Consider the following 121,896-nt stretch of genomic DNA (forward strand, 5'->3'; position numbering starts at 1 on the left):
AGTTTTAGTATAAATGATTTTAGTTATATAAATATAATTATATATTTTATACATTTTCATTATTTACATTCTTTTCATTTAATAACCAGATACATTTTTAGAAATTTGTGTTGCTACAAATCAAATTTGGGGCCTTCTACATGTTAGGCAATTCCTCTATAACTTAAGTATATTACCAGCCCTATAATACTATTGTTTTAGCAAAACAATAATTGTTGTCAGGTGCCAGTGGCTCAGAAGGCTGAAATATGAGGATGGACATTCAAAGCCGGCCTAAGCAGAACTGTGACTCTTATCTTCAATTAACCAGCAAAAAGCCAGACATAAAGCTGTGGCTCAAGTGGTACAATGCCAGCCTTGAGTGAAAAAGCTAAGGGACAGTGACCAGGTCCTGAGTTCAAGCCCTAGTACCAGAAAAACAACAATAAACAAAACAAGTGTTGTTTTGTTGTGCCAGTGATAGGAAAGTAGCTAAAATATTTTGGTGTGTGTCTGCCCAGGTGTTACATGGTTCACACCCAGTATACTTGTTACCTTATTTAGGCTAAGAATCCAAGAGTTATAGTTGTTGTTGTTGTTATGCATGCTTCTGAAATAGACTCTTTTTCTTGGAATAATCTGAATTTTATGTTTCTTGAAGGCAAGAGCACGAGCCAGAATTCCTCTGGCCTGGCTTCTTGGCTTGTATAACCAGCTCAGCTGTCACATTTGTAGGGAGAAAGACTTGGTTTTCCCACTTCTTAGCCAAGTCTACTGGAACAATGACATTTCAGAGAAGTGTGATCTTCCTTTACTTTTCTCAGTGGGAAACTACCCATGAAATCTAATTCTTACTTGCCAGGTTCTCACCCAGGGATGCTGAGCCCAGGGGGGATGGGAAGGAGCTTGCTGAGACCATTTCCCAGCATTTGTGTCTGGTAAGGAGAAACAACATTAAAACCCACCTCATGGAGGGCATGTGCTCTAGGGTCACACCTAGAAATAAGTGTTGAGTGCCCCAAGGAAGCACTGTTAAAATACCTGGCACTCAAGGATGAAGAAATCAGAGGGGGAAACGGGTGAGCTTGAGAAAGTAAGCATAATAAATGATCCAAGTCAAATCCAGCCCATGCTTTTTATTCCCAGTAGTTATGCCCTATGAAGTTCCCACAAACACTGCATTAAAGAATACTACAGGGGCTGGGGATATGGCCTAGTGGCAAGAGTGCTTGCCTCCCATACATGAAGCCCAGGGTTCAATTCCCTAGCACCACATATACAGAAAATGGCCAGACGTGGTGCTGTGGCTCAAGTGGCAGAGTGCTAGCCTTGAGCAAAAAAAGAAGCCAGGGACAGTGCTCAGGCTCTGAGTCCAAGCCCCAGGACTGGCCAAAAAGAAAAAAGAAAAAAAGAGTATTAGACCTTTGCTCCAAGGGGAATGCCTGGAAACTCCAAGTTAGGTTCCTGTAAGCCTCTGGTCATAACATTTTTATCGACTGATCAATACATGACTTTGCCTTATGTGTGTTCCTATTGGATAAATGTGATTGGCTCATTGTCATTGAGTTCACTGCCAACTCATACCAGCTTGGGGGCCTTTTCAAAATGATCAACGTAAAGCTCAAAAACTCAGCAGAAGAAGGAAAACAAAGGAATAAAATGGACTGCAGGGAGGAGACGATTATCATATGAGAACTGGATCAAGAAGGCCAAATATTACTTGTTGAACCTTGGCTGCTATTCTCCATAAGTGATGATTCAAATATTCGTTACTGTACACATGCTGGTGTCTCATCAGGCCAAACCTGAAACTAGAATTGCCTCCAACGCAGTAGCAGGCCAGGTGTCAATGGCTCATGCTTTAATCCCAGTTACTTAGGACGCTGAGACCTGAGGATGGTGGTTGTATCAATTAACCATCAAAACACCAGACACAGAGGTGTGACTCAAGTGGTAGAGTACCAGCTTTAAGCAGAGAGAGAGAGAGAGCGAGAGAGCGAGAGAGAGAGGATAGCACCTAGTCCCTAAATTCAAGCCTCAGTATCAATGTGCACACACACACACACACACACACACACACACACACACACACACACACTCCAGAGCAGGGGCAGGGGAGTTACCCTATGGGAGTGCTCCCAATCATTATCCAGAGATGATCCAGCTTGGATGTCAAATAAAGAAGCAATAAACTCCAGGCTCATCAGTGCAAAGTACCCATCTATCAGAGAAACGGTATAGAATGCTCTGACATGTCCTTGGGCAGAGTTGAGAGAGTAAGGGATGTGTCCTTCCTAGGGATGTCTGCAGCAAAAGTATGGGATACAGGGCTTGTATACACATGAGTATAAGGAATTTGGTTCAGAGACAAGGCTGTTTGTTTCGGCATTGGAACAACCATCTAAAAATGAACACGAACCACCATATAAACATGGTTATCAGTGCCTAATGATGTTAGAGGCCCAGCTTGGGTTCCAGCCTTCCTGAAAAACATGCAGCTGGCTGGGCCACAGGGGGGTCAAGGTATGTTGTGTTATCAGTAGGGATAAGAGGAAAAACAGGGGACCTGGAAGACCTTGCAGTTTGATGAGAAAAAGTTCTGTGTATGTCAGTTAGGGAATTACAGAGATTTTTTTTTTTTTAGCAAGTAAGCAAATTTGCAAGTTCAGAATCTGCAAATATGGAGGATCAACTGTATGTAGTACATTGAAAAGTGACAGGTTATGAAGGTCCTCAGAGAGGCTTCCTGAGCTTCTATGTGATTTGGGAAGCAGGGGTCTGGGGTTACACATATCAGGGCTCCCCTCCCGAAAAACCAGGACCCGCAGCTTGTTATAAACATCGCGGGATGTTGGTGAACATCACACAGCCTTCAGAATGCCTTTGGTAAGACCAACTGGCCCTTTGTACACCTCTGGATCCACATCTGTGGCCATATTTTCTTTTCTACTCCAGAAATGAATAAATTCATGGAGATAATGACAACCATATAAAGTACTTTACACAGAAGCCTCATTGAGCCTCACAAAAACCGTATGAAGCAAGAAGGGCAAAGGTAATTTTTGCTTTACAGGTGTGTGTCTAGCTTCATGATAAAAGGTGACTTGCTGTTAAGAGACACTTTTGTTAAGGCCAGAGGTGGTGAGTGATGACATAGCTTCCCATCCACCCTTGTGGGGTGCAGTTCATGCTTGTGGGTTCCATTTTATCTTTATGCGAAAAGTATCCATCTTTTCTGTGGTCTTTTAAGTGCCACCATTAGCCTTCCAAGAACTATTTACCCAACTCTGATAATTGTTTAAGGTCAAATCTCACAGCAAAGAACATACAAAGATGGATGGCTGGATAGTTAGATGATAGAAAATAGAAGATAGAGGGCTGGGAATATAGCCTAGCGGCAAGAGTGCTTGCCTCCTCTATATGAAGCCCTGGGTTCAATTCCCCAGCACCACATACATAGAAAATGGCCAGAAGTGGGGCTGTGGCTCAAGTGGCAGAGTGCTAGCCTTGAGCAAAAAGAAGCCAGGGACAGTGCTCAGGCCCTGAGTTCAAGCCCCAGGACTGGGAAAAAAAAAAAAGAAAAAGAAAATAGAAGATAGGAGAAAAAGAAAATACAAGACATGACAGATAGATGAACAGATACATGGATGGACAGATAGATGATATAAAATAGAAAAAAAATGCCAGTCGCCAGTAGCACATGCCTGTAATCCTAGTTTCTTGGGAGGCTGAGATCTGAGGACCACAGTTCAAAGCCAGCGCCAGGCAGGAAAGTCTGTGAGATTCTTATCTCCAATTAACCACCAGAAAAGCGAAGTGTCCCTGTGGCTCAAAGTGGTAGAATGCTAGCCTTGAGTGGAGAAGCTCAGGGATAGTGCCCAAGCCCTAAATTCAAGTTCCATGACTGACAAAAAAAAAAAAAAAGAAAAGGAAAAGAAAACAGAGGAAAAAAAGAAAATAGAAGATAGATAGGTGAATATATGGATATATTAAAAAAAATACAGATAAAGTCAGGCGCCCGTGGCTCATACATGTAATCCTAGCTACTCAGGAGGCTGAGATCTGAGGATTGTGGTTCAAAGCCAACCCCTGGCCTTCTCAACTATGGGCCAAAACAAATCCAGGTTCTGCCTGGAAAGGTCCAGGTTCTTCTCATCTCTAGAATTACACATCTTCATCTCAGTTCCAAAGTATCCTATCATGGACCCAGGGTCATATATACATATTTCCTTTCACCTGTTTCCTCCATCCTTTAGACCCTGCAAACAATACCCTTCTCACCCAAACAAACAAAACCCTACTGTCATCACCACAGCAAGAAGTGATCTCCCAAGTAGAGTGCCTTCTGGATCCATTCACACCCAAATATCAATCACTCACACTCACCCTTTTAAAACTAAAGGTATCTAGAGGTCCAGCTAGAGACTTCCCACAGCTACGGAGCATAAGAGCTTACAGCAACTTCACCTTCCCAACCAGGGCTCTTACTAGTCTAGAACCATATGACATCTTCCCCAAGAGCAATGTGTGAGCAGTCAACTTTACCTCTAGGAAACTTGAGACTATATTCATTTTCATCAAGACAAATAGTATGTCTCAAAATGTTATTCATTCAACTAAGTACCTTTTACTAACTGAGGTGCTGAGCAAAACCAACCAGAAGTTCTACCTGTGTGTGGTTTTCATTCCAGCTTAGTGGTCAGAGATCCATAGCTTCTTGCAAGTATTATTCTTTCACCCACATGTATGCCTTTCCTTCAGAATTTCAGAAATCTTTTATAGCTCAATTGTTAACTACATCATCACATTAAACATAGAAATTTCAAGATTAATTTTATTGAAGTATAATTTCCATCTAATAAAATTCAGTTAATTACAAGTGTATTTTGTTGAGTTAAAAAAAAATGTTTGGGCCTGGTACGGGTGGCTCATGCCTATAATCCTAGCTACTCAGGAGGCTGAGATCTCAGGGTGCAGATTTGAAGCCACGGAGAGCAGTAAACTCACTGAAGTCAATAAACCATCAAAAAAGCAAGAAGTGGAGCTATGGCTCAAGTGGTAGAGCATTAGCAAAAAAGCTCAGGGATAGCGCCCAGGCCCTGAGTTCAAGCCCCAGACTGGCACCCTCCCCCCAAAAAACGTTTGTACCCTGTAACTACCACCACAACCAAGATAAAGACTTCCTTCATCTCAGAAAATACCCTATGTCTCTTAACAGCCAGTCTTCTTTTTGTCCAAATCACCAATCAACTTTCAGTGCTTCTAGATTAGATTTTTCTTCCCTACAGTTTCATATAAATGAGATCATATACAATGTACTCTTTTGTTTCTCTTTTTGCTCATCTTAAAGGTGTTGAGATTCATTCGTGTTATTGCATGTATTGATATAATTCGTACATTTTATTACTGAGTAGTATTACATTTAGCTTATCAATTCACCTCCTGACCATCAATTTAAATGGTTAATCTTTTTAGCCATAGTAAATAATACCACTATGCACAATATACACTATGTACACCACTATGCACAAACTTTCATGTGATCATATGGGCTGTACTTCCCTCAGTAAATGCCCATTAATAGTGTTTCTGGGCCACATGATTAGCATACATTACTTTTTTTTCAAATAGTTATGCATTTTCCAGATTAATGAGTTTTATGTGCCTATTTCTCTTTCCTAGAAACTGCCACCCAGTTCTACAACTATTTACCTTGCCAGCAACATTGTCATTCACAACCCATAGGAGTTCCAGTTGTCCTTATACCCATTAGCACTTGGTAATTTCAGTCTTTTTAATATCAGCCATTCTCCTGGGTGGGTAGGAGATCTTGTGGGGTTTTTTTCTTTTTTCTTTTTTTTTTTTTTTTTTTGGTCTGGACCCAGTTGTCCATTTATTTATTTTTCCTTTTAATTAACAGACTTTTCAGAGCAGTTTTAGGTTTGCACAAAACTTGAGCAGCAAAGAGCAGTGAACTGTTTTTTAAAGGCAAGTTTTAAAACATATATGAAGTAGAATGATACAATGGGTCCCTATCTTGCAGATCCACAGTTCTTTTTTTTTTTTATTAATTGGACATAAATTTTTTTACAAGGTGTTGTGCAAAGAGGGTGCAGTTACATAGTAGGGCAGTGTGTACATTTCTTATGATATCTTACAACCTGTTTTTCTATCCCTTGTCTAGGTCAGGTTGACATATATGCAATATACAATGTATCAAGAACATATACAGTATTCACAGACTTGGTCTCTACTGTCTCTCCGTCTCCCTTTGTTAACAGTCATATATCAGGGAGATCATGCCCCTTTGTTTTCTGTGTTCTAGGCTTGTCTCACTCAACATTATTTGTTCGAGTTCCGACCATTTCCCTGCAAATAACAATATTTCACCATTCCTAATCGCTATGTAGTATTCCATTGTGTATAAGTACCATATTTTTTGGATCCATTCGTCTGTGGAGGGGCATCTGGGTTGTTTCCATATTTTAGCTATTGTGAATTGTGCCGCGATAAACATGGTAGTACAAATGCCTTTTTGATATCTTGGATTTTGCTGTTTAGGATAGATGCCTAGGAGTGGTATGGCTGGGTCATAGGGTAGGTCTATATTGAGCTTTTTGAGAAACCTCCATACTGTTCTCCAAAGTGGTTGTACTAATTTGCACTCCCACCAACAATGGAGAAGGGTTCCTCTTTCCCCACAGCCCCTCCAGCATTTGTTGTTTCCTGAGTTCAGAGTATAGGCCATTCTAACTGGGGTGAGGTGGTATCTCAGGGTTGTTTTTATTTGCATTTCCTTTACTAGCAGGGATGTTGAGCATTTCCTCATATGTTTCTTTGCCATTTTTATATCTTCTCTTGTGAAGTCTCTCTTTAGCTCTTTTGCCCATTTCCTAATAGGTTTATTGGGCTTGGAGGGGCTTAGTTTTTTGAGTTCTCTGTAGATGACCGATATCAGGCCTTTGTCTGTTGCTGTGCTGGTAAATATCCTTTCCCATATCGTTGGCTGTCTTTCTATTTTGGTGGCTATGTCCTTAGCTGTGCAGAAACTTTTTAATTTGTAGTAGTCCCATTTGTCGAGTCTTTCTCCTATTTGTTGTGCCCCTGGGACTCTATTCAGGAAGTTCCTTCCTGTGCCTATAAGTTCTAGTGTCTTTCCTACTCTGTCCTTCAGTAGTTTCAAGGATTCAGGTCTGATGTTGAGGTCCTTGATCCATTTTGAGTTGATCTTGGTGCATGGTGATAGGCTTGGGTCTACTTTGAGTTTTCTGCATATGGCTGCCCAGTTCTCCCAGCACCAGTAGTTGAAGAGGCTATGTTTATTCCATTGTATATCTTTAGCTCCTTTGTCGAATATCAGTTGGCTGTAAGAGTGCGGTTTTATTTCTGGGTCTTCAGTTCTAATCCATTGGTCTTCCGATCTGTTTTTATACCAATACCATGCTGTTTTTGTTATGATGGCCTTGTAGTAGATCTTGAAGTCAGGTATTGTGATACCTCCTGCATTGCTTTTTTTGCCTAGAATTGCTTTGGCTATTCTAGGTTTTTTGCTGTTCCATATGAATTTATGGATTGGTTTCTCTATTTCAGTGAAGAATGTGGCTGGGATTTTGATAGGTATTGCATTGAATTTGTATAACAATTTGGGCAATATGGCCATTTTCACTATATTGATTCTGCCTACCCATGAGCATGGGAGGTCTTTCCATCTCCTTGTGTCTTCTTTGATTTCCCTTATTAGATTTTTGTAGTTTTCATTGAATAGGTCCGTCACGTCCTTGGTTAAGCTGATCCCTAGGTACTTTATTCTTTTTTTGGCTACTGTAAATGGAATTGTTTCCATAATTTCCTTTTCTGTTTGTCTATTGCTGGTGTACAGAAAAGCTGCTGACTTTTGTGGGTTGATTTTATATCCTGCTACTTTGCCAAATTGGTTTATTAGGTGTAGGAGTTTGGGTACTGAGGTTTTTGGGTCCTTCAGATACAAGGTCATGTCGTCTGCGAATAGGGATAACTTGATTTCTTCCTTGCCGATGTGGATCCCTTTGATGTCCTCCTCTTGCCTTATTGCTATGGCTAGGGATTCCAGCATTTTGCTGCTTTGTGTGTGTGTCCCGCGCCGCCGTTGGCCCTCCAGGGGTTGGCTAAGTGTCGTGGTGGCTTCCCTGGTTCCCGATTTCTGCCGCGCTGGGTTCCCTTGTCCAAACCCGGTGTGGACCCGAACTTCTCGTCGCTGCCGGTGTGTCTTGGTCCGCACCCTGCCTTGTGTCCGTGGGGTCTCCCCCTATATGAATTCTGCGCTCCTGGCAGCCTGTCTGCCAATCGCCGGGTTCCCCTTTCCCAGCCTGACCCTGTTTGGGCCAGGGTCGGCTGGAGGGGGGAGGGTGCCCCGGTGAATCTCCGGCTCCGGGTAGGTTTTTGGTTCTTCTTTTTTGCTCCTTTTTGTTTTCCTGCGTTTCTCCACTGCTTCTGGCTGCTGGTTTTGCTGGGTTCTTGATGGGGTGTTGGGTGTTGGGGTTCCCAGCTCACTATGCCGTTGGAGCGAGTTGGGGTGCCTCCCTATTCCATCGGCGCCATCTTTCTTCCTTGTGGGGTTTTTTTCATTGCCCTTCCAAGGTACTAGATTAAGTGCAACAAAGCACTTAACCTAGTTGTTAAGTACTTCTCACAACCTTATGAAGTGTATATGTGTGTGTGTGTATTACTATTTTTATTCCCATCTTACATATGAAGAAACTAAAACATTCAAAGAAGGCTGAGAATATGGCCTAGTGGCAAGAGTGCTTGCCTCGTATACATGAAGCCCTGGGTTCGATTCCCCAGCACCACATATATACAAAAAGGCCAGAAATGGCGCTGTGGCTCAAGTGGCAGAGTGCTAGCCTTGAGCAAAAAGAAGTCAGGGACAGTGCTCAGGCCCTGAGTTCAACCCCCAGGACTGGCAAAAAAAAAAAAAAAATAATTCAAAGATTACATAGCTTGAAGCCTGGCCAAATTGCAACATACAGTTAGTTTGGCATTCTGACTCTTAAGGTCAGAACCCTCTTATATTAGTCGCCCTAAGGTAAGTGTTTCTGCCCTATCTTGGGTTCTACCTCCTTCTACAAAGAGGGTTGGAAACAGCAGCCATCTACCTAAGGAGTGTTACTAAAGCTCCACAGGCTAAAGAAAAATGTCTGAAGAGATACAGGAAACAGAAGAAGCTACTGCTGCTAGGTCACAGCTGAGCCAGGGAGGACCCACACTCCACGGTCCTCAACCTCTGCTTTTCTCTGCTAAGCCCTACCCAAGGGAATTTCTGCCTTGAAGAGGTAGTGCAAGGTCCTTCCTCATCTATCCTCTTCCTCTATTTGAATCCTGTTGGAAACACCTAGGAAGGGCTAGGAATGTGGTTTAGCGGTAGAGCGTTTGCCTAGCATGCATGAAACCCTGGGTTTGATTTCTCAGCACTACATAAACAGAAAAGGCTGGAAGTGGTGCTGTGGCTCAAGTGGCAGAGTGCTAGCCTTGAGCAAAAAGAAGCCAGGGACAGTGCTTAGGCCCTGAGTCCAAGCCCCAGGACTGGCCAAAAAAAAAAAGACCAGAGGAAATCCCACATGACTCTGAGGTGTGTCTGAGACAGTCTGCAAAGACTGTTCTGCTGCCTTGAATCCTTTCTGGTAACAGGTGGGGCATAAACTATAAATGAACACATGCTAGTTCTATAATCGGGGAGAAAGAACAACCAAAGACAACGTGAAACCCTACAACAATATCAAGTGTCCAATGTGTCACTTCAGATCCCAGGCAGCCACCTTCTGCAAGAGTTATTTCATTATGATTTGGCCAAATCCCACAGGTGTCCGGAGGCAGGGACCACTGACAGTGGCTTCCAATATCAGGCTGAGTATTCAAGAAATGTTGGCCATTTCTCAACAGTGTGATGGGGTTAGTGATCATATGGCCATTTCCCATTCAGAACCTAACACAGACTTCTGCTGTACTTCACCATTGCAGCTGGAGTCCACTAGAACAAGGAGAGTTCACAGTGTGTTTGGGGTGGTCTTGATTGCACCATCTATGAGCTGCACTGGGATAGTCTCGCTTTCCAACCCACTAGGCAGAGGCACCTGTTCACGCAGGTTCAAAGAACTAAGAACTTGATGCCCACATTCCTGACGCTGATCTGGAAGCAGCTGTTTTGTGGGTATGGCTGCCTCATTCTCCCACAACCAGGCACAACCCTAAGGAAGATGGTGCTAAAAATAGCACTGTCTCCTGGGCAAAGCAGGGCCCAGAGAGGCCCTGATAGATTTAAGGACCCAGGGCTACTGCTGGCTCTGAGGATACTGAGCTCACTCCCTAGAGGTTGAGCTCTTTAGATGTTCAGTAAAGGTACCAGGAAGTTGAGATATGAGTCAAGCAGTTCAGATGCATTCAGAACTATCTTGGCCAGGCCAGGCTCAAGGTCAAGTTGGTCCCCTCCCCATCTCCTCCAGAGATTGTCCCTGTGGTCAGTGCCTTGGTGTGGTGTAGCTAGAAACCCAATGGCCATTTGAGACCATGGTTTGAAGCCTGTCTTTCTCAGGCCCAACTGTAAAACAGCTCCCTTTTCACTCTATCTTTCTCTCACTCTTTTCTTCCTTTCTCCTCCTTCTTTTGCTCTTTTCCTCTCCTCTTCTTCCTTCTGTTTCTTCTCTTCTTGCTCCTTCTCTAAATCCTCTTCTCTTTCTCCTCATGATCCTTTTCTTCTTCTACTCCATCTTCCCCTCCTTTCCTTTTTTTTCCTTCCTCTTTTTTTCTTTCTAAAGCTACCAGTAACCCTTGAAGAGGTTACTTTGAGTCAGGTGCCAGTGGCACCCTAGCTACTCAGGAGTATGGGTAGCAAAGTCTGTGAGACAAATTAACCATTAGGAAAAAAAAAAAAAGCTGGAAGTGTAGCTGTGACTCAGGTGGTAAAATGCTAGCCTTAAGCAAAAAGCTCAGGGACAGCACCCAGGCCCTAAGTTCAAGCTCCTGGACTGGTCCTCCCCCCCGCCCCCGAAAAGTTACCTTATGTTTATAATAACTCTGAACTTGGAGGTGAGAACTGCCATGTGGTGTGAGTTTATTTGAAGGAAGTTGTCAGAACTGACTTTGGATTGGGAAATAGGCAGAAGCGAAGCCCTGACGGGAATTGTTGTCAGTATGAAGTTAAGCCCTGGGGAGGATTCTTGTTAGTATGAAGATGGCAAGTGCTGCCTTCAACAGGCTGGGTGAAGATACACTGGTGGATGCTGCATAGCCGTTTCTCAGCCATGGGAACTACACTGCAGAGAAGGGATCCAGAGCTGTGATGTCATGGAGGTACTGAAACCACAGCCCTCACCTAGATTTTACATATTTGTTTTTGTGGGGCTGCAGATCAAACTAGGACTTCACACATGCTGCTCTGGCCCCTGGCCTGAGCAGTGAGTAAGAGCCACTGGTGTGCAGCTCAGGTCTTGTTTATTAATACAAAATTTTTGTTATTATTAAGGTGTTATACAGAAGTATTACCATTTCATAAGTCAGGTAATGAGTACATTTATTTTCTTTTGTGTCAGTCATGGGGCTTGAATCCAGGGCCTGAGCTCTGTACCTGAGCTCTTTTTGCTCAAGGCTAGTGCTCTACCACTTTGAGCCACAGGCCCACTTCAGGCTTTTTCTGTGATTAATTGGAGGTAAGAGAATCATGGACTTTCTTTCCCTGGCTGGCTTTGAACCATGATGCTTAGATTGCAGCCTCCTGAGTAGCTAGGATTACAGGCATGAGCCACCAGCTCCTTGCTGTGAGTACATTTCTTTTTGTACAATGGTCCTTGCTTTGTCTCAGTTCCCCCCTCCATCTCTGCCTATCAGTTGCATAGCTCATTTCCTACAGTATCTACTGTACTCAGTACGCATGCCTATACTTGTTTGTCCTTCCTCCCTCCATTTCTGCCTCTTTCCCCTCAAAAGACAGAAAAAAAGAACAAACAAAACAAAAACAACAACAACAAAAGCAAAAACAACACCATCACCACCTCTACCATCACCAACAGAAGAAAAAAAAATACCATGTTTTCATTTCCTGGAATTCATTTCAATAACTAGCATTTTAAATGTTCAGAGGCATTCGCTGCTTGTGTGTGACTGCCTAGAGTCCTGTATAATTTATCACGTTTGGGTATATTTTCAATCTAGCTTCTGCATAGAAGAGAAAAGATGTGCCATTGGTCTCTCTGAGTTTTGCTTCCCTTGCTTAGCATGATTAGTTCTAGATCCTTCCATTTCTCTGCAAATGACATAATATTTTCTCTAATGGATGAATAAAATTCAATTGCATAATGTACCACAATTTTCTGACCCACTCATCTCTTGTGGGGCACCTGGGCTGTTTCTGTAGCTTGGTTATTGTGAATAGTGTGGCAATGAACATGGATGTGTAGGTGTCTATGGTCATATTCTAGTCTATAAGATCTCAAATTTAGGAAGTGGTGCTCTGGCTCAAGTGGTAGAGCGTTAGCATTGAGCTGAAGAGCTCAGGGACAGTACCCAAGCCCAGAGTTCAAGCCCCACAACCAACACCACCAACAACAACAAAAAAAAACTAAAATTTATCGAATTTACATGTTGAGTTCACAAAACTCAGTTGAGTTCAAGTGAAAAGCAAATACTTTTTTGAATGAGAAAAGATATTACAATAGATTAAACTAGTTGTAGAGCTGCAAAACTTCCACAAATATCAGTAAAGCTAGTAAATATAAGATAATATTTGTGTTATCTACCATTGGTTTAAAGATGTTTTCTTACATTTTCTGGCTACATAGCCTTTCATTATGTCTACTTGACAACTTTGCATTGCCATTATGGAGAGAACACAATGCTGTATCCTATGCAATGCAATGCTATGACCTAACATGGCTCATTAAAAAACCCCACTTATTATTATTGATAGCTGAGATTCCACACATCAGTTAAATTGCTCTTTGTACAGGTTTATAAACTCAAGAATTCTGGTGTATTCTGTTTTATATCATGCCCATGAAAAAAGTAAAAAGTAGCTAAGTCTATTTATAATGGTCTATAAGGTGTTATTTTATATGGTCCTGAAAGAAAGTTTTTTCCTTTCCTTTTTCTCATTTTTCCCTTCCGTTTTCCCTCCTTCCCTCCCTCCCTTCCTCTCCTCCCTCCTTCTTTCCATCTTTCATGTGTGGTAGAGGGCATTCAGTTTGCTAAGCAGGTGCTCTACCACTTGAACTACCCACGCAGCACTTTCTTGCATTCGTTATTTATGGGGCTGGGTCTTGCTTTATGCATGGACTTGACTGGGCTGTGATCCTCCTCCTGTGCTTCTCTGTCTCACTGGGGAGGAGTGGCATGAACCACTACACCCAGCCACTGACTCAAGTGGAGTCTCGGGAACTTTTTTTGTTATTGTTGGTTGGGGGCTTGAACTCAAGGCCTGGGCACTATCCATGAGCTTTTTTTGCTCATAGCTAATGAGCAAACCACTTTGAACCACAGTGCTACTTTTGGTTCTCTGGTGGTTAATTGGAGATAAGAGTCTCATGGACTTTATTCCTGCCCAGGCTGACTTTGAACCATGATCCTTAGATCTGAGCCTCCTGAGTATCTAGGATTACAGGTGTGAGCCACTGATACCCGGTACATGAACTTTTTTTGCCAGTCCTAGGCCTTGAACTCAGGGCCTGAGCACTGTCCTTGGCTTCTTTCTGCTCAAGGCTAGCACTCTGCCACTTGAGCCACGGCGCCACTTCTGGCCATTTTTCTATATATGTGATGCTGGGGAATCGAACCCAGGGCTTCATGTATACGAGGCAAGCACTCTTGCCACTAGGCCATATTCCCAGCCCACATGAGCTTTTTTTAATGTCAGCACTGGACTCAAACTCAGACACTTTCCCCTCCCCCCCAAAGTTTAACTTGGGGACTTGTATTCTCACTTAGCTTTTATACTCGGGGTTGGCATTCTATCACTTGAGCCTCACTCCCACTTCCAGCTTCTTGCTGATTAATCAGAAATTAAGAATCTTGGACTTATGTGTCCGGTCTGGCTTTGAACTTCGAACCTTAAATCTCAGCCTCCTGAGTAGCTAGGATTACAGGCCTGAGTCACTGGAGCCTGTCTAACCTGAAAGTTTGATGAGGCACAGCAGAGGACTCAACTCTCCACTAATTGTCCACCTCTGACTGGAGAAATTGTCATAACCTCGATCCAGACTCCGTATACTTGAAGCCTTATTTCTCTTCTACTTTCCAAACAGTTCTGGGGGCAAGACTTCTGGACACAATCTTCAGTCAGCAATTCTGTGTCATGAAGTCAGTGAGTTTGCCAAAGGAGTATTTTTGGAAGCCATTCCTTTAGTGGAAGGCAGCCATAGGTTAGAAACACATGAAATTCATTGCAGTGCCACAGATACATCCTTATCAAACCCCAACTAAATGAAATTCCAACTCAATTTTACCTTAGCCAGCTCCCTAAGATGCCGTCAGCTACTTTGTTAACCCTCAGTCAGTGAGAAGAATGATTGAGTTCGAAAACAAGTTGTCTTCACAAGGTTTAATTTACTTGTTTTACTTTTGCTACTAGGATTCTGCTCAAAGCTTTAGTTCAATGCCCTAAAACTTTAGCTTCATTTATATAGTAAAATAACCTCTGGGTAAGGCTAGAATTTATATTGCGTTTCCTTATTAACGTCAATGTTTAAGACAAAAATTTGTTTACAGTAAAAATTGTTCATAGTTGTCTAACACAATGAGTTTTTCCTCAAGCATGGGTCAAGTCACTTTATATTTTTCCTGATTTCCAGTTAGAACATTGGAAGTACATAGGATCATAGTGTACACAAATTACAGTTGAGTGCCAGTGGCTCACTCCTGTAATCCTAGCTATTTGGGATGCTGGGGAAGGAAGGATGCCATTTGAGGCCAGCCTAAGAAGAAAACCAAGACTCCTCTCAACCTATAGTTGGGCACAATGAGCCTGCCTGACATCCCAAGCTATATAGGAGGCTAAGATTGGGAGGATCAAGGTTTTAGGCAGAAAAAGCCAAAGACCACACCTCAGAGGGAAGCTAGACATTGGTGGTACATGCCTGTGGTTCTAGCCACTCGGGAAAATGAAGTAGGTGAATCCACCCTGCTTTTCTTTTCTATTCTTAATTTTAAAAATATACTAAGGAAAAACTTTGTTCAGCTTATGTCTGTGATCACCCACCCACAAGCAAATCCAGGTAGCAAAGACATAAGTGAACAATCACAACTTGTAAGGTTGGACATGGGAGAATTACCCATAATAAGTGGAGAGAGCTCTGTTGGAAGAAAAGAGGAAGGAGGGGTGGGCAAAAACAGAGCCAAGGCATTCAAGATAGTAACAGTTCATAGGAAGAAGAGTTCAGAGAACCCATTGATAAAGCTGTAAGAGTTCCATTGTCTAAAATGTTAGTTTCTTCTCTGGCTTGTGTTTTTCAGAGTCAAGGGCAAACTGGAGGCACCCAGGATGCAGAGACTCAGTAGATGTAACAATTACACTGGAAGAGATAGCAAGTGATGAAAAGGAACTTACTTCTTTCCTCCTTCCTTCTTCTCTGCTCCTGCTCTGTAAAACAAAGGACCTTGCGCTTGTTAGGCAGGTGCTCTACTACTTCAACCACATCCCAGCTCTTTCAGTTTTAGTTATATATTAAATAACATCTTGAGTTTATGCTTTGACAAGCCTGGACTGCAGTCTTACTACCTATGCTTCATGTATAAACAGTTCATGGGGTTACAATATTTGTAGGTCTGAAGGCATAGAGCAGAAAACTACATGGTCCAACTCCAGGTTTCTTTCATTGGAGAGATGGGAAAGGCTGGGTGTTGTGATTTACATCTGCAAATCCCAGCTCCTTGGTTGGTAAAGATGGAGAGGATCAAGTTTCAGTGGTAGTTTGGGCAAAACGTTAGTGAGATTTCATTTCAAACAACAAGTTGGCTGTGATCCCTGCTAAAGTGGGAGGCATAAGGAGGAGGTTCTAACTGCAGGCTATCCCAGGTAAGAGTGGAGAGTCTACCTGGAAAATAGCATCAAGGTCTGCCACAAGACAGAGGAAAGAAGGGAACTGTGGTCCATGTCTCTGTTACAGGAAGGAAAGGGCAAGTCAGAACAGTTAGGTTTAGGTTGGCTAATTTGAATAATTTCCATGAGCTCTGTGGCATCTCTGGTTTTCTCCTACCTGGTCTGGTCCAGGAATGATTAGGGTAGATGTATAATGTCATGGACTGTGACATCCCAATAAAAAGAGGTTATTGGCTATGGCATTCAAGAAGGGAACTGACTGGGCTCCCTCAAAACTAAATAAAAATAGCATTTAAAAACCCTATAGTAAGCCACTCACTGGTGGCTTATGCCTGTAATCCTGGCTACTCAGGAGGATCGTGGTTTGAAGCCAGCCTGGGCAGGAAAGTCTGGGAGACTTTATCTCCAGTGAACCACCAACAAGCTGGAAGTGGAGCTGTGACTCAAGTGGTAGAACACTCGCTTTGAGCAAAAAGAGCTCAGGGATAGTACCTAGGCCCTGAGTTCAAGCCCCAAGACCAACACAAAACAAAAACCTGTATTTTGCCAGTCATTTCAGCTACTCAGGAGATAGGAATAAAAGGATTGCTATTGGAGGCTAGCTGGAGTGAAAATTGGTGAGACTCTTACTCACAAACAAGCTGAACCTTATGGTCCATACCTGTAATCTCAGCTACCCAGGAGGTAGGAGCTGAAGGATTGTTGTCCCAAGGCTGCCTGGGGCTAAAGTGTGAGACCCCATTAGGAAAAATAAATCCAAAGCAAAAGGGCTGCGGTATGGCTCAAGTGGCAAAACAATTGCCTAGCAAATGCAGAGTTTCTGAATTCCCCACTACTGCAAAACAAACAGCCAGACACTGGTGGCTCACACTTGTAATCCTAGCTACTTGAGAGGTTGAGATCTGAGGATTGTAGTTCCAAGCCAGCCCAGGCAGAAAAGTTGGTAAGACTCTTATCTCCAGTTAACCAGCAAAAACCTGGAAAGTGAAGGTGTGGCTAGAGTGGTAGAGTGCTAGCCGTCAGCAAAAAAAAATCTAAGTGAAAGCACAAAAGCCCTGAGATCAAGCCTTAGTACCAGCCCCAACAACCCCTACGTCCGTCACACAACCCAGACAGACAAACCCTATGTAACAGGCATTTTTATGGGTTCTTTGGAGATCCCTCTTTTGTACAATTCCTTTCTTGTCTGTCTTCTGTCGGTATCTGGCACATACATACATATTCTGCTACACTTGAAGGCACTGCTTTTATGGCCTCTGCCAAGATCTGAGGTCACCTTGTCTCTGCTAGGAAGCCTCATGGGCAAGGACTCCATTAGAAAAGGCTCCAAGCTACCTCTCTCCTGAACGTCTCACCTCTGTCATTGAACTGTACACAACATGAGCATCAGCAATGAGAAGGCGCTGAGAGAGACCCAGGGAGGAATGGGGCTGTGGGCGGATGGGAGAGCAGAAGCAGAGGCAAAGTGAGGGGAGTGTGAAACCTTTCCTGTACAACAGAAGAAAATGTTGATCAGTAGGGTGGACAGAGCAAAGCCCTCAACTGGGACGCCAAACTTAGAGGGAGATTCAATAATCAAAATAAATGCGATTTAATACAATATTAATTTGTTATTATCTTTAAGTAGTTGCACAAAGGGATTTCAACCCAGCGAATCAGTGTATAAGTCATCTTAGTCAAGGTCACCCCTTCTGTCATTCTCTCCCATCTTTCCAAACCCCTTCCGTACCCTTAAGTCCCATTTTCTCATATGAACATGGAACATGGAATATAGTAACTTCTCTATTCTAATGCAATATTTAAAAAAAATTAGATAATACTTGTATTGGGTGCCCAATCTTCCTTTTGTCTAAGGCTCAGTGAATGTTGCACGGCCCTGCTGCAGAACAGCAGCCTTCCGTTCTCCTGGCCTTTTGGCTCAGACTTCAAGCAAACCAAGGCAGGAGGTGTCCATGTAAGGACCGAGGAGAGGAAACGCCTATGCAAAGCTCCCAGAGGCCTGCAGTGAAGCGCGCTGGAGGACAAAGTGGGGACCGGTAGCGGGGATGCGCTTGCAGGCCGGAGCCAGTGCGGACCCCCCCCCCCCCCCCCCCGTAGAACAGCCAGTGGGGGGGAAACCTTAGCTTCTGCAGCCTTGGAGACTGAATACATCATCAGGCCCGGAGGCAGGTAGTGCCTCCCAAGGGGAGCGCATTCTCTAGGTAAGGGATGGCAGACAGAACAGGTGGAGACAGCTTCGCAGAGTTCCTGTCTAGGCCTTAGTTTCCCCGATGTGCCCCTGAGGGTGGGGCCACCGCAGGGCTCCCGGGAATGCCAGGGCCTCCGCCCGATTCAGCCTGAGGGGCTAATGGCCAGGGAGGTGGGGCGGGTCCGAGCTGCCCAATCACACGAGGCCGGCAGATCCGCGCCGCGGGGGGGGGGGCGGTGTGCGCTCCCACCCTCCCCACTCCCCACCCCCCACCCTCCCCACTCCCCACCCCCACCCCCGCGCGCGCGCCGCCCGCGGAACGTGCGGCGACTGCGCGTACGCGCGAGCGCGGGGCCGGGCGGCGGGCGCGCTCAGTCTGGCGGCGGCAGCCGTGCGCGGACAGACGTGCCGGGAGCGCCGCGCTGCACCGCCCGCCTGCAGCCCAGCCGCGCCCGCCGCCCGCCCGCCATGGTGTCATGGATCATCTCCAGGCTGGTGGTGTAAGTGGCCTCCTCCGCGCCCCTTCTCCCCCGGCCCCGGTTCCCCCCTTAGGCTGCGCGCCCCCTGCAGCGCCCGGCCCCGGTTACTCGGGCTATTAATACCCGGTGGCCGCTAAATTTAGCAGGTACAGTAGCTGTGGAGGACGCCGGCGAGAGGACGGGGTGGCGGGGCGGCCCCCGGGGGCGCCGCGGGGGGGTCGGGCTGGGGGTCCCCCCCCCCACCCTGGGGTGGAGCCGGGAGGGCTGGGGCGCCCGGGGGCTCCCTGGGGACGGTGTGTCGCCGGGCCCCCGTCGCTTTGTTCCCCGAGTGGGGTGGCTTGGCGGAGGCCGGGCATGGGTGCGTCTCGGGGACACGCGTCCCCGGCCGGAGCAGGCTGGGGGTGGGGGGGCCTGGGGTGTCACGCTTTTGTCAGGTGGAGATGACAGATGGAGCCCGGGCAGGCGAGGGGCGCTGCCCGGGAGGGCTCATCGCGGGGCCGGCCGGGAGACCTGGAGGCGGGGATCCGTGGGGTGGGGAAGAAAAAAAAAAATACTCCTTTTTAGGTTTCCCTCCTCGCCCGCGGCCCCGGCAGGTGGGACTGAGGGGGGCGTCTGTGGATCTCCGAGTAGCTGTCTCCCCCCCCCACCCCACTCGCCCCTCCCGGGGTCGGAATGCTTTTGCAGAGGTTTGAGACTGGGGCAGGCTTCTGGAGGAATACGCGGGTCATTTCCAAGCGACAGCCCCCAGGGCGGTGGCCGTGACACCCCACGGGGCACGCAGGCGGGCAGTCATCCAGGGTGAGGCCCGGGTGAAGTCATTGGGAATGGGCCTGGCGTCCATTCGTGTCTCTCAAGACCCTCTCCTTCCTTCCCCTTCCCCACCGGGATGGGTGGGGGCAGCCCTGTCACCTGCGCCGTGCCACCCGGACTGAAACAGGTCCAAAGAGGCCAGCGGGGAAGAACACGTGCCTCCGCCTTTCCTTTGTCTGAGAAAGAGGGGCTCTGGACTCCCCTTGATTGTGCGGCATCACGCCTCATGTTTGGCACATCTCATCCTCTTCCTTCCTGATTTCCCAAAAGGCAGCCAGGAGCAGTCTTCCAAGATCTTCAAGCCATGTCTCCCAATCGCCATTCTGAGCTTTCCTCCCAAAGCCAGTGTCCGCCTCTCACCCCCACCCCCCCAAGTCATTCCATGGGGGCTTTCACAGTCCATTTAGGGGGCACGTTAAATATTTAGGAGATTGCTCCAGGCAGAGCGGGCATGAATAATAGAAGGGAGTGCCAGCTGGCCTTGCCACACCTCAGGCCAACAAAACCTGACTTACCTTTAGGGTGGTGTTTTCTCTCCTGAAGTATCCTGTGATCTTCAAGTTTACCAGAAGGCTCTGCAGTGCCCCCAGGGTATGGCAAGAGAATTTAGTTAGCTTTGCCTGATGGGTTCTAGTTAGCCTGGCTGAGCTGAGGGTGAGGGTTATCTGTTCCAGAGTCATATGACCATCGTTAGTTTTATTAGCATTTCTCTCTTACATAGAAGGCAGCTGAGGGGGCTATACAGGGGAGACATGTTTGGGAGGGGACTCAGCAACTTTCACACACCACCACATCATGCAGAACTGAGCATCAGATAATTTGATCATGAGAATTGCCCCTTAGATCAGTCTAGAATACTTGACTCGGGAGAATTGGAGGAACTTAGGGCTGGTCCACTGTCAACTCCAAAAGGTCAAGGATGCCGCCTACCGCCACCCATCCCTAATTCACTGCACAAACCCAACATGAATGATAGGAACCACTTTTATTAAGAAATATCTGTCTCACATAAGCCATACTTGATCATTATAGGATAATTAGGGACCACAGACAGACGGAAAATTGTCAGTATTATTACTATACAGAGAGAACTCATGATGAGTTAGAGGTATGTATTCTTTTTCCGATGCATTTTTATTAGCATGTATTTGTAGTACAAGTGGGTTCCATTGTGATAATTCATACATACGTTCAGTACACTTTGGCACTCACCTCCTCTCTCATATTTTTACACACATGTGTTCAATTTTCTTCACTGAGGTGTAAATCTTTATTTACTTATTTGTTTTTTGGTCATGGGACTCGGCCTGGGCACTGTCCCTAAGCTCTTTCACTCAAGGCTAGCACTCTACAGCTTTGAGCCACAGTTCCACTTCTGGTTTTTGAGTGGTTAATTGGAGATAAGGGCCTTATGAAGACTTTTTGCCATGATCCTCAGATCTCAGCCTCCTGAGCTAGGATTACAGGTATGAGCCACTGGCACCTGGCAAAGTGTAACATTTCTTCTTTTGATTTGATTGGTTATGGGGCTTGAACTCAGGGCCTGGGCACTGTCCCTGGCTTGTTTTTGCTCAAGGCTAGCACTCTACCACTTGAGCCACAGCTCCACTCTGGCCTTTTCTATTTAGGTACTGAGGAATGGAACCCAGGGATTCATGCATGCTAGACAAGCACTCTATCACTGAGCCCAAGGGGTGTAATTCTTTAAGAAGGTTTTCATATCTACGGATGCATATGTATTTATGGAGATTATTGATTCAGCCCAATATGCTACAGACCTAGAGGAACATCTTATGATATTATGTTTGGACTCAGAAAACCCATGGCTGAAATCCTAATTCTGCTTCTTGCCAGTGGATCCCAGTTCAGAGCCCAGATCACAACAGATCTTAGTTCACCAGCTAATTAATCTCATGTTGCTCTTGCAAAGATTTCAGTGACACGTGATGTATGAATTACCAGGCACCACTCAATCAATGGTCATTCTCTCCTCTCCCTCTGTGGCTCATTGCAAGAGGATACAAGAACTCTATCCTGAACACACTCTTGCCATGTTTGAACTATGTTCTCTGAGGGTCACATAGACTGGTTTTATATATTGGGATTCTAGATAAAATAGAAATTGGAAAACTAATGGATTTTTGGAGTGAATAGAAACCACTAACCAAATAAATAAAATCCACAGATCTTGCCACCCTTCCCCCACCTCAGTGGAACTCAGAAAGAATGCCCAAGGACACACATGAGCTGGTGGAGCGAAGAGGCCCTGGACTTTTAGTCTGGTGCTCTTTTCCCCTCCCATCACCTCTTATAGTTGTAGTGAGCTCTCTTCCAAGTTTCCAAGCCCTCTGGTATGAGAGCATTCTATGATCTTGTCCCTAAGTCCAGTTTCTTGTTAGCAATCTTTTCAGAGTTTGGTAAGCTTATGTTAGTTACTTCAAAGAACACTTAAGAAGAGCTATCACTGAGATCTGAGGATAGAGAAGTGTCTTCCTGTCTTTGTGATCCCAGATACCCAGCCAGTGGCAATAAAACAAGCTGAAGGTATCCAGGGACTGCCATTGGTGCTGCCCCAGGAGCTGTGATTGTTCTGAGGGCAGTGGTTGTGGTTTTTTTCCCTTTCCAGCCCCTGTCTTTCCCCTCTTCACCGCCCCCCCCCCCCCCCAAGGCACTATTTTGAAGTACCTAGCACCTAAGTCTACCCAGTAAAGGTTGCTTTTGTGAAAGGAGACTTGAAGCCCTGGAAATAATCAGGGAAGCCTAACTAGGGTTGTTCACTGGGTATCTAGACAGGCCTGTGCCCATTGGACAAAAGTCATAGCATACCCTTCCTTGTCAGTCCACTCTTCCACAGTTCCTTGGCTTAGCCTGGGAGGAGCTAAACAAAAGCTAGTATCCAGAGATACTAGTTGGTATCCACTGGAGACATGGGTCTCATTTACTTGCTTCTTCTGAACATTTTTTTCAACTCAAGGCCTAAGCACAAATGAAGTTCACAGTGAGTATAATATGTTTCTGAGGTTGCTCTGTGACTTCTTGGGAGAATGTGCCATTTTGAAGCATATATTCCAAGGAGAAAGTCTCTAGACAGACTTTTGGCCAAGGTCCAGAATGTTGGCTGAATGGATCTAGCACTTTCCACCTTCTTTGGGGGCAGCAGGGTCTTAATTCAATGTTTTGGTTCCCCTCCCTCTTTTTGGTAGTGCTAGGGATTGAATCTAGGGCCTTGCCCATGCTAGCCAAATGTTCTGCCACTGACTCTAGCCTTTGCAAGTCATTCAGAATGTTAATTTTAGGAAAGTGTAGTGCGACGATCAAGACCAAGTCTTAGATTAATGGCTGGAGATCTGGCTCAATCCCAGCAGTGGGATTTGGAGCATGACGTCTATTCATTGTGGGTCGGACATAAATGTGGAGGAGACTGAAAGGAATGCAGATTGTCTTCACGATGTTCCCCAATGGTTGCAAAACAAATGGAAAAAGAGCGGGACCATAAATCCTTAAACATAAGCTTGCTTTTCTTTGGGGCCTGCTTTTAGAAAGTGGAATGCAAGAAAATGACCCCGTTAATAGAGGGTTCAGGTTGGTTGGGGATTTATTTCCTGGCCCTGCTTTGTGGGGCATTGTAGACTGGGTAAATGTTTCAGCTGAGTTGTGAGAGGAATGATGTTGGGTTAAAAGTGAGCAGATTTGAGTTCCAGTTTCCACACTAGTCAGTCCTAAGAGTAACACTCTCCCTCCCTCTAAGAGACAGAATGTTGGCTAGCTGAAATCCTCTGAGAAGTCTTAATATCTCCAGGAGTTGATACTTCTCAAGGCCACTTCCTTTCCCACTGGGCCCAACACACCACATTTATTTACAAGCAGGAGTAGCCTCGAGGAAGTAAAAACTATCAGCTTAGATTGAGCTGCAGTTGAGTGCTCTGCGTCTTTGCTTACTTATCCTGCCTGCCTGCTGGGAAGTAGCTTTTGTGTGCTTCTCCTGTGAGTTTAGCTGACAAGTGAGAATCTTACCTGTTTATTACTAGTTCAGTCCCTCTTTCCTTCTGAAAAGAGCCATCTTCCTTAGAAGAAAAGGAAAGAAGAGCCCTGGGAAACAAGAGGAAGGGGGAGATAGGCTGTCTTTAGCCACTTAGTGGGGCTGCCATTCTGTATTTAGTATGTGGTGTGAGTGAGTGAGTGTGTGTGTGTGTGTGTGTGTGTGTGTGTGTATACTCTCGCACAGGGAAGCTTGAGAGGCTGGGGGAAGGGAGGGACTTAGCAGTAGGGTAACCCTTACATACAGTGCCTTTGGAATTTCACTGCCAAGGATGAGTCTCACATACGCCCAAGTGGTTACCAGGCACTAACAAGAGTTAAAGGAGTTTGAATTTGGATCTGAGAAATATTTTCCTCTTAATTCCAAGCTGTGAGGAGGCCTTGGGAGAGTGGAAGATAGATAATTGTATACATATTCTACTTTTGGGTTTCATGTGTTCACACAGAAGTCCTCTTTTGACTCTTTGTTGGTTTTTAGTCACACGCAGGGACTTTCCTAGGAATACAGAGCAAAAGGAAATCATAGATAATGGACCAAATATTTGGTATCAAATTGAGATATTTGAAGAAATATTCATTTTTATTTATTTTATTTTTGCAGTGCTGGCAATTACACCCTGGTCTTTGCGCTAGAGCTAGTCAAGTGCCTTAACCACTGAGCTACATCCCAGCCTCGGAAAAAATCTTTCTTTTTTTTTTTTTGCCAGTCCTGGGCCTTGGACTCAGGGCCTGAGCACTGTCCCTGGCTTCTTTTTGCTCAAGGCTAGCACTCTGCCACTTGAGCCACAGCGCCACTTCTGGCCGTTTTCCTTATATGTGGTGCTGGGGAATCGAACCCAGTGCCTCGTGTATATGAGGCAAGCGCTCTTGCCACTAGGCTATATTCCCAGCCCCCTTGGAAGAAATCTTGGATAATTAGATAGAGCTCTTCAAGCATAGTGTAGTAGGTACCTAGATCAGGAACAGCACTGAGATTCATCTCTTATGATTGGTATGAGGAACATGAAGCAGACTTGGCTCAGTGAGATAGGGGTCCAGTGAATGATTTCTGCAGATAAGATGTCATGCTGGGTCAGAACTTGCTGTCCCAGACAGGAGACTCTGCCCATCATAATCACTTAGAGTCCCAGGCCAATACAGTTACCTTTCTCTCAGGGTAGTATCCTTGCCACAGAAGACATCTGGGTTGACATACGCATGAGAGAAATGAAGTCACACACTGGCTCTTAAGTACCTTCCCTGGAATGATAGCATGTCGCTTTTCACATTTTATTGGTCAAGCCTGAACTCAAGTAGTAGAGAATTATATTCTTATCTAAACATCTTTGAACAGCTGTAGTAACTACAGATGTTGATTAAATGACTCCTAATCAGCTTGTAAACCTAGAAATATCCTTGGAATAAACGGGATTGACTTCAACAACTGCAAGAGTACTAGCACTTTTTTTTAAACTTCTTTTTTTTTTTTCCCCCTCAGTTGTGGGGATTGAATTCAGGTCCTGGGTGCTGTCCCTGAGCTCTTTTTGTTTGAGTGCTCTACAGCTTTGAGCCACAGCTCCACTTCTGGTTTTTGAGTGATTAATTGGAGATAAGAGTGTCATGGAGACTGTTCTGCCCCAACTGGCTTTAACTGTAATTCTTACATCTTAACCTCCTGAGTAGCTGGGATTACAGGTGTGAGCCACTGGTGCCCAGCTCATTTTTTACTTCTTCGGTGAGAAACATCTTGTTTTCTTTCATTTTATTTCCTTTTCTTTGTCCCATATGTAAATAAAAAGAAGAAAGCCTTAAGCTTGAAGACATTAGGGACTGGGACTATAAAGAAATGATGTCATTTCATGGCTAAAGCAATGGGTGGTGCCTGGAATTTTCATCATGTTTGTTTTCCATGTATTTTCATTTCTCTATGAAGCCCTTCGTGGGACCCCTAAATGAGGAAAGATTTCTGTTCTCTGACTCCCCCAGAGTGGCATGGACTTTTTAAAAAATTAATTAAATTTTGTTGACAAGGTATTGTGCAAAAGGGGTATAGTTACATAATAAGGCAGTGAGTACATTTCTTGTGATATCTTACATGCTCGTTTTTCTTTCCCTTCCCTAGATCAGGTAGGCATGTATACAATACCCAGTGTACCAAAGTCATATACATTAACCACATAGCATACGCCAAAGGAAAATCACCTAGAACTTTAACTGTAATGTCAACAATAGAATCCTCCTGTGTCCTTCTCTTGTAGTTGTTTTTGCTTATACATAATGTAAGGTCGCTGACCCAAACCTGTGGAAATACCATTTGAAAAGAAGTTTTTTGTTTCACATACCTGGTCTCTACTGTCCCCCCCACCCACCCTAGCACTCATATATCAAGGAGACCAGCATGGACATTTTTGTACTTTATAATACCAATGTACATTTAGTGTCCCTTAAAGCTCATGTTTGCTCTCTCCCTCTCAGTTCCTCATGCTCAGTAGGTGCCCAGGTGCCTGTTAAGTACATGGTGAATCATGGTTGAGTTAGGCTCTGTCTATTCAGAGTGTATACAGATATCATGGGCATTCCTGGAGTAATTAGGAACCTAGATTTCCACACCCCTCCCACCACCTAATGAATCTGCATGTAAAGAACATCCCTGTGAAGCCTGAGAAATGCTGAGTCAGGAGACAGGATACGTCATCTCCCACATGAAATGAGCAGAAATGAACTTGCTTCAGGTTTCCATTCTTGATGTGAGAGCTGGGATTCAGTCAATCTGGAGTCATCCATGCATGCTAGAATCTGATCCATCCTTTCTGGTTTGGAGAGGTCCTAAACCTGATATTTGAATGGTATGATTGTGTTCTACCAACCCAGTGCTAACCTAAGCTACCTTTCAGATGGGCTGTCTAGTGATCAGTAAAAGTTGGTTTTGTCATCACTGGGGTCTAAGACTTGGAGAAGACAATGCCTGACATACAAAGTATTGGGTTGAGGACAAAAGAAGAGGCACAACCTGCCTGGAGAAAGAGCCTGCTGAGCCTTGGGTAGCTGATGCTGGAATCTCACAGTGGAGTTCTAAAAACATGCAAGGACGTCTTTTCATGAGCACAGCGTGTTTTATGCTTTAGCGCTGCCAGTCCACACGTGTCTCTCTCGAGGAGGTTGCAGGATCTAATGGGAGTGTTGAATCCTTAGGGCCACTCCCCATGTGCTGTGCAAGCCTCTTACCAAGTCCTTTAAGGTCTGCCTTCAAAAGACTTCCTGCCCAACCAAGGCTTCCACCACTCTGCTCCCACTCAAAATTACCCTTTGCCTGAAATATTTTAAAACGCCCGGAAAAGGATGGGGCTATAGCTTAGTGGTAGTGTACTTCCCCGGTATGAACAAGACCTGGGGGCTGACCCCTAGCACAAACAGACTGTCCCTTCAATAATCTATTTGCAAATGTGTCCTGTGTCCATTTCCCCCTCCCCCCCCCCCCCAGATTTATATGTTAGAAGCTTTGTCGTCAGTGTGGTGATGTTAAAGGGGTGGAGCTTTGAGGGAGGTCCTTAGGTCAATTAGTGACACACCCTCTGAAGAGATTGTGGGGCCTTATTCTTCTCTGCTTTCCCATTTTATTATGTGGTTTCTTCCCACACGTGCTCCCACCACTGCTGTCTACCATTAGATGATTCAGCCAAGGGCAGCCCTCACCAGAAACTATGCTGTGCTGTTAAAACTTTCAGCCTCTGGTATTGTGAGCCATTTTTTTTCCCCCAGGTCCTGGGGCTTGAACTCAGGGCCTGGATGCTGCCCTGGAATTGCTTTTGCTCAAAGCCAGCACTCCACTTCTGGCTTTTTCTGTGACTAATTGGAGATAAAAGTCTCATGAATTTTCCTGGCTGGCTTTGAACCATGATACTCAGATGTCAGCCTCCGGAGTAGCTATGATTACAGGCACGAGCCACTGGCGTCTGCTTAATTTTGATCCTTTTCCAGTTCATAAGCATGACGATTGGGTTCTCATGCACTTGCATGACATGTGCCTCCCTCTAAACCTTGTTATGACGTGGGCACATTACCCGTCTGATGTAAAAACAAAAACAAAACAAAAAAATTTTTTTAATGTTGGTACCAAGGCTTGAACTCAGGGCCAAGTGCGCTCCTTCAGTTTTTTGTTTTTTTTTTCTGTTTCTCAATCATGAGCTTGAACTCTGGACTTGGGTTCTGTCTTCAGCTCTACCACTTTCCGCCACAGTACCACTTTCGGTTTTCTGGTGTTTAATTGGAGATGTGAATCTCACAGACTTTCCTGCCCGGGATGGCTTTGAACCGTGATCCTCAGATCTCAGCCTCCTGGGTAGCATAGGATTACAGGTGTAAGCCACTATGCCAGGCTCTCCTTTAGTTTTTTCACTCAAGTCTGGCATTCTACCACAGCTCTACTTCCTGCTTTTGGGTGGTTAATGAGAGAGAAAAGTCTCACTGGGCTGAGAATGTGGCATAGTGGTAGAGTGCTTGCCTAGCATGCATGAAGCTCTGAGTTTGATTCCTCAGTACCATATACACAGAAAAAGCAGGAAGTGGTGCTGTGGCTCAAGTGGTAGAGTGCTAGCCTTGAGCAAAAGAAGCTCAGGGGCAGTGACCAGGCCCTGGGTTCAAGCCCCAGGACTGGCAAACAAAGAAAAAGTCTCATCTGTGTTGTCTTTTGTGATCCTTGAATCTCAGTCTCCTGAGATTACAGGCTTGAACCACCATTGGCTTAAACTTCTTTTCTTTATAAATATGGCCTGTCTCAAGTAATGTATTTTGACAGTAGAAAAAGTGCTAATATGAAGTATAACATAAGTAATTTCCTTTTCCTGCTGTTAGAAAACTGTCTCTCCATTAAGAATTTAGTTCAAACTCTGCTGTTCTTGGGCTGGGAATATGGCCTAGTGGTAAAGTGCTCGCCTTGTATACATGAAGCCCTGGGTTCGATTCCTCAGCACCACATATATAGAAAAAGCCGGAAGTGGCACTGTGGCTCAAGTGGTAGAGTGCTAGCCTTGAACAAAAAGAAGCCAGGGACAGTGCTCAGGCCCTGAGTCCAAGCCCTAGGACTGGCAAAAACAACAGCAACAACAACAAAAACTAACACAACAACTTAATGAGCTAGGTACCCATGGCTCATGCCTGTAACCCTAGCTACTTAGGAGGCTGAGACCTGAAGGATCAGAGTTCAAAACCAGCTCAGGCAGAAAAGTCCCTGAGACTTTTCAATTATCCAGCAAAAAAAAAAAAAAAAAAAAAAAAAAAAAAATATATATATATATATATATATATATATATATATATATATATATATATACTAGACTGTTGGTAGAGCACCAGCCATGAGCAAGAAAGCCAAGCAAGAGCTGGAGACCCTGAGTTGAAGCCTAAGAACTGGCACAAACAACAACAACAACAAAAAAAACCCCAGAGGAACCATTCATTATTCCTCTATGGTTAGATCATTTTCCACATACCAGTTTGGTAGAGACTTAACTCATGATGATAGAAAGTAACTTAATCTTGCTAAGCCTTGATTTTCTCATCTGTAAGATGAGATTTGATTTTTGTTCATGGAAATATTGAACACTAAACATAAAAATCTTTCCTTAATAAAATGGAATTATCAGAATTTCTAAAACTCTTGGATAAAAATGAATAGCAATTTCTTAAAAGTATAGCTGAGCTTTTAAATAATGAAGAAAATTTGCCAGGATACAAAACAGAGTGGGGACCATTTTTACAAAGATGCAAACAAGGACTGTATAGTACACTTGCATCATACAACCTGAAAATTCAACTATATTATTGCCCCTGAATTGTCTGATAGTATTTATTCTAGTCCCTCCAAGGGCTTGTAATATACATCCTATAGAATTAACCCCCAAACTATGACTTTACATTCCAAGTATGAAACATGTAAGGAAATAGCCCTCCTACACAGGAACTATTTGGCGTCACAAAGCAACAGGATTAGCCCTCCAGTAATAATAGATGAACATCATTCCTACTGTGTGACTTGGCTTTCCATCGTTGTGACACTATATTTGAGATAATCAATTAAAAGCAGGAAAGGTTTCTGTTGGCTCATGGTGTTTGAGGTTTCAGCTATGGATGGCCCATTGCTTTTTAGTCTGTAGTGAAGTGTTGCGTCTTGGAGACGGTGTAAGGTGGAGAAGGCCTGTTCACTTCCGGGTGGCCTGGAAACAGAGAGGTAGGAAGGGGCCAGGGTCTCAGTATCCCCTCCAAGGGCATGCCCCCAATGCCTCAACATTCAAAGTTCCCAGTAACACCCTAGGCTTGGGACCAAACCTTCAACACAGCCTTTAGGGGACATTGCAACAAACTATAGCAAGTAGCCAAGACTCATGCTTTCTCAGGACTGATTGATTCATTCATTGCCTGGTTGTTTTATTCACTGATTGATTCATTCATTGCCTGGTTGTTTTATTCACTGATTCACTGCCCACTTATTGACCATTTGCTCTGTGCCAGGCACTACGCTGGGTACCAGAGATATAAAGATGAATGACTTATGGTCCAACTTTGAGAAGTTTATGAAGTTACACAGCCAGTCAGGGGGAAGCTGCAACTTGAATTCAGGTGACCAGTGCTCTTTCCATTGGGCAGGTGTGTGTGAGTATTAGTGAATGATTTTCTGGTGTCTCTTGGAATTTGTAGGGAGGAGCTCTTTGAGCTTAGGTCATAGTGTATCTAATATATTGGGATTAAATTATTTGTAGCATCTCCCTACCTTGGAGACACTTGGGAGAGAACAGAAACAAGAGCAAAGGATGTGCTAAGGGAAATGATTGGGGTTGAGCATCTTTAACCGCTGTATTGGTCTTGTATTGCTGCTTTAACAGCCACCAGTTTCATGCCTTAGAAACAACAGATATGAAGCTGGGCACTGGTGGCTCACTCTGCAATTTTAGCTACTCAGAAGGCTGAGATCTGAGGATCACAGTTCAAAGCCAACCCAGATAGAAAAGTACCATGAGACTTATATCCAATAAATCACTCAAAAACGGGAAGTGGTGCTGTGGCTCAAAGTGGTAGAGCACTAGCTTTGAGCAAAAGGGCTCAGGGACAGGGCCCAGGCCCTGAGTTCAAGCCTCACGACTAACAAAACAAAACAAAGCAAAAGAACAAATGTATTTAGTACTGTTCTGGAAGCAGAAAGTCTAAAATCTATGGGGCTAATATCAAGTTGTTAGCAGAGCTAACTCCTTCGGGAAGTTCAGGAGCCTCCTTTCCTTGTTTCTCATCACTTCATTCTCTGTGTTCATGTGCACATTGCCTTCTTTTCTGTCCTGGTATCTCCTTCTCCTTTTCTCTTACCATTGAGAGAAGATGATCAAGGGTAATCTTTCTATCTTAAGCCCTTAATTTAACCACATTTGTAAATTTCTGTTTGCCTTGAAAAGTAATTTTTTTTCCAGTCCTGGGGCTTGAACTCAGGGCCTGAGCACTGTCCCTGAGCTTCTTTTGCTCAAGGCCAACACTTTACCACTTGAGCTACAGCGCCACTTCCAGCTTTTTCTGCGTATGTGGCACTAAGGAATTGAACCCGGGGCTTCATGCATGCCAGGCAAGCACTCTACCACTAAGCCACATTCCTAGCCCTTGGAAGACAACTTTCACAGGCTCCAAGTATTAGGACCTGGCTGTCTTTGTGGTCTACTACACAGCCCCCCATGGTTTCTGCTGCACTGAACTAAGGGAGTTGAAGAACAATCTGAAGAAAGGAAGACAGATGAGAGCTCTTTGTTTTTCTATCTTATTTGTCTCCACTTTTCAGTTCTTCTTGAGTTATAAAAATTAATATTTGAGGGTTGGAGTCATGGCTCAAGTGATGCTTACCTAGCATGCACAAGGTTCTGTGTTCAAGTCAATAGAAAAGATGATTCATGAAGAAAAGGTCATAATGCCTAATTATGCAATCAACAATGTATTCACCACTGAATTTAAGAAATAACATACTACATCGTATGAATATATCAAAATTTACTCATCCAATGAGCTTTTGGGAGGATTTGAACTCAGGACCTTGGCTTTCCTCAGGTGGCATTCTGCCATTTGAGCCATACCTCTAACCCTGCTCTTTGCTACTTACTTGGGAGATGGAGTCTCACAAGACTTTTCTGCCCGGGGCTGGGAATATTGCCTAGTGGCAAGAGCGCTTGCCTTGTATACATGAAGCCCTGGGCTCGATTCCCCAGGACCACATATATAGAAAATGGCCAGAAGTGGCGCTGTGGCTCAAGTGGCAGAGTGCTAGCCTTGAGCAAAAAGAAGCCAGGGACAGTGCTCAGGCCCTGAGTCCAAGGCCCAGGACTGGCAAAAAAAAAAAAAAAAAAAAAAAAAAAGACTTTTCTGCCCTGATTGACTTTAAGCTGCAGTCCTCCAGGGCTCAGCCTCCTCAGTCGTTAGGATTACAGATGTCAGGCACTGGCGTCTGGGTCTCCAGTGAACTTTTGACCCACACTTTTATTGCTTTTATTTTGATCTTGGAAAGGAAGCTGCAGCGAGCACTCTAGTACATTATGTCATGTATCTGTGCAAAAGTTTCTTTATGATTGAAATGGCTAAGGCAGAGTACATTTGCATCTTCCTCTTGACCAAATAACGTTTATAGATGAGCAGATGTTTCTACGCCTTTATTCAGTTCCACTGATTGATTTCTCTCATCTTTTATCACTACCATACTGCTTTCAACTACCCTAACTTTACACAAATTCCTGTAGAGGCCTGACATTGCCCCCCTTTGTTAATAAATTGCTTTTCATAATGGCCTTTCTTAGCATGAATATGGTCTCATTTGTACCACGTCTTTTTCATCACTTGACATTGTCACACTTCAGCATTTTTGCCAATCTGGTCAGTGCAAAGCAGAATCTCATTATGATTTTAATTTACATTTCTCAGAATACTAATGAGATCTTTGTGCATCTTTGTGCGTGTTTACTGGCCATTCATATTCTTTCTTTTGTGAACTCTGGCTAATTTTTCTTTTATTTGCTGGTCCTGGGGCTTGAACTCAGGGCTTGGTGCTGTCCCTGAGCCTCTTTGTGCTCAAGGATAGTTCTCTACCACTTAAGCCACAAAGCCACTCCCTCTTTTTCTGAGTAGTTTATTGAAGAGAACAGTCTGACAGACTTTCCTGCCTGGGCTGGCTTGGAACATCATCCTCAGATCTCAACCTTCTGAGTAGCTAGGATTATAGGTATAAGCCACTGGCCCCTGGCTCCAATTTTTCTTTTATCTTATTGATGTGGAGAAGTTTCTCAAGTATCCTAGGATGCCATTCTTTCATCGTCTGTGCTTTATTTTCTTATTTTCTTTATGATATATTTTGATACACAGAAATTCTTAGTATATTTAATGCAATAGGTTTATTAGTGTTTTTCACTTACAGCTTGTCATTGTATCTTTGTCTCTGAAATCATGAAGATATTTATATTGCTTCTAGAAGTTGTGAAGCTTTCCTTTCCCATTTATATTTCAAGTCTATCTTTAATTGATTTGTGTGTGTTTGTGTATATGTACATGTATGTGCCAGTACTAGGCCTTGAACTCAGTGTCTCAATGATCTCTTTTAGTTGTTTTGGTTTGTTTATTTTTTGCCCTGGGCTGGTGTTATGCAAGTTGAAGCGCACCTCCACTTTTGGCATTTTGCTGGCTAATTGGGATAAGAGTCTCCTGGAATTTTCTGCTCAACCTGGCTTCAAGCTGTGATGCTCAGATCGCAGCCTCCTGTGTAGCTAGGATTACAGGTGTGAGCCACCAGTGCCTGGCTTAGTTGCTTCTTGTGTATAATGTGAAACAGCTATCTTTTTTGCCAGTCCTGAGGCTTGAACTCGGCCTGAGCACTCTACCACATAAGCCATGGTTCCACTTCCAGCTTTGCTGTTTATGTGGTACTGAGGACTCGAACCTGGGGCTTCATGCATGCTAGGCAAGCACTAGCACTGAGCTACATTCCCAGACCTAAATTAATATTTCTGAAATATAATTAATATTCTTTTTAGCATTGATTTTAGTATAATGGTTAAAGTGGGGGGAAATCAACTAAGAAACATTTCTTGCTGTAAATTAATATTATTAAGATATTAAGTGTCCCAGTCTATAAACATGGTCTATACCTCAGTTCATTTGGGTCTTTAGTGACTTGCAACAAAATTTTATGATCTTTTTCCTCAAATGTTATGCATATCTGCTAGAGTCATTCTCAGATACTTGATATCAATGCCAGTGTGTTTAATGGCTTAACAGAAATTTCAGCTTTCTACTCTTTATTATAAAAGTGCAACTTTGTTGAGCTGTAGACTTGGGGAGGGGTCTCACATAGTCATGTCAGTTTAGAGCAGTGCAGTGTTATGCCTGTCAGGTCGTCATCCTTTCTCTCTTAGCACTCTACTGAGGCTCTCCAGCCATGGTGACTAGGGGTGGGGCAGGCAAGGTACTCTAGCTTTGTTCTTCATTAGAGATGAATGCTTGACATTTTCCCAGGTTGTGCTTGCTGTAGGAGTTTCAGAAATACACCACTCCATTCACTCATTCATTCATTTTTGTCGACAAAACAACACCAACAATAACCCAAGGGCCCCATAAGGCCAATCTGGGACATTATTGCAACAAAATAATTGAAAGTACCCTGAATTATGACCATGGAAAAAAATAGCATCCATTTTGAATGATAGTTTACTACGAGTTCTTTTTTAAAAATAATAAATGATACTATATTTTGTCTAACTCTTTTAATGATGTAGTCTTTAATCTGTTAGGAGGCAAATTTTATTAATCAGTTTTCCTATTAAATCCTGAGTAACTGCAGTAGTTTGTATTAAGATTAAATTTCTTTCTTGAATATACAGTAGAAATTTCTAGGCCAGATGCTTTTGATTTGCAATGGTAGGGATTAAATTTAGGATCTGTGCATGTTAGGTAAGCATTCTTCCATTGAACTACATACTAGCCTTAGGTTTTTATGAGACAGGTCTTTCTATGTAGCTCAGACTGGCATTAAACTCACTGCGTAGCCTATGCTGGTCTCAAACTCATAATCCTCTAACCACATCCTCTGTGTGCTAGAACAACTGATGTGCATTAGCATTATCACATATGGCTCAAAGTTATTGACAGTCAACAATATTGTCTCTGCCCTATTTCTTTCCTTTTCTCCTTTTACCACTCTCATTAGATATATGTTGGCTGTTCTTACTTTGTTGTTCACATTTTTTCATTTCTTATGTCCTTTCTTATGTCATTTCTCATTACTTTTTCTGTCACGACTGCATTGTGGGTAATGCTTTGCATGTCTACCTTCTTGGCTATGTCTAATCAGCTATTGAACATACCTACTGAGTTGTCAATTTTACTTATATTTTAGAAGACCCGTTTTTGTCACAGGATTTCTGTTTTGTTGTAGCTTAACAATGTTCTATAATATCTGTTCCTCCTATGTCTTTTAAATTCACTTTTATTCCATTAAATATATTCAACTTATTTATATTATATTTGGAGTCTGATAGTTCTAGTACCTAAAAGTATTTTTGAAGGACAGTTCTACTACCTTAAAAAAATAAAGGTAACTCTTAATCAAGGTGTATTGTTTGTTTCTCAAATTGTTTGTTTGTTTGCTAGTCCTGGGGCTTGGACTCAGGGACTGGGCATGGTCCCCGGCTTCTTTTTGCTCAAGGCTAGCAGTCTACCTCTTGAGCCACAGCGCCACCTCTGGCCTTTTCTATATATGTGGTGCTGAGGAATCGAACCCAGGCCTTTATGCATGCTAGGCAAGTACTCTACCGCTAAGCCACATTCCCAGCTCAGATTGCTTTTTTCACTGTGAGTTTACTTCGTAGGACTTACAGCTGTAGGAATTCTTCAAATCCTGGGCTATAGCTGAACTTCCCTAGAGGAGATTTGCATTTGTTTCTGTCAGGGTCTAGGGACACCTCAAAAGATCAGATCAGTACAAAGCAAATTCTCAAAGTATTTTTTATTTCATCATTTGGGCTGCAAACTTACATGAGGGGACAGGCTGATAGGTACAGATTCCCAGAGGAAATATTGTTTGTTTCTTTTCTCCACCTGCTGTTAAAGCTGAAGAATAGGCATTTTCTTTTCTGTGCTTTCATATAGAAGCAAGATTATCACTAGTTTACTCTTTTTACTGATGACACAGTTCTTTGGGGTCAGCATTAGTTCCCTAGGGCTGCTGTAACAAAGCATATACACTATAATGGCCACCATTTACTTTCTCACAATTCTGGGGACTAGAAGTCTGAAGACAGTGTGTTTGCATTTCTATGCTCTGTCTGTTCCCATAGGAGAGTCTGCACCAAGCCCTTCTTTTAGCTTCTAGTGCTGTCTACAGTTCTTGCCCTTCCTTAACTTGTCCTTGTATCCTTCTAATCTCTGCTTCTGTTGTCACATGACATTCTCCCTTGTCTCCTTTCCTCTTCCTCTTCCTCCCCCACCTCCTCTGATTATTTTGTTTACTTTTTGCCATACTGAGATTTGAACTTGGAGCCTCACTTTTGCTAGGCAAATGAGCTATTATTGCAGAGACCTATCTCCAGCCTTTTTTGGTACTAGTTATTTTTGAGATAGAGTCTTGATTTCTCCCTGGAGACATGCCTGTTGGAGTCGGTCTAGCATTCACAGCAAAAGAGCGCATAGAAGATGAGGTACACTGGCCACTGCTTCCCAGGAAGACAGAGTGTCATTTGATATTGCCAAATCCAACCAATTCCTTTACAGCCATAAGTTTCAGTTTTTGTTGGAAACCATGATCACCTTTTCATTCTTCATGTTTTAGATTTTCAGATACCAAAACCTTTTAAGCACAATACCAGCTGGCTCACATAACTAAAATATCTAGAATAACACTAGTTTTAGGTGAGGCTTGGTAGCAGTGTAGTATTGACACCAAAGCAGCAGGTTAAGTCTGGCCTTTGCAATTGCTGATGCTTATTTGATATTAAGGCTGAAGTATAGCTATAAGATGACTGCCAGCAGCTTCTATGGACTTGGAATTCTGCCTTTGTGTCTAGCAGAAAGAGAGATCACATCTCTGAGGGAGGCTAGAAGCATTCTCTTCAGAGGCCCCTCGTAAGCATCTCGCTTTTCTGATGTGGGTCACAAGCCTGTCACTGAATCTGTTTCTATGTTAGGAGGATGAGATATGCAGACTGAATGGAACCAGCTAAGACCCACCCTGGGTTATAAGGGTAAGCACAAGGACCTATGGGGCTAAGAAAAGGACTCCGAAAACATTACCAACCACTAGCAAATTGAAAATCAAGTGGATGATAACATAAAAACTAACACTAAGGGGTGTTACTACCCATACTAATATCAGACCCTGAATTCCTTGTATGTGACAGAGATGGTGTCACACCATTCTTTATTTTCTCAGCACTTGCATATAGTTGCATACAGGCTTAGTGAGTTGCTGTTGTGGCTGAATAGAAGTCACCACTGGTGGAAACAGATGGTGTTGTTGGTCTCATGGTGTTTCTCATGTAAAGCATCCTAGTTTCATGAATATAATGGCCACTCAGGTGCACATGATGTCTTTTCCAGATGATAAAATTGTAATTCAAGGCTGGGTTGTTTCCCCTGGGCCACCCAGCAAGTTAGTGGTGGCATCAGTGCAGACAAGCATGCCAAGATCAGTAGTAGATGCCACAGCAGTTGATCTGAGTGGGACTGAGGAGTGTATCTGGTCCTAGCTCTATTCTTGGTGAGCTGTGCCACCTGTGCACAGCATTGAGCTTCTCGGGGCTTCATGGGGGCAAGGTGGGGCTGCAGCTCCTTGTGGGCAAGTTCCCAGATTGCTCACACATTCCACCACCTGAAAATCCAGAAGCCGTCACTAGGTAGACTCCTCAGAGTTGCAGGGACCTTCAGGGCCTTTGATGCTCATAATGAATAGTGCTTGAGGCCAAGAGCCCAAAGAGGACCCTGATGACAGGACTTGGTCACAATTTGGGGGAGGAGCAGGGGATGTGAAATTGACTAAGGGGTTGTTGCTTCTACCCATGCCAGCCACAAGCTGTTGGTGATGCCATTGTCTGCTGCTGGGGTTCCGGTCCTGGCAGTCTTCGCCCTAGCCAGCCTTCTCAGTTCATCTGGGTCTGTGCTATTGCAGGAAAGGCCCAGATCCAGCGCCTGAGGTCAGCCTGGGCCAGCCCAACCCTGCAGTGTCCTCTGAAGCATGACAGGCTCAGCACTTCCCTGGAGGCTGCTCATCCAACTTAATGAGACTCTGGTTGAAGAGGTGGTTTTCCTGCAGGGCCTGGGCGAATTCCCCAGCTGGCATGGGTGCCGAGGCCGCCAAGCTGCCGCCACGGGGCGGGCAGAGGATGAGGTCAGCTGTGGTTCTGGCATGCCGAGCTCAGGCTGGTTGCTGTGGGATTGGATGAAGTCATTCGGGATAGGAGCTCTGATCCCAGGAGAAGAATTTCTAGATGTTTCTTGGGTCAGTAAAAGTCCCATTGCTATGACTTAAGCTTTAAGTTAAGTGTGCTGCTTGGCAGTTTGCAAACAGTTTGTTCTCGGGTGGAATCCATTACAAACATTTAAGTTAGAGAGACGTGACAGCAGAACTGAAATCTCTGGCTTCTCTGGAAGGATCAGAGGATCCGGTGCCTCTGGTCACTCCCACAGGATAGTGTCAAGTAAGCTGTGGCGTGGTTGTCCCTTGAATTCTGATTCACTTAGCCAGCTCCTCATCTCAGTCGACTTTCTGCAGACCGCTGGAGTTACAGGGTCTCTTCATGCACCTGGACCTCTCCATCCCTGGCCTCGCCCTTGATTCTCTATTTCTAGAGCAACCTGGGAAAGCAGGGATTAGCATTCCTGTTTTGCCCATGAGGTAACCGTGGTTCAAACTAGTTTCAACATGTTATGTAGGAAAATAGTCATGGCCTGATTCCGGCATTGCTCTGCCTCTTAACAGCTCAGTGACCTTGTGTGAGTGACTCCTTGGTCCCAATCTACTGATTCCTATGATGAAGGCATTGGGATATATTTAACTATATACCTAGTTATATATATGTGCAGAACAATATAATGTATGTATCATATATGTATTATATAATATACATTATATTGTATATATACAATATTGTATATTATATAATATATACATTATATTGTATATTATATATTATATATGATACATACATTATATTGTTCTGCATAAGAGATGAATGCAGTCCAGAGAATCTAGAAGAGGAAAAGGAAAGTGGAGGATGGCTAAACAATATAGCAGAGGGGTAAAGGGAATTTCAAAAAGATTTCTTCTATTCTGTTTTATTCATGTGCTCTTCTCTGATACTAGCTTTCTATGTCTCCCAGAACTTTGAATAAAATTGAATTGCCTGTTTACATTAAGAGGAAAAGGTGGGGTAGCTCAGTGTTCACTGGGATTCCTGCCCACCTAACATCTGTCACTCCAAGAAGTCACTGGCTATATGTAAATAGATGCCAGAGGGACACAGACTGTACAGCTCATTCCCCTGACCTACAGGTAAACATGTCTATTTATCATAATAAAAGCAAATGCTAGCTGGGCGCCAGTGCTCACCCCTCTAAATCCTAGCTACTCAGGAGGCTGAGATCTGAGGATAGCAGTTCAAAACCAGCCTGGGCAGGAAACTCCATGGCTCTTTTCTTCAATTAACCACCAAAAAACTGGAAGTGGAGCTGTGGTTCAATTGGTAGAATGCCAGTCTTGAGAAAAAAGCTCTAGGGTAGCACCCAGGTCCTGACTTCAAGCCCCAGGGCTGGCACAAACACACACACACACACACACACACACACACACACACACACACACACACAGTACTTTGATGAAGTACAGATCTATACATGGTATCAGCTATTGCACTGACATCATGGACCTATCATGTCTCTTACCTTGACAGTAACTCCATAGGATAGGCTGTTATATTTCCATTTTACAGATCAAGAATCTTGATTTAAGAAGGTTAAGCAATGTGCCCAGCTTATAAGCAATCGACCCAGAGATCCAGTTTAGGATATCTGATTACCCAGTCACTATTTGGATATTGCTATACTTCCTGACTCCATGGAAGAATCATTCCTAGTGCAGGGTGGTACATTCTCAGCTAGGATCCTGCACGGAGAACCGTGGAAAAACAGAACTATGGGCTAGAGTGGCTGGTCTAGCTAGCTTCCTGGAGAAGTAAACAGTTATCCAAAGGCAATTAGATTCCTCTCTGTAGGCTGAGAGGCTCATTCTAGGCAGATTGAAGTGAGGTGAAGTATGGAAGAGTATGGCAGCTACATTTGAAGATAATCTATGTAGTGTCATCTTGAGGATTCAGCAAAAGGTAGACTTTGAGGTCAAAATGCAGAGCTTTGCTTTTAGACAGGGGCCAGGCAGATAAAGTTTGAGATAAGTGGGGGAAGTCATGTATCTATCTGTGTTAAGTGTGAAGCAACAGAAGTTGAACCAATGTCATATCTTCTCTCTTGCCTCTTCCCCTTTTTACGTCTACCCAGAATCTCAGGCTGTGGCCTTATTTGGAAATAGGGTTTTTATAAATGTATGCCAAGTTAGGATGTGCTCATGCTGGATTGGCGTTGACCCTCATTCACTGACTGTCCTTGTAAGCAGAAGGAAATGTGGCCACACTGAGACATGCAGGAGAACATGGTGTGACAACTGAGGCAGAGTGGATCGAGCTCTCCCCATCCTAACTTGGCATGCACTTGTAAGAGGTGGGGGAAGAGAGGAGACCTATGGGTCTGTGTATAATTAAGGTCCAGGAAGTTCTCCTTTGTGCTTTCCTCTGTTGATTGTGGATAGCTGTTGGCTAAAGAAAACACATACTACAGAGGAACTTGTTTCTATGACTCCCATGTTGATTGTTAGGTTTTATTGTAGTCAGATAAGGTTTTATTGTGGTCAGCAGCTGTGGCATCTGTTGGATTTTGGGTCAGTGTGATGAAAAACAAGCTAGCTGACTCACGGACTACCACAGGGTGGGGAAGTTTAGGCCAAAGGTGATGGGGTACCATAGCACATCAGATCTAAAACTGCATGTCAGGACAGCAGCTATATCAAACAAATAGAGGATAAGGTAGAAGGTAGGTCAGTGGAGAAGAAAGGATGTTCAGACATGCCCAGCTAGAGGAAACACTGCTTGGCCGCCTCAGGATTCTTCGGTCCCTCATTCTAGATGCTTATAAGGCCCAGCTAGCTGCCTTTGTGTTTAGACACCACCCTTGGCTCCTTCCTATACATTATCTGTTATTGTATATACCAGCCTGAGTCAATTTCTATTATTACCAAAAGAACCCCGTAGAGACCCTTCCCAATTACAAAGGAGGAAGAACAGAGCAGAGCAGTCATGTGTCTGGTTGCAGTTACACTCAGCTTCGACCAGGTCTTCAGGCCACTTCTCTCCCTTTCCTTCCCCTCAAACTCTCTAAACCCAGAGAAGCAGACCAGGGTGGTTCTGAAACTATAGGAAAAATGCTATTATTCTGCTACTATCATTCTGATCTGTCATATTTGAAAGTGTCTTTCCAATATCAAATATGTTTGCCCCCTTTCTCTGTAATTCTGTCAGATGGAGTAGCAAGGCCATCACCACTTGTACTGTAACTTTTGCATATACACACGTAATACAGAGGTGTGAATTTAGGGTCTGGCATTTGCTAGAGTGGTGCTCTATTGTTGAGCTGTGCCTTACTAGCACACATTGTTGCTTTTGGATCTTGCAAAAGAAATTCTTAGCGGTGCACCGTGGCCCACATCTAAGGTCTTCCCATTCCTTTGTGCATTGTTTGCATTTGTTTCCCTTTTGTTCTTGTAATCCGAGCCATATATGAGTCTCTCTTCTCTGAGCCCTATGATAGGGAATGGCTGACACCCACCTAGTACCCTGTTTGGCTCCTATAGCTATTTTAAGATATGTACTTTAGATGAGTTCAGTAATTGGAAGCATGTAAAAACTGAAAGGAAAAAATATAGTTCCATTGATATGTCAGGTTTATAATTTTCTTACTAGTTTTCTATTTGTGAACTCAATTTGTAAAAATATGTAATTATAAATATTGGGAATTTTATATTCCACTTTCTCCCTTAACATGGTAACAGAAACAGTTTCGTGCAGCTCCATGTTGTAAATATTGTTAAGGCTGTATCCACTATCTTCACTTAAGTGCATCATAATTTCCTTTGGGCCTGAATGAGCCATTAATAACTATAAGAAGTCTGAGACTCAAGCCTCAATTTGTTAGGCATTTCAGTTGTTTCTGATTGTGTGTGTGTATATGTTTGTGTATGTGTAATTACAGTCTTGACTTTGTTTCTGGGATCTTTAAGATAGATTATATAAAAAAGAATTATGGAAAAGCAAGCATGGCTTAAAAAAAAAGACTTTCTGTACATGTTATCAAAGTCCTTTCCAACAAGGAGTGTGAATTTAGTCTCTGTTCACCAGCAGAGTGAGAGGTCTATCAGAATTGCACTGCACATCTTTCTTAGCTGCAGAGTAACAGGTGTGAGAATAGATATGTTCGATGAGTGTTCTTGGAGGTTATTAGGAGAACTTGCCCTCAACCACCAGTTTGCCAAAGAGGAGGGAATGCTTTTTGTTCTTTCATTTGATATGGTTATAATAACTGTTCATCGCCAACCTGTAGAAAATATTGCTGAGTGTGATACTGTAGAGAGTTTTATATAAAAATCCTTCACTTAAGTTTTCTTTTTGAGATTTATAAAGATAAGAAAACAATTGAAACAAAAGACATTTTTATAATATTTTTTCTTAAGCAAAAGATGGTGAAAGAGTACACATGATTGTCTTTATTCAGATTGTTTGTGTGATCCTAGTCGTAGGGCAGTGGGAAGGTTGTACAGAAGAGGTTAATTGGACCTGGACTTTAAGATTTGGGACTCAACAGACACTAGTGAGCATCGTGAAGATTCCAGACTCAGGTGGTCTTTTGTGTTCTGGCGACTTAGTAGGTTTTGGCAGAATGCAAGACTGGGGAAATCAAGCTCAAGAGTTTAGAAACTGTTTGATGACTTATATGGACTTACTCAAGATCTATGAGCAGGAAGGGAATGCAGAGTGGAATTGGGGCTGTAAAAAATTTTTAGGCAGTTTTGTTATGTTTTGAAAATATATGTCCACATAAACACAAAAACTCTGCTCAAATGTTCCTAGTAGCCTTATTTTTGAAAAATATTTACATATTTAATTACATATAAATTTAAAACTCATATACATCAAAATACTAGGTTGTGATGGGGATGTAGCTCAGTGGTAGAATGCTTGCCTAGCATGTAAGGAACAGGATTTGATTCTCAGCAATGGAGGTGTGTGTGTAGAGGGGAGGGTAATGTAGAAGAAAAGTTCAAAATATGTCTGCTTGACTCATGTGCCAAAGGAGAGATAACGAAAGAATACAGACCCATTCAAATAACAGATGGTGGTATTAGAGATGGACAGGGCAACAAGCTTCAAAGAGTCCCTGGTCCTTATTAGAAATTTAGGCTTCTTAGCCCTACTGCAGACCTGCTGGATCACAAACACTGGGGATGAGCCTAGCATTCTGTTTTCAAGAGCTCTCTAACTGATTCTCATGTGCCCTTCACTTTGAGAGTTTTTGAAATAGGAAAATTGGTTTAAGTTGAGGGTGTCTAATCCAAGAGGGACTGCCCAATAGGCTGTTGAGATAGAGAGCTGGAGCTCAGGGAGGAGAGCAGCTGGGTTGATGTGCCCCACAGTACAGGCGAGTCTTCAGAGGCAGAGGGGCACTGAAAAGGCAGAGGCTCTGGGCAATCTTGGGAAGGTCTTTGTGAGACTTTTTGGGTTGCAAGTAACAGAGACTTTCTTCAGAACAGTCTCAGCAGGCTGGGTACTGGGCTCATGCCTGTAATCCCAGCTACTCAAAAACTTGATAGGTGCAGATGGTGGTTTTGAAGCCATCCTGGATAAGAAAATCTATGAGACTCTTACTAGTCACCAACTAGCCATCAAAAGCCAAAAGTGGAGCTGTGGCTTGAGGAAGAGTGGTAGCTTTTGAGGACAACAGCTCAGGGACAGTACCCAAGCCCTGACTTCAGGCCCTAGAACTGGCACACACCAAAAAGAACAGTATGGGCAGGAGAGGGTGTTTCTGGGAAGGATAATGGGGTTTCCTACAGAACTGGAACCGTGAAGTAAACATGGGCCAGAACCCATACATGCTGTCTGTCTTTCTTATGCCTCCCTTATAATTCATCAGACCAATATTTATTCCACCTCTAACAATGTCCCTGTTCCAGATACCAAAAATGAGCTTAGAAAAAGAGTTGACGTTGCCGTTATAAAGCCTTTCTATCTTTCCATATGTCTTTCCCCCTCCCCTTCTGTCTGTCTGTCTTAGCATGCCTCTCGCTGTGCCTCTTTCTCTCTGGCCAGATGTGGCCACCCCATAGCTGCTTACATGTATAGTCTCTAATCTAAGTAACATGCTTATCTCTGATTCAAAAATTTCTGGAGAAAAGAATCTAAGAGGCCAGCCACATTTGAGTTGGACCTTGCTTCTACTGCCTTTGGCTGGAAGCAGAGTCCTGTGCCACACACTTTAGGGGTGGAGGTGTGAGCAGGTGGTCATTAAACAAAGGGAGTGCATTGCTTTCATCTTTGCTAGTGGGAGCTGTAGTTAAAAATAGTCTTTATTTGCTTCTCACAATGAACTTCTTAATGGAGCTCTCCAGCACTGAGGTGGCTGTTTCTGGAGGCCTGAATGTCCTGTGTGGGTTTGAGTGTGCTGAGTACTAGAAACCTTTATTGTTGGGCAGGAGCTTGGCAGTGCAGAGAGGACTGAAGTATTGCTTTGGCTTTTTTATTTCTTTTTAGGAGTAGGTGAATGAAATTTAAAATCCCTCTCCTTTGCCTCTGAGTCTATAATTGCAAAGGAACCAAGAGAACTTGGATGTGTGAGTCTGAAGGATGTGCTCTTGGCTCAGGGGTTAAGGATATCCCTCTGTGTTCCTTCCTCCCAGCCAGAGTACAGTAGATCCATCTTTCATCAAGTTAGTGCTGTGCTGAGTTTGAGTGCATTCACCTTTCCTTGCTGTGAAATCTAGGACTTGGTTGCTAATGGTTTACAGGAAATGTTCCCTTGTTTTACTGGAATGTTTTTGAGTCTTGAGGGCATATATGTATGAAATCTTTACTCACTTTCATTAGGAGAAGACTTCAATTCATTGGTTCCCTTCAGTCTTGGTTGTAAAGTGTTTCTCCAACCTCCTGTATGTACATAAGCCATTCCCTCATTCATTATTCCATCCACCCATCCATCCAATCACCCGTCCATCCATCCATCTGTATTCATTGCGTGTGTGTTGTGTGCCAGGCACAGCTCTAGAAGATACAGTTCTTAATCCTTCATGTTTTATTTTTTTAAGTGGGCTGAAGGGGGTAGGCCAAAAGGGAAAGGGGGGATAGGGTGAACGAATGCAGTCATGCTCGGCAGCATATAGTAGGTGGAAAATGATCTATGTAACTTGTGAGCAGGGATGGGAGGGGAAACTCAGGAAAGCAAAAGAAGGGGTGACATTGTCAAAAAGAAAGAAATGTACTCATTACCTAACTTGTGAAATTGTAATACCTCTGTAAAATGCCTTAATAGTAACAATAATTTTTGTCAGTTGTAGGGCTTGAACACCAGGGCGCTTTTGTGCTCAAAGCTAGCACTCTACCACCTTGAGGCTGAGGTAGAAGGATTACCAGTTTCAGGCCAGCCTGGGCTACATTGTGACACAGACCTTGTTTCAAAATAAGAAGGAAGAGAGAGAGAAGGAAGACAAAGAGAAGAGGAAGAGGAGGAGGAGTAGCTCTTGCTGCTGCAGCTAAAGGAGAATAAAAATCACTTGTATTTCAGGATGCTGGTGGCTCATGCCTGTAAGCCTAGCTAGTCAGGAGGCTGAAGATTGAGGTTTGAAGTCAGCCTGGACAGGAAAGTCCTGGAGACTCTTATCTCCAATTAACCATCAAAAACTTGAAAGTGGAGCTGTGGCCCAAGTGGTAGTGCACTAGCCTTAGTGAAAAAGCTCAAGGACAGCGCCTAGCCCCTGAATTCAAGCCACAGGACTGGCACCAAAAAAAAAATCACTTATACCTCCATTATCTGGAGATACCTTTTAGAAGGGTGCCCTTAGGACATGAACACAAACAAGTTACTATGTTTCTTGCTTGTCCATGGAACATTGATTTGTTCTTTCATATTGTCCACAAGATAAGATTATAGTGATCCTTTCATATTATGTAGCCAATTCCTTCCTTATTATTGTTGACCATTTATATTATATTCACTTTTGACATGAAATTGCCATGGAATGCATTTATGCCTTAATCATAGTTTTCCACTGGTGATTGCTTTTGTGTGGAGTCCCAGGAGAACAACTGGGTCAGAAGACCCAGACCATTAAAGAACTAATAACAACTTGCCTCCCAAAGAGATGGTACTGATCTCTACTCTGTCATCCAGTTTTTGCTTTGTGATGGTTGGATTTGTGGATTTTAAAAATTGTTATTGCTGGAGATAGATCCTAGGGCACTCTACCACTGAACCACACCCCTGGCCTGGATTTGTGTCTTCTTGGAAAACATGAGGACTAAAGCCCCCACGCATGAATGACCTCCTTAATTGGCCATGGTTTCAGCTTAGAGGAAAATTTGAGGGCATCTTTTTCTTATTTTCTAATTTTCTTCAAAATGTTTGTACAAGGCATTAGGGTTTGACGTGTCCACCACCTGAATGCTCAGTATTCTTGATGAGAGTCTCCCCTCCCGTGATTCTCCCCCATCCTGAGCTTTTCTTCTGCTAGCAGTCAGGGCATAGTGCAAGGGCTCTGGCAGGCTGGGGTTTGGAGGTTGGCCCTCAGTGATGAAGGGGTGTTATCAGCCCAGAGCCTCCTCGAGAGCATGCATAGCTCTCCAGCAGGGAAGGGAAGGAAAATGGTTTGCTCTGCCTTTGGGGACAGAATTCCCTGCAGTACTCCATTAGCCATCCATCCACTAATGAGGAACTCTGGCTTCAGGAAGCCAGGCTGCCTTTATGAAGCCTACTGGGAATTAAAGGAAGAGGGGGTGTGGATGAAGCATTTGTTGTTGTCACAATTGTCTGTGCATTCATCCGTATAGGGCTCCACTTAAGCCCACAAGCAAATGTAGGTTCTGAGAGATGAGTCACCAGCCAGGTCATTTGACTAGAAAGTGAACTTGTGGCCTCTTAGTGGGGTACATCTGTTGAAAATGTTAAGAATGCTTTTGCTGAGAGAAAGTGGTAAGTATGGGTTTCTTGTTGATGGGGTACACTATATTCCTGTATGAAAATGTTATAATGATTCAGGAAAAAAAAAGAAAATGTTATAAATGAAATATATGTTGAAATATATGAAATAAGTGTTATAAATGAAATTCTACTTGTAAAACTAATGTATGCTAATAAAAAATCTGAAGAAACAAACATAAAGAATACTCTTGCTTATTTTTGCTGACATTGGTATTTGTGGGATTGATGTCATTTAAAGGACATTTTGAAAAAAAAGAAAAGCCTTAATCAAGTTTTTATTTTCTAGGTGATTATATTTAGTGAGGATGGCTTTTCATAAATTGTGTCTTACAATTGATATCAGATTGCATCTTAATAAATTAAAAAATAAAATGGAGAGTTTAATATAAACAAGATGAGATGGGAAATCACTAGCTGGAGAGTATCACCATGCTGGTCTCTTCAACCCTCTCATGTTGTTTCATTTAATCCTTGAAATGGGAATTGTTTATTTGTTATTCTTGCAGATGGGGACATTAAAATGTAGATAAATTTAATAACTTAATCAAAGTTGCAAAGCAATATGCAGTAGAAATGGGATGAGAATCCAATCTGCCTCCCAAACCCTGCCTAGTATTCAGGGGCTGTTTTACTCTTGATGTGGTAGAGGGTGGGAGAAAGCCAGCCAGTTCCTTCTCCCTAAAAGGGAGAACTGTTAGTCCCTAGGAAGGCCTATCCCCATTTCTCCTGGTGCTGTGATCTGCAGTTGCATCGGGAGCTGCCTCTAAGAAGGAGCTTCGGAGAGAATACTACTGGAGAGGTTGAATAGCTCTCAGCTTCTCTGGTCTCAGATGGACGGCAACACAGTAAACAAAGTAGATGAGTTCGGCTAAAAATTTGGAATTTGAACTGGACCAAGAAGTAGAAGTTCCTAGGTAACAGATTTAGCTCGGGAAAGGATTCCTTCATGTGACCCACAGTAGGCCAACTTGAGTGATAGCAAGCTCCTGTATGTGGGAAGAAGAGGTTCAGACAGTCAGGAAGAGTATTTATAAGGGGTCGGAACTTCTTTGAGGGTGGACCAAATGGCCTTCAAGGTTCCTGTGGCCATTGGTCATTTGGCCTTATCAGTTTGTACTGGGGCAGTCCTGTCCTAGGTGCATCTGCCTCTGCTATAAATACTGCTCTGGGTTCTGCAAACATAGAAGGAAGATTGGGGAACATATGCAAATATTTTAGTGATGTATTTGTATTAGAGAGGGGCATATCCAGTTTATCAGTATTTTAACCACTGTTATTTCTGGGTGGTGAGATGGTGATTCTGATTTTTTTCTATATGTAAAAATTTCAATGTAAATACAGATGTTCATGTTAATGATACACAAATTAAACCCAGTGGTGGACTAGGGAAATATTTATTAAGTGTTTACTCTGGATGGTAGAGTGACTTATATAAGATGAATAAATGTTTCTGCCCTTAAGGACTTGTAGTTTGGTGAGGAGAGAATGATGTAAGCAAGTACAATTCACACTAGAAGGAGGCTGTGTTAGTGCTGAATGTGGAGGCTGTGTGCGTAGGCTGCAGTCCTCCTTCAGAGCTCAAGGAAGGTTTTCCTTTCAGGTTCACCGTGGATCTGGGCATAGAACAGGGGTTCTCAAGTGGGATTTTTGGCCTCAGAGGACATTTGTCAATGTCTGCAGACATTTTTGTCACCTTGTCATAGAGGAAAAGCTACTGGCATCTAGTGGGTAGAGCCAGGGTTGGTGCTAAATACCCTCCAATGCTCACAGCAAGGAATTATCTGGTCCCAAGTGCCCGTAGTGCCAGGCTTCTCACTCAGTGCCTTAGCAGCGTGCATGGGACGTTGGCTGACACAAGTAGGGTGGACAAGTGGGGAGCACCCCAGGCCCAGAGAACAGTGGCTGAGCCCAGTTGGCAGAAATGCATATATGGATGTGTGACTTAATGGATGACACATGATATTGGTGGGGCAGCCATATCTACATCTGGGAGGCAGTGCCGGGACAAGCCATTTGGACATCTTTGTGTGGGGAGTAGGGAGCCATCGAAGGTTTTTGCCTAGCAGAATTGCTCCGTGAAGAACGGTTGTCAGTTCTCCTTTCCCCAGCTTTGCTTCATCGCTTGCTCCTCTGCACAGCCAGAGACTACAACACACCCGCACCTTCCTGTTTTCCTCCCCAGGCTATCCACTCTTTGTTTTCCACCATCCAGAGGAAAAGCTCTGTCAGCACTCTGCCTTGCTGACCCAGAATTCCATCTGCTGGTGACAAAGGGATGTGGGGAAAAAAATGATCCCCTTTTGACCACTTTAGTTCCTGCTGCAATTTCCAGGAATGTACAGAGGGTGAAGGATGACAGCTCATGATTGGTGGCCACAGAGCAAGCTTTGCCTCGCCTCTCCTCTCCATTGTTCCGTGCTTGCCACCATCCTCACACTCTGTGAGGACACAGAGGGGTGGTGCAGTTCCTGTCAGTGATGTCCAGGCGGTGGAAGCAGCTGAGCAGAGACCAGGGGGGCTGTGGGTCAATGGAGGAGATGCGAGTTCAGAGGCCTGCGCTGGGGAGAAGTGCTCAGCACAGCACTGTCCCCTGTGGCTCTGCGGTGCACCAGCAGCAGCCCCTGAATATCCAGCACCGCAGGTTGTGTCCCCTGTCTGAAGTGCTTGGGACAATACGTTTCAGTTTTAGGATCAAAAAAAGTTATGTTATTCGCAGATATTTCAGAAATGGGACCCAAGTCTAAACATAAAATTCATTTTGTTTCGTATACTAGCCTGAAGGTAATTTTACTACAATCTCCTTTAGACACCTTCGTGTGTGTGTGTGTGTGTGTGTGTGTGTGTGTGTGTGTGTGTGTGTGTGTGTGTGTGTGTGTGTACTGGGGCTTAACTCGGGGCCTCATACTCTCTTTTAGCTTTTTCACTCAAAGCTGAAACTCTATCACTGGAGCCTCAGCTCTACTTCAGCTTTTTGCTGGTTATTTAGAGATAAGAGTCTCATGATGGACCTTTTTGCCCAGGCTGGCTTTGAACTAGGATCCTCAGAACTCAGTCTCCTAAAGTAGCTAGGTTGATGGGTATTAGCCAGCAGCACCTAACTGTGACCCATTACATGGAATTGGCTGTGGAATTTTCCACTTGGGGTATCATACTGCTCAAAAAGTTACAGATTTTGGAGCTTATTTTTTTTTTTTGTCAGTCCTGGGGCTTGAACTCTGGGCTTGGGCACTGTCCTTGAGCTCTTCAGCTCAAGACTTGCTCTACCACTTGAGCTACAGTGCCACTTCCAGTTCTTTGGTGGTTAATTGGAGATAAGAGTCTCATGGACTTTCCTGCCTAGGCTGGCTTTGAACCATGATCCTCAGATCTCAGCCTCCTGAGTAGCATAGGATTACAGGCATGAGCCACCAGTACCTGGCAGATTTTCAAGCATTTTAAAAGTTCAGATGGGATGTTAGACCTGGAATAGGTATTAAGTTGAACAAGTAAGGCAGTTGGTTTTCTGAAATAAATGAATGAGAAAGCTGAGTTCTGAAGAAAGGGCATGATGGCCCAAGATCACCTAGCCACTTGGGATCAGTACTGAGCCTGGAACTAGGGTTCCTAACCCATACTGTCTTAGCCCTGGGCCACATTTCTCCTTCCATGCTCACAGACCCAGAGTCTTCACCCTAGGCCTGGTAAGGCATCTTTATCCAGCACATTGCCTTCTAAGCCCCTCCTATTTCTTGAATTTACTGTGTCCAAACAATCCAACCAGTCAAGTCTAAAATTTTTTTTAAAAGGCCTGTTCTGCCCTGCATGCTGCCAGTAGCCAAGAGCTCTTAAACTACTTAGTGTTCAAATGTCAGGGTGATGGTTACCTTTTGTTACATATCTGGGTATCTCTCATAGTGCCCCAGCCCAGGCGTTGACGGGCCAGGTGGAAAGAGGGGTGGAGGATCAAATACATATGGAGGAAGGCTGGACCTGCTGGCTGTTATTTCTCTTTATTTTGGGAGGGATTTAGGCTAGATTTCGGACTCCTCCCCTTCCCCCCCCCCCCCCCCCCCCCGCAAGTTCCTCAGTGGCATACATCCAGAATCAACAGAATCAGTGAGTCTCGAGAAGAATGCTATTATGAGTCCATAGAGACAATGACACCCTGCTCTAGGCCTGTAAAAAAGCATTTAAATTGGAAATGTGTTTTCTTCCCTGTCCTAACATCCAGGGAGAATGTCTTGGAGGCAATTACTGTTACTGATTTCCTAGCCATGTCGCATTCTGGAGTCTTATAGGAACCAGGTCTAAACCTGCTCCTCCTCCAAGACTGGTAAATAACTCTGATGATGGCTTCCATGTCATGTCTCCTGGTGGTAGAGCACCATAGCCCATAAGTACTGCTTGGCACCTCCCTCATGGGAAAAAGGCTTCAGGGCACCTGTCCAAGAACCCATGTCTGGTCAGCATACCTCAGACCAGCACTGAGGTCCCTGAGTTCTGGAGTTCTGGGGTCTGCATCATCACTGCTTCTTGCATGGTGTAGCTTGTGGCTCATGGGCTTCAAAGCCTGGCAGAACAGAGGCCATGTGTGCCCTTCATATGTGCTGGCCAGCTCTGTGACACAGGAAAGCCTCCAGACGTGGTGTGTATGGAGTGAGATCAGGTGGGTGCATATTAGCAATGTCCAGAGTAGGTAGGTCCTCATCAAAGGGCACTGGGTGAAATGAGCATGTGGCATGTGGCACACACTCCCATGGGAGGTCCTGAGGGGTAGGGCTAGAGCTGTGACATAGTAGGATCAGTGTGGTCCCTTGTAGGACACCAGTCATTGTAGACTTCCAATGAGCCTTGGCAAGTGGGTTCATATGTTAGGTCATCTCTTTTGTTGTTTGACTGGCCTCTGATTCTTCATCTTCAATCCTCCTGCTTCAGTTTCCTGAGTGCTAGAATGACTGGCACACATCCCCACAACCCTGCTTGTGTGGTGGAACATACTTTTAATCCCAGCACTCAGAAGGTGAAGGCAGGATAATGGAGGATTTAGAGTTGGAATTCATCCTGGGCTGCATAGTAAAATCCTATTTTAAAACATCAAGACATCTGTGATTTAGTACATAAACTTTGAAATCTCTAAAGCAAAAAAGTCCCTTCTCTGTAAGGAACTTGATGTGTGACAGTATCCCTATCATCGAACTCTGTCGTTCTCATTTCTGATCTGTGAAATGAAGATTAGGATCATGTCTACTTCTTAGAGGTTTTTGACATGGAAATACTTCTTACCTGCTTAAAGTATAGTGAGTACTCAGTAATGGGCACTGGTTACTATCTGATGCTATTATTTCCTTTTTCAGAATGTGAAGATTTCCTTCTTAATGTTGATTCTCTGAATAAGAAGGCATCCTTAGGGCTGGGGATATAACCTAGTGGCAAGAGCGCTTGCCTCGTATACATGAAGCCCTGGGTTCGATTCCCCAGCACCACATATACAGAAAATGGCCAGAAGTGGTGCTGTGACTCAAGTGGCAGAGTGCTAGCCTTGAGCAAAAAGAAGCCAGGGACAGTGCTCAGGCCCTGAGTCCAAGGCCGAGGACTGGCAAAAAAAAAAAAAAAAGAAGACATCCTTCACTCAGAATGTCTCTTATGCCATCTATGATCATGGCCTTTTAGAACTCACAAATGGAAAGAACACATTGTCTGCATAGTGAAACAAATATCATTTCTTACATCCCTTTCCTCAAAGCCATTTCTTTCAGATATTCTGTGTTGGAATTATTCCCTCCCTCCCTCCCTCCCTCCCTTCTCTCCCTTCTCTCCCTTGTTGGTAGTGCAGCTTAAACTCGGGTCTGGGTGCTATCCCTGAGCTCTTCTGCTCAAGGCTAGCTCTGTACCACTTTGAGCCACGGCTCTACTTTTGGTTTTCTAGTGGTTAATTGGAGATTAATTAATCCTTCCTGGGCTGGCTTTGAATGAAAATCTTCAGATCTCAGCCTCCTGAGTAGTTAGGATTACAGGCATGAGCCACTGGTACATGGCACACATTCTCTTTCTTAATCATGGCCTAGGTTTATCCCTTCTTTTCAGAGCTGCAAAAGCAAATGGCATAGCCGTCAGTATTCTGTGGTAGTTGAGAGGAGTATCTTTATTTTCTAAACAAAGAAAGCTGTTTAACCTTTTAACTATTAAGCCACGTTCCAAGCAATTCTAAGGGAAATTATTTTGAGGTTTCACCTTTGCACACAGGGTTGGACCTGGGCGGCCAGCACAGCCCCCTTGCTGGCACCCTCCCAGGGAAGTGGCCAGCCTTCCTCTGCGCATCTGTGGGGAGCATGCTCAAGTGTTGCCTGTGGCAAGTTCTTGCCTCACTCCTCCACACTGGCCCCAGGCTCTCCCGAATTCAGGAGGACCGCCATTTTTATTTTTATTTTATTTATTTAGCTAGGGGCTTAAACTCTGGGCCTGGGCACTGTCCCTGAGCTTTGTTTGCTCAAGGCTAGCACTCTGCCACTTGAGCTACGCTTCACTTCTAGCTTTTTCTGTTTATGAGGGGCAGAACTGTTTTTAAACAACCAGGAGCTATGTTTGCTAACTGCCTGCATGTGTTCATAATTAAGACATTTTGGAATGGCTCTCAAAATTTGAATTTTGCTCACTGAAGGGAACCTGGCAGTTTTCCAGTTTGCTTTCTTTTCATGGGACTTGGTGGCCTAATCAGCATGGCATTCTAGATATAAGCCAAATAACATCCCTTTCTTTCAGACAGTCTTCATTCTTCCATGTGCAGGTGAGACACAGTCTCAGGTCAGACACAATTTGCTTTCCCCCAACTCCTCCCTTCCTTTTAGGTTAGGTGAAAACAGTGCTTTGAGGAGCTCTCAGTCTTTCTGCTTACAAAACTAGTGACCTAGAGTCAGGGTAATTTCTCACGTGCCACACAATTATCTATTATCCTTGTGTAAAAAATAAATACATAAATATCGATAGTCACCCCCCAGACTTCTCTCTTCTTCCTTATTTCCTGATGGAATACTTCTTCTTTTTCTTTTTTCCCTACCACTTCTTTCCTTTCCCCTCCTGACTTTCTCTCTCTCTCTCTTTCTTGTTCTTCTTTGTGCTGTGGATAGAACTCTGGGCCTCAAGCACCCTAAACATGTCCCTTTCCACTAAGCTACTCGCCAACCCTAGCAGGAAATTAAAAATCATAATTTTATTTAATAATAATTTGATATTATTAAGGTGTTGTACAGAGGGGTTACCATTTTGTAAATCAGGTAATGAGTACATTTTTTGACAATGTCACCCTTCCTTTGCTTTGCCCCAGTTTCTCCCTCCCACCCTGTGAACATTTTTGATAAAGTGACTGCTGAATACAGCATAGCACACAGCCATTTTCTCCTCCTCTTACCGCCAGATCCATTTTTAACAATATTTGCATTGCATGTTAGGTTGTGCTCATCTTAAATATCAGCTCAGTAGTGTATACTCATATTGCTATACAACCAATCTCCAGAATTTCTTTATTTTGTGAGAATGGGAATGAAAAACTCCATTCTTTTTCCTTTTTGAATGGCCCTAGAAAGGGCCTTGCCCTTTCTAGGAAGGTGCTCTACCTCTTGAGCCAAACCCCTTTTGCTTTAGTTATTTCTCAGGCAGGGTTTTGCGTTTTTGTGATCTTCCTTCCTGCCACCTGTCTACCTGGGGCCCCAGATGAACATCACCGTGCCTGGGTAGCTGGTTGAGATGGGGTCTTGTTAACCTTTGGCCCACAACGGCCTGCAAGTTGTAAGCCAACATATAGGTATAGTCAATTTCCTATTTCTCCTTCTCCAAGTGCCTGGGGACCACTATTTTGCTTTCTGTGATGATTTATCTAGCTTATTAGAATGGTCTGCTCATACATAGAATCACTCAGTATTTTTCTTAGCATGATATTGTCATAGTTCAACTGTGACACAACTATGCATTTGTTGAAGCTCACAGAACTACATAGTATAAAAGGGATGACTGTCACCGTGTACATACAGTTGTGTAACTGCTTCCAAGTTCATCACTTCTAAAAATCCCATGCCTCTTTATAGTCAACTTGCCTCTAGTGAGGCTCTGTTTTCTAATTCTATAGTTTTGCCTTTTCAGAATGCCAGGTGGAAGGAGTCTATGCCTTCTGAGTGTGGTTGCTTTCATTTAACATGCTGTATTTGAATACCATTTGTGTTGTTCAGGGCATCACTGTTCCCAGTACTGGAGATGCTAAGACCGGAAAGGCTTAGTTGGCTCTCAGAGAGCTCCAAGTCTAATGATGAAGAAGGCGCTTGGACCCATCAAACCTCTGACCTTGAGAGGACAAGTGGATTTGGGAAGGAGCCAGACAGTTGAAGCCAGGGAGGCTGATAGAAGTCAGCTAGTGTTAAATCTGGCATAAAGTAGGCACTGGTTAAATGTCTGTTGGATGGATGGATGGATGAATGAATGAATGGGTGGATGAATGAATGATTTTAACCTGAACGTTCCCTCCTGTGTAGAAGAGGATTATAGTAGCTCCTTCATGCCAGGCACCAGTGGCTCACACTTATAATCCTAGCTACTTATTAGTAGGAAGCTGAGATCTGAGGAATACAGTTCAAAGTCAGCTTGGGCAGGAACGTTCATGAGACTCTTACCTCCAGTTAACCACCAGAAAACCAGAGTGGTGCTGTAGCCCAAAGTAGTAGAGCAGTAGCCTTGAGCAAAAGAGCTTAGGCCCTGAGTTCAAAGCCCCAAGACCACTTACCACTACCAACAACAACAACAATAAAAAGAAAGTAGCTCCTTCATCTGACTGATGTGGGACTCACTGCTTGTTATAGCGTCTGGTGGGCATGGGTATGGGTTTATCCTGTTCCCCTAGACTTGCCTGGAGGGTTTTGATATCCTCTTCCAGATAGGCTTATGCATGTGGTACAGACTTCAGATCAGAGCTGGCTGGGTCCCCAAACCTGTCCTGTGGGAACCACAGACAGCCAAGCATACAGGTCCCCAGAAGTTACCTGCTGACCCACACCTCACAAGTCCAATTCAGACAGCTGCGAAGACTTATTCCCTCTTCCTTGGTGAGACAGGAAAACCCATCCATTCCCCCTGCCTCACACATGTATCTTATTTGGGCTTTAGAGGAAGTCCATCAGAAGACCCATAGGCTTTTAACTTCCCTGACTGGGAGGTTGGGTCTCTGGCTCTCAGACAGGGGGATAGGGTATGGGCTAGGAGCTAGGCAGCCACTGAAAAGTCATTGTATTGGATTAGTTCTGTCCTTGCACAAGGCTCATTATGATGATGGTTTGTTAACTAGTTATGTGTGTGGTCCCTGCTTACTGGCTTCCTTCCATCCTAGTGGACCCAGAGCACACAATAGGTGCTCAACAAATATTTATTCATTGAATGAAAATGTTTTGAAGTTACTATATAGTAGGGGAGGGAAGTAATGGTCATTCATGTATTGTGTGCTTGGGATGTTAAATCATTACTGATAGTTTCATTTAATTTCCACAGTAGCTGTGGGAAGTAGGTGTTCGCTCCTCCCCACTCAAGGAAGCAGAGGCAGAAGGGTGAAGAAACATGCCAGCAGTCCCCTCTCTAATCAGTGATAGAACCAGATTCAAACTCAGGTCTGAAGGCAAATCAAGCTTGAGTTTCTTAAAAACAGAACTCTCTACAGTAGATTTCAAAACAAAAACAGACAGAAATTTGAGCAGGATCGGAGTGGGTTGAATTATAGAATTTAACAGCATGAACTAAAAATTGACAGAATCTGGTTTCCTGAATACATTACACTTTCTGTTTTGTGCTTTTCTAAACTGGATTTGACAGCATTTCCATAATCCAATTCTTGTTTTGCATAGCTCTAACTAAGCAAAGAAGCTCCCTGCCTGTGCTCAGAGAGGCTGTGTGGTCTGGGGAATGGAGACAGGAAGCCTGAGTGTAAATTTTGTTGGATAGAAGATAGGTCTTACAAGTCTGTTAACTATTCTGAGGCTGTTTTTCATTGGTAGATGGGCAGAGTGACCCCAGCGATCTAAAGGGATGTGGTGAAAATCAAATGAGCAAATAAATGAGATGTGGGAAGGGGGCTAGCTTAGCAAAAGCTATTTGTTCATTGTCTCCGGCCTGTACAAGAGGCAGGAGCTTAAAACACTGGGAGAAGAAAGACTATTCACACAGGCTGGCACAGTCACAAGCCAAGGTGAGAAAAAGAATGCGCCTTGTTTTTGTTCTGCCAAGATAGGCTTGGGATGAGAAAGAAGCTTGTTTCACTGAACATTTTATGGAGGTTGGTAACATTCTCGCACTCTTTCTCCTAATCTTCATTATTGACTCATTCATTCAGGATGATCTCCACACACTGCAGAGTCAGGAGGATGGTGTAGTGCACTCAGCCAGGCCTAGGTTCAAGTCTAGCCCCCTCCTCTAATTCAGTTATTTAATGACACTTGAATCCCAGTTTTATCACTTTTATTATTAGGGAAACAATCATCTCTGTCTCTTACGAAGATTACAAATGTTGATGTTTGTGTTTAAAATGTTAATATGTGCAGCTCCTTGTGCTGTGCATAGCAAACACTCAGTAAATAAATAGCAACTTCTGAATCATACAATGATCTCTTGGGAGAGAAATGCACGGTGGGCCCGTTCTGCTGTTTTCCTGTTTTCTCTCTCTAGCCTATTAGAAGGTTATGATGACTAGGCAAAACCCCCAGGGTTGGGACCCACAGCAACCAAGGCCCAGGTGGTTTGCTGGGCTGGGAACCTGAGCTGAATGCCTAAGCTGAGCAGTTCTGCCTGCTTTAAGCTTCTGAGTAACCATCTTGACTGAGGATGTTCTGAATGGCAGATTAGGTCAGGGTTTCTCAGTACATTTCTAACCCACTATCAGTGGGCCTTGGAAACACATTATGGTTTCTGTGAATCCGTGTTTTGTCACCCCACATCTGTCTGACTTCAGCATGAGCTGGTTGTCTCAGAGGGTGGAGCCTGATTCCCAGGTTAGTTTAGTCCATTTTTGTACATACACACCCTCACTTAAGAGCATGGAGTTTTCCAAATGTTTTTGTTTTTATTTTCTGTTATTTAATTATTTGGGGGGCATATAGTAGGGTTTGAACTTAGGGCCTTGTACCTGCCAGGCACGCACTTTATCACTTGAGCCCTATTCCATGAGCCCTTTATGCTTTAGTTATTTGGGAGATGAGGCTATCACATTTATGCCTGAGTCAAACTGGACCAGGAACCTCCTATTTATGCCTCCCACATAGCTAGAATGCCACTACAACTAGCTGGCTGTTTTGCTTGTTTATGCCTGGTACTCTACCACTTGAGTCGGACCTCCCATTCTGTTTTGTTCTGGTTAATAAGTGGTAAAAGTTTTGAGAATTTGTCTTCCCAGGCTGGCTCTAAAGTATGATTCTTAAATCTCAGCCTCCTGAGTAAGACTATAAGCGTGAGTCACTGGCATCCAGCTGGTTTAGTGGTTATACAAGTCAGGTTTATTGAGCTACTACTAAAATTCAAGCTTCTTACTGTGAGTTTGTTGAATACATTTAAATTCTGGTTTTGTTTTTTTAATTTTTTAAATGTGAGACTAGGACTTGAACTCAGTACCTGAGCTTTCGCTCATTGGCTGGTGCTTCCCCAACTGAGCCACACTTCCAACCCCAAAGTTTAAGGTTTGATAAATGCATGTGGTTCTGTAACCACCACCACAATCAAAGTACAGTGATGTACCAGCACTCTCCTACATTCTTCACACTCCTTTGTATTCAATCCCTTTTGCCACCTCTGGCGTTGGTGGTGACCAGTTGTTTTTGTTCCTATGTAGTTCCTTTTTCAGAATAGCATTTTAATGGAATCATACCACATGTTGCCTTTAGAGTTTGTTTTTCATTTGCTGTAATACATTTGAGACTCCAAATGGTTTTTATTACAAGATGAATGGTTCTTGGATGGGCCTGGATAAGGGATAGCATTCCATACACCATTAATAATGAGGAAATTTACATTTGAAACTCAGAATACTACCAAAGAAACATGAAGTGACTGGGAGAGAGCAAGCAAAGGAGTGGCGTTGTCCTACACGAAATATACTCATTACCTAATTTATGTAATTGTTAACTCTCTGTACCTCATCTTTATAATAACAATTAAAAAATTTAAAAGAAAATGTATTTTAAAAAAAGAAAGAGGGGCTGGGGATATGGCCTAGTGGCAAGAGCACTTGCCTCGTATACTTGAGGCCCTGGGTTCGATTCCCCAGCACCACATATACAGAAAATGGCCAGAAGTGGCGCTGTGGCTCAAGTGGCAGAGTGCTAGCCTTGAGCAAAAAGAAGCCAGGGACAGTGCTCAGGCCCTGAGTCCAAGGCCCAGGACTGGCCAAAAAAAAAAAAAAAAAAGAAACCATGAAGTGCCATGAATAAGACAAAGCATGTAGGATTCTTATGGAGACATTTTCTTTTTTTTTTTTTTTTTGGCCAGTCCTGGGGACTGGACTCAGGGCCTGAGCACTGTCCCTGGCTTCTTCTTGCTCAAGGCTAGCACTCTGCCACTTGAGCCACAGCGCCCCTTCTGGCCATTTTCTGTATATGTGGTGCTGGGGAATTGAACCCAGCGCCTCATGTATATGAGGCAGGCACTCTTGCCACTAGGCCATATCCCCAGCCCTTATGGAGACATTTTCAACATACCATGGAAAGACATTATAAAAGACATGAAGAAATGGAAGCGACCATGTTCATGAAGAGCAAACCTAATATAAAGAGAGTGATTTATTCTAAGTAAATTCTATGAACTCGGGTGAATTCCAATAAAAACCCAAATGAGATTTTTCATGGAACTTGACAAGCTGTCATGAAACTTACTTTAAAAAGCAAAGAACAGAACAATTTAAGACTCAAGATTTATTATAAAGCATTAATTAGAAATACCATGGTTGGAATTAAGATACTGTGATAGAAATATGTGATTAGACAATGGGTCAGTGGAACAAAGAGCTGAAAATGATACCTAAACATGTCAGAAGCTTTACACATATTAAAGTAGTACCCCCACACTAGTAGGAAAGGATTCAGTAGCTGTGCCTAGGATAATTACATACACATAGAATAGAATAGCATTGAACCCCTAACTCATACCATACATAAAGATAAATTCCACATTAACTAAAATCTAGCAGTGAAAAAGTAAAATCCAGCCCAGGCAGAAAAGTCCAAGAGACTCTTAATCGTCAATTAACCAGCAAAAAACTAGAAGTAGAGCTATGGCTCAAATGGCAGAGCACAGCCTTAAGTGAAAAAGCTAAGGGACAGCATCTAGGCTCTGAGTTCAAGCCCCAGTGCAGGCACATAAATAAATAAATAAGTAGGCTATAAAAGATCAATATATTTGTTCATATAAAATTTAAAACTTCTGTATAACAAAAGACCCATACTCAAGTGCTGGTGGCAAACGCCTATAATCCTAATTACTTAGGAGGCTGAGATCTGAGGAGCACAGTTCGAAGCCAGCCCAGGCAGAAAAGTCCCTGTGATACTCTTAGCTCCAATTAACCACTCAAAAATGGGAAATGGAGGGGCTGGGGATATAGCCTAGTGGCAAGAGTGCCTGCCTCGGATACACGAGGCCCTAGGTTCGATTCCCCAGCACCACATATACAGAAAACGGCCAGAAGCGGCGCTGTGGCTCAAGTGGCAGAGTGCTAGCCTTGAGCGGGAAGAAGCCAGGGACAGTGCTCAGGCCCTGAGTCCAAGGCCCAGGACTGGCCAAAAAAAAAAAAAAAAAAAAAAATGGGAAATGGAGCTCTGGCTAAAAGTAGTAGAGTGCTAACCTTGAGCAAAAGAGCTCAGGGACAGCACCCTAGCTCTGAGTTCAAGCCCCATAACTGACCAAAAAAAAAAAAAAAAAGACACCATAAACCAATTAAAAGGGCTGCATTATGAAAAAAATATTTGCAATGCTATGTCAAAGAAATGGTTTATACCCCGAATTCATGAAAAAGTCCTAAAAATCATTACAAAACAGACAGTACAGTGAAGGGATATGAAAGGCAAACTGTGCAGCTCTAAAATATCTAGTACACATAAAAATTGCTTAACGCCACTTTTAATACAAGAAATGCAAACATGGGATTCTATTTTGTATTCATCAGACTGGCAAACATTTGAAAAAAGTTTGACAAGGGCTGGGGATATAGCCTAGTGGCAAGAGTGCCTGCCTCGGTATACCCGAGGCCCTAGGATCGATTCCCCAGCACCACATATACAGAAAACGGCCAGAAGCGGTGCTGTGGCTCAAGTGGCAGAGTTCTAGCCTTGAGCGGGAAGAAGCCAGGGACAGTGCTCAGGCCCTGAGTCCAAGGCCCAGGACTGGCCAAAAAAAAAAAAAAAAAAAAAAAAGTTTGACAAAACGTGGATTATTAGAACTCTTTTACAATTTCAGGAAGATGTATAAACTGGTGAAACGTTGCCAAATCAGTTTCATGACCTGATAAGAAGATACTGTGGGATATGGCTCATCAGTTCCCACACACTGTCTATACCTATTATGGCTTTGATATGAAGTGTACCCCGCAAAAGGCTCTTATATGAAAAGCATGGTCCCAGGCTGGGTAGATCTAATCATGAGGTTATTAGATCATGAGGGCTTTGACCTAATCAGTAGATTACTCCACTGATAAATTCACAGTGTGATGGTATTATTTGGGAAGTGATGGAATCTTTCCATAGCGTCCTAGTGAGGGCATATGCCTTTGTCCTGGGATCTCTTTAGCACTCTACTTCCTGGTTACTCTGAGATGGCCAACTTTGTTTCCCCATATAGTCTTGCCACCGTGATGGTCTGCTTCAACACAGGCCCACAGAACAGATCATGGACTAAAGTCTCTGAAAGTATGAGCCAAAATTAAATTTTTATTCTTTCAAGTTGTTTCACTCAGATTATATCTATATCTATATCTATCTATCTATCTATCTATCTATGTATCTATCTATCTATCTATCTATCTTATAGTGACAAAGAATACTCTAACAATTCCTCAAAGAAGGTCTCAGATGTGCACAAGGAGATATATGCAAGAATATTTAGAACCAGGGGCTGGGGATATGGCCTAGTGGCAAGAGTGCTTGCCTCGTATACATGAGGCCCTGGGTTCGATTCCCCAGCACCACATATACAGAAAACGGCCAGAAGTGGCGCTGTGGCTCAAGTGGCAGAGTGCTAGCTTTGAGCAAAAAGAAGCCAGGGACAGTGCTCAGACCCTGAGTCCAAGGCCCAGGACTGGCAAAAAAAACCAAAACAAAGAATATTTAGAACCAGGCATGGTAATGTATACCTATTAATGTAATTCTTAGGTCACTGTAAGGTAACTTGGCTTATATAGTGATAACACACACGCACACGCACACACACACACACCAAAATGAAATAAAGATGGTGACCAGTAGTTCATGCCTTTAATTCTAGCTACTCAGGAGGTTGAGATCTGAGGATCACCATTGAAGCCAGCCTGGACTGAAAAGTCCTTGAAGCTCTTACATTCCCAGTTAACCATCAAAAAGCCAGAAGTGGAGCTGTGGCTCAAGTGGTAGAGGGACAGCACCCAGGCCCTGAGTTTAAGCCCTACTACCAGTACAATAAAAAGAAAGAGAAAGAAAGAAGGAAAGAAATGAAAAAGGAAGAAAGATAGAAAATGTTTATCATAGCCTTGTTTGTAGCAGGGGAAAAGTGGAAGGAACATAAACATCTACCAACAGAATAAGTAAATAAATTATGATTCATGGATAAAGTAGTATTCCTGTAATGAAATGGTGCACAGAAGTTGGGTACAATAGCTCATTCTTGTAATCTTAGCTACTAGGGAAAGTCCAAGCAAAAAATTTTGGATCCCCTTTCCAGCCAATAGCTGGGTGCGGTGACACATGCCTGTTATGGGAGACTGAGATGGGGGGACCATGGTTCCAGAGCAATCTAGGCAAAAAATGGTGTGAGACTTCACCTTAAAGGAAGAAGCTATATGGAGTGGTGCACACCTGTCATCCCAGCTGTAATGGGATACATACAAAATATGATTAGTGTAAATGGTAATACATTTTAATATTCCACTGAAACAGTATGGCTCCATAAACTAGAAGACCTTTTGTGCAAATTTATTTTGTGGATTTGGCACACCATTTGAAAAAGGAAATATAGCACACGCATATGTATACGTACATGTACACACACACACACACACACATATATATACACACAAATTGAGCATTCCAAAGCCCTCATGTAGTATATAATTTCCTCAGTGCAGTTTGTTTTATGGTAGTATAAACAAGTGTTTAGGCTTATTTTGCTTACATTTCACGTTTTAATTTTGGAGAAAAACTGCTAGCACTGGTTTTTAAATTTTCAACATAATCAGGGACTGAGAAATGTTGATCTCACTCTAGGGTGCCTGAGAAGAAGACTTGGGGCATACTGACTTGTTTCACGCTTTGTAGGATCTTGGCCACAGCAAGCAGCTGTGGTGCAGGGCTCCCAGTGGAGCTGTCTGCAGGCCCAGGGAGTGACTCACACTCCTCCTTGGCAACAGTTAAGGTCAGTTCAGTCTTCTCTTGGTTAGAACTCTAGGAAGTTGCCTCAGAGTTGTGTTTCCCCTACAGTGGGCAATAAAGCAAGTTGTATGGTCTTTACCATTTTGATTAATCCCCTCCTATCTGAGTATTTACTCTCCTTCCTGGGGCACTGTACATTTTTGTTGTTGTTGTTGTTGGTCATGGGGCTTGAACTCTGGGCCTGGGTCCTGTCCCTGAGCTCTTCAGCTCAAGGCTAGCACTCTACCACTTGAGCTACAGCACCACTTCTGGTTTTCTGATGGGTAATTGGAGATAAGAATCTCATGGACTTTCCTGCCCCAGCTGGCTTTGAACCACGATCCTCAGATCTCAGCCCCCTCAAATAGCTAGGATTACAGGTGTGAGCCACCAGTGCCCAGCTGAAACTGGACATTTTTTAGACTGTAGATGGTCAGGTGAAAAGTCCATGGCCTGAGGCCCAGGAATGAACATACTTGATCTGGGGTTCTCAACAGGGTCACCATTGCCCTTTGGAGTCTGGTAATTCTTTGCTGAAAGAGACCTGTTATGTGCCTTGTGGGACGCATAGCATTTCTCTACCCACTAGATGCCAGTAGCTCTTTCTCAGTTGTGACAACCAGGTTTCCCCAGACAATGCCCACAGTCCCTAGTAAACTAAACCAGCCCCACTGGGAACTGCTGTGTTGGAGCACAGTAGTTACATGACACCGTTGATCTCATCTGTGGTGGCTGTGGAAGCAGTCGGGGGCAGGAGACAACCTGGAGGAGCCAGAGGAGGAGCCCAGGGCAGAGTTAGGAGAACCAAGGCAGGCAGATAAGTGGAGTTCGTGAATTAGGAGTAGGGGCTTTTGGTAACAGACAGTGAGAAGAGAGGGCAACTGCACAGACAGAACCGAGACTGTGGCATCCATTCACAGGTAACTTGGTGTGTGAGCCCAGAGCCCAGGCATTTCCCGAGAAGATTCCACTCAGCTTCCTCCTTCCCTCTGCTTTAGAGGGAAGCTTTAGCACTTAGAGCTTTCGGCTTTCTTCATTATCTTACCACTCTCGTGGCCTTTTAGAGAGTGATGAGAGTGAGAAAGGTTTATTTCCTTGGAGAGAAACTGATTGCTTGATCACATACATGCCATCAACAAACATCTGTGAAGCATGCACTTGGGCAGAGGCTGTTCTCTGTATCTGAATGGGGAGACAGCACAGGACGCCTCAAGGGTAGGGTAGGTAGAGAAAGAAGGCAGGCTGTGGGATCCGTAGCCCAGCTCTGCTCCGGCCCTGGTCTCCCCTTGGGTTCAATGAGTGGTGCTGCTAATCCACAGTGTCCCAGTCTGTAAAGCAGGGTGATAAGAGTTCTCATCCCATGTAGATGTGAGAAGATTCATCAAGAGTGTGCCTTCCTAGAGAACTAGGCCTGGCCTGAAGGAACACTCAATAATCTAATACTATGTTCAATATTTTATTATTGATACTATACGAGAGTATCACAGACTTAAAGAGTGTCCAGAAACTTCTGAGGGAATAGTGACCAGATACATAACAGAATAAATGACTTATTTTTGGTAGGTCTTGAAAGATTAATGAGGCTTTATCAGGGGAAACAATTTTTTTTTTTTTTTTGCCAGTCCTGGGCCTTGGACTCAGGGCCTGAGCACTGTCCCTGGCTTCTTCTCGCTCAAGGCTAGCACTCTGCCGCTTGAGCCACAGCACCGCTTCTGGCGGTTTTCTGTATATGTGGTGCTGGGGAATCGAACCTAGGGCCTCGTGTATCCGAGGCAGGCACTCTTGCCACTAGGCCATATCCCCAGCCCAGAAACAATTTTTTAAAAACGGTGGGGTGAGGGCTGGGAATATTGTATAGTGGCAGGAGTGCTTGCCTCGTATACATGAAGCCCTGGGTTCGATTCCTCAGCACCACATATATACAAAAAGGCCAGATGTGGCGCTGTGGCTCAAGTGGTAGAATGCTAGCCTTGAGCAAAAAGAAGCCAGGGACAGTGCTCAGGCCCTGAGTTCAAGCCCCAGGACTGGCAAAAAAAAAAGGGGGGGGGGTTGGGAAGGAGATCACACACTAAGCTTCAGCAGTGGAAAGAGCAACTAAGACACTGCAGATTGCTAGCCAGCTGACATGCAGGGACAGCTGCCAGTTCTGTGATCTGAAGCTGGGGAAGGATGACTGTGAGGCTGGTGAAGAGAGCCTTGGGAGGGGCACTGAGTCTCGACAGACAGAGGGGCTGGGTGGGGATAGAGCTTGGTGGCAGAACCCTGGCCTGGCATTCAGAAAGTCCTACACTCTTATCCCCAGACCATCCCTCCACCATCTTTGAGCAGACTTTAAGTGCCAGACCCCTGTGGCTTGGGGTCTACTTCCATCATTATTTCTTTTCTCCCAAGTAATTTAAGAATTGGTCATTTTAATTCTGTCTTCTTTCCTGAGGAAGTGAAATGCTAAGTTATTGTGCTCTTAGAGACAGGCACATTTGTCTGGGTGGGGAAATCTGTGTTGTCAAATGGAACCCAGGCAGGGGGTGCTGGCAGCCAGTTCGTGTCAGAAGAGTTTAGCACACTAAGCTCAAGCTGCTCTGTTTGGGTGCCCTGAGGCTTCCGAGCACTGGAACCACTCAGCTTGTCACAGCTCATTATGTTCACAGAGGTGCTAATTAATTAACTTCTGGGTCTGTCTTACAATGCCTCCCCCCCCCCCCCCACTTATATGCTGCCTCTTGCCCAGGGCCAGAAACCAGTCTGGCAGACATGGGGAATAGCCAAAGCACCTGTGTCCAAGGAGTGGCAGATTTACTTCCCTAGTGTCGGGGCACTGTGCCTGAGGCTTTGCTGATTCAGCCTGGTGCTGTCTGCAGTCTGCTTGGTGACCAGACCTCTGTCCCAAGGTCACAAGTGTCCCCTAGATGGTGCTGACGGTGACGTCTTTTCTCTTTGAAACTTCATTCTGTGAACACCTACTTATTGGGCACTTCCTACTGTGCTAGGAATCAGGAATATAGTTATAAATGAGATGGACACCAGCCCTGGCTTTGTGGAACTTAGCAGCTTGTGGGAGAGAGATGGAACAAACTGCCCAAGTGTTATAGATAAGGGCCAAGAAAGGCAAGTCCAGGCAAGCATGACTAAGTAGAAGAGGGAAAGGAACCTAATCACAAGGAGGTTGGCAAGGTCAGGAAAGGCTTTTACCAGGAAGGAAGACTCCCTTGGTTTCTGAGAATGCTCAGAAATGGGGCAGGGCAAGAGTCAGTGGAAAGCTACCTTACCAGGGTGGCCTATGACCGAACCTCTGTGCACATTTTCACGTCACACATCTCTTACCTTCCATTCTTTTTGTTTTTGTCCGGGGGCTTGAACTCAGGGCCTCGTGTTTTCACTTGGCCTTTCTTTTCAGCTTAAGGCTGTCATGCTGTTACTTGAGCCACACCTCCAATTCTGGCTTTTTGCTGGTGAATTAAAGAGTCACACAGGCTTTTCTGCTTAGGCTGGCTTTGAACCATGATCCTCAGATGTCAGCCTCTGGTGTAGCTAGGGTTGTAGGAGTGAGCCACCTGGCTTACTTTCTCTTTCATAATATTTTCTCTCTCGTCCCTTCTGCTGGGTTTTGTTGCTCTTCATGCCAAAAATCTTAGCCTTCCTGGAGGTGGGGAGAGGGGTGTCTTGCTTTCCAAGGCAGTGGACAATGAAGAGGAAACCAAACTTTGAGGAGACCAGGTTGGGTTCAGCTCCTGTTTTAATGGTTATAACCTGAGCACTGGGTCCCTATCAGCATAAGGGGCTACCTTGGTCAGGGCAGTCTAAGTGGGGCGCAGCCTGCAAGGCACTTAGTTCAAGGCCTATGTGAGTCAGGAGTTTGACAGTGCTTACAGTAAAGCTGTCTCTACTGGGCAACTTGCTTCTGACCTGGGGATTCCTTGTGTGACCTGTAAATACCTGATACACCTTAGCTTCAGTGTGTTATCTTTTCTTTTCACAGTACTGGTGGGTTTGAACTCAAGGCTTTGTGCTTGCTAGGCAGGTGCTTGTACTACTGAATCATGCCTCCAAGACTGTCTTTGAGATAGCATCTTGCTTCCTGTTGAAGTGCAATGTTTGCCTGTGTTTGGTTTTCCTGTCATAGCTGGGATAGCAGACATGTCCCACTCTACATTAAAAAGAAGTCTTTTTTTAAAATTTTCTGCTATAGCTCGCCTCAAAGCAGTATCCTCCCAATACACACATAGCTAAGATTTCAATGTGAGCCTTTATACGTCCTTTCTATGGGCTTTGCCTAGTGTCTTTTCTACCAGACAGGCTCCTGGCAGGGATTATCTCAGAAGATTTGAGCTCCTTGTAGGCCTGGACCAAAGTGGTTTGAAACTGATGTGATAGCCAGAAATGACATAGTTATTAGGAGTGGGATGCTATTAAGCCTTTTAGGTCTGACACATTGTTTTGTCTGTTTGTTCATCTATTCACAAATCTCTATGCCTAGCCCATCCTGTGGTAGGTGCTGGGAGCACAAAGATGAACAGATGTTCTCCAAACTTACAGTCTATTAAGGGAAAGCTGCTAGTCAAAGCATCACACAGTGGTGAAAGAACATTCTGCTATGTCCTGCAGTGAGAGAGTTCGGAGGAGATTTGACAAGTTCTGGGAAGTCGGAGAAGGCTTTTGTGAAGGACTTAGGTGGGAGTTGTGATCTGATGAGTGGACAGATGTTAACCAAACAAAGAAGGGAGGGAAGATTCCAGCTTGGGCCAAGGCAAGGCGGAGAGAATAAGGGTAGGCCGAGCTATGCCATGAAGGTCCTTAGAGCAGAGTTGAGAGTCAACTTAGTTGTGGACCTTTTCAGGATGCTGAGGTCAAGTCCGAGTGGGTGGGCCTCGTAGAGCTTTAGGTGGAGCTTGAGAGGAGCTCAACCCTTCTTTCAGGGGCTGCTCAGCTGGGTTGTACACTTCCAGTTTTGCCTACCATGGTCCTAAACACCCTTCAGGTTGCTAAGCCATGGGTTGAAGGAAGTGGATATGAGCCATATCAAGAGATAGATGGTCCCAAAGACAAGCCAGATATGAGCAGGAAGCCTTAAGAGCATTCATTCCGTGGGGGCAGATCCCCACAGAAACATTTTCCCTGGTGGGGAGAACTGCTCCTTGTCATCAAGGACAGAGGATATTTTCCATCAAACAGCCTGAATGAAAATCACATTTCTTCTTTTTCCTCTAGGCTTATATTTGGCACCCTGTATCCTGCGTATTATTCCTACAAGGCTGTCAAATCGAAGGACATTAAAGAATATGTAAGTAGAGCTGTTTATTTGGAGGGTTTCTCAAGCGGGTATGAAGTGGCAGTAGAACGTGGACGGCTTCCTTGGTTGGGCATGAGTAGCAGGAAGTCATTTTTCTTCTCATGACACTTTGCAGGAGTACTTCCCCTGTCTAGACCTTGACTGGGGAAATGGGTTCAGCAGCAAGGTTCAGGGAGCGCGGAAACAGCATCTGCTGTTGGAGGCCCTACTGCTCTGACACATGCTGGGTGACTTTGCCTCACTTAGCTTCAGCTTGTTTGTCTGGAAAACACTGTAGACTGCAAAGTGCCATCCTTTGGAGGCAGCCTGGCCTGGTATCAAGGGGGAAGTGCACTGATCCTAGAGTTCAATAGACATAGTCTCCCCAACCCCTGACTTTACAGCTCTGACCCCATTCCAGCCTAGGAATCCAATTCCTACAATTTGAGCCCTGCCACTGTATACGCTTTTTGAGGGCACAGGGTATTCATCCTCCTTTGTCTGTTGCCCATAGCACCTTGCAGTGGGCTCAGCACACAGGAAGGGAATTGGGAGGCCTCATTGGTTGGAGGATTGTATTCATTAGTGGTGGATTGTACTCATTCCGATTGCACCATCTCTGTATGAGCTGAGTCCTTCAGCACTTAAGCTGCTCCTGATTGGCAAAGGTGATTATCCTTCCTGTGTAGGGCACTAACCCAGGTCAAAGTTGAACGAATGTAGGTTTGGGCATAAAGGGATGAGATCAGGCCCTGGATCTGACATTTAATCGGTGCAAATGTGGGACAACTATCTTCAACTTCCAAAAGTCTAGATGTCATCTGAACAGTGAGGTGGGTAATAACACCCCCTCTTCTTTTGCTCACATATCACTTGGCAAGTTTGGTGTCAGTTAAATAAATCATTGAGAATGGGCTTAGAAAGTCATTGTTTTCTTAGATTTCCTCAGAAGTCCACACCATGAGAGGAACTGCAAACAGAACTCAGTCCCGACTCTTCCAGTTTCCCAGAACCACTTGCTGCTCTGAAGCAAGGGGCCCAGAGGGGGTGATTACTCCTCTGGAATCCTGCGCCTGGTATGGGGAGGGCATCTCCACACGCACTCTATAAATAGCTGCAAAGTTGCAAGCGCAGAGTCTCCTGGTCCTCAGTTAACTTGGCCTCATGTAAAACATTTGGCAGCCTTCTCCAGCCTCCCTGTCCTAACCCTTCCCACCTATGGCACAGGCTGTCTGTGCTAGGGGAAGGTCGCCTTCTGGGGTCACCGCCCTGTTCTGGGGTCACCGCTGTGCAAAGAACACAAAATTCTCTGGGACAGAGAGAATTCTGGGGACAGATCAAACTCAAATTGTTTTGTACTGATGAATGCATAAGAGCCTGGTTTATGACCAGAATGGCAACTCATTAATTTAAAGGGAACATTGTGGAGCTGGGGATATGGCCTAGTGGCGAGAGAGCTTGCCTCGTATACGTGAGGCCCTGGGTTCGATTCCCCAGCACCACATACACAGAAAATGGCCAGAAGTGGCGCTGTGGCTCAAGTGGCAGAGTGCTAGCCTTGAGCAAGAAGAAGCCAGGGACAGTGCTCAGGCCCTGAGTCCAAGGCCCCAGGACTGGCCAAAAAAAATAATAATAATAAATAAATAAATAAAGGGAACATTGTAACTGATAAGCTGAGCAGCTGTTGTGGTGGCTGGTGAGGGAAGCTTTTCCTTGGGGAAAAGCTTGAAGGTTTCTGGGTAAAAATGGAATTGGAAGAAAGGAACTGACACACTTACACTTTCACTGTCACATACTCCCACACCTACTCTCATACACAAATTCACTCGCACACACTAAGTGTCACAACACTGAAGTGCTCTCACACATAAACCCACACGCACCCATTCTCACAAGGCACACACACACACATGCCATCACACACTTATTCATACACACTCCTTTGTCCTTGTGTGTGTGTTGTACTGGGGCTTGAACTCGGGATCTTAAGTTTTGGTAACAGTAGGTCTACCTTACCAAGCCACATCTCCAGCCTCCATGTTTCCTTCTTGTGGTCCCGTTAACTAAGCCATTTTTGTCCAGGAGAGAAACCTGGGCGTTTGCTTTGTCTACTGCCTCTGGCTTTATCACTCATCTCCACATGTACATGTTGGTGACTGTGTGCTTCAGCCCTTCATCTTTCTTTTTTGGTCATATGAAAGCTTGAACTCAGGGCCTAACATTTGCTACATACCACTTGAACTATGCCTCTAGTCCCTTTCACTTTGAGTTATTTTTTAGAAAAGGTCTCTAGTGCTTTTCCCCCCACCCTGGGCCTACCTGGACCAAAGTCATTCTAACTATGCCTGCTGTGTAGCTGGGATTACAGGCCTGAGCCACCTTACCTGCCTTCCTCCCATCTCCTTCATAATCAAGTCAGCTCTTTCTTCTCTATTGCTACTCTCAGAAATGAGCTTTCAGTTATTTCCCAGGAAATACTACAATGACCTTCCGTGTTAGGGCTTTTTCTTTATTGCCACTGTAACAAGTTACCATAACTTTAGTGGCACATAAAACAACACAAGTGTATTTTCTTCTGGCTCTGGAGGCCAGAAGCCCTCCAGTTGCTCACAGCAGACAGGGCTGCATTTCCTTTAGAAGCTTGGGAGAGAAATCCATTTTCCTCCCTTAGATGTCTCCTGGGGTCTGCCTGCACTCTTTGGCTCGTGATCCTTCCTCCTTGCTTCTAAGCAGCATGGTTACATCTCCCTGAGCATTCTTCTACTGTCATTTGTCCCTTACCCACCTGAGAGCAGTTTTCTTCTGTGTGTGTGTGTGTGTGTGTGTGTGTGTGTGTGTGTGTTTGCTAATACTAGGGTTTGAAATAAGGGCCTATGTGTTGTGTCTTAGCCTTTTTGCCCAAGGTTGATGCTCTACCACTTGAGCCACAGCTCCACTTCCAGCTTTTTGGTGATTAAATGGAGCTAAAGGCCTCATGAACTTTCCGATACCGAGGTTGCCTTCCAACTGCAATCGTCACTTCTCAGCCTCCTGAGTAGCTAGGATCACAGACATGGTGCCACTGATGCCTGGCTCAGTTTTCCTTTCTGATGGATGTGTGATTAGATTGGCCCCAGAATAGTCTCTCCATATGAATGTCCTTAACTTAAAGATGGCAAGTATCAGTTGCCATTTCAGGATCCTGCCTCTCCACTCTCATCTCCTCTGCTGTCCACAAAACATTCAGAGAAGCCTTTAAAAAAAAAATCGATTTATCTTATCCCCTCTCTGGATCCTTATCACCTGCGAGATTAAAAATCGCAAACTTAGAAACATTGCTCTTGCTATTCATAGATTCTTGTATCTTTCCACCTTCAATGCATTAGTAAGACTTTTGGATGAAAGTGAAGTAAGGAGGCTGGGTCTACACTTCGCCTAGATAATTCCCCTTGATTTCTCCTGCTTGTTTCCCTAGATGGTTTGCCTTTCTATTTGGTTTAAGTGTTTTCATCTGGTTTGCTTTGCTCACCCAAACCACACACCTTGTGTGTGATTCCACACACCTTGTGTGGTTTAGGTCTATATAAGATTTGTGCTAACTGCCTTTGGGTTCTGCTGGTCTTTGAGACATGAGTTTACCAGTAGTCCTCCAGCTCTCCAATACAGACTCATACTTTGGCCTCTTAAGTGGTGGTGGCTTCTCTGCTTCTCATGACTGAGTTTCCTTACAACAAAAGAAAGGAACTTCTGGGGAACTGTAGAATTAACTATGGGCTGGAGAAATTGAAGAGCTAAGAAGGCTGGATGGTGCTAATAACCAGCTCATGCTACAGGAAGAGTCTGCTTAGGGAGTTCGTGATCGTGCTACCGACACTGGCGGATAGCCACATGTGCCTTGGAACATTCTTTGGATAAGAACAGTGAGGATCACTAAAGTCTTAAAAGTTATTCAACGGAGACTCTAAAATACCAGACATAGATATAGACAATCAGAAATGTTGAGTTAATTGATATTAAACTGATTTGTTGGTGGGATGAGATGAAGAATTCAATTGTACTTCCGCTGGACAAAATTCATTTGTACCCCCATGGACAAAATCACTTTCAATCCAGTCAGTAATCTGTCCATTGTAAAATAGCTCAAAAGACCCCTGCACTCTCTGAGAAATTCAGAAGTACATGCTAGACACTGAACATTCTGTAGAACACATTTCTCTTTTCAGGTTTTACTGAAACTTCCCTCTTTTTACATCCGATTCATCTTCCCTTTGCCTTAGGAAATGAGGTTCCTAATGCCATTTTTGTGGCCCAAATCTTCATTTTTGAGAATCTGAGGCCTTGGCATTCTTCATTCCCTAGGGTTGTGGTAATGATCCTTTGACTTTTACCTGAACAAGATAGTACTGAAAGTTCCTAGGTAACCCTCCATTTCCACCTACGTTCCTGCCTGCTGCCTGGGGTCGCAGCTGTCCTGGTTTCCCTTGTTAATTAGGATCAGTTGTACTATCAAAATACCACAAGTCAGCTGGGCACTGGTGGCTCATGTTTGTCATCCTAGTTACTCAGGAGGCTAAGTTCTGAGGATAGTGGTTCAAAGCCAACACAGACAGAAAACTGTATGGGACTATTATCTCCAATTATCCAGAACAACAACAACAAACAGCTGGAAATGGGGGTGTGGCTCAACTGGTAGAGGGCTTTGCTAGCCTTGAGCAAAAGAAAAGCCAAGCAAGAGGGCAAGGCAGAGTTCCAGCCCCTCTACTGGCACAAAAACACAATTTCAGCAGGCTCTATCTTAGCCACCTAGTTGTCTCTACTTGTCTAGTACTCGGTGATTATGGCTGAGGAGAATTATTGGCTGAACCTGTGAAACCTCCAGTTTGGAGCACAGCCTCTGGATTGGCCAGCCTGCCAGATGATAGGCACATACTAGGCAAATCTTTTGCTGTCTCTAATAAGAGTTTGGCTAGTGTGGGGAAGGGGTAGCAGTTCTCAGTCCATGAGGCCTCAGATGCCAGAAGATCAGGAGTACTAGAAATTTTCTAAATATAATTAATGTATCAGACTATGTGCTGTGCTCAAAGTTTTGCCTGTAGGGAAATTTCACCTGCTCACTTTCCCAGGGCCAACCCTGGCCATAGCCAGCCAGCCACTGTGAGCTCATGCTAACACAGGGTGCAGTGTCATCTGTAAGCCAAGCTCTCATCTTTCCTTTCTCAGTCACTTGTCACAAGGATGTTCCTGTGACACTGAAGTAGAGACAGATGTAAGAGGAGTGTGAAAGGCTTGAGCAATACTAGTGTCTGATTAGAGGAGGGTCTGAAGTCAGGGTGAGGTTCACAGGCCATAAGAGAAGCCCTTCCCTTTGCTGCCAGGAACTCTGGGGGAAGATTCTGTGGAGTCCCAGCCAGCACTGTGGTTTGGGGAAGGTCTCCAGGCCTGCTTCGCACGCTCAGCTCTGAAGGCATGTGCCCGAAGGTTGCAGCTTCTTTCTACCTCTTCACTCCTGCAATGTGCCCTGAGCAGTCCAAAGGGATGCGCTAGCCAAGTGGTCAACCTTCCATTCCAGAGCTGCTCCTGAGCATTACCTCTCAGTCCTAGCTCCCGCTCTCAGTTCTGACTAAAGACCTACCAGGTTCCTACCCCCGAGGTCCTAAAGGGATTTGAATAGATTCTCTCAAACCTATACTTGTTCTATTTCAAACCTTGACAAAAATAGCTGTCATTTGATTTCTGTGAGGCATGATGGGGAAAACCATTTCCTGATAATTATAGATGAATATGGTTTTCATTTCTGAGTTGCCATCTACTGTGGTAGGTTCCATGAGTCATTCTCATATCCTTCTTTTTCCATGACAGTATTTTTATTGGGGCACGGGGGGAGGGGGGAGCAGAGGTTTGAACTCAGGGCTTTGTGCTTGCTAGAGGTGCTTTGCCACCTGAGCTATGCCTCTGTAGCTCCATGAGAATATTCTTTGTGTGTGCCAGTCCTGAGGCTTGAACTTAGGACCTGCGTGCTGTCCCTGAGCTTTTGTGCTCAGTGCTAGCCCTCTACCACTTGAGTCATAGTGCCACTTCTGGCTTTTGGGTGTTAAATTGTAGACAAGAGTCTCACAGACATCCCTGCTCAGGCTAGCTTCGACTTGTGACCCTTAGATCTCAGCCCCCTGAGTAGCTAAGATTACAGGTGTGAGCCACCCATGCCTGGCTCCTAAATGAGAATATTTTAAAGTGATGATGAAGGCTTCAGGCAAATGCTTCAATCCCCCTCTCTGGCTTTCTCATCTCTGTCTATAACCCCAACCTGTCTCTTGAGCTCTTACTGTACCCTCAGATTTCCCTCAGCCTGTGGAGCTCAGCCTCTGCTTCCCAAATTGGCTCTTTACTTTCTTTGTGTTCTGAGTGGCCACATAATTACCAGCCAGTTACGCCCTAGCCTCGGCAGGCACCTTTATTCCCAACTGCAGCCATCTACCCAGTGAGCTGGGCACTCGTCGGGAGAACCTGTTGTCTCACAAGCTTCTGATTCTCTTCTTTTCTCCTCTAAAGCCTTCTAGACATTATCTCCCAAGTGTATTCACTCAACCATTTTGAAACTATTCTTTCCCATTCACAATACCAATATTCTAATCTACTCATTCAAAACATACTCATTTCATACTTAAGATGTACAGGCACTTAGGTACGAGATACTGGCTCTAAATACTACAACAGTACTGAAGATATTATGATGTGCAAAAGGAGCTGGTCTCTAGGAGTTTACAATCTAGTAGGAAAGAAATGCAAGAGAAAAGATAGAGGCTGGGCTGGGGATATGGCCTAGTGGTGAGAGAGCTTGCCTCGTATACATGAGGCCCTGGGTTCGATTCCCCAGCACCACATATACAGAAAATGGCCAGAAGTGGCGCTGTGGCTCAAGTGGCTGAGTGCTAGCCTTGAGCAAAAAGGAAGCCAGGGACAGTGTTCAGGCCCTGAGTCCAAGGCCCAGGACTGGCCAAAAAAAAAAAAAAAAAAAAAAAAGAGGCTTTCAAAATAGCATGTTATGACAGGCACTATGTGTGGCCTGGCAAGAGAGGGTACTTAACTTAACTTTGGCCATTTCCTAATGGAAATAAAATTTAGAATGAGATCCAAGAACTGAAATCTGGAGGCAAAAGAGAGTACTGTGATTAGGGAACTAAAAGTCATCCATTATGGCTCAGGTGGAAAATGCAAAGCCTGTGAAGGAGAAGTTTTGGTGGAGATAATTAGAAGCCAGTTCCTGCAACACTTTGAAAGCCAACTTAAGGAATTTAGATTTTTATCTTAATGATAAGAAAGTAGCATTGAGCTAGGAAAGAATGGTCCATTTTGTAGTTAGAATGATTTTGACCAGAATAGGAGGTAGAGATCTAGAGACCACATATAGAATACAGTTCTAGTCTAGATAGGAGTTGGTAGGATAATGGAGGGAGAGGAGGGAGGTGGGGGAAAGCTAGGTTGAAAAGAAATAAGAGAGCAGAAGGGATAGAACTGGGTCATCAATTGGTTGTGAAGTTTTCCCCATGGACTGTGCCTAAAACTCAAGGTACAGAGCCCTGAGAGGGACCAAAAGGCCTTAAGAAGAGGTGTTCAAAAAGGCCAGAGGGGAAACTGGGACAGTTTTAGTCTTGGGTAAACTTTGAGGAAGTGACCACTTCACATCCTGCTGAAAAGCCAAGAATCAAATAAGTATAAATAGGCTCTAGTCCCCCTTGAAGCATATTACAAAGTAGCAACCCCAATAGGAGTTGGCATAATAGGTGCATCTGAGCACCTGGGCTGTGAGCAGACTCTTCCAGTACCCCAGGCTTACTGCAGAAGTTTGTAGCTAAGCATTGTATCAAGCAAAGGAATTTTAAAAAGTTATTGTTACTAGCTGCCCCTCACTAGCAACAATTACTAGCAATTACAGGCTCACGCCTGTAATCCTACCTACTCGGGAGGCTGAGATCTGAGGATCACAATTCAAAGCCAGTTTTGGCATCAAAGTCCATAAGATTCTTATCTCCAGTTAACCACCAGAAAACCATAAGTGGAACAGTGGCTCAAAGTGGTAGGGTGCTAGCTTTGTGCAAAAGAACTCAGGGACAGTGCCCAGGCTTCAAGTTCAAGCTCCACAACCAACAAAATAAATAAATTGTTGTTACTGTTTTATTTAGATCTCTGGTTTAAAAATTTTGAGTACTTGCGTTAAACATAAAACCTAACACTTGTTAGGTAGGTGTTCTACCACTTGATCCATGACCCTAGCCCTTGCCAGTCCTGGGGATTGAACTCAGGGCCTGGGCACTGGTCCCTGAGCTGCTTGTGCTGAAGGCTAGCACTCTACCACTTGAGCCATAGCGCCACTTCCGGCTTTTTCTGTTTATGTGGTACTGAGGAATCAAACCCAGGCTTCATGCATGCTAGGTAAACACTCTACCACTAAGCCACATTCTCAGCCCTGCTTTAAATATGTGTGAGATAGGGTCTTGAATTTATGCCCAGGCTGATAAAAATCATGATTCTCCTATTTATGTTTTCAACATAGCTGGGATGACAGGTAGGTCCCACTGTACCCACCTGCACCTATAGACCTTAGATATAGCTCCTTAAATATATTCTTCTTTTTTTTTTTGGCTAGTCCTGGGGCGTGGACTCAGGGCCTGAGCACTGTCCCTGGCTTCCTTTTTGCTCAAGGCTAGCACTCTGCCACTTGAGCCACAGTGCCTCTTCTGGCCGTTTTCTAGATATGTGGTGCTGGAGAATCGAACCCAGGGCTTCATGTATACGAGGCAAGCTCTCTTGCCACTAGGCCATATTCCCAGCCCCTTAAATATATTCTTGACTGCATCATTCAGTTGTGCTCTTGTAAGTTAGATCTATTTTTTTTCTTCTTTTTTCCCCCCGTTTTTGGTGTGTGTGTGCTTGCGCGCATGCCTTAGTGTGTGTACCATTATTGGGCTTGATCTCAGAGCCTCACACTCTTACTTAATTTGGAAGCTCATATCTGGTGCTCTCTCCCCTTCTAGCCTTTTTTTGGGTTAAACAGAGATAAGAGTCTTCTCGGATTTGCCTGCCTAGATTGACTTTGAACTTTGATCCTCAGATCTCAGCTTCCTATGTAGCTTAGAGTATACGCATGCGCCACTGGCACCTGGCTTAGTGATGGTTTTAAATTTCAACTTCTAGTTGTTCATTGCTGGTATACGGGAAAGTGAGGGTCTTTAAGATTTATTCCTTGTATCCTGTAATATTGCTATCATTACTTATTAGTTCATAGAGGAGTTTTAAAAACCTGTTTTGGGGGATTTTATACATATACAACCATGCCATTTGTTGGTTTTATCTCATTCATTCTGCTCTATACACCTTTTCTTTTGTTTCTTATCGTACTGCATTAGCAAAGACTTTCCCTTATGATGTACGAAGAGTGATGAGAGAATATCTTGGCCTTGTTCCTATATCTGAATGTTATTGCATCAGTGTTTTCCAACCATTAGGTAACATGGTAACTGTAGGGCATTTTTGTAGATGCTCTTTATCAAATTGAGCTATTTTTAAGAGTTTTTGTTTTTTAATCCATAGATGCTTGTTGAATTTATTTACTGTTTTGTAACTGGATGTTGTTTCGTGGATTTTGAGATGGAAAAAGTGCTAGAACCAAAAATCAGTGCCTTGCAATTAGTGTAATTAATTGCACTAAATAATGTGCTTCATAGTTTTGTTTTTAATGTGTCTTCATACATGTATGTAATGTTCTTTGATCCGGTTCACACAGCATTGCCCATTTTTATCCCTACTCCTATTTGGAGTGTTTGGTTCTATACAACCTGAGATTTTGCCAGGGATATTGTTTTCAAGTGCTGGGATTCCAGCCACGAATTTGAAGGGAATTTATACATTGTAGATTTGGGGACCTACTCTTTTATCCTTTTTTCATTTTCTTTCTCCTTCTTTTTCTTCTGAAGGACCTGCTCTTTTTTGTCATCTCAATTTCCAGCAACTCTGGTAGGCTCAATCCCCATTTTCCTGTTCTTCAGGCAAAAAGTACTATGGATGTCTATCTGCTCATGTTCTCCCCCCTCCCTCCCCCTCCCATCATGGGGCTTAAACTCTGGGCCTGGGTGCTGTCCCTGAGCTCTTCAGATCAAGGCTAGTGCTCTACCACTTGAGCCACGGCTCCACTTCCAGTTTTCTGGTGGTTCATTGGAGATAAGAATCTCATGGATCCTGCCCAGGCTGGCTTTGAACCCCAATCCCAATCCTCAGATCTCAGCCTCCCAAGTAGCTAGGATGACAGACATGAGCCACTGGCGCCCAGTTTCTGCTCACGTTCTATGTACCTTAGGATGTACAGACTGGGAGGGACCTTAACTCTATCAACCTGGATAAAAGTTTTGATTCAAACTCTTTTGGTCTGTGTCTGCTTTTTATTGCTCTCTAGTGTTTTGAAATATTCTGTTGAAAGGTTATCATTACTGGTAGGAGGTCTAGACAATATAAGCTATTCTACCATTACCAGAAGCAGAGGAGCAAACTGAAGAATTTAGACTTTATTCTTTTTTTTTTTTTGCTGGGGCTTGAATCAGGGCCTGGGCACTGTCCCGGGCTTCTTTTTGCTCAAGGCTAGCACTCTACCACTTGAGCCACAGCGCCACTTCTGGCTTTTTCTATATATGTGGTGCTGAGGAATCGAACCTATGGCTTCATGTATTTGAGGCAAGCACTCTACCACTAGGCCATATTCCCAGCCCTAGACTTTATTCTTCAGGCCAGAAGATTTTAAGTGGAAGAATATTCTGAAGAGTTCATAACTTGGTGCGCTTAAAATGGGAATGGCTTTAAGATGAACTGGTAAGAAGGCAAGGACAGCCTATGTGTTTGGAACTTAGCACCTCACACTTGCTAGACAGTAGCTTTACCATGTGAGCCAGGTCCCTAGCCTGCTTAGAAGAATTTTGTAGTAGTTCAAGAGAAAAGGTACAAGGCTTAATTAGGGGAGAGAAGCGGTGACATGCAAAGGAGGATTGTATGTATGGAAAGCTTTAAAGAAAAGATCCAGTGCTACAAGTAGCCCTGGGGCCTTTCCTCCACGACAGGATTTATGTGAGCTATCTAGACTGGACTCAGAGGTTTCCTCAGGCCTCTAGTGCTTCCTCACCACCTGTGAGTCCTGTAAAAATGACCTGCTGACTCCTGGTCACTTGTAGTCTGTAGTCTCCCTAGCTCACCTGAGGACTATGGGGGCTCATGCAGGGTTTAACGAATCTAATCTGATCTTCACTCTGGTCCGTTGTGAGACAGCCCCAGAGTATGGAGTAGAACTGGAAATGAGTTGGGGAAGAGGAGGGAAAGGAGTTACGATGCAGGTGGAACTGCCTAGCTTGGCCTCAGTATATATACCGGGGGCTGTTCCTCATGTTAGGCAATTGGTTATCCTTGACCATTTCTTTCAGCTCTTTCTCTTTTAACAGGTCAAATGGATGATGTACTGGATTATATTTGCACTGTTCACCACTGCAGAGACATTCACAGACATCTTCCTTTGCTGGTAAGTGCTCCCGGATTGGACATTCCAAATGATGGTTTTACCTGTGTGAGCATAGAGAAGGGGAAGGACTGAAACTGTGAACCTCGCCTCGGATCAGAGAGCAGGGACCAGAAGTATTCATTGGAGTGTATTATAAAAATCGGTCTATAAAAGTCGTTCAAGGGCTGGAGATATGGCCTAGTGGCTAGAGTGCTTGCCTCGTATACATGAGGCCCTGGGTTCAATTCCCCAGCACCACATATACAGAAAATGGCCAGAAGTGGTGCTGTGGCTTAAGTGGCAGAGTGCTAGCCTTGAGCAAAAAAAAGCCAGGGACAGTGCTCAGGCCCTGAGTCCTAGGCCCAGGACTGGCAAAAAAAAAAAAAAAAAAAAAAAAAAAAGTCGTTCAAGCTGGGCACCAGTGGCTCATACCTGAAATCCTAGCTACTGAGGGTTGAGATTTGAAGTCAGGCCCAATAAGTAAATCTGAGAGATACTGTTCTCCAGTTAACCAGCAAAAATAAGCCAGAATTGAAGCTGTGGTTCAAATGGCAGAGCACTAGCCCTGAGCACAAAAGCTCAGGGACAGTGCCCAGGCCTTGAGATCAAGCTAAAAGACCAGCATTCAAAAAAAAAAAAAAAAAAAAAAAAAAGATGTTCAAGTAGGAGAGATAGTATTCAAATTACAGGAGATTAGAGAGTTGGCTGAAGCTCAGCTCCTCAGTGAATAAAGTTGGTAAAGAAGCGCTCATATATATATAAAAAAAAAAAAGAGGAAAAAAAGCCCAAAAGAAATAGCATGCAAAAACAGAAAATAAAAGCTGTTTTTCCCATACTATGTAATCTTACCTTACTTACTTACTACTCACAGTTGTGGAGTATTAGAGATTTTGTGTGTCTTTACACACACATTTTCTTTGTTATTAACAGTATTATTATAGTCATTGTAACAGTTCTTGTTTTGTTTATTTATTTTGAAATGTTTTCATACCATAAATGTATCTAGTCACTGTTTTTAATGACCACATAGTATTTAATCATATGGATGGAGCACAACTAATTTAACTAATGCTCTTTTTCTTTTATCTGTTATTGTTTTGTTACTTTGTTGAAATGCTACATATGTGTCAGGTTAGACAAGTGCTTTGCTACTGAGCTATATCTTCTGCCTACTAATGTCATTTTCCTCTTTTTTTTTTTTTTTTTTTTTGCCTGTACTGGGGCTTGAGTACTTGCTCAACTTTTTCACTCAGGCTGGCACTCTTCCAGTTGAGTCCCACCTCCAGTCAGCATTTTGCTGGGTTTAGAGGTTGAGTCTCATGGACTTTTCTGCCTGTGCTGGCTTCCAACAGAGATCTTCAGATCTCAGCCTCCTGAGTAACTAGAATTACGGGTATGAGCCACTGGCTATTCATATCCTTTTGCTGGACATTTAAGTTGGTTCTCTTTTGATCTCATATATACAGTACAGTTATTTCTAGCAATGAAGGTAATTTTTTAAATGGTAAGATAGGTCTTTGTATTGATATATTGTTTCTTAGGTGAAAAGGGGGGGTGAATAATTTAGTTTTCTGTTTATATTTAAAGAACATGGGTTTGTATACACATGGATATATATTTTTAAAGTTCTGTGGAAAAATATACTTTATTACAGTCCTGTCTACAACTTGGGATTGTAGGGTTTTTTTTTTGCATTTGCTGTTATTACATGAATGTCTTTGCTGTGATCAAGTATCATTTAAGAAAATAATAAAGATATATCCATTTTGGAGGTTTTGCCTGGCTCCAGTGGCTTATATCTGTAATCTTAGCTACTCAGGAGGCTGAGGACTGAGGATAACAATTTGAAGCCAGAATGGGCAGAAAAATCTATAAAACTCTTATCTCCACTTAACCACCAAAAAAGCCCAAAGTGAGGCTGTGGTTCAAGTGGTAAAGTGATAGTAAAAGACAGAGTACAGACCCTGAGTTCAAGCCACAATACCGGCATATACAAAGAAAAAAGGAAAAGAGTTCTTACTCAAGAAAGTGGAGGTATGCCTCAAGTGATGGAGTGCCCATCTTCTGTAAAACAAACAAACAAACAACAAACCCCTCCTACCTAGAAAGGACCAGTGTGGACTTACCCTCTAGTGAATGAACAGCCCTTCTCTGAACCTTCTTTGGGGCCAGTGACTTTAATTCTTTCTCTCTCTTTCTCAATTTCTCTCCCCCTCGTGTGTGTGTGTGTGTGTGTGTGTGTGTGTGTGTGTGTCTGTCTGTCTGTTTGTGTCTGTGTCTGTGTTCACAACGCTCCAGTTTTGGGTCTTAAACTCAGGATGGCACTCAAGATGTATTTTTGTTCAAGGCTAGCACTCTACCACTTGAGCCACAACTCTACTTCCAGCTTTTTGGTGGGTAATTGGAAATAAGACTCTCATGGACTATGTGTCCTGCCCTGGCTGGCTTTTAACTATGATCCTCCAATCTCAGCCTCCTGAGTATCTTGTATTACAGGCGTGATCCTCTGGTACCAGGCTCTACCTAAACTTTCAGTTTATAGAAACTGTAGAATAATAACTTTTGTGTTTTTTTTTTTTTTTTTTTTTTTTTTTTGCCAGTCCTGGGCCTTAAACTCAGGGCCTGAGCACTGTCCCTGGCTTCTTTTTGCTCAAGGCTAGCACTCTGCCACTTGAGCCACAGCGCCACTTCTGGCCGTTTTCTGTATATGTGGTACTGGGGAATCGAACCCAGGGCTTCATGTATACAAGGCAAGCACTCTTGCCACTAGGCCATATCCCCAGCCCAAACTTTTGTGTTCTTTTAAGGAGATAAATTTGTAGTCATTTGGTATGGCAGTAAGAGAAAGTTAACATACTTCCCCCCAATAAAAATCAAATTGATTCCAAAAATAGTTGCTGAATACTTACTAGGTATGAAACTAAAATTCTGCCATGAGTAAGGGCACTTGGGCCAAGTGAATCAAAATAAGATTGGGAAGAGTGATACTTGGGGAGGAAGAGAGTCCTCATTAGCCAGGATTTTCACCCAGCAAAGAAGCAAAAAGGCTGGCATGTTGCTAACACTTAGGAAGAGTCCCTCAGACCAATATCATTGTTTCATAACATTTATGGGAAAGACATGGGGACAGCAGGAAGCCATCCAGCAGCAGACACAGGCTGCATTAAGAAGGGAGGGCTGGATGGTTGAGGTGCTGGCCACACTATTTAATGAACTGTTCATTTTTCATTAAGCTGTGGATGTGGTCTCAAAAGACCTTTTTTCTCCTTTTTTTTTCTTGTAAACATCCTGGTCTTGAGAAGTTGAGAATCAGCTTATCCTAGGAGCTGCTAGATTCCTCCGCATCCTGCGTACATATCCTGGCTTTGTGATGAGGATGGGTTGCTATAGCAGCTAGAACACGTGGGAAAAGTGGAAGAAAACATGCATAGTTTTGCCTTTAGCAAGTAACAGGTTAATAAGTAGGCTGAAGTTATTAGTATTACCTAGCTTTTGAGCCTTATAAGATCTGGAGACTGAAAGGACAGGGAAGAATATATATCATAGTTTTTTATACTTTATTTATTTGTTTTGCTTTTTCATGTTCCTTGTGTCTTTTTTTTTTTTTTTTTTTTGCCAGTCCTGGGGCTTGAACCCAGGGCCTGGGCACTGTCCCTGAGCTTCTTTTGCTCAAGGCTAGCACTCTACCACTTGAGCCACAGTGCTACCTCTGACTTTTTCTGTTTATGTGGTGCTGAGGAATCAAACCCAGAGCTTCATGCATGCTAGGCAAGCACTCTACCACTAAGCCACATTCCCAGCCTCTCCTTGTATCTTTTCTTTAGTTTTTTTGTTATTATAAAGGTGATATATAGAGGGGTTATAGTTATGTAAGTCAGATAAAGAGTACATTTCTTTTTGGATAATGTCACCTCTTCCCTCCATGCCTTTTAATTTTTAAATTATACTTTGAGATAATGTCTCATAGGCTAGCCTAGAACTCCTCATGTAACCCAGGCTAACCTTGAACTATAAATCATCCTCCCCCCACCCTCAAACCCAGTGCTTGGATTATAGGTATATACTAGCATGCCCAATTATGTATGCCATGTCTCTTAATGGGCAGTAGATTATGGATCAAGGCCCAGAAAGTACATCTGCCCTTCATTTCTAGGTGGTTCCTGACTATCTCAAAAGAGGCTGCTTTTAACCAAAGTCTTGCCTGGGAAGGCTGGGAATTCGCAGGCTCTAATGACTTCCTTTTTTTCTTTGTCATGCTCTGGATAGTTCGGGTATCTTTCCATGCAAGAAACCAACGCACTCTGTTGAGATTCTTCTGTCACCAATTGGTTTATTTCATCCCAAATACTTCACTGGAAGCTTATCACCCGGTAAACAATACCGCGGAGCAGTGCTGCTCAGGATCTAGAGCTGTCTGAGAGGAAGTACTTTTGGGAAGGCCTGCTGGCCCCTCCAAACAAAGTCTGCTCTCTAAATTTGTAATTGAGCTGATCTATTTGTCTGACAAGACAAGGCCTGAGAGAGAACCCAGAAGCTGAGGGGTGGTAAGGTGTTCAATAGCTTTCTCAGAGCCAGGTACTGTAACCCACCTAGACTCCTAGCTTCTTAAAGAGGCTGAGATCTGGAGAATCTTGATTCATATCCAGACAGGACAAAAAAGTCAGTGAGACTCCATCTGCAATTAACTAACAAAATATGAGACTGGAGATGTGGTTCAGATAGTAGAGCACCAGCTTTGAATAAGCAATCCAAGTAAGAGCCCTGGTTTAAAACCCTGATATTGGATGTTTTTTTAAACGCTTTAGGAAGTGGAGGTGTGGCTCAAGTAGTAGAGTGCCAACCTTAAGCAAAAAAGCTAAGAGACAGCGCCTAGGCTCTGAGTTAAAGCTCCAGTACACACACACACACACACACACACACCCATATCCATAAGATGATCATCCCTTGGTGGGGAAAAGCTTTTTTTAAAAAAACTCCATCAGCATGGTTGGGATAGATATACAGAAAAGAACCCAAAGAACAAGGCTGGTTTATGAGAGAGAATAAAGGGGGCCTGGTAGTCCCAAAGGACCACTCAGTATTTAATAAGGAAACCAATCCCTCCCACCCTAATCTTGTAATCTAGGGCAAGAGGCTCTTAGAACTGGCTAGACACTGGCAGCATGGCGGCGGTGAACCAGATGCTCTTACTAAAGTTTGCAAGGAGGTGCTTTCTCTGTCTACAAATAAAGTACACACAGAAATCCCACTTCTGGGCCTTTATGGTATAGATGCATTTGCACGTGTGTGTCAAGCACCATATATGAAGAGGTTTACTTGCATCTTGGCTGTAGTAACCAATAATTATCATCCTTGCGAATGTCTGCTGATGGGGCCCTGCAAGATGCTGTAGTATTCACATGCAGCCATTCATAAGACTGAGGCAGGTGTCCCCAGAGTATACTGTGGGTTTTGTGGGGGTTATGGGAAGCTAGGTACAGGAAGGGATGCATAGAATGTTACTTATATGGAGGGCAGTTATGCAAGTACCCGGCTCCTGCTTAACTCTGAAAGGGCACTGATAATACTTCTGATTTTAGAAAAGGGACTAGTGATAAGGAGTAGATTAGCAACACTTTCTTCTGTATTCTTTTGTACTTTGAGATTTTTTTTTAACAATGTGCAGGCATGACTTATATTTTAAAAAAATGTATTTTCCATAATAAATAAATAAATAAATCCTGCAGTGCATCAGCTGCCCTAGGGATTGTCTATGTATTTTGTGTTGGTGCCTGAGCTTGCCAGATTCATTTGTTTTTCCCTCGGGGCTGGGAAATTCTTGTTTTCAAAACAAAAGTTCCTCCATTATTTTTTTTTTTAAGTTCCTCCATTATTAATCACCGGAGTATGGGAGAATCATACCTCTGTTCTTTCAGCCCTTCTCTTTTCTGGCTGTGAACTGCTGAACAATCTACAATGAAAATGTACCCCTTAGTTGCTGAGGGAAAATTCAAAAAGAGCCTGTAGAGGCAGAAAGCAGAAATGCCCAAGACCTGGATGTGGAAAGAAATGAGTAAAGCTGTGATTTGGAGGAAAGAGAGGGTCCTGAAGTAAGTTGTTAAAATTTTGTTTTTAGCTGGATGCCAGTGGCTCATGCCTGTAATCCTAGCTACTCCTGAGGCTGAGAGCTGAGGATGGACGTTATAAGGCAGCCAGAGCAGGAAAGTCTGTAAAACTTATCTCCAATTAACCACTGGAAAACTGAAGTGATGCTGTGTCTCTAAGTGGTAGAGCCCCACCTAGCCTTGAACAAAAAAAGCTCAGGGACATCGCCCAGGCCTTTGAATTCAAGCCCCAGGCTGACCAAAAGAAAAAAAGAAAAAAAATTCAACTTGCTTATCCCAGAAAGATGCCTGGTGATGATTTACTTTGTGTTCCCTCAGGCTAGCACCGGTAACTTTCTTCTTTGTAATATCATGTTTTAAGGATAGCTTGGATTTGTTTGAAGCAGGTGCAAGGAGAGATACCGACCTACCAAAGACAGTCAGGAAGGAAAAAGTTACTTAGGCTCACAGGTTCCTAGAAACAGGAAACCTGGTCCACCCGCATGCAGGGCCGCACAGCAAGGCACCAAGTAGGTCAGGAGGCAGAGGGAGGAAAGGGGCAGGAAACAGGAGCTTTATTTCAGTTTCCACAGGAAGGAATGGGTGAGTCAAGCAGAGGTAAGCAGGCTTGGGGTTTCAAAGAGTTCTGGGAGACAAGGGATGCCTCCGATCTTTGTGTGACTGGTAGAAGTGGCTAGAAACCTAAAGCAGGAGATTCAAATAGAGGCCGTGGCCAGAATATGGGCTCTGGATTGACTGATTTAGGAATGAAAGGTATGTTCCCAGGTATTGTCTTTGTTATCCTTAGGAACTTGCTCACCATGGTAGGGGCAGTTTCTTTAAGGTCAATATGAAACAAGATGTCAAACCATCAGAATACAACAACAACCAAAAAAAAGTCATGACCTCAAGTTATACCTCAAGAGGGCAAAAAATGGCTGCACAGGTTATCCCAAGCATCAGCTATGTGAGCCGGCAAGTGGGCCCGAAATGTAGACCAAGCCTGCTTGCTAAGCTGTCTGCCTACAGAACTGAATCCAGTAGAGGAGCTAACTTCCACTACTGTCCTCTAAGACATCGTGTCGGTTAGCTAAATTGCACTGTAGTGCTTCCCAGGTTACTGTTCAGTGTCATTTGTGATTATCCATTTCTATTTCCCTGACTGTACTCCTACTCTCAAGCATACCAGAATTTTGTCTGTGCTTGTGCAGTCTGCAAGAAGTCAGGGAATGAGGCCTTTGCTCACTATTGTTCCCCTGAGCAAGCCATACCGTGCTAGGATGGGGTGAATGAATGAATGGGCTCAAAGGTATGCAGGACTTCAGACCCTAGGCTTGTATGCTGTCCAAACCCCTAAGCTTTTCTTTCTTTTGATAGCAAAAAGATCAGGATGTGTCCAGGTGCCAGTGGCTCATGCCTGTAATCCTAACGACTCAGGAGGCTGATATCTGGGGATTGAGGTTTGAAGTCAGCCTGGTCAGATAAATCTGAGAGACACTTATCTCCAATTAACCAGCAACATGCCAGAGCTAAGGGGTAGTGCCAGGCCCTGAGATAGCCCGGTATGACTGAGAGGGCGGGTGAGTCATGTTTGTATTTTCCTCTCTGGCAGAGGCCGGGCTGCTGTCCCTGCCTCTATCTGGATCAAGAAGGGAAGGCTTTTACTTTCAGTGTGAAGACTGCGAGCTCCACCCTGATGTCAAGCTCCACCTTGGTGTCATTCCCCTGGTGTCCGAGCCTTGGCTGTGACAGAAGATTGACAACTGAGGGCACAGACATGGGCCTGTTCTTCTCAGAGTCAGCCGGAGCCACATGCCAACCGGTGTATTGCCACAGAAAGTACCAGAGGCTGCCAGACAGGGTCACAAGGGGCACATTTGAGATGCAAATGGGTGTTCCTGGTTCACTTGGGAAAAAGAAGAAAACCGGAACTGGCTCTCAAAGAGCAGCTGTGGTTGTGCTGAGTATGCACGTGTTTGCACACGTACATGCCTTCACAGGTAGAGGATGAGGAATATGGGACCCTTGTAGCCATGTGCAGGTAGAAAAAGCATTTATGTCAAACCTGGGTCTCATTCTTCATAGTCTCAAGCAGTGCTGCTGAGATCTAACAGATCTGTGTTATTTTCTTATCTCTCCAGGTTTCCTTTCTATTATGAACTAAAAATAGCCTTTGTGGCCTGGCTGCTGTCTCCCTATACAAAAGGATCCAGCCTCCTGTACAGGAAGTTTGTGCATCCTACGCTGTCTTCAAAAGAAAAGGTAAGTTATACTGCTGTACCGCTGTACTTCAGCAAGTGGTAAATAAGAAAAACAGATACAAGTGGTAAGTTAAAAAAAAAAGGCAGCTTATTATATTATAGGAGACCCTCTGCTTGCTTCCTAGTTCCCCACAGCTGTGCTGACTCAGTGTTTGGACAACTGTAAGAGCCTCTGCCCTAGGTTACAAGATTAGGGCATGTGGGATGGGTTTTCATATTAGATCCTGAGTGGTCCTATGGGACTGTCTACATCTCCTTTTTTCTCTGCCGTCACCTGGATTTTTCATTAATATATAATAATTGTATATACTTTACGGTGTAAGAATTCAATGTATGTATATAATTATAAAAATCAAGTCATAATTATGAGCATTTCCATCTCCTTATTATTACTTTGTGTTTGGAGCCTTCAAACTCTTTTCTTCTATTCCTAAAGTCTATCCATTATTGTGACCTATAGTCACCCTTGTGTACTTTAGAATATAGAACTTATTATTTCTCTTAGCTGTATTTGGGCACCAACTATTGTGCTTGGCCCCTTCCTCAGTCCCTTTTCAGATTCGAATCTACATTCACATTGACATTTTCAACATGCGCTTATGAGAGAGACTAGGCCGTTTTTAATCTTTCAGTGTCTGACTTACTTTTAAAGGTTTTAGTAGAACATATTAATTGTACAAGGGAATTTTATTGTGATATTTCCAAATATGCATATAATGTACTTTGATCAAATTCAGCCTCTCTTTTGACTTACCAAGCCCAGGCAAGTACTCTACCACTCAACTACAACCCTAGTCTCAGTAGCGGAGTGAATAATCACGAACATCTTCACCTTTCTGAAGTGTATTTGTTTGGCAACAGTGGCGACATTTTATAAATATATGATTTATTTTTAATGGTTGTGAAACATTCCCACAAATTAAAAGAAAGAAAAGTTGTCTCATAATTTAACTCTTCAAACTACGCTTCCTCTTATCATGCTTGGCCCCTGTCCTTTTTGCAGATTATTGTCTGCATGGACTGTATACATAGTATACGATTTTATTCAGACTTAAAAATAATTTTAAAATGTAACATAAACCAGACATGGCGATACATACCTGTGTAGTCCCAACTACTGTGAAGCTGTGGCAGGCTTGAGGCATTTGTGAAAGCCACCCTAGGAAACATAGTGAGACTCCATCCCAAACACAAATAAACAACCAAAACAAACAACAACAACAACACACACACACTAGCCATTCCAGGCACTGATGGCTCCTATCTATAATCCTAACTACTCAGGAGTCTGAGATCTGAAAATTGAGGCATGAAATCAGTTCTGATAGACAAATCTGAGAGACTCTTATCTCCAATTAACTAGCAAAAAGCTGGAAGTGGAGCTATGGCTCAAGTGGTAGAGTGTACCAGCCTCAGTGAAAAAGCTAAACAAAAGCATGTGGCCCTGAATTCAAGCCCCAGTACCAACACACACACACACACACACACACACACACACACACACACACACACGATAAAGTATTTGTATTCTGAGATCTTAAGCATGTTTATACATAATCCGTATCTTTGTGCTCTTCATAATAACTCATGGTGATAGAGCTTTTTCCTTCCTGCTAAGTACTTAGATTGTTTTCTTCCTGTAGAAAATTCTTCAGTAAACAACACCCCATGTAGAGTTTAATTTCTTCCTTTATCTAAGAATAAATTCCTAATAGTGGGATTAGTGGATTAAAAGATTCTAACATCCTAGAACTTTTTCAAATGAAATAGGATGCCTATAGGTAGCTCCTGATGATATGTACTTCTGTAGTTCTGCAGGATAAAATCTCTGGACCTCCCCTAGGGGAAGAATTTGGGGAACATAGCAGTTGGATGAGCAGACTGTTGTAGACATTTCTGAAAATCCTTTTAGGAATCAGGACCGTAGCAGTTCCTTTGTCTCTGAAGGCTCAAGTTAGGTGACTGGTTCTTTGTCTGGGTTTGGCTACTATCCTATTCTCCCATAATTCCCCCCAGTGCTGCCCCCACCCCACGAAGCTGTCAATGTCATTTCCATTGAAGGGGAGGTAACTGCCTCTTAAGAGCTGCCAAGAATCACTCCTTGAATTGGTGGTGTCACAGTTAGAAGGCTTGCTGCTGGGACCTCCTGGGGAAGCCATGCACAGAGAATCCTGGAGGGCTGCTGAGCCCTCCTGCCCTCCTCAAAGCAAAGAAAACACTGATGTGCTGAACTTCAAATGAGCCTGAGGTCTCAGGCCATTGTCTTACTGAACTGCTGTGCTATAAAATGGCCTTTCTTAAAACAATGATAATCACAAAACAACTTCAAACAAATAAATGAACAGCATAAACAAGAGGTGATCCAAATTTGAATTAAGCCAATATTGTACTTGTCTTTGGTCCAAGAAAGAGACCTCAGTTCACCTCACTTTTACCTGCTTTATGATACCAGGTGTCTTTAATTTCTCCTTGTATTCCAACATCTACATCTATCAACAAAATAACAACCATTTGCTGGGAGCCGGTGGCTCATGCCTGTAATCTTAACTACTCAGGAGGCTGAGATCTGAGGATCATAGTTCAGAGCCAGCCCAGGCATCTGTGAGACTCTTATCTCTAATTAACCACCAGAAAACCAGAAATAGCACTGTGGCTCAAGTGGTAGAGCACTAGCCTTGAGCTGAAGAGCTCAGGGACAGCTCCCAGGCCCATAGTTAAAGCCCTATGACTGAACAAAAAACAAAAACAAAAAACCACATTTATTTCTATATCCAATTCTTCCTTCCCATTGATATATGCATGGGACAGTATTTGTGGGTTGTTTTTGTTTGTTTGTTTGTGTATGGTAGTAATGGAGCCTGAACTCAGGCCTGGTCACAGTCTCTAAGCTAGTTTGCTTAAGACTATGACTTGAGCCACAGCTTCCCGTCAGCTTTTTTTTTTTTTTTTTTTTTTTTTTTGCCAGTCCTGGGCCTTGGACTCAGGGCCTGAGCACCATCCCTGGCTTCTTCCCGCTCAAGGCTAGCACTCTGTCACCTGAGCCACAGCGCCCCTTCTGGCCGTTTTCCATATATGTGGTGCTGGGGAATTGAACCGAGAGCTTCATGTGTAGGAGGCAAGCACTCTTGCCACTAGGCCATATTCCCAGCCCTCCCTTCAGCTTTTTGGTCATTAATTGGTAATAAGGGACTCATAGATCTTCCTGCCCAGGCTGGCTTTGAACTGTGAATCCTCAGATATCAGCCTCCTGAGTAGCTAGGATTATAGAAATGAGCCACTAGCACCTGGCCAGTATTTGGTTATAGATTTTCATGACTATAGAATAACAAAATTTTAGAACTGCAAGGACCCCAATTGTTGAAGGCAAGGAAGGTGCCTTTGGCTCTCCTTGAGAGAAAACAGCTACTAGGCTTAGGTATTATCATTATCCTCTTCTCTCCTCTTCTCTTCTCTTCTGTGTGTGTGTGTGTGTGTGTGTGTGTGTGTGTGTGTGTGTGTGTGTGTGTGCGCGTGTTTGTGTGTACTGGGGGCTAGTGAGAATCAGTGATCATGCAAACTGGCAGGCCCAGCACTCAGGAGAAAGAAAAGAAAATGGAGATTCATTTGAACATGCCAACTCGGTGTGCCTCTGTTTCCTTTGACAGGAAATCGATGATTGCCTGGTCCAAGCAAAAGATCGAAGCTATGATGCTCTTGTGCACTTCGGGAAGCGAGGCTTGAACGTGGCGGCCACAGCGGCTGTGATGGCTGCTTCCAAGGTATTGTGTCAGACTCTTGACCGCCATGACTGGCAGGTATTTCAGTCCCTCCAACCTTCCCTACCTGTCACACCAGCCACTCACACAGGACAGGCTAAGGGACCAGTCAGGCCTCCCCATCTTTGGGGGGAATTCCTTTGAAAATCTGGTGGAAACAGTACTGAATCTTTTTTCACAGAACATTCTCTGCCTCCCCCCCCCCAAAAAAAATGTGTTCAGTATCCAAAGGTTCCCAAGACCCATGAAGGTCCACATAGGTCCCAGGTTAAGAGTCTGGAAGTGAAACCTGAACGGTAGATCAAAGGGAAGGCGGGGAGGGAGATAGAGAGAGGGTACTGCTCTGCAGTTTCCCAGGGTGCACTGAGAGAGTCATCAGAACAATAGACAGACACCACCTGAGTGAATGGGAAGGCTTCACTTTATGTTCATGTGGCCCAACAGATCCAGAAGAGATCCAGGGTCCCACAGCAGATTGGGTGGCCTTACTGTGAAGGACAATGACTTCGAGAATACTAGTAAATAAAGTGAAGGAGGCTTGAAAGAAACATGTCTCCTGGAATACTGCAGTGTAAGCCTTACTTCTTCCTCTTTTCCACTTAGCCCTTTGAAAAAGTCTTCTGTCTCCTTCCTAGCTTCTTCTTACATTACACCATCACTCGGTCAGTTTCTCATTATATCCTCAGACTTGAACAATGAAATTGGTAGAATATTTCTTCTTACATTCGTCAAGTTGCACTAGTGTTTCCTAGTGGGCCCCACCCCTGGAATCCACATGTTGGGTGGTGGTCCCACTGGTAGTCACACTGGTATTTTGGAAGACACAGTGTTGGGAAGTGAGCTGTATTAGCAAAGGGAGGTTATAAATCCTGGATGGTGGTGCTGGGTTTGGAAGACAGAGGTGGTGGAGTTGGGCAAAGGTTTGGGAGAAGACAATTGATACAGATCTTGGTGCTCCACGAGCTTTGAATGGGTGGCAGAATGGAGTGTGCCGAGAACCAGCTGGCTCTAGGGGTGGAGCTGGGTTCCCAGGGTCCTGAACTAAGGAAGCTCATGGGAAACATTTCTTGGAGCAAGGCTCGGTGGCTATTTCAAAAGCCCCTCTGCCTGACGTCAAGAAGCGCTTGTGTCAGAGGCTGGGAGAGACGGGAGGAGAACCAAAAGGAGCAATTCTATTTTCAGAAAAGGACCAGCTTCTTCTGCCACACACAACTGGGAAGAAGTGTCTGAAACTCCATATAGTGGCATCCACAGGGCCCTCTCCTGCCTTGGAGTAATAGGTGCTGGCTAGGTGATAAATCCCAGAGAGCATCTTGGAAAAGAACAGTCCACTTTGGGATCCAGAGGAGACTTAGCAGGATTTACCAAGAGCAGTGATTCCCCCAAGAGCCTTCAATTGTGATGCTCTTGTTTGTAAGCTGAAAGAAAGAGAGCCGAATCCACCAGGCCAACCTTGTAACACAATGTTACAGAAACCCTCTTTCAGTCCCTTTCTGTACCCTATCTCTGCTCCTGGAGCCTAAAGGAAGATTGGTGGTGCTTTCTCCTCAGTTTAGTTAGTGAGCCTAAGTGTGGTGTATTTGCATTCATAACCCCACAGGGCTCTCCTTTTCCAAGTCTGCCTCAAACTGGAGTCTTTCTGTCATCCTGGCCAGTCACCGCCTCCTCTCCTATCAGGAGAAACTTGTGGTTTCCTCAGCCTGGCACCTTACAACAGCTCCAGTCTGAAATTTGCCTCAGGAAATAACTGCTCATTAGTTCCACTAAAGTGGCAAGGGACATCTGCTTTGTGTTGAACTTGGTTTCAGACGAGAAAATGTTCTGCTTTGTGGCAGCTTTGCTTTTTCTTCCTAAATATAAGTATCTGAAGAGGGGACACACATCTCTTCTAAAAATACTGCCCTCTATTTTTGAAACAGATGTATGCTTTGCAGGAACTTGGGGGCAGTAATGAAGTCCCCAAATCCAATCAGGCTGGAGAAGTGCATCTGTGGTGGTTTCCATAGCAACGGTAGCACCAGGCAGGGTCAGAGGATGATGACTCACCAGTGGGTCTGTATCCGGTTTTCATGCCCAATCCACCTGGGAGGCTTCGTGTTTTGATTTTTTTAATAGATGCTCAGATGTGCTGAATCAGAATCTCAAGCAGTGGGCTCGAATCTCTATTTTTAACAAGTTCCCCAGACAAATTTTAAAAGGCTAGCTCAGCATAGGTCACTGCTTGAGGCCCCCATCCAGAGCTGAGAGCGCTGGTGATTAGGATTAATCAAGTTAACATTGTACTTTTCCTGGGATGCACATTTAGGCCCTTAGAGCATATACTTTGAGATGAAAGAGAGCTGTGTGTGTCTCCAAAAGTTAATGAAAAAGTTGAGAAATGTAATTAGTTCTGAAAAAAAGCTCACGGTTTTGTGACCCGGCCGTTGTGCTTACACAGTGTACTTACACAAGCCTGTCTGGATAGTCCCACCATAGCCTACGATAGTGCTAGGCTAGATGGCACATCCTGTCGTCTAGGAGAAAGCAAACCATGTTACACAGAGCACGACTGCTGTGGTAGGATTGCAAATCCTACGAGGTGATGGGATCAAAGACTCAGACCTCCCTCCTCTTCTGCTCTTTGGTCCATCCTTGGATGATTCTAGGAGGGCATTGTGGAGCTAACACATAATGAAAGAGCTTTTGAGCATAGTAGTCGTTAACCCTTACTGACATAATACTGAGCCCTGAAGGGCTGGAGGGAGGTGGCGTGTGGCTCAAGTAGTAAGACACTTGCCTAACAAACACAAGATCCTGAGTTCAAATCCCATACAAAAAATAAAAACCCAGGATGAAGAAATCTGAAGGAAAAAGAGCTTTCTTTTTGTAATCAGAACCTTATTCCAGGAACTTCCTAAGTTTCTGGCCTGACTCAGTTACCTTGCCTTTGTTTTCTTTCTAGCAAAACAAACAAACAACAGGAAAAGCCTACCTGTTTATGAATTAATCAGAGGGCAGGCCTTTACTTTCTCTTGATACCTCTTTGGGAGGTATTTCCAAGGAAGAGAAGAGATAAGGGCTGACCCTTCTCTGTGTGTCTGGGTCTCCTTTGCTGGCTTTTCTCCCTCATTGCTGAGCCTATGGGCCGAGGCCAGATCTGTCCCTTTGCTCCTCAGAGGAATGTTTCCCGGCCTCCCTCTTAGCTTGCATGCACTTAGCCTTCTGTTTCAGCTCAGGACTGTGGGACATAACGTTAATATTTAGAATTCACCAGGGCAACTGGTTTTAGACACTAGGATTATCTAAATGGTTATAGGCATCTGTGGAAACATTTGGAACTGTTCTCTGCCTTCTGGTCTCCCAAAGAACCACTTACAACTGAGCTTCCTTTTTTTATTTAATTTTTTTCCTTTTTTCCATACTGAAAATTGTACCTAGGGTTTGCTAGGGAAGCATTCTACCATGTGAGCTATTTATTCTCCCAGCTCTCTATCTTCAGTTTTCAAAACCTGTGTAAGCACAACTGAGCAAGACTTTTCACCAGCGTGGATTTATTGCACGTGCCTTTGTCATTCGGTGCCATCTTGAATTCCTGGGTTTTTTCCCCAGTGTTTCTACTTACAGTGATACCTGCTTGTCTCATTCTGCTGAGTAGTGAGGTGGATTCTTGATGGCCAGCTGGTGGAGGTTACTTGCCCCCCATGTTCCACGCTTTCCTATGGTGTTTAGGTAGCCTGAAGCATCCCAGGTTGGGGCCTGCCAGCCTGCCTGGCTAACCACAGAGAAGAGCCTGGTTGAAGCTCGAAGACCTCAGGGAACTGACTGAGCTCATATGGAAATAAAGATCCGAACCCTTGTCTTACTCAAGGGCACTCCTCATGCTCCTTCCCTTCCTCTCCTCCTTCAGTGACAGATGGATTACTCTGTGCCCAAGCTTTCTCTTTTCCTTTCCCTCCCAGTATCCTCTCATCCTTTCTCCTACCTCCCGCTGTATCACAATATAACTTGTTTCCCTGTTGGTTTCTTTGCCTGGAGTTCAAGTCCAGAGTTTGTGGTTTTCTGCAGAAATCTCTTTATCTTAATAGTACCTTCCATCAATACTCCACTAATTCCAAATCTGCCATTTGTCTGTGTCACATAACAAACCAGAGTCCTCTCAAACAAAACCAGAGTCCTCTCAGACACCCACGGCTCCAAGTCTCAGTCATTTTTTAATATCATACATTTTCTTTGTGTATGGGTTTGCATGTTTGTTTCTGTTTTGTCAGGGGGAGGTTGTACCTGTCCTGGAGAATAAACTCAGGGCCCAGACGCTGTCTCGGAGCTTAGATATCCTGCTTTCCCCCACTTACTCTTAAAGTTCTCATCACTGAATATCTGTTTTCTCCTTTCTATGCCATTTCCCTGCCTGACCCTGACCCTCCCTTCTAGCTTGAACTCTCACACAAGTGGTCATCTACTCTTCTCCCTTTCTATTCGAGGTCTACACAGTCCCACCCCACCTTCCAATATAGTTAATCGCACCTTACCCTTCTAGCTCTTCTAGTATCATGCATTTAGTACCACTTTCTTATAGTTCTAGAAATAGCAGCGATGTTTGTAGAATTTTCTCTTTCCTGCCTCTGTTTTTTCTCTTTTTGGTCCTCTGTCTATGTCTTTTTCTATGTCACTGAAATCCTGCCAACTCTTCAAGGTCAAATGATAACTTCTCCATGAAACTACCTTTGATCCTAGCTAGAACTGGTTTCTTATTCCTTGGTCTTCTAATGGCATTCTATTGTAATCATTTGTATTTGTCAGCACTGGAGTTTGAGCTCAAGGCTTCCTGCTTGCTAGGCAGGCCCTCTGCTGCTTAAACCATGCCTCCAGCATAGCCGTTTATATTTGTGTCCCTAGTAGGTGTCCACTGAGTGTTAAAGGAATTGAAAACTGTTGTGAATATTTTCAGTTGCCATGGTCAGCAAAGAAGTGCTTAGCAACAAGTACATCCAAAGTGTGCTTCTAGAGATGAGCAGACTAGGTTGAAAGTCCCAGCCCACTCCTTCCTGAAGTTTATCTGTGAACCTCAGTTTCCACTTGAAAATAGGGATCCTGGCATACCCTGCCCCAAAGTAGTTCTTAGATGATAAACATAAAGACTTTACTTAATGCAGAGCTCACAGCAAATGCTGCATAAAGGCCACCGAAACTCACTTCTGCTTTGACATTTTGATGTTGATTACCATCTTCTCTTTGCTGTTAAACAGAGTAAAACAAGTCAGCTCTTGGCAGTAGGAAGTTATTTACAAGGCAGACTCTTCGGAGTGGAGGCTGAGTTTCCCACGGCTCTCCCATCACCTCTTATGTGCTCTGTCTTCCTGGTCAAGCCAGTCCTCCACCTTGGCCTCGGGCTTCCCTTTTTGTCAGTTACTTCCGCCTCTTCTTCAACCCTGGGTCCCTGAGAGGCAGCTTACCACAGGTGAGCACCTGCCACCTGTCAATAAAGAAGGAAGGTCAAAGGTAAGTTGCTGGAGCAAAGAAGGAACCTTAATTGCCAGGCACTGCAGCCTCATTTCATGGAGGAAACTGAGCCCAGGGTGTTGGGTGACCTTCCCAAGGTCATACAACTTGTTAGTTACTGGGCTGGCTTTAGAGTCAGGGCCCCCAAGCACCTTTCCTGTGAACTTGCCAAGCAGATGAATCTATCCTGGCTGCTTTCTTCTTGGTTTATACCATACATCAAAAAATCAACTGCTACTAAGGACTTTAGAGTCAGCGTCAGCCCTGGTTATGTTATGGTTGTCCCTAGATCTCACTATTTAAAAATCAAACACCTATAGTTGGTTATTCAGAAGGTTCATTTGCATACCCCCCAAAAACCAAAACCCCACACCAAAACAACAACAACAAAAAAAATCCCACAAAAACAACCCACACACAACAAGCGAACAAAAAACTGCTGGTGTAGCTGCCAAGACAGACTCTTGGCCTTGGGGCAAGGGTCCCAGCTGTACTTGGAGCTCCCTGGAAGTAGGAAGCATACCATGTTCGTCTTTGCCCTTCTGCAGAAAGCTACACAACTTTGTGAGCATCCCGTAAGCATTTGCTGTGAGTGAGTAAAGAAATCAAAGTGTGAGTGTGTGAGTGAGTGGGCGAGCCAAGCACAGAGCTGAGGACCCGTGACTCCCTTCAACACCCATTCGTCTGGAGCCCCTGACTTTTTTTTTTTTTCTTCACTGTCCTCATTTTACCCTTTATCAGGTGACTCGACTCTTTCATTTTGTCTCCTCTTTGGACCTCAGAGAAGGGCAGGTAACCCCGTTGAGAGGTGTGACTAACTCCAAACTGATCCAGTCGGGTAGGGAGGCCAAGCAGCCAACTCTGCCCACCAGCCCCTGGTCTGGATCAGAGGCAGGTGTCTCTACACCCTGACACTTGAGTGTGAGCGTGTGTGACTCCATGGCAGGCACATGGAGCTGGCTTCTATCTCATCATCCTACCAGAGCATTTCTTGTGTGTTAATTTGGTAGCCTCTAACGTGTGATTAACTTATTTGAGGATTTTTCCTTTACTTAATGCCTGGAGAGTGAATTGAATTTGATGACTGATGCTATCATGGTAGAAACTCTTATCTCTTTTTCTCTGTTTGGTTTGTTCAATTTTATGTCACAAACAAGGCTGGGTCTTTGTGTGGCATGTTGATAAGGAGCCTGCTTGTCATTGATGTGGAGCATGTGGAGAGTAGAGGTTAACCCACAGGGAGCTGGCTACCTCATGGGATTTAGACCAAAGAACTAACTCTTCTTGAATTACCAGTGGGAAATGTGGTTGTGCTGGTGGCTTTGTTATCATTTGCCTGACTCACTAAAACCTTTTGCCTTTATTTTCATTGTCCTCAGTAGCAGGCATTAGATAGTGTGTTTGCCTGCGACCTGCTGGTGGCTCCAGGATGAAGGGCCTGATCAGGGCTTGAATCATTCTGTTTCGGGAGATACTGTGCCTTTCTTCTCAGCTCTGTTTCAATTTTAATTTTGTTTTGTTAAAAGGAAAATGCCCTTGGAGCTGGGAATGTGGCTTAATGGTAGAGTTACTTGCCTAGCATGTATGAAGCTCTAGGTTCAGTTCCTCAGTACCACATAACCAGAAAAAGCTGGAAATGGTGCTGTGGCTCAAATGGTAGAGTGCTAGCCTTGAGCAAAAGAAGAAGCTCAAGGACACTGCCCAAGCCCTGAGTTAAGCCTCAGGCCTGCAAAAAAAGAGAAAATTCCCTGCATTGTATTTTTTTTAATCTCTGGCATTTAATGTGTCAGCACCATGCAATCCTTATATTTATGAAATGGAGTCTCCCAAGGTTACCTTGAGAGAATTCTGGTTACTGAAAATTAAGATGTACTGACTTCCTAAGGGTAATGTGTGTTCCTGGTTGCAAAATTCTTTTTAGTATGCTGTGTGTGTGTGTGTGTGTGTGTGCACGCGCGCGCATGCATGTATGTGCGCGTGCGTGCGCGCACACGCTCTAGACCTTGGGCCTGTGTTTTAGCTTTTCACTCAAGGCTGTTGCTCTACCACTTGAGCCACAGCTCCACTTCCCAAAATAATGATAATTGTTATAATAGTATAATATATTATTGTTTCAATAATAATAATATATTGCCTATATTAATAATAATTATAATATATTTATATTATTGTGTGTGTGAGCGTGTGTGGTACTGAGGCTTGAACTATAGGCCTCAGGCTCTCACTTGGCTTTGTTGGTCAAGTTTGGCACTCTACCACTTGAGCTGCAGCTCTTCATCTGGCTTTTTAGGTGGTTAATTGGAGATGAGAGTCTCATGGACTTTTCTGCCCAGGCTGGCTTCAAACGTTATCCTCACATCTCAGCCTCCTGAATAGCTGAGATTATAGATGTGAGTCACCAACATTCTGGTTGCAAAATTCTTAAAGGACAATAGAGGGCGGATAGCAGAAAGTAAGGTCCTACTTCTGCCTTCCAGGAAACCCTGCCACCTTGCAGCAGGCACTTGGACTAATCAGATACATTCATGACCATGAATGAACACAGGAGACTAGATCCCTATCTCTTTGGGAGAAAAAGAAACTGCAGCCTCTCTGGAGTGGAATGAAATGGTCGTACTTGGTGGTGACAGATACCAAAAACACACTTACTTGCCTTTCTACTTTGTCCTCATCTTCCCCTACCCAAGTCCTCCCACCACTATTTCCTCTGGGACACCTTGCCTCTTGAAAATATGCTATTTGTCCTTTGCCCCCCTCTAACATTCCCAGACACATTCCAAGGCCCTGTGCAAAAGGATGCTTTCTCTCTGGTCTGCCACTCTAGCTGATGCTTTGGAGTGGGGTGGGATTTCCTGCTACCATACATCATTCAAGCTGCAGGTCAATAAATGGTCATATCCTTGCCTGCTTTGCTGCCTTCCTTCCTTTTTACTTTTGGCAGTATTGAATATTGAACTCAAGGCTTGCTTGTGTCTACCACTTGACCCATACCTCCAGTCCTTTTGTTTGTATTTTGCTTTTGAAATAAAGCAAGGTGGCGTATCTATGGCTGTGATAGTTAAGAAAACAATCTGGAGGGGAAAGCTAGGTAGCAAGCAGTTCAAAGAGTTAAATATAATTATATGGGGGTAAAACAAAGAAATACAATATGGTGTTGAAAATATATGATGAAGTCAGAATGGTTGGAGAAAGCTATTCTGACTAGCGCAATCATATTTCACTAAATCTAAAATCATTACCTTAAGTACCACTAAGAAATACCACTAGTTGCCAGTGAAATTAGGACACATGCTTTTACATTTAGAGTGTTTGCCATTTATTAAAAACATGGACTCAAAAAAAAATAAAAAATAAAAAAAATAAAAAAAAAACATGGACTCAGATGTTTGTACATACTATGGAAAGGAACATGGAAACCTAAGAATTGGTGAAGGCCTTCCTAACCTCATTCCTATTGACAGAGTCTGCTGCATTACTTTTCAACTCAGCTCATCCATTTATGCTCATGCCACATCACTTTCCATTCCTTCCAGTGCTACAATGATGTAGAGCTGTTATTTCTGGAATTTTTTTTCTTGCCTGTTCTGGGGCTTGAACTCTGGGCCTGGGTTCTGTCCCCGAGCTTTTTACTCAAGGCTAGCACTCTACTACTTGAACCACAGTGCCAGTTCCAGCTTTTTCTGGGTAGTGTATTGGAGTCTCACAGACTCCTGCCTGGGCTGGCTTTGAACTATGATCCTTAGATCTCAGCCTCCTGAGTAGCTAGGATTACAGATGTGAGCCACTGGTGCCTGGCTATTTCTGGAATTTTTATTTATTCTGCTGATATTCATTCTGCCAGTTCTGATGCTGCTACTTTCCTGATTGTGCTGCAAAGTATCAGTGAAATGTATTTTAGACAACTGGAATTTATATTCCTTCCTCAAGTGCTCCTTAAGTGGTTTCCTACTTGAACACTCAAGCTTCCATTGTCCATTTGTGCCATGGGGAATAATAGCCAAGAACATTCATGTGTGGGTGGTGAAAAGTATCTCAGGGCAGCAGCAATTTGTGAGACTCATCCCAATTTCATAGATGGGAAAATAATGTGCCTTGGAATCAATGAAAATCATTTACAAGCAATAAGCAATCTAGGAGTAGGTGGGGGCTGTCATTATTCCAGTGACCTGGTGGTGATAAGGCTCTAGGTGGATGGCTCTGCGATTCCTCTAATCACTCGCTGTCAGTTCCAGCCATCTGAACCACACTGAATGGGAGAAAGGTCAGGCCTTTTTCTTCATCTCTCAGGAAGAGAAAATACCTTCCCCAGAAATAAATCCCTAGCGTTTCACTTACATCTCACTGACCAGAACTGCATTATATAAGGCCATCTATAGCTGTGGGGAGGCAGGAGTTAGGAATGGGGGAAATCGGTTTCTTTCTCACCATTTCAAGAATGGGATTGTGGATGACTTTTTGATAGCTACCTAATAGTGTATCCCAATTTGGTCAGATACATTTGGGATACACTGGGTTAAACAACCCAGAACGCTGAGGACTTCTCAGAGCTTTTACTAGGGTTATTATGATTTATTGAAAAAATATGGGTATTAAGCTTTTCCAAACATAGAGAAACTTACATTCCTATAGGAAGTCCAATTTTTGTGGGAAACCTTTGGTTGTTCTCAGAAGATGATGGTCCAGAATAACAAAATGAAAGATCAGAGTCTGGGACTATACCTTTATGGTAAAATGTGTGTTCAGCATGCAAGAAGTCCTGGGTCCTATCCTTAATACCAAAACAAAAATTTTTGGAAGAAAATAGAATTTTCCAAGATTAAATTAGAATCTAGAGGATTTAAGATACCAGAAAAAAAAAGGAGAGAGAAAGAAAGATCTCGGGGCTGGGAATGTGGCTTAGTGGTAGAGTGCTTGCCTAGCATGCATGAAGCCCTGGGTTTAATTCCTCAGCACCACATAAACAGAAAAGGCTGGAAGTGGCACTGTGGCCCAAGAGGTAGAGTGCTAGCCTTGAGCAAAAAGAAGAAGCCAGGGGCAGTGCCCAGCTTCTGAGTCCCAAACCCCAGGACTGGCCAAAACTGGGGTGGGAGGGGCAGGAGGGGGGAGAGGAGGGGGAGGAGGGAGAGGAGGAGGAGGAGGATCTCAAGCAGAGCTGAGCTGAATTGGTAGAGGAAATTGGGGTTTGTGGAAGGAGAATAGGAATGAGATTTTGAATCAAGTCTGAACTGGACTAAGAAGTTTACAAATGGAGAGACATACTGATTTTTTTTTGGCCAGTCCTGGGGCTTGAACTCAAGGCCTAATCACTGTTCCTGGCTTCTTTTTGCTCATTCTACCTCTTGTGCCACAGAGTCACTTCTGGTTTTTTCTGTGTATGTGGTACTGCGGAATTGATCCCAGGGGTTCCTGCAAGCTAGGCAAGCAGTCTACCACTAAGCCACATTCCCAGCCCTAACATGTTGATTTTAAGCAATTCTGTTTTGACTGAGAAGGCTAATTTGTTTTCAAGACTCTTGTTTCCATGCCCCTATGATTTCCTCTGACACATGACAGGGTTAGTACTGAGCTATTATTATCTCGTCTTTCCTAATCCTGCCACTTCCAGTCGTCATGATGCTAGTGATACTGAAGTTAGACTGACTGGCTTCTGGGTGAAATTGAGCCCTTTGCTAAAATGCACATATGCTGCTTTGTCTCAGATATATTGCTGAGTATTTTCAAGAACTGGCAAAGTATAGAAGTAGAGTTTAGTCCTTGACCACTGATTCAGGCTGGGGGTCATGAGGCTTCTTATGGTCCTCCTGTTGGTCAGACATGATTTTTTCCTTCTTTGATGTCTCAGGGACATGGTCATTGTACTTGGCACTGTTGTATACCCACTCTGCCTTGGGCACTGTAATGGGTATTTGAAGGGCACAGTCTCACGAGATAGGGGTATTCAGATGGGAAGACATCAAAGATACCTACTCCTAATTATAGGAGTGGAATATGAATCTATGTCTGACTTGAGAACTATTGCTCTCACTTTTCACATTCTGTGGCTTCTGTAAAATACTTCTGCATTATTTGTACCTTTGTATTTTTATATTTTGTCAGAAATAGAGGTGTAATTTTTTTTTGTCATCATGGGCTTGAACTTGGGGCCTGGGTGCTGTCCCTGAGGTCTTCAGCTCAAGGCTAGTGCTCTACCACTTGAGCCATAGTGCCACTTCAGTTTTCTGGTGGTTACTTGGAGTCTCGTGGACTTTCCTGCCTGGGCTGGCTTGAACCACAGTCCTCAGATCTCAGCCTCCTGAGTAGCTAGGATTACAGTATGCGCCACCGGCTCCTGGCTATAGAGCTGTATTTTTTGCAATTTCCTAATAACACCTAGGGCAGTCTGTTGCCCATATAAAGTATTCACTAAGTCATACTGGACAGATAAATCAGAAGATGAATGAGGCACTAGGAACGTGGATTAGTGGAAGAATGCTTCCACTGGAAGTAATGCTCCAGACCTCAGCCTTCACTGTGACCCTTTCCACTGTGACGGGATCTGTCACAGGGCAGCCAGGACCTTCTCTTCATTACATGATGCACTTGTCTTGATTTCCTGAATGAAAGAACAGTCACCACCTCCGAGATTGATATCCTGGCTCCTTCAGAAATAGTTACAGTCAGCAGCAGGGACTTTTTGTGGACCTGGGTGCTGTCCCTAAGTGTCTTTTGCTCAAGGCTAACACTCTACCAACTTGAGCCACAGCTCTGCTCCCAGCATTTTGATAGTTTATTCAAGAAAAGAGTCTCAAGGACTTTTCTGCCAGGGCTGTTTTTGAACCACAATCTTCAAATCTCAGCCTCCTGAGTAGCTGATTTATAGGCATGAGCCACTGGTACCCCACTTGGGCTATTTTTTAAAAATATCACCTTTTTCTTCTTGTGTCATTACTTTTTGGGTATTTTATGAGGCTCAAGTGCCACCATAAGCAAATGTGTCATATAAACAGCGGCACAGAAAAAAAACAAAAAACTTAGGAATGCAGTCACACATTGAAACAATGCTGTCTGCATTTTGTATCTTTTGGAAAGAGCAAGGGATGAGCACATCGGAAATTTGGTTCTGTTTTTCTAGCCAGATTCTTTTGTACTGAGAACTGAGAAGACCCTAGCCATATATGGATTTTTACTTGTGTAACACCATAGAGGCAGCCAGCTGTGTCTAGAGTGTAGGGACTATAGGCAGAAATTGTTCCTTGGCCCTGGCCGATCTGGGCTGCAGCAAATCATGGGGTGTCAGGAAGAGAGAAGAATAACGACAGACTTAGAGGGGGTCCTGGAACATGCTGGGCTGGGCTTGCTTCCAGCAAGTGTCTTTGGATCCCTGCTCCTTTGCAGAGACATCACAGGACTTGATCTTGACCTTGCCCATCCTCAGAGCAGGGCTACCTGTGAACCTGTGGCCAGGCCTCTGACGTGTACCTTCCTGTATTACATCCAGGGACAGGGTGCCTTATCGGAGAGACTGCGGAGCTTCAGCATGCAGGACCTCACCACCATCAGGGGAGACGGTGCCCCTGCTCCCTCGGGCCCCCCACCCCCAGGGCCTGGGCGGGCCAGCGGCAAACATGGCCAGCCTAAGATGTCCCGGAGTGCTTCTGAGAGTGCTGGCAGCTCAGGTAGGTGCCTCTTCCACTCCCCCTCTTGCCCATCCTGTGAGCCTCACTGTCATTGGGAGGCTCAGTCCGCCAGGTGACAGGCAGCCTGGCCCCTTGCCCTGGGGATCTGCCATAAACAGCAATGGCCATCAGGTCTTCTAAGGGGCCTAGGGCTATTCAGGTCACACCTGAAACTCTGCCCCAGGGCAGGTTAAGTCACTGCCCTAAAGGGCTCAACGTTCTTCATTTGGATTGCCCAGGAAACTCGAGGTGTTGAGTGGCAGTAGCTGGGTCAGGCCTCGAGACCGCAGGCAGTCTCTTTTTGTTCTCCGTGATCTCACACTCAGGTGCCTTACCTGTCCTGAGCACCTGATTGTCTTTTCTCTTACCCACCCAGAGCTTACAGCTATCACAGCCTTTCTTTCTGCCTGAGAAGTTCCTGTCCCTTCGATCACTCCACTGTTTCCTTCTCATCCCTGACCACAACTCACCATACACACCTCAGTCCCTCCCTATTAAGGGTCACACTAGCTCTAAGGTCTCATTTTGGGGGAGGCCACATCTCTACCTCCACTGCCTAACTCGGGTTGTCAAGTTACCCAGCACAAGACTGGCCTGGGAAGCTTGTTCCACATGCAGAAAGAATGCTGGGCCCATCCCCAGAGGCCTCCAAGGTCTAAGGTGAGACTTGGACATGGGATGCTATGGGAATAAGAATGTATTCAGAATCCTCTGGCATCTGATCCACCAGGGTGGGCTTCAGGCTCCTGGAGGGTAGACCCATGGACTCAGGAGGTAGGTAGCTAGGCTCGGACTCATGGTTTTACATACTGTTCCTCACAGAGATCACAGGCGTTCAGGAGTCCAGTGCTGCCACCAGCAAAGGATTGGTAATGGAAGGGCTGAGGAGAGTGCTGGAGCCCCTCCTTGTCATGGGAGAGGGGGGAATTGAGTGATTATCCAGGACACCTGGACCCTGGGTGCTGGGAGATGGGGCCTGCAGGGACGTTCTGGACCCCTGATATTGATACATCCCACTTGACTTTGGGTGCAGGGAATAAGCTGTGGGCATCCTGAGCCACACTCAGACCCTAAATGCCTAAATCTATCCACACTGCTTGATAGTTGTTTCTTCCCCCATATGCCCTTTGCTTCTCCCCCAGGTCTGAAGACTATGGATCTTTGTTGGCAGATGTTTTAACCTAGAAGCAGGGCAAGGCTGGAAAGAGCATCTTGGTCGGGCTTGGGTTGAGGACCACGCTTATCTCCTGAGAGAACTCTCAGCTCTAGGACCTAGAATGGAACCTTCAGAGTTCAGGCAGGAAGGGGCCTTAGGTGACCACTTAGTGTGACCCTCTGACTTTATCCTATGATGCCACCAGCATCACCTGCTCGAGCGCTGCGTTAAGTGTGGTCACCTGGTTTCTGGTTCAGTGCCCAATGGTCACTTACCCAAGGACCATCCAGGCTTCATTGAGCAGCTACAGCTTGTGATCTGATATATATATCCCAGAAATTTGACTGGCTCGTTGGCTACTGAGCCTCAAATGGAAACTGCAACCTGGAAGAAAAAGGCGTGGGATGATGTGTTTTGGTGTTGGCTCTGCTACCTTGCATTAGCACAGCCAGGGACATCCCCTGCCCACATCTGAGCACCCTGGCAGCTGGGAGGAGAGAAGCAGCTGTGTTGTGACAGCCCTTCACTGCCCTTCCCCCGTGGCACAGAGAAGGGAGATGTCAACCTCCAGGAAGCCAGGGATTGGTATCTCTCTCCCCAGCTGTCCTGGGGCCCCAAATAAAAGCCATTACAGAAAGGAAGACAGGTGAAAGGTGGCCCAGACCCTGGGTGTAGAGACAGAAAGCCTCCACAGCTGTAGTGCCTCTGACATGCGAGTCAGTGGCCCTGAGAAGTCTAGCAGAGGAAGCCCACCCACCCAGGACTGCTATGGCTGGGTAGAGGAAGGAGCACTGGAGTAGGGCATCTGACTGGGCTTCCGTTCTGCTGTGGACATTAGGCCTGCGCAGACGCAGAAGATGCCACACAAGAAGCAGACAACGCTAGGCAATCATGATGCTTGTTCTTCTGGGCATAGATTCATCTTCAGAACTTTCCCCAGAACAATTCCCCAGGTCACTTGCGCGGATGGGATGGGATTTGATCTTGACTCAGGCGAAGGTCCCATTCTCTTTTACTTTCTCTTTCAGAACAAAGGCCCAGTAATTCCTAGTCAGCCTGTCTTGGGGCTGGGAGGAGAGAAAACAAGGCTACTTGCAAACCCTGGGCAGGTGGTGAGCTGAGGACAATAACCTGGGGAAGAGGTCAGGTAGGCAGAGGTGAAGGCAGGCGTCTGGAGCTCTGGGCAGCCCTTGGGAACCACAATTAAATGGCACAATCAGCAGGCATTTACTGAGAACCAACTACATGACAAAGCCCAGTTAGGCACCTGTGGAGCATGCAAAGCACTGGCCAATTAGGTCTGCAGTCAAATGCCCAGACACTAGTGCATAAGTGTTCAGAGATCAGGCCAAGGAGATTTCCCCCCAAAACTTTCAGAACCAGAAGGCCTGGAGAAAAGGTTCCTGGAAGTGGGGTAGTTACAATTATTTCCTAAAGAAAACTTTTTTTTTTTTTTTTTGGCCAGTTCTGGGCCTTGGACTCAGGGCCTGAGCACTGTCCCTGGCTTCTTCCCGCTCAAGGCTAGCACTCCGCCACTTGAGCCACAGCGCCACTTCTGGCCGTTTTCTGTATATGTGGTGCTGGGGAATCGAACCTAGGGCCTCATGTACCCGAGGCAAGCACTCTTGCCACTAGGCTATATCCCCAGCCCCTCCTAAAGAAAACTTTTGCCCTAGCTGGGCGCTGGTGGCTCGTGGCTGTAATCCTAGCTACTCAGGAGGCTGAAATCTGAGGATCACCTTTCAGAGCCAGTCTGGACAGGAAAGTTCATGATTCTTTTCTTTCCAGTTGACCACCAGCAATCCAGAAGTGGTCCTGTAGCTCAATGTAGTAGCCTTAAGCAAAGGAGCTCAGGGATGGTGCCCAGGCCCTGAGTTCAAGCCTCATGACCAACAACAACAACAACAAAAACAGAAAGAACTTTTGCCTTATTCCCTATCCTTCCCAGGGCTGACAGGGCTGGGTGACAGTGTGTTCTAGCACCTGTGAGGAAGCTGAATCTGAGATGTTGTTTTCCCTTCAAAACTCCACCTTGCTAGGAGTCCTGCATTGAGTTCCTAGGACTCCCACCCTTTCCTGGGGTGTGTCTATTTTCCCTGGGCTGGCTCCTGTGGAATGGAGATATTGTTGATGCTACCCCTCCCCCCATCCCCACAGTGTGTACCTGCTGCTCTACCTGCAGGACCCGGAAAGGTGAGTAGCAGCCAGCCCCCTTGCAGCTTGCTGGGCTCTCGCCTCAAGAGGAGGCTCTAACCAGGAGCTGGTGCCTGGCCTTGGGGCTCCCTTTCAGCTGCATGGTCCCAGGAAGGAAACGGGGCCCTTCACATGGAAAACACATGCAGGCTAGCAATTTAGTTTTGTCCAGATCGCGAGAGGCTGCAGTCAAGATGTCAGCCCGGCCTCCGTCATCTGCAGGTTTGCCTGAGCCTGCAGAGTCCATTCGGCATGGCTCTCGTGGCTGTGGTCGTGGCTGTAGGACTGCCCGAATGTCCCTAGAGCTGGACAAATGGCTTGCCCTACAGTGAGGGGTCCAAGAGAGAGGAAAGGCAGAAAACAAAGGCACCGTTGATGACCTGGCTTTGGAAGTCACATCTGCCACACCTGCCCTCTTCTGCTTATGGGAAGCAAGTCATCAAGTCCAGCCACATTCAGAGGGAGGAGAACAATTTCCACCTCTTGAAGGGAGTAGCAAAGAATGAACGAAGCCCCAACAGAGTCATAGTTCCCTGAGCTGTGGGTAATGATGGCAGCAACTTTACAAAATCCTCGAGAGAGTGGCTGACCCTCAGAAGAGGGCTCTGGGCCTGGTGCAGCCAAGGGAGCCCACTTACTAGCTGCTTTGCCACTCACTAGCTGTGCGATTTTGTGTGAACCACCTAACTACTCTGAGCCTCAGTTGCTTCCTTCTTGAAATGCGGACAAAGCTCCTCACCTTCCTCCCTCCCTGCACTGTTGTGAAAAATAGCCCTGAAGGAGCTTTTTCAAGGACAATTACTGTTAGAGCCTTGCAGCAGCAAAGAGAAAACGAAGAGAGAGAATGAATCTGGGGTCTCCCCTTCTGGATTGTTCCTGCCCAGTGTATGTGAATGACAACTGGGTGGAGCCATGGTTGCCCTGCTATTGGCCTTGTTGCTCCCCCAGAGCCTGCTCCTCCCGTTTGCCTAACCTTAACTGGATACCTTGGGGACTGGGATGGATCTAAACTAACAGCTTCCCCATGACCCCTCCTGGCTCCTCCATGGAGCAGCTGTCCTTGGATCTGAAGGCCTACAACCTGTTGGCTTAAGTGGGGAAGAGAGAAGGGCACACAGTGCCCCTGTGGTTGTCTGTGGTGCTCCCAGGGGACTGCAGAGTCATTTGATGGCTCCTCCCACATCCACACCAGGACAGGAAACTGAGTGCACGAATGCTCCGCCCTCCCTCTCACTTCTTAGCAGTAAATGGTTTAAGGTCTTTGGACAATCAGGGGTGTGTGGAAGGGCTACAGATCCAAGATAAGCAACAGTCAGAAAGCGCTGAGCAGGGACCCAGCTAGAGAATGGTGTTCTGCCCTGGCTTGACTATTCAAAACACCCCCCTCTGGGGCCTCCAGTCCACATTGGAAGTTGAGGGGCATACAGAGATGTTTCCAGGCCCATTCACCCTCCAGAAACAACCATGAAGTCCTGGTGGGCCTGGGTGACCAAGTCTACCTAGTCACCCTTTTAAAAGTTTGAATCTGGGCAAGGTGTCGGTGGCTCAGGCCTGTAATCCTAGCTACTCAGGAGGCTGAGATCTGCGGATCTCAGCTTGAAGCCAGCTCTGGCGAGGTCTTTGAGACCCTTACGTCTAATAAACTCACAAGACTGGAAGTGGTGCTGTGGCTCAAGTGGTACAGCACTAGCTTGAGCAAAACAAGTGCAGGGATAGTGCCCAGGCCCTGAGTTCAAACCCCAGGACTGTCACCTCCTCCCCACCAAAGTGTGAATCTTGGCTGGGAACATGGCTCAAGTGGTAGATGACATGCCTAGCAAGCAGAAAGCTGAGTTCAATCCCTGGTACTGAGAACAACAACAATAACAACAACAAAAAAAGAGTTTGAATCTTTACATTCCATGACTGCTAATTGTGGAATACTGTCACAGGGGACCAGGAAGGGTGACACTGCTGCAGTTCCATTCTTTGCTTCTGTCACCGCTCTGGGCCGCTTTGAGCAGCCTTCATCTGCTGTGACTCCTGGTGGTTTCCTAATCACAGGCTGCATTCCAGCCTTTTAACTATAACTGCAGCTGATTGTGGGACTTGTCGGAACTTTGGCAGGCTGTTGCCTACCGAGCAGAGTGAGTCCAGGATTCAGTGGTTCTCCGCTCCAGAGTGGGCGGGGGCTGGGAGGGCGTGGCCCCGGCGTGGCTGGCATCGGGCCTTCTCTGGAAAGAGAGGCAGTGCTTGCTCACAGTCTCCTAAACTGGAGTTGAGTTGCCACTGCCCAGGGCTGCCTGTACAGCATTGCCTGCCACGGCCTTCAGGAAGTTCGCGCCCCCTCCGGGCCTCAGTCTCTCTCTCCTTACCGTGATGGGCTTGGGCTGCATGTCCCTGGACTCCTTCTAGCTCTGCCAGTGTTCACAAGTGAAGGCCGCTAGGCGGTGAGGTGGTGGAGGATGGTGTTGGGAAGGCTTGTTTTGTTGCAGGGCAGGAAGCCAGCTCCCACACTTCAGAGCCAGAGAGAAGATCCGGGGGTGGGGGGGGCTCCTCACGGATGTTTCCCCCACCTGATGTCACATGGTGGCAGTGGGGGCTGATGCCATCATAGCCTGGGAAAGCTCACAGCATTTGGGGGACTTGTCAAACCTCAGGATCCCTGAGCAGAAAGTACAATTGCCTAAGGAAATTGTAAATCCAGACCGTCATTTGGGTTGGGGGTGTGGAGGGGTGAGGAGCTACTAAGTACCTCGTAGGGCAGTGACTGCCTTGGTTGCACATATTTCAGATCCCAGGAGACCATTCTCATCCCACTTCAGCTCCAGCCCTGCCTTTCTGCCTGTCCTTTCCTGTTGTTCCCTGCATGCTTGTCTCCCTTTCTTTGTGCTTTTCCTCTTTCTCCACCACCCCCACTTTTTTTTCTCCTCTCTACCTACCTTGATGGAACATGGACCTGAACTCAGAATCACTGCGTGTAATTACTCAGAGAACTTTGCCCCCAAAATCAAGTAGGTGGGACAGACTAGTATGTATGGGTTGCATCCCCAAGGATGCTGAGCTAACCTGTGTTCTTTTCTCTCTCCTCGGTGCCTGCTGGGGACCCGGATGTAAGTGTTCCAGAAAGGCATGCTCCTCATACACATTTGCTGCCTTCCATTAACCCAGCGTGTGCTGTGGGGCTGCGTTTGCTAACCTGACAGTGTTGTGCTGTGCTAACAAGGGTGAGCTGTCCAGGGCTCAACTCTAGAGGCTCCCTCAGACCTTTAAAGGTCCAGTTTCCCCTCCTCACCCTCCAGGGGAGGGGCGAGGGGGAGCCTGAGGCCCTCCTGCTGTACAGTGCTGGCATTGGGACACATACCCATTCTTTTGCTATGGGAGACAATAGGGACCCTTTCGTAGAGGCCACCCAACCTCGGACCCCTTTGTGGCAGCCCCATGGGTTTGAGGCCTATGCTGCTGTCACTTGAGGCTCAGAGAAATTGTGGGTCTGACCAGTATGGGAGACCCTGCTCCCATACAAATCATCTCTGAGGCCATCAAGGTACGAGGGTGTAGAAAGAAACTCCCTTTCAGGGTGGGAATTCACCTGTGGGAATAATACTAAGGATTGTCCTCAAGCTCAGCTCAACCATTGTTGCACTCATGGGGCCATGTTCTATGATCTTCTTTCTTCATTCTCCTCCCTGTGCTAAAAGGGATATAAACCTGCTTGTGCAACTGCATATGAAATAGTAAATCAGGGAGCTGGGAATATGGCCTAGTGGCAAGAATGCTTGCCTCGTATACATGAAGCCCAGGGTTCAATTCCCTCCCACCACATATATAGAAAACGGCCAGAAGTGGCACTGTGGCTCAAGTGGCAGAGTGCTAGCATTGAGCAGAAAGAAGCCAGGGACAGTGCTCAGGCCCTGAGTACAAGCCCAGGACTGGCAAAAAAAAAAAAGAAAGAAAAAGAAATAGTAAATCAGAGTAAGAAGAATGCAGCTGGGGGGAAGGAAGTGTGCCAATAAGCTGTGGTGAAGAGAGTCAAACACATCATGTAGGCTTTCAGATTGGGGATGCTGGGCTTCCTCACACGTTGGAGCATCCACGCCATTGGTTAGGAGGTGCAGGGCCTGTGGTACCCTGGGGCTCTGAGGCTTAGCTCTTGGGTCCCAAGAGTAAGACCAAATATTATAAACAACACTCTTGGAGAAAAACCTTCAGGGGATATGATGGCTAGAAATGTTGTGTGTGTGTGTGTGTGTGTCTGTGCACGTGTGCACGCACACGCGTGCATGTGCTCACCAGTTCTAGAAGGCCTAGCACTATTCCTGAGCTTTTTTGCTCAGGGCTAACAGTCTCCCACTTGAGCCACAGTTCCACTTCCGATGTTTTGCTGGTTAATTGGAGATAAGAGTCACAGACTTTCTTGCCCAGGCTGACTTTGAACCACAGTCCTCAGATCTCAGCCTCCTGAGTAGCTAGGATTACAGGGGTGAGCCACCGACACCCAGCCAGGGCTCTTCTTTATGTAACTTCTGCCTTGAGGCCTACCTTGCTTCAAGGCTCTGTTCAGCCTGCGTATCTGGATTCTTTTTGACTGCTAGGGACCAGAGTATCACTTCATTTCAGCCCTATCGTCCTTGCTCAAGGGTGCTATGGAAAGCATTCTCAAAAGACCTGTTGATTTCAGTCCTAAGGTGGTTGTTGCTTTGTGTGAATTTGCGGCTCAGCCTCAGTACATCAGACCTGGTGAGTGGGACAAATGGTTAGATCCCTGAGGATCTTCTTCCATGCCACAGTGGTCCGCCCAGGGAAAGCCTCAGGATGGGTTTAGAGGGAACGGCACGTGCACACGCACAGGCATAGAATGGACAGAAGACAAGTCCACTTCCAGGGTACAGATTGGTTGCTAGGTGGAACTTGGTCAGGCTGTTTCTGGAGTTCAACATAGATCCAGGAGCTTTAAGTCCTGGGCAGCCCTGTCTCTTGTTCCTGTTGTCAGGCTGGAGCTATCTGTATCCAGAGGAATGTCCTGGGTGGTGGGTGCCAGGCTCTGGGGACAGAGCGGAGCTCTTTGAGATACAGGGTTCCACTTCATTTAGTGGATGAGTGGCCACTGTGCCTGACCCGGAGTCAGGGATTCAGAGGGCATGAGGGAGAATCTGCCATAGTCCTACAACCAAAGGATGTTTTGTGTTGGGCTGAGCAGTGAGAGCTGACGTGGGACATGATAACCAGGGCATTTGGCCCACGCCTTGTGGGATGGATGATAAATGCAGTTGGGGAGACCCAGAATCTTCAGGAGAGTCTCTCTGGGTTATGTATGGTGTTCAGGGGAAGAGAGCAAAGAACAACATAAACTTGGAGTAAACAGGCTGCGAAAGCACAGGGTGAAAAAAATAATAATAAGGTGCCTCAATGACTTCTGAACAGTTCATTCTGTCCACCCACCATTCCTCTTTGATCATCAAGGCAGCAGCGCCCTCATGCTGTCCCCTGCTGGTTGCTAGTAGGTAGGGCAATAGAGACTGGAAAAGCTACTCAGGATTCGTTCGGGAGCTTTACTCCATACCTCTTATTACTACAGCGCCGCCGGCTCCCTGCTCATGGAGAAAGTATGTTTGGGGCTGACAGGTCTTGGGTGTTCAGGCAAGATCTTAGGATTAGACCTCAGGGAGGCTAGACTCGACTGGCTGAGGCCCCTCTAGCTCAATCTGCAATTCAAGGTTAAAATAATGTCCAAAGCATAGAAAGATATGTCTGTGGATGTCAGATTAAGCTGATATAGGCAGAGAACAGTTTACATCACACCTGACGAGACAATAGGAAATAGATTGCATTCAATGAGAATGAATTCTGGAGCTTTTCCTGTGGATTTCTTCAAGGCAGACTGAAATAGGAGTCTAACTGTCATTTTATTGGACTAGTGAGGGGAATCTATATTCAGATTCTGCTTCTCCTTTGCTTTTCTAGGATGGGCCTTTGGAAGGAAAAATCTGCATAGCTTTGCTTAGGATTATTTCCGTCATTTTACAGCCTGTCTCTTAAAGAATATTTGAAGCCTAATATACAGGATAAAGCACTGTCAACAGTGTTTATAAAATGTACAATATAGAAAACCACATTTCCTCCCTAGAGAAGACTTCCCCTCCTTTTATTCTTTTCTTCATCTTTTTTTTTTTTTTTTTTTTTTGCCAGTCCGGGGGCTTGAGCCCAGGGCATGGGCTCTGTCCCTGAATCTCTCTGTACTCAGGCTAGCACTGTACCACTTGAGCCACAACACCCCTTCTGGCTTTTTTAGTTAATATGGTGCTGAGGAATCGAACCTAGGGCTCCATGCATGCTAGGCAAGCCCTCTACCACTAAGCCACAGTCCCAGCCCTTCCTCTCTCTTTCTTTCTTTTTTTTTTTTTTTTTTTTTTGCCAGTCCTGGGCCTTGGACTCAGGGCCTGAGCACTGTCCCTGGCTTCTTCCCGCTCAAGGCTAGCACTCTGCCGCTTGAGCCACAGCACCGCTTCTGGCGGTTTTCTGTATATGTGGTGCTGGGGAATCGAACCTAGGGCCTCGTGTATCCGAGGCAGGCACTCTTGCCACTAGGCCATATCCCCAGCCCTCTCTCTTTCTAATGAGATGCTTTCTGAAGCATTCTTCAAGTGTGACTCAGAGTTCTAAGCTGTGGGGTTTAGCATGTCTAGGACAGTTGCTGCTTCTCCTAGGGAAGTGTGCCCCTTGTAATTGTTCAGTAGATTCAGAGCCCGTGGTTGTTTCTGTGCACACCGTCTGGTCCTTCTCACAATTATATTCTCACAGTCCTGAACACCCCCTCCACCTGCTTTGCAGGAAGCCTCAAAGACACAGGTGCTTCATCACATGGGATCTCGGCTGTCCTAACAGGCCTTGCTTGTGGTGCTATAGCTAACCTTACCCTTCCCAACACTCCTTTTCACTTCTCACACTGATCCCCCCTTGCCGTACTTTGTCTCCTCTGTGTAGATTGTAAATGGACATTAAGTGGTTGAGGGAGATGTCAATGAGGGTGGTGTGAAGGCGTGGGAACCCCACCAGGTCCAAAACCCACTGGCGTTTTCTGACGAGGAGGAGGAAGATCTGCTGGAGTTCATGTACAAGTATAAGGCACCGAAAAAGACGGAATTGCCCCTGGAGGTACACTGTGTCTGGGGCTGTGGGTTGGAGCATGTGTTTGTCCAAGGGGGTTTGCCCTGAAGATCTGGGGGTACTGGGAGAGGCATTAGTTGGGATATCCAGCATCTCTCAAGTCCTTAAGGTGATGAGGTCTCCCTCCAAACAACAGGCAGTTAACTAATTCTCTCTAGAAATAGGAGAGATAGTAAAGCATCTAGATTTTGATTGTTTTTCCCCTAAATAGCAAAAGTACCAAAGATGATGGTATGTCAGTGAAAAGCAACCCAAAGAAGTGTTTGGGTGGAAGAAAAATTCCGAATGTGATTTGAGGGGTTTTTATAAATAAGGCTGTTAACCCCTCTATCTCCAAGACACAGCCCCGTGCTTGGTACACATTCAGCCCAGGGTACTGTGCAGGTGAGGGGCTCTGGCAGCAGGAGGGAGGAGCCCGGAGCTCTTGAGCCTTACTCGTGATGCAAGTGGGGAGCCACCTGTCATTCATTGGCGTGAGCAAAGCCAACAGAATTTAGGGACCTCAGAGACTTCCCCTCACCTGCTCAGTTTCCTCTCCTGTTCCCTGTTTGCTGACTTGCAAGTCTGGGTATCCCTTCTCCGGATAGTAGAGGCTCTGAGAGTCAGATGAAGAAATTAAAATGTTCACCACACAAATATGGTGGACCAATCTTCCTGTTTGTACTCGGATGGTAATTGGGACTACTCAGTGTTCAGGTCATCAGTCTCCTTTCCAAGGCTAAGTGTATGGGAATCAATTGTGTGTGTGTGTGTGTGTGTGTGTGTGTGTATGTGTGTGTGTGTGTGTGTGTGTGTGTGTGTTTTGCTGGGGATCAATCCCAAAGCCTCCCACCTACTAAGCATGCACTCTAACACTGACTTGTATGCCTAGCCTCCTGTGAGGATCAGTTCTGTTTACCAGAGGAGTCCCGTCCAGGCTGTAGGAAGAATGAAAACATACGGTGGGCATGGGAGGGGTTGCAGTGGGGGTCCATACATCCTACTGTTTAACAGCCAAGGGCAGGTGACTTACCAAGGTGAGTTACACTGCTTCTGAGCCTTGGTCCTATCCATAGGTTGGCGGTGGACGCTTTCTTGTGGCAAGGCTGCCACCCAAGGACCCTGTGTGAGTACCCAAGCCTGCTCTGTGCTTCATGCATTCCCTTTTCCTATGTGCCTGCCTGGCATGGAGCCAGACACCATGGAGTGGGGGTGAGCAGTACATGGATTGCAATCAGGAAGTTCATGATCTGGAGGGAGATGGAACAGAGAACACACTGCCCACTGGGGCCAAAGTCCTCCGCTTCGCTTCCGGGCCTACAAAACAGTACTGAGAACAAAGGCAGTGACAAATCCTGGCTGAGTGCGTTTGGCAGGGGGGAGTAGGGCTCCGCAAAAGCCTAGTCCAGGAGACTTTTTTTTTTTAACCTGTCTTTTTAAAAATTATTATTATTATTTTTTTTGGCCAGTCCTGGGCCTTGGACTCAGGGCCTGAGCACTGTCCTTGGCTTCTTCCCGCTCAAGGCTAGCACTCTGCCACTTGAGCCACAGCGCCGCTTCTGGCCGTTTTCTGTATATGTGGTGCTGGGGAATCGAACCTAGGGCCTCGTGTATCCGAGGCAGGCACTCTTGCCACTAGGCTATATCCCCAGCCCTTTAAAAATTATTATAAAGGTGATGTACAAAGGGGTTGCAGTTATATAAGTCAGGTGAAGAGGACATTTCTTTTTGACAATGTCACCCCTTCCCTTGCTCTCCCCAGGAGACTTTGGAGCTGGTGCTCAGGAGGATTTGGCTGTGTGCCAGTCTGGAGAGAGGGAAGGGCTTTGAGGCAGAAGGAACAGCAGTGTGAAGGACACAGTATAGATAGTGAAAGTTTTATTATCTAACTGTAGAGAAGTAGCCAGGGATAGTGGACAGGGCTGGAGCCAGTTGTGTGACCCCCCTTCCTTTCTTTCATTTGTACAGTAACTTCTGTGATGTGTGCATCACATGGAAGGGCGGGGCTCCCTTGAGCCATTAGTGGGAAGGGAGTGAAGTGTTCCCCATGAGACTTGAAAGTGATATTTGCCTTTGTGGTGTGGTTTGCTGTGTAGTAAAAGGTTCCACCTCCAGTAGGGGGACTGGCAATTTGGTGATGGAAACCAGAGGCCAGTTCCCAAAGGAGCTAATGGAAACGGACAGGGCTGGGAGGCGTATCTCTGACGAGTCATTCCTTAAGATCATTTGTTCTGGAGGTAGAAAAAGAAAGATGCATCTGTCTTCAGGCCAGCTGTTCCCTTGGGACACCTGCAGGAGGAGGACATGAGGAACTCAAGAGGGAGATGTCTCCTCAGTGGGCTCAGCGTCCTAGGGTGTGCGAGGTGCAACTCTAGTATGTGATGCTGCCCCCCAGCTCACAACCGTGTGGAGAGCGAAGGATCTTAACATTACACTCCCCCCAGGTACCGTCCTCAAAACAACACACTCAGGCCACGTTGAAGGATAGCCTTCCTTTTCTGTTTTCTCTACCAGGCACCGCCTAGAACCCTTCGATCTCGCTTCAGGAAGAAAAGTACCTCATCCTCGGCCACTGAAACCACGTGAGTGAGTGAGATGAGCCAACAACACTGGATCCAGAATGTTTCTTCTCTGCCTTAAAGAGCTAGTCATTAATACCACAGAAATCCACAGGCTGGGTGTGCTTTGAGTGTATAGCCTCACAGACACGGCCTTTATTCGCTCCCCTCTTCCACCTTTAAGAAATTTGTTTTTTCTTCTTTTTCTCTTTCTCTTTCTTTCCTTAAAATTTTGCTGGGGAGAGTCTAAAGGGCGAGGTCAGGGGTGAGCCTTTAAGTCTCCTGAGGTTAGCCATTTCCCACAATTGGATTTGTCTTTACAGACGGCAGTGTTTTTAGAAATGCAAGCGACATCGCCCCTATGCTGCTGAGATGTACATTTGTAATTTATTTGTTGCATATTTAGTTTTTAGTTCTGTAAATGCAAATGAAACCCATTTTTTAAACCTTTTTTTTTGTTCTTGGTACTAATATTTTGGACTACGATGTACAGATTTATGGCTTTTAGCTTAATATAATGAACTCATATAATGCTTCCAGTGGTTCTGATAAGTGAGATAACTGAAAAAAATAAGAAATGTAAACAAATACTTTTGATTCTGGATGATGGCTCCCATGTGCTTATAAAGGTCCCAAATCCAGTTTCAGTAGAGCCCCTTTTCCTTCTTCAGATGCCGTGGAGTCAACAGAGGGAGGTCAGGAGACTAGACACTGCATCTTAGCTCTTAGCCACAGGCCTGAGTGTTGATGGGAGGCCCAGGATAAGGGAAGTCAGGGAGCTCATCTCTTCCTTGGAGTCAGGATTGAGGGTTTCCAAGCCCTTTCAGGGGGCACTCCTGGCAAAATGTGTTGGGCTTGGGGGCTCACAGAAAGAAACACTTTCTTCATAGTGATCAGTGCTGCAACTTATTTCCCCGGGTAGAACCTAAAATCTGAGCACCTTGTTTTTAGAAAACACTAAGCAAGAACAAAGCTGGAACTATGCCTTGTCTCAGATAGTGCTAATACATGTGTGTGTAACAACCAGAACAGCACGTTCTGGAAGGCAGCGAGGGCACCCAGTCCTCTTCCTTGCCTGTGTGGAATGTGAGTGAACTTAGGCTTGTGGGCACTCTAGGATTCTAGGTATTTTCTACACACCAGGACTGCTTAGTAGGAGAATGAAACATATTAAGAATTTTGGGAAGAATCTGGTTTAGATGACATTGTGATCTGAGGTAGCTGCCCTGCCTTCTGGGAGCTGAGCCAAAATGTAGGGCTAGTATATTTGTGCTTAAGAGTTGATGTTTTCTTTCAGTGTAATGCATGCAATGGTCACAACCCAGTTACTGGTATTTGGATTGTGTCTGTTCATAGATATGCCCTGAGGATTAGAGTAGTGTTATATGCCACATAGAGCTATCAACTGACTACAAACAGGCCCAGTTCAAACCTGCTCCATTATTTAGCTGCAAAAACATGCATCAGTGGCTTTTGCTCATGATGCATTAGCTGGATCTTAGCCACTTCACAAAGGGTTTAGTTGCTGCGTAATTTACAAAAGGGTTTAAGAATGGAAGCCTAAAAGCAAATTTGTGGCTGAGGGCAGAGGCTCTCTGCTCAACTGTATGTGTCCCGCACCTGTCAATATTGAACCTTTTAAGAAAGAAAATCTGTTTTCTTCAAGTTCACCCAATAGCTCCAGACAGGGAAATTCCTCTTTACCATGTATTTGCTCTCTTAGTTGGGAGTACTCCTAATTATCAGAAACCAATGTGGGTGGGAGGTGGGGAGAAGCTTAAGTTTAAGCAGCTTTTTAGCAAAAAAAAAAAAAAAAATTTTTTTTTGCCAAACTAATGCCTTCTAGCAGTAGTTTAAAATCCTATTATATTTTCATCATTTTACAATGGAAAATTCAAACAAGGCCAGGCTATCAAATTTGCACTCAACTATGCCAAAAACAGTTTGACGACACTCTACTCTCAGATGCTGTATTAATTCTCATTCAAGATTTTAAAAATACAAAGGTATCCAAGCTGTTGTCTTAATGTAAATGTATCTATTTTTCCTTCAAGTGTTGATTAGGAAATAGGTGTTTCTCAAAGATACACTGTACAAGTGAGAGCAGCTGTCAATTCTTTCTGGCAACATGTGTTTACTTATCTGACAAGCTGTATATTTGTGTAAGGACTTACATAAAATGTGAATGCCTATCTGTGTACACTTAGTGCGTGGTATTCTGTCTAGAGGAGAAAAACCAATGTTTTTGTGGATTCACAGGCACAGGCTGTTTACAAAATGCTAGTTTAAAAGTCTGTCATTTTTCCTACGTCATAATTTTTTAGTTCCTTGCCATTGAGCAACCTGTTCCATTTCTGAGGCGGTGAGATGTGGTCTTATGCTTATCAACTGGAGAGTTGAGTCATAATCCCTCCTGGCTTTGTGTGAATAGCTTGCTCATTTAGCTGGCCTTCAAAAATGTGTGTCCCCTGTGGTAAACTGTCCATGTGTTTGTGCTTAGCAGTGCTGTTCACCATGGCCATTGGTAAGCCTTTCCAGTTCACCTTACACAGTATTTGAAATGGCGAGGGAAGTGCTTTGTTATCTTCATAGCATATACTCTGGATTGTGACTGTGCACACTTCCTCTAGTTTATTTCTGACTCTCCATAGAAGGATCTAGAATTAAATAGTAGACTGGACTGTGTACTAAAAGGATGTAAAATTACAGTATTGCAAAGGCTGAAGTTCTGCTGTTTTGTTATAATGCCTGATATACATCTTGAATAAAGTCTTAAACATTTTTCCTTAAAAAAAGAACACACACACAAAAACTTTGTGGGATTGGGAATGTGGCTTGGTGTTAAGAGTGCTTGCCTAGTATGCATGAAGCCCTGGGTTCAATTCTTCAGTACCACATAACCAGCAAAACTCTGTGGCTCTAGTGGAAGAGTGCTAGCCTTGAGCAAAAGAAGCTCAGGGACGGTGCCCAACCCTGAGTTTAAGCTCTAGGACTGGCCAAAAATAAAAACAAAAGACAACTTTGTAATGTTGAGTTTATGGAGAAAAATACTTATTTTTTAATATGAAAGGTCACAAGGATTAGAAGCTGAGTGCACAACCACTATCTGGTCTAGAGACTTAGGCTCATGCTCACTGCGTGGGATTACTGTGATTAAAAACAAATTAGTGGGCTGGGAATATGGCCTAGTGGCAAGAGTGCTTGCCTCCTACACATGAAGCTCTCGGTTCGATTCCCCAGCACCACATATATGGAAAACGGCCAGAAGGGCGCTGTGGCTCAGGTCGCAGAGTGCTAGCCTTGAGCGGGAAGAAGCCAGGGATGGTGCTCAGGCCCTGAGTCCAAGGCCCAGGACTGGCCAAAAAAAAGAAAGAAAAAACAAATTAGTG

At 44.7% G+C, this 121,896-nt stretch overlaps 1 protein-coding gene and 1 non-coding gene across 7 annotated transcripts; both read left to right on the forward strand.

Annotated features, from left to right (window-relative positions):
- The first annotated feature begins 18,619 nt into the window (after positions 1-18,619).
- Positions 18,620-121,302, forward strand: Reep1 (receptor accessory protein 1). Of its 6 annotated transcripts, none has more exons than XM_048352557.1 (11): positions 18,620-18,727; positions 68,671-68,743; positions 80,188-80,264; positions 88,468-88,588; positions 92,232-92,345; positions 98,562-98,612; positions 105,298-105,475; positions 108,789-108,824; positions 115,807-115,958; positions 117,026-117,075; positions 118,464-121,302. In XM_048352557.1, the coding sequence occupies exons 1-11, from the start codon at positions 18,696-18,698 to the stop codon at positions 118,537-118,539; spliced, it is 960 nt and encodes a 319-aa protein (XP_048208514.1). In that variant the 5' UTR covers positions 18,620-18,695; the 3' UTR covers positions 118,540-121,302. The 6 variants fall into 6 exon arrangements, with proteins under 6 accessions (XP_048208514.1, XP_048208516.1, XP_048208515.1 ...); XM_048352561.1 differs by lacking the exon at positions 18,620-18,727 and adding an exon at positions 18,816-18,852; XM_048352559.1 differs by lacking the exon at positions 117,026-117,075.
- LOC125356964 lies at positions 27,500-27,604 on the forward strand. The gene has a single exon (XR_007212001.1). It is a non-coding gene; the product is annotated as a small nucleolar RNA U13 (small nucleolar RNA).
- Positions 121,303-121,896: the final 594 nt, after the last annotated feature.

The sequence above is a fragment of the Perognathus longimembris genome, chromosome 8, assembly GCF_023159225.1.
Source record: "Perognathus longimembris pacificus isolate PPM17 chromosome 8, ASM2315922v1, whole genome shotgun sequence".
In the NCBI taxonomy this organism is placed as follows: domain Eukaryota; kingdom Metazoa; phylum Chordata; class Mammalia; order Rodentia; family Heteromyidae; genus Perognathus; species Perognathus longimembris.

What these genes read in the sequence shown, in the direction of transcription:
- Reep1 (XM_048352557.1), top strand. Translation starts at nt 18,696, where the DNA reads ATGGTGTCATGGATCATCTCCAGGCTGGTGGT. An exon ending in ACAGACATCTTCCTTTGCTG is followed by an intron (nt 80,265 to 88,467) that starts GTAAGTGCTCCC and finishes TTATCTCTCCAG; the next exon opens with GTTTCCTTTCTATTATGAAC. An exon ending in CTGCCACCCAAGGACCCTGT is followed by an intron (nt 117,076 to 118,463) that starts GTGAGTACCCAA and finishes TTTCTCTACCAG; the next exon opens with GCACCGCCTAGAACCCTTCG.